Source organism: Theropithecus gelada, chromosome 2 (assembly GCF_003255815.1).
Source record: "Theropithecus gelada isolate Dixy chromosome 2, Tgel_1.0, whole genome shotgun sequence".
Lineage (NCBI taxonomy): Eukaryota > Metazoa > Chordata > Mammalia > Primates > Cercopithecidae > Theropithecus > Theropithecus gelada.
In genome coordinates this window covers 102,052,533-102,196,299 of record NC_037669.1, presented here as the reverse complement: position 1 = coordinate 102,196,299, position 143,767 = coordinate 102,052,533, and the positions used below count along the sequence as shown (strand labels likewise).

The 143,767-nt window shown below is 42.1% G+C and overlaps 3 protein-coding genes and 1 non-coding gene across 7 annotated transcripts in view; 3 read left to right on the top strand and 1 right to left on the bottom strand.

Moving 5' to 3' along the window:
* OXSR1 (oxidative stress responsive 1) overlaps window positions 1–71,245 on the top strand; it is a 90,635-nt gene extending 19,390 nt beyond the window's left edge. The window contains exons 3-19 of one of the 3 annotated variants that reach the window (XM_025376985.1): window positions 7,776–7,884; window positions 10,375–10,476; window positions 15,728–15,869; window positions 30,874–30,929; window positions 36,709–36,818; window positions 38,938–39,039; window positions 39,705–39,838; window positions 45,058–45,106; window positions 45,734–45,799; window positions 52,188–52,310; window positions 58,105–58,140; window positions 61,699–61,845; window positions 63,292–63,356; window positions 65,596–65,648; window positions 67,176–67,244; window positions 68,094–68,158; window positions 68,580–71,245. In XM_025376985.1, coding sequence (XP_025232770.1) covers window positions 7,776–7,884; window positions 10,375–10,476; window positions 15,728–15,869; window positions 30,874–30,929; window positions 36,709–36,818; window positions 38,938–39,039; window positions 39,705–39,838; window positions 45,058–45,106; window positions 45,734–45,799; window positions 52,188–52,310; window positions 58,105–58,140; window positions 61,699–61,845; window positions 63,292–63,356; window positions 65,596–65,648; window positions 67,176–67,244; window positions 68,094–68,158; window positions 68,580–68,654 — 1,503 coding nt within the window. In that variant the 3' untranslated portion in view covers window positions 68,655–71,245. The remainder of the gene's footprint in view (window positions 1–7,775; window positions 7,885–10,374; window positions 10,477–15,727; window positions 15,870–30,873; window positions 30,930–36,708; window positions 36,819–38,937; window positions 39,040–39,704; window positions 39,839–45,057; window positions 45,107–45,733; window positions 45,800–52,187; window positions 52,311–58,104; window positions 58,141–61,698; window positions 61,846–63,291; window positions 63,357–65,595; window positions 65,649–67,175; window positions 67,245–68,093; window positions 68,159–68,579) is intronic. The other 2 variants (XM_025376986.1, XM_025376987.1) reach the window with 2 other exon arrangements.
* A 10,164-nt stretch (window positions 71,246–81,409) lies between these two features.
* Window positions 81,410–93,110, top strand: SLC22A13 (solute carrier family 22 member 13). Its single transcript, XM_025376988.1, has 10 exons — window positions 81,410–81,841; window positions 89,631–89,731; window positions 89,986–90,140; window positions 90,371–90,539; window positions 90,753–90,873; window positions 90,955–91,049; window positions 91,259–91,473; window positions 91,646–91,754; window positions 92,271–92,486; window positions 92,732–93,110. The coding sequence occupies exons 1-10, from the start codon at window positions 81,464–81,466 to the stop codon at window positions 92,823–92,825; spliced, it is 1,653 nt and encodes a 550-aa protein (XP_025232773.1). The 5' UTR covers window positions 81,410–81,463; the 3' UTR covers window positions 92,826–93,110.
* A 7,929-nt stretch (window positions 93,111–101,039) lies between these two features.
* On the top strand, window positions 101,040–138,436 carry SLC22A14 (solute carrier family 22 member 14). Of its 2 annotated transcripts, XM_025376713.1 has the most exons (11): window positions 101,040–101,079; window positions 125,585–126,100; window positions 126,813–126,916; window positions 127,125–127,279; window positions 128,515–128,683; window positions 132,849–132,969; window positions 133,238–133,335; window positions 133,589–133,803; window positions 135,420–135,573; window positions 136,184–136,384; window positions 138,046–138,436. In XM_025376713.1, exons 2-11 carry the CDS (start codon window positions 125,585–125,587, stop codon window positions 138,188–138,190), a joined length of 1,878 nt encoding a protein of 625 aa, XP_025232498.1. In that variant the 5' UTR covers window positions 101,040–101,079; the 3' UTR covers window positions 138,191–138,436. The 2 variants fall into 2 exon arrangements, with proteins under 2 accessions (XP_025232498.1, XP_025232497.1); XM_025376712.1 differs by lacking the exon at window positions 101,040–101,079 and having other exon boundaries at window positions 125,500–126,100.
* Window positions 123,657–123,761, bottom strand: LOC112619828. Its single transcript, XR_003118329.1, has one exon. It is a non-coding gene; the product is annotated as a U6 spliceosomal RNA (small nuclear RNA).
* Window positions 138,437–143,767: the final 5,331 nt, after the last annotated feature.

The window sequence follows — 143,767 nt, the reverse complement described above, 5'->3', positions numbered from 1 at the left end:
TACAGACACCTGCCACCTCACCCGGCTAGTTTTTTGTATTTTTTAGTAGAGACGGGGTTTCACCGGGTTAGCCAGGATGGTCTCGATCTCCTGCCCTCGTGATCCGCCCGTCTCGGCCTCCCAAAGTGCTGGGATTACAGGCTTGAGCCACCACGCCCGGCCGGGAAACTAGTTTTTAAAATTACTTATTATTGTTTCAAAATTTTCAGTTTCTTTGGCTTAACAAAAATAGTAATGTTTGCTTTGGATACCTTATGAGCTTTTTCTTGAGGCTCAAATGATACAGTATTTGAAAAGTCAACTGCCATACAAATATGAACTAATATTGTTATTTTATTAAGTAATTTCTTTCAGAGCATGTACAGCTAGTGCTAGAAAGATCCGGTATTAGGACTAGAATGACCTGCCCATCCAGAAGTTTTTTTCGCTTTCCCAAATTGTATTTTATTTCTGGTGGTGTCTGTACTGAGCATTAGGAAATAGTTGGAATTAAAGAAAAAGAGGTAATGGAATTATATATAGCATAATATATAATTATATATGAGATGGACGAGACAAATATATTTCTTTAGCAATTGGTAATGTACGAGTAGGACCTGAAGGAGTGGGTTACTGGAATGATCTTGAGCCATCTTTGGTGAGAGAACGCTTTCTTGGAAGGAAATGCTGATTGAAATCTTATTTGAAGATCTTGGATTGATACATACCATAATACTTTAGAGCACCGTTTGGACACTTGAACTGCAGTGATGATAAAAGAAGTTGATAAACTGCAAACTAATTCTGTTAAAGAAAAACAAAAATTTTAACCTACATATTAAGACTAGAACTTGAGAAGTCCAGTATGAAAACCTATAATTTGCCAGTTATTTAATCGATAAGGATAGAGTAAAATGAATGAAAGTCTTATTATTTACTGCTTCATGATTAAGCTGAGGCTCAAAGTTTAAATAACTTAAGTTCACTTGATGATAATAGCAAACATCTTTGAGTTCACCCCAAAAGGCACTTCAGTGTGCTTTAACCTCACACACATCTCCATGAGCTAAGTAGTAGCTCTGTTTTATAGAAGCTGGGATTACAGGCATGAGCCACTGTGCCTGGCTGGACATTTCCTTTTAAATATCATTTGACATTCTTGAAAGCAATATTTTTGTTCTTACATTAAGGCCTTTTAAAGACATGCAAATTTGTTATATTTTATTAAAAAGAAAATTGGTTAGCTATGTGTACATTTTGCTCATGTTTCAATAAGCTTTGTGTTGCAAATATAGTTTGCATATATTAATACTTGGCAAATAAGTAAAGGGGGGAAAAGTGCATTTTAGTAAAGCAAGTTTAAGATACTTGGGTTTTTGGGGGTGGGGGAAGTAAGCAGGTAAGATCTCACTACATACTGAAGAAACATCAGGAATGCAGAGAATACCTGATTTATTTGTGATACCAGGACCTGTTCTACAGGATACTGAGATCTGAGTGTCAGGGGTTCTATTCCTGAGAGATGTGAAATCCTTCAGTTTTCTTAAAAAAAAGTCTATGAGATCAGTGTACTAAACTTTTGATGTTGTAATATTAAAATTTATTTTCAACGCTATCTTTATTATAATGCAACACTCTTTGGGTTCTCTAAAGAGCGCTGATGTATGTAAACTGGGCTAACAGGTGTGTATCATGTGTGACAATTACTAGTGAGGGGTCATTGTATTGCTTCTTTCTCTTGTCATGTATTTTCTATCTGATGACCTTTGCTAAGTGTGATGGGAAAATCAGCTATGAAATCTTACTGCATTTATTTTTTTCCAGAGATTGTACTCCTATGCTTTTCTCTAAGAAAGACACATTGTAGTATTTTGAAATATTTCTCTTGTCTGACAGATGCTAGGACTAAAGTCATTGGACATCTATGGGGAACATCAAGAGGCTTAAAATGTTCCTTCTATCAGGTGTTTCACATCTAGTTAAAGAGTTAAGGTTCTTGCCTGTTGTACCAAGGCAGAGTGTGACAAATGTCTCAGGGGAGGTATAAAGTAATTTGAAACAGGGCCAAGTATGGTAGCTCATGCCTGTAATCCCAGCACTTTGGGAGGCAGAGGCAGGCGGATCACCTGAGGTCAGGAGTTTGAGACCAGCCTGGCCAACATGGTGAAACCCCGTCTTTACTAAAAATGCAGAAATTAGTTAGACGTGGTGGCACGCGCTTGTAGTCCCAGCTACACAGGAGGCTGAGGCGGGAGAATTGCTTGAACCCTGGGAGGCGGAGGTTACGGTGGGTCAAGATTATGCCACTGCACTCTAGCTTGGGTGACGGAGTAAGACTGTGTCTCAGAAAACAAACAAGAAATGGCACAAAACTTATATAATGCAAAATTTAAAATAAAATCTAATATTTAAGAACCTGCTGCTGGGGATGGTTGCTCACGCCTGTAATCCCAGCACTTTGGGAGGCTGAGGCAGGAGGATCACTTCAGGCTAGGAGTTCGAGATTAGCCTGGGCAAAATGGTGAGACCTCGTCTCTAGAATGGAAAAGAAAAAAATTAGCTGGGCGTGGTGGTATGCGCCTGTTATCGCAGCTACTTAGGAGGCTAAGGTGGGAAGATTGCTTGAGCCCAGGATGTCAGTGCTGCAGTGAGTCATGTTCATGGCACTGCACTCCAGCCTTGGTGACACAGAGTGAGGCCCTATCTCCCAAAAAAAAAAAAAAAAAAAAAAAAAAAAGCAGTGTGAAAGAAAGGGGAGGAAGAGAGCTTCTAATTGTGAAAATGGAGGGCTTTGTGGAAATGTTTGTGGCCTGGGCCACCAGGGCTGTGTAGACTTTAAACAGGCATAGATGGCAACTCTGCCTGGCAGGGGTTTAAAATCAGGAAAGAATAGTAGACAGCCTAGAGACCATAAAGAAGAAATAATAGGTAAAAAGAATTAGGATTTTATTTGATAGGAAATGTTGATAGCTACAGAAATAGAGGCCAATGTCTTTGAAGTTTTTTTTTTTTTTTTTTTTTAAAGGGAAATGACTTCATTAGAACCGAGTTTTAGGAAGTTTAGTTTTATAATACTTTTTAAAACATGATAGCCTTATTGATATAAAATTCATGTATCATAAATTTACCGTTTAAAAATGTATAATGCTATGGTTTTTAGTATATTCGCAAAGTTGTGCAGCCATCACCACTGTCACCCCAAAAAGAAACTCCATACCCATGACCACTCATTCTTTATTCTTTCCTCCCCTCAGCCCTAGGCAATAACTAATCTACTGTCTGTCTGCGTAGATTTGCCTATTCTGGACATTTCATATAAATAGGTTCATACAATGTGTGACCTTTTGTGTCTGGCTTTCATTTAGCATGTTTCCAAAGTTCATCCATATTGTAGCATGTATCAGTTCTTTTTTCCTTTTTTATTGGTGAATAACAGTCCATTATATAGATATACCACATATTGTTTGTCCTTTCATCAGTTGTTGGGCATTTGGGCTGTTTCTACTTCTTGGCTTTTATCAGTAATGTCGTGATGAACATCTGTGTGCAAGTCTTTATGTGTACATTTTAGTTTTATTATCTTGGGTGTATACCTAAGAGTGGAATTGCTGGGTAATATGGTAACTCTGTGTTTAACTTTTTGAAAAATTGCCAAGCTATTTTCCAAAGTAGATGTACCATTTTACATTCTCACCAGCAATGTATGAGGGTTTCAGTTTCTCTATATCCTCACCAATACTTGTTATTGTTCATCTTTTTTGTCATAGCCATCCCAGTAGATTAATTCTGTAATATATGGCAAAGTGAATTGCAAAGGAGTAAGAGATCAGTGGCAAAGAGACTAGTTAGCAGGCTTTGCTGTAGTCCAGACCAACAACTTTGTAAAACTTTGAAAATAAGACCCTCACTAAGAAAGATATATTTTATCATTACCTGATATTTAAAGATATATATTCATAAATATTATAACTGAAACATTTTCATATTATATAGAATGTACTCTCATTTTCTATCCTATTTATTCATCTTTTTAAAATACAATCCACTAAATTTATTTCATGACCCATATAGATTATAACACATAGTTTGAGGTACACTGGGCTATACAGAGATATCGAGACACTAAATTCAGGCAGTGATGGTGGTAATGGAAAGGAAAACACAGATTTCCTGGATGGAAAATACATTAGTACTAGAATGAGCACTCAGTTAAGGCAGAGACTTTATTTTGTTTATCGTATATGAATGAATGAATGAACTTTATTTGGGTGTGTGAAATGGAGGAAAACTGACTACATTTAGGGAATTAGAAAACCAGAAAGTAATGGTAGAAATGATAGTGAGTGAATTTCAGGAAGGAATAAAAAGTTATCATTAAAAAAAAAGGCTTCAGAAAGCTTGAGGTGGAGAACTATATAGTTCAAACAAAAAATCTGGCTCTAGCAGACAATAAGAGATTTTCAAGAAAGCAGTTTCATTAGAAGGGGTAGAATTCACTTTATTTATTTATTTTATTAATTTATTTTTTAAATAGAGACAGAGTCTCACTCTGTTGCCAGGCTGGTCTCAAACTCCTGGGCTTAAGGGATCTTCCTACTTCGGCCTCCCAAAGTACTGGGATTACAGGGGTGAGCCACTGTACCTGGCCCAGGAATTCACTTCTAGGTGGTTGAGGAAGCTGCTGGGTAATTTAAGTCAGTATTCATATATCACTCTTTTGAATCATTTATGTATTTATTTTTCTTTTTGAAAGGAGGAAAGGATAACTCTACTGGTAGTTAAGTTACAAGAAGATTTCCCCTTCCCCTTTAAAGGAATAGAAGCAAGAAAAAGAATATTTAAGCCCCTTTTCATCTTTGAATTTTGTGTTTTTTTGATAATCTCCTGCTAGAAAACCCTTTGTAGTACTCCCCTTTCCAGATTAAAGCTCAAAACCCTTAGCTCAACATCTAAGACCTTCCACAATTTGACCCTAACTCTTTGCATTGTCACTCTGTCATGTGATTTTTCTTTCCTTCACCTTCCCTATCAGTTAGTCACCAAATCCTATTGTTTGTACCTCTCTGTTATTATCTCTTGACTCTTCCCTTTTCATTCATACTGCCACTAATTTTTTGACCTTTTATTTTGAGATAGCTTAAAACTTACAGAAGAATTGCAAAAGTAGTACAGAGTTTCCTTATGCTATCCACCCAACTTGCCCTAATATTAATATAGCTGTAGTATAGTAATCAGAACTGATAAATTAGCTGTTTATCGTTTCTCCGTCATCTCTCACTCACGCGGTGGCAACAACCTACACAGAAGCCTTGTCTCTAGTCTTATCTTTTTCATTGATTTTCTATGTGGCATCCAAGGGTGATTTATGAAAACGTATAATATAGTTAAACCTGGCCGGGTGCGGTGGCTCAAGCCTGTAATCCCAGCACTTTGGGAGGCCGAGACGGGCAGATCACGAGGTCAGGAGATCAAGACCATCCTGGCTAACCCGGTGAAACCCCGTCTCTACTAAAAAATACAAAAAACTAGCCGGGCGAGGTGGCGGGTGCCTGTAGTCCCAGCTACTCGGGAGGCTGAGGCAGGAGAATGGCATAAACCCGGGAGGCGGAGCTTGCAGTGAGCTGAGATCTGGCCACTGCACTCCAGCCTGGGCGACAGAGCGAGACTCCGCCTCAAAAAAAAAAAAAAAACCTTTGATATCTCTCCATTGCTGTTAGGATGAAGCCTAATTTTTTAATATACTTTCAAGGTCCTTTATTATCTAGTCCCAGGTAATTAAACAATCAAAAATCTTAAAAACCTACTTCCTTTCCTGTTGGAGTGTTAATGTAGGAAACTTCCAAGCCTTCCATGTTATGACTCCTATTTTTTAATGTGCCTCTCCAATGAAATCATGTAGTGTCTAGTACTTCCCCTGTGAGCTGTTTATTATTCTGTATTGTAAAGTAGTATTTGTCTAACTCCTTTACCAAACTGTGTTTCATGAGGACTCCCCATGGTGATCGAGTACCTAGCACTATGCTTGGCACATGCTAGGTATTATAGTAGGCGCTTAGTATTGTAAATATCTGTTGAAAACATGAACTTCTTATCCTAGACAGATTACTCATTGGATGTCTTACGTATTTCATCATTTATGAAAATCATATGTGCCTACCATCTTGTGCTGTTATTTCTCCCCATCCTATAGAATTAAACCTGGTTCCCACCTCTTCTGTAAAGGCTTTTTTTGTTCACACTTGCCTACCTTAATTGTTCTTTCCTATAGATTTTTTTAACATTTATTTTTTTTTTCCTTTATGCTCTTTCTCAGCAGAATCATCTTGCAACATTTAACATCTTTACTACTCATTTGGTACCTGTATGCTCTCTTATCTGTTTCCTCTTATATGTACTTACCTTATCCTTGAAATTCTGTATAACTGTGTTGATAGCAAGGTGCTTACTTTAGTTCTTTCTTCCTTTTCTTTCATATTTACTTATCTTTTAGTACAGAAGACTGTGCTGGTGACTTTGGGGTTGCAAGATATATATGACAAGATCCTTGCCATAAAGAAAGTTGCATTCAAGTAAAGAAGATGAGAAATTGAAAGTTAGCATTTATTGAGTACTCCTCATGAATCAGGGATTATGAACGACTTTCATACAATTGATCTTACTGAACAAATCCCAAGGGCATAGGGCAGGTACATTAATAGGTGAAAGGCCATATAAAGTGCTGTAGTATTTCATTCATTCAACAAATATTTATTAAAGGTGTACTTTGTGCCAGGCACAATGATATGTGCCAAGAACAGTTTTAGTTCTCACTGAGCTTACAGTTTTGTGGGGGATGTGAAAAGAAATAGGCAATTATAGTATGGTCAGGTAAGTTCCACGGTGATTGAGAATCTACTTTTAAGTACTTGCCTTCATGGAGCTCTCAGCCTAGAAGGGAGAGACAGACAGATAAGCACACAATGTACTATCCATTATTTTATGTACCATGATGGGAGGAGATATACAGGGTGCTTGGAAGCTAAGAGAAGGAGCATCTAACTAAACCTGGGAAGCTGGGAGGAAATTCTGTCTAGACTGAGATCAGAAGGAAGAATTGGAGTTAGCTAGGCAGAGATGATAGGGGAAGTGTATTTGAGACTGAGGCACAATAGGGTTAAAAGTCCAGAGTTAAAAGAAGCAGGTAAACAGGGCCCTTATCACACAAGGCTTTGTAAGGCATTTTGTCATACCAAATCTAAAATCATAAGCTGAGATAGAGTAAGCTTAGACTTTTGGCTCAGATTTCTACTCTGGATTTAGTTTTTGACATTGTCCTATTTCATTTTGTTTCTCTTTAGTGTGAGAATTGTTAATCGTTTCACAAAAACAGAATGAAGTAATATTTTGCAAAGAAAAAAAAAATCCCTACACAAATTATAAAAAAAACCTGTTTACTAGTTAATATCCTTTATGGGTATAAAACCAGATTTCCCAAGATGGTTCTTCAAGGGCACCTTGAAGCAAAAATACATGTCCCAAAGGAGGCCTCCTGGAGTGTTGTGTCAGGGTGTGTTAAATAGTATGTTTCTAGTTTGAAAGATTACTGGTGTAATGAGTGGAGGAAGAAGTTGAATCAGAATGGACTGAGGGAGACAAAGTGGTTTTATTGATTTAACCATTCTTGAAGAAATCAGAGCCATGGAGAGATCCCAGAAAGGTGTGACAAAATCTTGAGATTTCAAAATCTGGGTTTGCTAACTCATAACATTTTTTTAGGCTTGCATATAATGAATTATCATGTTTTCTTTTCTTTGTAGAAAGAAATTCAAGCCATGAGTCAATGCCATCATCCTAATATTGTATCTTACTACACGTCTTTTGTGGTAAAAGATGAGCTGTGGCTTGTCATGAAGCTGCTAAGTGGAGGTGAGTAGAGTACAAGGAAATGCTATAAGTACCATGGTTTGAAAAGTTAATAAAAGTTTCCTTTTCTATTATGATTTTGTTTTCCTGGACATTTGCATTTGAGGACATACTGAAAATATAGTATCTGCTGAAGATGCTAATCTATGAGCCAAGACAGGTTTCACACATTGCATTTGCTTCATTTCGTTGTCATGCCGCTTAAATCTCTCTTAATTTTTTTTAGAGACTGGCTGGCTCTGTCACCCAGGCTGGAGTGCAGTGGTGCAATTATGGCTCACTGCAGCCTCAAACTGCTAGGTTCAAGTGATCCTCCCGTCTCAGCCTGCCAAGTAGCTGAGACAACAGGCATGTACCACCGTGCTCAGCTAATTTTATTATTTAATTTAATGTAATTTTTTTTGGAGATGGGGTCTCACTTTGTTGCCCAGGCTCATCTCTAACTCCTGTCTTCAAGAGATCCTTCCACCTTGGCCTCCCAAAGTGCTGGGATTACAGGTGTGAGCCATTGTGCCTGGTCTTAGTCTCTCTTAATTTAGGATGCTTCCTTCTTGCTTCCTCCCTTCCATGATGTAAACTTACTGAAGAGTCTAGGCCAGTTATCTTGTAGAATATGCCATATTCTGGATTTATCTGATTATTTCTTCTTGGTGGTATTTAACTTTATCTGTAGTCCTCTATTTCTTGTATATTGAAAATTAGATCTAAATGCTTGATTAAATTCAAGTTAAATATTTTGTGGGAGGATACTTCTTGGTGATGCTGTGTATTTCATATTGCATAACATCAGGAAATATTTGCTATCTGGTTGTATCTTTAATAGTGATGTTAGTTTTGTTTATTTAAGATTAGGACAGCCAGGCCTCTCCATGGAAAAGGTAACATTTTCCCCTTTGCAGCTAGCAAGTAATCTGTGAGATTTTACTTTGTGAGTATCCAGTGAGTGTCCAGTTTTCCATAAGTCTTTTATCTTAATGGTTTTCACATTTGTTGTTTGAATCCTTGTTTGAGTCAGTTATTTCATCAGGAGTTGTAAAACGGTGATTTTTCTTACAGCATCATTTCTTTTATATTTATAAACTGACATCCTTATATGAAGAACTTTTCCATATCAACTGGGACACTGATTAATCTGTACTCTAGTTCCTACTGAAAAGGCAAGATAAATAATTGAGTCTTTTTTAAGGATCAAGTTTTGGAGTAAAAATTTTGTTAGTAATCATCTCCAATAGTAGAGAGGGTTTAAACATTTTCCTTTTTGCAGTTGGGTAGGACCTTCACTTTTTCGAGTATTATTATAGACCCAAGGATTTTTATGTATTCAGTGTCTTTCCATCAGTTATACTCTATTCTTTTTGGTATGCAGGTTGTCCAAAATTGTCGTGGGAGCCCTTTCAAAGTCACTCTTGTGTCCTCTTGACATGAACTCATCAGTCTTTCATTACATCCTTAACTTTTTAGTTCAAGATTCCCTAGGGTTATATTTGTATTCATTTATTCAGACCCTGAATCAGCCAATACTCTAATGAGCTTTGGTATTTTTTCCTCGGGAATGGTACTTAGAAAGCATAACTTGGATGCTTGGAGTGCTCATTACTACTCTAGTGTAATTGCTTCTAGAGCTTGGAAATACAGTATATTAAAAATAAAATTATAATTTGACATTAATACAAGTTTCCAATACAAGTTTAATGTCATAGATTTTTTAAGCTTGAATCTCTTTTCCTTTACACAGAAAATTTTGCTACCCGATATTAACATAATTACTTAAGTGCTTTATCTTGCAATATATATACAATTATTTCTACTTTATTCTTACAATAAAATATAAATATTGCTCATTGCAAACTGTGAAACCTTGGCATGTATAGATCGAACATTTTGTTTTGGTTACCCAAAAGCTCATGCCATTTGGTAAATTAGTCATTTTGCCAAGGCATGGATTTGAATCACATGGCAAGACTGGTAGGACTAGTGGGTGATGGAGCCACACTGGCCTTCCTATCACTATGCTGGTTGGTTTTTGCTTGCATGTGTATTTTGTGGGGAGTATGATTTTCCATCTTAGAATGTAGAGTTACAGAAAAGATAATCCATATTTGTTTAGTTTGCAATTTTATTGCTATATCTCACTGAACACCATACTTCCCCAGAAAGACTGTAAACAACATAAGGCTTTAGAATTAAATTTCAGTTTTTCTACTTAGCAATTGTATGTTATTGGGAAAACTCTTTCAGCTCTTTGAAACTTTTTACTTGTTTGTTGAATGGGAATACCTTTCTGCATTTCAGGGTATTGATGAGGAGTATATGAGATGATACATGTAAATCACGTATCATGTGCTGTGCTGACATGTAATAGGTGCACAAGAAATTTTAGTCATTAATAGTAATAAGCCCTTGCCATTTGATGCTTTTCAGTGTAGCCAGAATCACCTTTTTGTTTCAATCCCATTAGTGACACACTGGAGAAACTGGATTGCTTTGTTAAAGGCCCTGTTCATATGATGGTTGGAAGCCTTGCTAACACCTACCACCTTTCAAGATGGTGGTCAAGCATGGTTCTTTCAGTATGGAGAGATATGGGAGTATTAGGTAATACTGTGTCTTTCGTTATTGATCACCTATAGCATAATTTTCTTTATTTGTAATTTATAAGAATATGTAATACAAAATTTTTAATGTTTTGCAAAAAAGTCCTCTGATGAATGGGAATGAATTGTCTGCTTAATTCTCTCGTCCATACCTGTATGCCAGCCTATGCTTTCTGCTACTCTTAAGCAGAACGAGTTTTTTTTTTTTTTTTTTTAAGAATTCCTGTCCCTCTCTCAGTGAGTATATGTCTTGATCATAGAAGGGGCAGGACATGTAGATGGGTGGGATGTTTTTTAAATGTAGCTCTTTGTCCCTCTTGGTCTTAGGTTTTCTGGGACATTACCCAATTTTTCTAGCCTAGCCCTCAGGAGATTTCCTGGAGGATAATTTTCAAATGTGTTCCAGTTAGTCATAACTCTTTTTATAAGTGCTTATATTTTAGATGATCATTACATCTAAACCTTTTAAATATTAAAAATTTTGCACTTTTTAGGAAAATGAAATCTTGCTTTTGTTGTTATAAAATAAATAAACATTTAAACTGAGGTGATACGTTAGGCAACATTTAGAAAACAAAAATTAGAACTAAGCACACACAGCTTACTTTTTTTTTTTTAAAACAGGAGGAAGATGTGTCAGGATTATAGCTTAATTAAAATGACATTCATCAAATACTTACTGGTCTCCAGTACATTGGTGAATAAAGCCATCAGATCCTTGCTCTTGTGGGCTATGGGAACAAATTCCAGGAGAACTTAACCTTATTGAGGGAGAACAGTTGCAGTGGGATTAACAAGATTTGCCTCTGGAGATGATGTCCACCTGAGATCTAAAGAATAAGTAATAATTGGCTGGGTGAGGTGGCTCATGCCTGCTATCCCAGTGCTTTGGGAGGCCAAGGTGGAAGGATTGCTTTAGGCTAGGAGTTCAACAGCCCAGCCTGGGCAATATGGCAAGACCCTGTCTCTACCAAAAATAAAACAACTAGCTAAGCTTGGACCTGTAGCCCTGGCTACTTGGGAGGCTGGAGGATAGCTTGAGGCCAGGAGTTTGAGGTTACGGCAAGCCATGATCTTGCCACTACAATCTAGCCTGGGTGACAGAGTGAGATTCCGGAATGTCTCTAAAAAAAATTAAAATTAAAAAGAATAACTAATAATTAGCCAGGTGAAATGGAGGCTGGAGAAGGATGGGAGATGTGATCTAGCTAGAGAGAATACTGTGAAAACGGGGATGAAGACAGGATGGAGTGTGTATATGTCTTGAGAACTGACAGATTCACAGTTGGAACAGAGAGAATGAGAGAAGAGGACTCTTGGAAGAGGCTTGCTGATAAGCAAAGGCTCCCCAAATTAAAAAATATAAATAACCAGAGTTAACAGAAATATGTATAGGGTACCTTCTTTCACATCAACTTTTTTAGTTAGAATATTGAAAACAAAAGCGTAGTTTTGATTTAGGAACATTGTACTGATGTAGAATTTAATAAGTTAATTAAATCATAAAATGAATAGTGAGTGTCACTTTTATCCCACCAACCAGGTGTACATCCTGGTTAAAATAAGTTTAATTGTGTCAATATTATAATCATTTAATGATCCTTCCTTATAACTGTAATATTCCTATCTTTGCTAATTAAAACTCTCATGTTGAATGTTGGGATTTATTACTACAGGAAGTTAAGCTTTCGAAGTTAGAAGCACTTTTGGTATAAATAGCTATTTCCAGTTTATTAGCACCAAACTGCAAATGTAAGCTTTTTAGAAATCAAAGTAATTAAGAAAACTTCTGAGAGGAAAAAAGAGTTATCTGTAGTACTTAAAGGGAGGAAGTGTAGAAATGCAGAAATCTAAGGTAAATTCACTGTCTGAGATAGTTGTTTAAGGCTGCCCTCAACTTTGTCTTTTTCTAAGAGATAAAGTGCATGGTGACTTCCTTGATCTAAAGGAGGACCCAGATAAAATGTCTGATATTAATAGTGACCAGCTTTGGATGTTCAAGCAACAATGCAGGGTTTTAAAATTTCTATAACATCTTTTGGTCTAAAATGGAATATTCAGACCAAGCAAACTTTGGCCCCTTTGAAACCTTCTGAGGCTTAGGAAGACGTAGTAGTGGCTAAAGATTGATTAAAACTTCTTAGAGATACCAGTAACTAAATTGAACAACTTGATTTTATATTTAAAGAGTATCTTTTGATACTAGTAAAGTGAGGAAATTAATTTGTTGATGGGGTCATTAGTTTCAGTTATTTTCAGACTTAACAAGTGTCTGAAGCCAGCAGCCACTTCACTACTTTGTCAATATTATTTTTGTATTCTATAATGATTTTATTGGACAATTAAAGTTTTGCATTGCTTTTTAAATGTTCCATGCCACAGGCCTGACAGGGGATTATTTTTTGGGAATAGATGATCTACATTTAAACTTTTTGCTTTGTTACAAAATTTGTACCAAATACCCTGTTTCCCATTATTTGATTTATTTACTTTTACTCTGAAAAATGTTTGGATTTTAATGAACAACTTTCATCAAAGTAATCTAAGTTGTTAAATGCCTTTTAAAATCCAGCTTCTTGGGCCCTCCCTCAGTTCCCTTGAATGACTGTCTTATAGGGCCTAGGAATATGCATTTTTACTAGCTTGCCAAGTAATTCCTTCACACATTAAAGTTTGAGAACAGATATCCCTATATACTATTTCTTACAAATTGTGCATGAGGACAAGATACTACATACGCGGTTATAAATTTTCCTTATTATTCCTACTTTAGGTATTAATTGAGTCATTCAGTGATAATCTGCCCCCTTTTGCTTAGCATATTTTCTCTTCACCTTTCTCTTAGCTGACATGAATTCTTCATAATTTTGATGTTTGAGGATGGAGGATTATAAACACCGTCATCGAGTTAGAGGCTACAAGAGGCTTAGAAAACCAAATGGATAAGAAGCAGGGGATCTTACAGGACCATTATCTCTCAGTTAAGGATGAAGGTCTTAGTGACGATTCCTCCATCCATGAGAATTACATTGTTGGGAGGAGTTTGAAACTGAAGATAAATTGTTATGCTAAAGAAGGGTTTCTTACATAAACTTTGTTCAGAATGTCTGTTCTGGACATACACTAGAGATGTGCATTGCTTTAATCTCCCCATTGATCATTGGATGATGTGAAATCAATAAAAATCTAAAAGTTTGAAAAGGAGTTCCTGCTTCAAACTCTTTACAGACTTAGTCACTTTTTATGTACCCCAAGATATTTGATGCTGCATTTATTTGATCTACCAGACTGGAAGTTCCCTTAAAGTCAGCAATCATGTCATGTATATCTTGTCTGTCTTGTCATATTTGGTGGCACCCAGTCTTAGATCTCACATGTAATGTAATAGGGCTTAATTGTTAAGTAGATAAGTTGTGTTAATTTTTCATTTCCAGTAGAAATTGGTTTTCCTTTGCATTCCCTATTTTAGGTATTATGTTATAAATAGTGTTTATGATAATTTTAGGTATTACATTATAAACAGTGTTTATGATCAGTGTTAATATAATTGTTTTCTTACTAAGCAGTACTTATGTGACCTGGATTTCTTGAACAGTGAAACATGTGGCCCTTTGGTATAATCACTTTGCTTTGGGGATTAATGTGTGGTTGATTAAGCAGAACAAACTTCTTCCTGAGGTCTCTCCCCTTCTGGATCACAAACTTTTGAATTCCAGCAATGGAGAGGGGAAAGAACCACTGTAATAATGTGTTAGGAAAACCTGTCTGGAAGCTGTCTGGATAGTGAGCCTCTCTGGTTCACTCTCTTCAGAGAATAAACTGCCTATGTCCTATCAGAAGTGGAGAGTATTAGTGGGCAAGCCTCAGGGAGGAAGAGGGATCTGAGAATCTTATCTGAACTTTCAACCAGTTTCTGTTTTCAACCCTTTCCTTCACTCCTTCCTCACATATGGTACTTGGTGTGTGTAGTTCTGAGCCTTTCTGGAGCTCTGGGTAGGGATCACTTTGTCCTAAATGGCATAGCTCCTCTGCAAGCACTGAAGTTCAGATTTCTCCACTGTGCTTATTTACTTTTTCTTTTTCTGCTATCTTCCAGAATATTGTTGCCATCTCTCTTCTGTTATCTTTCCTGTTCTCTTTTTAAATTATGGGTTTATGCCTTTTTAACTAAGTTTACCAAGTTAGTGGATTTTAAGTAGGAGCTAAAATAAACTTGTGTTCAGTCCTTCATGTTTTTGAGAATTCCATCTTCTTTCTATGTATTTGGAAGTATATTTTTTCTTGTTAAGTGTGTGAAGTAAAAGTACCCAGTAGGGCAAGTTTTTAAGAGAACTGTGTAAGTGGTTGTTTTGATTTTAGTCTTGATCATTGAGGTCTTGTACCAAGAAATGGGTATTGAATATTTTCTGTGCAGTCTATATAATGTTCTAAACTTCTTGGCACAGTTGCTAATATTGTTTTGTTTTGGTTCTGTGATTGTTATGGGCCATTATATGGCCAGAAATCTTACAAATTTTCACCAAACTTTTTACTGATTATAATCTTCAGTTTTGGTAGTCAGCACTGTGCTTTTAATTACCATATAGGTGTCTTTTCCTCCTCTGCCTTCAACCTTTAGTAGGAGCATTATTTCTTATCCTGGGAAGTTTAGGATTGATAACACGTCTGGACTGTTACTTAAAAAGAACTGTAATTTTTATTCTTTTTGTATTTATCTTTGCCTTAGCTATTTTATTTCTATAATTTATTAACCTGAAAAATAATTTTAGTCCTAAGTTAGTTTGTGTATGTATGTGATCCTTACCCTCCAAGTATTTCGCTCCTGATTTGATTGGCATTTCAATTGTATTTTTATATCTTTAGTCATACAGCAGTGCATATTCTAATCTGGTGTCAAAAGCCTGCATAGGTTTGTGGTATCTTATAATAGTACTGACGAGCATGGTTTACCTAGGGATTATTTAGGGGCAGTTAAATACTCTCTACTACCTCTTCAGATTCTCTCTAGACATCCAGAGGAGATGCTGGCATAACATACTATTTGAATATTAGCAGGCTACTTTTTTGTTTTAGATTGGAATTGAAAATAAGTTACTAATTTTAAACTTCTATATTTCCTCATATTTGCTGTTTTTTTCATTCCTGCACAATTAAGTTTATGAGAAGGTTTACATGTGTTTTGATTCTAAAATGGATCTGAATTATATTGAATGATTTAGAGATTTTTAGAAAATTATGTCTTCTGTTTTCAGGTTCTGTTCTGGATATTATTAAGCACATTGTGGCAAAAGGGGAACACAAAAGTGGAGTCCTAGATGAATCTACCATTGCTACGATACTCCGAGAAGTACTGGAAGGCCTGGAATATCTGCATAAAAATGGACAGATCCACAGGTATGTAAAAGACAACACTCTTGTGTTATATCATCTCATTAAGGCCATTCCCACTCTTTTACAGAATCATGATCTCTGAGTGTTATCATAGCTCTTTGTATCACTAGTTTTAGTACACTGTGGTTAGAGTCTTAATTATACAGCTAGTAAACATTAAACAAGTACTTTAGTGAAACCAGAAAATATAAAAACAGGAAAAATTCATAATTTCTTATCAAAAGGCAATCACTTGATAACATTTTGGAATATTGCTTTCCATTTTCTTTTATATGGTTAAAAAATATCTAAAACAATACTGTATATGTAATTTTGTCTGTTGCTTTTAAAATTTTACATTATATCTCAGTGTTTCCCTAAATTATTAAAAACTTTTTGTAAAATAACATTTTTTTAATTACAGCCTTTTTTTCTTTTTTTTTTTTTTTTTTTAAAAAACAGAGTCTGTCTTAGTCACCCAGGCTGGAGTGGCATGATCATAGCTCACTGCAACCTCAAACTCCTGAGCTCAAGTGATCCTCCCACCTCAGCCTCCTCAGGCTAATTTTTAATTTTCATAAAGATGGGGTCTCGCTATGTTGCCCAGGCTGTTCTTGAACTCCTGGTCTCAAAGCGATCTTCCTCCCATGGCCTTCTAAAGTGCTGGGGTTACAGGCATAAGCCACTGTGCCCAGCCCTTTTTTTTTGTTCTTTAATAAATAAGAACATTTTAATATTTCATGATTCTATCTAAATGATCTATCTTAGTAGCTAAGTGCTCTGTTTAGGTTTTGTGTATAGGCCCTGGCATACTATTGTGAGCTATGATTCCAATGATAATTTGATTTTTAGAGCCCTTGCAGTGCTTTTCTAGTCTGATTTTTTTTTCTCCTGGCACTGTGGGGACTTCCATTCAATCCTTGATCATGCCATCTATGGGAGTGGAGTGGATTTCCCTGGGCTGGTTGCTGCCAAGTGGAGAATACGTGGTAGATGCTGGACTCAGGACTTACGGGTCTGTGGGCACTCTCCTAGTCCCATCATGTGGACTCCCACCTGGTGCCAGTGGGGCTTCCATTCAGTCCCTGTTGATATTGCCTGTGGGGATGGAAGGCTATTCCCTTAGACCATTCTTTGCTCCTGGGTGGGGAGTTGGGAAACACTGGACCTGCGTAGTCCTTTGCTGCTGGGTGGAGGGCTAAGAGATGCCAGCTGTGCCGACTGGTGCTACTGATGTGGGTGATGTGGGCCTACTGGCTGTACTGCATATGGGGGAAGGGATGAAGTCCCCTGTCTGCTCTTTATTGGCACTGCTCTTTAGGCATGGTGGGCTCTCCTGCAACTCCAAGTATGGAGTCAGGGATGGGACCACCTATTAGATTTCTGCTGGACTGCCCCTTTTCTGCTCCTTTAGGCAGAGAGAGAGCAGGCTTGGGGCTCTTTTTGATATATGTCAGTCAATAGTTCTGGATTTCAGGGCTCTCTAATGACCAGTCTGAGTTATAGCAGATTAAAGGAAAGCTCAGGAAACTTTTTTTTTAAACCTTTCCTATGATGATGAAAAACTCAGAAAACATAATGCCATGTTGTCGTTCAAGTTCTGAGGCCTGTAGCCACTCTGTTTTCCTCTTTTCTCCTTTCAGAGTTCTTTTATGATTGTCTGTTGGATTATTTCTGGGAATTTTAGATATATTTAAAGGGGAGGAACAGGGAAGCGTAAACCTACACCATTTGGTTTGGGACCAGAACTAGTCCCTGGATTTGGAATGGAGACAATTTTATTTAAATCTATTTTGTTCCTGGGTTCAGATTCTGAGTGTGTAGTGTGACATATTTTTATATGATACATGGAACCATTCTCCAAATATTTTATGTTTATATTGCTTTTAACACTGTGATGAATACTTTCCTCTGTGATTTTTATAATTTTTAAAAGTCTGGCTTTCCATAAAACACATTTTAAAGAATCTTAAAAGACATTGCCAAAGTGCTTTTCAGAAATGTAGTGATTTATACATCTATTAGCAGTGCATAAGAATGGTAGATTCACTGGTCCCTTGCTAGCCTTGCCTATTAAAAATTTTAATTTACACATTTCGATACATGAAGAATAGTATCAATTTTGACATCTTGGATTATTAGTGAGGTTGGACACAGATTTATATGAAGGAATTGGTATTTCCTGTTGTGACTCATCTGCTTGTGATTTTTGCCTGTTTTTCTTTTATTTTGAAATGGGGTCGTGCTGTGTTGCCCAGGCTGGTCTTGAACTCCTGGGCTCAGGCATTCCTCCCACCTCAGTCTCACAAGTAGCAGGGATTACAGGCATATGTTACTGAGCCCAGCTCAACTTTTGCCTGTTTTTCTACTGGTATCTTCCTGCCTTTTTTTTATCCTGAGCTTTTTATATATTAAAAATTACTCTTTCAGCTTGGCATGGTGGCTCATGCCTATAATCCCAGCGCTTTGAGAGGCCGAAGCGGGCGGATTGCTTGAGCCCAGGAGTTTAATACCAGCCTGAGCAACACAGTGAGACCTTGTCTCTACAAAAAAGTTCTAAAAAATTATTCAGATATGGGCCGGGCATGGTGGCTCATGCTTGTAATCCCAGCACTTTGGGAGGCCGAGGCAGGCAGATCACAAGGTCAGGGAATTGAGACCATCCTGGCTAACACGGTGAAACGCCATCTCTACTAAAAATACAAAAAATTAGCTGGGTGTGTTGGCGGGCGTCTGTAGTCCTTGCTACTCCGGAGGCTGAGGCAGGAGCTTGTAGTAAGCCAAGATCACGCCAGTGCACTCCAGCCTGGGCAACAGAGCGAGACTGTCTCCAAAAAAAAAAAAAAAAAAAATTTATCCAGATACGGTGGTGCACGCCTGTGGTCTCAGCTACTCAGGAGACTGAGGTGGGAGGTTCAAGTGAGCCCCAAAGTTTGAGTCTGCAGTGAGCTGTGATCATGCCATTACACTCCAGCTGGGGCAACAGAGCAAGACTCTGTGTCAAAAAGAAAAAAAAAATTACTCTTTCCGTTTTTGTCTTTTAGTTTTGCTAAAGATGCTGTTTGGGACTTGGGCTCCAAACAGGCAACTTGTAGAACAAAGGGACAAGAGGGAGTCAGGTTATTAGAGCATGAGTAAAATCTTGAAAACTGGATGAGGCTGATGGAAAATCAAGACAGGTCAGTGGATTAGTGATCTTTGAAGTCAGAGTAGTCATAGTAGAGTAGTTGAACAGTTATCTCGAAAGATAGGAGAGTGGGGTGTCTGAATTAGTAATTTCATAATTGGGTCAGTTTTGGTGATAACAAGATAAAAAACGGAGGAAGTAGATGACCCAGGTAGAGTGGAGGAGGGGGTCTTTAGAGATGGCATCAGTGAACTCAGAGGCAGGATATTACGTGGATTGTCTCTGTGATTGTTAAAAGTTTCTTGAGATAAGGCAAGATGACTTGGAAAGCAAGACTTAATGAACAACAGAGACAGTATAATATTAAAGCTGGGTGGCATGAGTTTGAAGGGAACTGACTTTTCTTTTTCCTTTTTAGAGACAGATTCTCTCTCTGTCACCCAGGCTGGAGTGTAGTGGCATGATTGTAGCTCACTTGCAGCTGAAACTCCTCAGCTCAAGCAATCGTCCTGCCCCATCCTCTCCAGTAGCTGGGACTACAGGCATGTGCCACCATGCCTGGTTGTGGGCGAAAGATTACCTAGGTACCAAGGCAAGAGACTGAAGGCACAAACTGTTTCAGTATAATAAAGAACATAGTTAGAATAAGAATAGTCATAATACAAATTAGATATAGAGATGATCATGGACAACTATCAATTATTTTTATAAACATTAATCATTAGCTTTTAATATTACTCTTTGTTACATTACTAATACAATCTAGGAATAACCAGCGAGTATAGAGTCAGGTGCTGAAGGGGCATTGTGAGAAGTGACCTAGAAGGCAAGAGGTGAGCCCTCTGTCACGCCCCCATAAGGGCCACTTGAGGGCTCCTTGATCAAGCGGTAACGCCAGTGTCTGGGAGGACACCCATTACTTAGCAGACCGCGAAAGGGAGTCTCCTTTCCTAGGAAGAGTCAGGGAACACTCTGCTCCACCAGCTTCTTGTGGAAGGCTAGATATTATCCAGGCCTGCCCACAGTCATCTGGAGGCCTAAACCCCTCACTGTGGTGCTGCACTTCAGTGGTCACGCTGCTTGTCCATTTTCATGTTCCTCCCGTACTCCTGGTTCCTCTTTGAAGTTCGTAGTAGATAGCAGATAGCGGTAGAAGGAATAGTGAAAGTCTTAAAGTCTTTGATCTTTCTTATAAGTGCATAGAAGAAAACCCTGATGTATGCTGCCTTCTCTCTCTGCTTCGGCTACCTAAAAGGGAAGGGCCTCCTATCCAATGATCACGTGACTTGCTTCACCTTATCACTTAGAAGATTCACCCTCCTAGGCCGGGCGCGGTGGCTCAAGCCTGTAATCCCAGCACTTTGGGAGGCCGAGACGGGCGGATCACGAGGGCAGGAGATCGAGACCATCCTGGCTGACACGGTGAAACCCTGTCTCTACTAAAAAATACGAAAACTTAGCCGGGCGAGGTGGCGGGCGCCTGTAGTCCCAGCTACTCGGGAGGCTGAGGCAGGAGAATGGCGTAAACCCGGGAGGTGGAGCTTGCAGTGAGCTGAGATCCGGCCACTGTACTCCAGCCTGGGCGACAGAGCGAGACTCCGTCTCAAAAAAAAAAAAAAAAAGAAGATTCACCCTCCTTACACTGCCCCCCTTGTCTTGTATGCAGTAAATGTCAGTGTGCCCAGCCGTTCGGGGCCACTACTGGTCTCTGCGTCTTGATGGTAGTGGTCCCCCAGGCCCAGCTGTTTTCTCTTTATCTGTTTGTCTTGTGTCTTTATTAATTACAATCTCTCTTCTCCACACACAGGGAGAACACCCTCTAAGCCCCATAGGGCTGGACCCTACACCTGGTTAATTAAAAAAATTTTTTTTGGTAGAGATTGGGTCTTCTTGTGTTACCCAGACTAGTCTTGGACTCTTATAGACTCATAGTGGAACCACCTTGGTGGTCTTGGATAAGATCCTGGGGAATTCTCTGATTACCAGGCAGAGACTCTTTTTCTCTTTCCTTGCTTTCTCCCAAGCAAATGTAGTCTCTCTGTCTCTGGGCGGAGCTGTGTGGAGCTGGGGGAGGGGTGACACAAGCACCCTTGTGGCCACCACCACTGGGACTGTCCTGGATCAGACTTGAAGACATCACAGCTCTGGGTCTCCCCCAGGGCCCATGGTAACCACTACCCAGTTATTTCTTATGTTGTTCAAGGCCTTAGGGCTCTGCAATCAGCAGATGGCAAAGCCAGCCAGGCCTGTGTTCCTCCTTTCAAGGCAGTGATTTTACCCCTGCCCTGGGTGGGTGCAGAGATGCCATCAGAGAGCCAGGACCTGGAGTCAGAAACCTTAGGAATCTACCTGGTCCTCTGTTCTACTGCAGCTAAGCTGGCATCCAAACCACAAGACAGAGTCCTTCCCACTCTTCCCTCCCCTTTCCACAAGTAGAGGAGTCTCTCCCCATGGCCACCACTGCCCCAAGCTCATGGCAAGTACTGCCTGGCTACCCCCAGTGTTCAGTTGGGGCCCAAGAGCTCTTCAGTCAGCTTGGGGTGAATGTTGCCAGTCCTAGGACTCTCCCTTCAGGGCAGCTGGCTCCCCTCTGGCCCAGGGCAGGTCCAGAAATGCCATCCAAGAGCCAAGGCCTGGAATTGGGGACCCCAAAAGTCTGCTTGGTGCTCTACCCAACCGTGGTCCAGCTGGTAACTAAGCTGCAAGACAAAGTCCCCTTTACTCTTCCCTCTTTTCTCAAACAGAAGGAGTCCCTCCGTGTAGCCACCATAGCTTGGAATGTGTTGGGTCACACCTGAAGCCAGCATGTCTCTGAGTCTCACCTAAGGTCCACAGCAACTACTGCTTGGTTGCCACTGCCAATTATACAGGGACCAAAGGTTCCTTAGTTAGCAGGTGATGAATCCTACCAGAACTAGGTCCTTTTCTTTAAGGCAGTAAATTCCCTTCTGGCCCAGGGTGTGTCTAGAAATGTCATCTAGGAGCTAGACTCTGCCTGGTACCCTGTTCCACTGTGTCTGAGCTGATATTCAAGTTGCACAACAAAGTCCTCTACTCTTCCCTTTACTCTCTTCAAGCAGAAGAAAGGAGTCTCTCCCAGAGCTGCAAGCTATGCTGCCTGGGGTAGGGGGAAGGGGTGGCACAAGCAGTCCCTTGGCTGCCCCATTGGTGTCTCACTGGGTTGTATGCTCTGCAAGTCCATTGGCTCCAAGTCCAGTACAGCACCAGAACTTGCCCAGGAATTGCATTCTTTGTAGCCTTGACTGCCTTACAAATTTATTTAAGACCCCAGAGCACTTTAGCCTGCAGAGGCGCGACTTGACAGAACTCAGGTTCTGACTGCTGAGATGCGCGATTCCCCCTGGCTAGAGCCGGTCTAAGTGCTTCCTCCATGGGTGCTGGCTAAGCTCTACCTGGCGTTGCTTTCTGCTGTGACAGAGCAGCACTGAGTTCCAATGCAGGCACAGATTCTCCCTCTGTGCCCTGCAGCTACTGCCAGGGGATGGGGAAGGGGTGGCATTGACAATTCAAGACTGTCTTTCCTATCACCGTTTAGTGTCTCTAACAGTGATGTGAAGTTGAAATCAGGTACTGTGATCATTCACCTGAGTTTTGGTTCTTAGGAAGGTGCTTTTTCATGTAGGTAGTTGTTCAATTTGGTGTTTCTGTGAGGAAGATGATCAGAGGGTTCTGTTTGGCTGTCTTCCATTGGATTTTTCTGTGGGTTTAGAAATGAACATTTTCTAAGTTCAATTTCTGTTTTCCAGTTTGCCTGGGTTTCATTTTTGGGTAGGCCCTTTTGTCTCCTATATTCATGTGCACATCCTCAGGGTTGGCCAGGAGTGTGTGAATAGCAGGGGCCTCTTTGTCTCCACTGTGTACCTTTGGCCAAGAATATGTTTGTCTCTATCTAGACTGCTACGACAGGCTAGTAGAGCCACTGTTAACCCTCTCCTGCTGGTCACCCTTCAGAATGTCACTTTAGTTGACAGTGTCACTGGGTATAGGTGTTGCCTACCATGTCCAATCAAAGGAGCCTCTTTTAACCGTGACAGAGAAGCTGCCAGTCTTCATGGTCTGTCTGCCGTAGAACCTCCATGCTGACTGAGCTGGGCTAGGAAGTGTTGGGGCTAGTCCCAGAGCAGAACACCATAGAGTCTCAGTGTTCTTACCTGAAGTGCAGCTGTTTTTCAAGCATAAAATGTTTCTCAGGTTGAGTTCCAGAGCACCGAAATGGTGGTTTTATCATATTTGTCCAGCTTTAAGATTGCTTTTTAAGGGGGAGGATTTATCTGTTTTCTTCGCTCAGCTGTAGCTGGAAGACTCTACTCTTCATGTGCATTTGGTTGCCTTGAGATTGTCATAAGAAATAAATACATTTTTGTTCTATCTAAAGAAATTCCTGAAGAAAATCTCTAAAGAAAAAAGTTATTATATTTTGTATTCTTAAAATTAATTTTGAAACAAAAAACTTTATATATTATCACATGCATGGGTAATACATTGCTATTATTAATCTTACTTTGCTGGTGAAAAAAGAAGTCTTATTAGGGGATTTGCTTGAGCTTATACAATGGGTCTATAGAGTTTTTCAGTGGCTTATAAGCTAACTGAGGGCAATTCTGAATGGGAATTCCCAGGACAGTTTTAACAGTGACATTATGTCAAGATAATGTTTTTGAAATGGCAGCATTTTAGGCCACTTTTAAAAAGGATGTTACTCATTTAGTTAAATGAGAGTTGATACATTATGCAAAGTAGATGTTATACAAAGTAAAGCAGAAACTGAATTTCTTTGTGCCTGAAATTGATATGAATCCACTCATTGCATTCTTAAAAAGAAAAAAAAAGACAATGACCCTAAATGTATACTTCAGTGTATATTTTGGGTTAATTTTGCTATTCACTATAGAAATTCTAGATTTATAAAGGTTTAGGAAAAAGATACTTTCATCAGTGTTCTGAAGTAAAAACTTTGACTTGAGAAAATAGATACATGGATATGCTAAATAAAAGAGGACAACACAATATATTTAAAATTAATCTCAGNATACATGGATATGCTAAATAAAAGAGGACAACACAATATATTTAAAATTAATCTCAGTGGCAGACTAAAATTCTATTGAGTTAGTGACCAAAAAAATGTAACTGATATTAAGTCGATGGATACTCAGCTTCATTGGTTAGCATAGTCTTTCTTAGCAGTCTTTAGAAGCAGACTGCCTAGATTCAGATCCCAACCCTGTCACTAATTGGGTGACCTCTGGCAAGTTACTTAATCTCTTTTGCCTTATTTTCTCATCTATAACGTAGGGATGCGATAGTATCTATCTCATAAAGTAGTTGTGAAGATTAAATGAGGTAATATATACAGTGCACTTAGAATAGTATTTAGCACACAAGAATCAGTGAACAGTCGTTGTCATTATTTTGTACACCGGAGGGTGGCAAACCTTTTCTGTAAAGGGCCAGATAGCAAATATTTTAGACTTTGTGGGTGAGATGTTCTCTGTCACCACTACTTTGTTTTTCTGGTATGAAAGCGGCTATAGACAATCTGTAGCTGAATAGGCATGGTTGCATCTTTTACAGAAACAGGCAGTGGACTGGATTCAGTTTGTGGGCTGTAGTTTGCCAACCTCTGATTTACAGGGCTATAGAAGATTATTGTTTTTCTTTCACATAATAGTCTGGGCATAAATGACATCAGTTCAGTATGATGACTCCATGGAGTCAGGGACTCAGGCTCTGATTTTATTGCTCTACTAGCTCTAAGTTCTTGCTTCATGACCCAAGTTGATTTCCACCACATCCACATTCCAGCGGAAGGAAGGAAGGAAGGAAGGAAAGGGGAAATAGAGGTTATGCCATTTCCTATTAGCAGTGGTTCTCAGGACATTTAGCAATACCTGGAGCCATTTTTGGTTGTCACAACAGGGGCTGGAGTTGGGGAGTGGAATGTGCTACTGACATGTAATGGGTGAAGACCAGGGATACTGCTAAATTTATCCTATCATGTCCAGGAAACCCCTTACGACAGAATTACCCAGCCCAAATATCAGTAGTGCTGGGATCAAGAACACCTATGTTAAGGGAACAACTAGGAAGTTGTAGAAACCACTTTTGTTCACACCACAGTGGCTAGAACTTTAGTCACATGGTTATATCTATTTTGCATGGAAGGCTGTGAAATGTTGCCTTTCATCAGGATGGTCATGTCCGCAGTAAAAATTTCTTGCTTTCTTTGCTTTCCTCTCCCTCCCCCCTCCCCTCGCCTCCCCTCCCCTTCCCCCCTGCCCCTCTCCTCTCCCCTCGACTCCCCTCCCTTTCCCTTCTGCCTCCCTCCCTCCCTCCTTCCCTCCCTTCCTTCTGCCCTTCCTTCCTTCCTTCCAGACATTGAGGGCCATTTAGTAGTCTGTGGCACTTTTTCCCCCCAAGATTACCTGATGAACATGGAATCAGAACTGAGGTAGTTAATCGAATTATGTTAATTGCTAATATCAAGGTATGCATACATTTATCATAATCCAGAGGACTGGAATTTTCTGTTTTTCAGGACATTTTTTTCTACTTAACAGTGCCGGAAAAAATATTCCCAAATGTTTCTTCTTTGGCCATACCTCATTTTTAGTGATCTGTTAACATGTTAACCAGGTACAAGAGCAATTGATTAGGTACAGTTTTAGATGGAAATTCTTATTGTTTTAAGAGTACAGATGCTTCTTAACTTAGGATGGGTTTATTGGGACACAACTCCATTGCAAGTAGAAAATATAATTAAGTCAAAACTGAACCATCATAAATTGGGGACCCTCAATGTTTCCAAGATTCCTAGTTTATACATTATTCCTTAGAGTCAGTTGTTCTCATTCATCCTCATAAAAAGAAGTTTCTTTTTCTTTTTTTTTTTTTTAAGAAGTTTCTTTTTCTTTGTAAGACTGAAGCAGGTTAGAACATTTAGACAACTAGAAATTAATTACTCATTTTTTCCTAGAGTGGAATAGTTCTGTAGATGACTGATTTTTACCTATCATATATGGATTTTTTTAAAATGCTGTTATTCTAGGCTGGGCGTGTTGACTCATGCCTGTAATCCCAGCACTTTGGGAGGCTGAGGCAGGTGGATCATGAGGGCAGGAGATCAACACCATCCTGACCAACACGGTGAAACCCTGTCTCTACTAAAAATACAAAAAATTAGCTGGGCGGAGGTGGGGTGACCTTTTTACTTCTATAAAGTGACCTTTTTTACTCCTAGAAATGTTTTTGTTTTAAAGATAATTAGATCTTATTTGTTGTAAAGACAATTAGGTCTTAAATGTTTTATAAAGATAATTAAGATCTTATTTTACTATAGCTATACTGTCTAACCTTTGGTAAGCATATTTTTCATTGTGGCCTAATCTTTCAAGGCTCTTGGTTTTATTAGGGGGTTTCAGTTTTAGCTCCTAACCTTATATCGGCCCAGTGCCATGTTTTCTATTACCTGTGGATTTGAAAACCTGAGCCCCCTAGCCATTTGGCCAGTTTCGCTGTTCTGTCTCCCAGGGCTTACCTACTGCTCTACCTCTTAAGTATCTCTTTCATTTCTGAACCTTGAGAATTTTTTCTTTACTTTGCGTCTAGCTGTGTGATATTTTTCCCCTAATTCATCTAGCATCTCTTTGTGCTTGTAGCTAGGGAAGGGTGTGTTTTGGGTCAAGGGCCTGTATAGTAGTGATGAAAGTTTGTTTTCCAATGCACAGTTTGCCATTTAGCTGGAATGGGAATTCTCTGATATTTTAAATCATAGACTTTCAGCCTGGGCTGCATATTGGAATATGGGAAACTTTAAGAAGTATTGATACCTGGGTCCACTGCCAGAAATTTATTTAATTGGTTTGGAGTGAGGCCTTGGCATTGGGACTTTTAAAAGTTCCCTAGGTAATTCTAATGTGCAGCCAAGGCTGAGACCATTACTTAAACTTTAGCAGTAACCAGCTCTGTAATACACTGATACCTATGCTTAGGAGAAAGTTGTTGTATTGGGAAGCAGAGGCAGATATTTTTAGTATGTCTTGCTACTTCTCATATCTTCAAAGTCCACTTGTGATTTCAGGTGGATTTGTATGTCAGCCCTAGTGGATTAGGTAATTTTCCTCTATTTCTACTGTGTTTTCTCTTTGACTTCTAGGCTTTAGAGGTTTTGAGTAGGATGAATAGGTCTCTAAATCAGACTTTCCTCTCTGTATCTACCCAAATATTTTTCCCATTAGAGAGGCTGGCTGTAACAGAAATGTTGGATATTTTTGTCAGTTTAAGATGCTTAAATGTAGTGTGTTTACAGCTTTGGTTTTGATTCATTGCTTTTCTTGACCTTTTTCAAGTTTTCCATAAATGGTGCCTATTGATGAGTAATAAAAATGTTATGGGCAGAAACTTGTGTTCTGTATTAATGAAAAGTCAAGCATGTCTACGATATTCCTTTTAATTTTAGAAGGAATGTGTAACTTTGGGGCAACAGTGACATGTGAGAAATGACATTAAGCAGTAAAAAGCAAAACTCTTCTTGCTACTTAAGAGTGGATGAAGGATTTAGCTTTTGGAGCTGCTGGTTTGCTTGATACTCTTTGTGGCTGAGTAAAAAAGTTCTTTAACTGGGGACTATATTGATTTCCAGATATTTAGTTACAAATCTTTTCCTTGAAAGGTTAGTTGTCCTGTTTTGAGGGCAGGCTGTGGTGTTTTTTATTGTCCAGTTAATTGTGCTATTCTGCTTTTACTCCTGGAAGCTAGTCTACAGATTACACTTTCGGTTTCAAAAGGAAACATGGATTGATTATCTGGGGAATTGATCAGGAAAAGTAGTCATTCGAAGTTTAGGCTCTGCTGAAAATGGATTATTGTCTCTTCATTTACGAAAGACTTGTAAATGAAAAACTTGTAAAACATGATTTGAGTAAGTAATATGTATATATGGCTTTAAAAATTCAAACAGCACAAAATGGTGTATGGTACAAAATAAGTCTTCTCAGCATCACTGATGTTAAATTATATTGATACCATATGCCTTTCCTATGATGTGATGAAAATGACACCTTACTTTTATGGTTTTCCTTACAAAATCCCCTGACACCAATCTAACCATGAGAAAAACATTGTGTATATTCCAGTAGAGGGGTATTCTACAAAATACTTGACCATTACTCCTCAAAACTGTCAAGATTCTCAAAAGCAAAGAAAATGTGAAAAACTCACAACCAAAAGGAGCCTAAGGAGACATGGCCGCTGAATATAATATAGTGTGTATCCTGGGCAGGATCCTGGGACCGAAAAAGGACATTAGGTAAAAACTAAAGAAATCTGAGTAAACTGTGGACTTTATCTAATCATGATATATGAATACTGGTTCATTTATTGTAGCAAAAGTACTATACTAATATGAGATGTTAATAATAAGGGAAACTAAGTGTGAGGTGTGTAGGAACTCCTATGCACTAGCATCTCAACTTTTATGTAAATCTGAAACTGTCCTCAAACATAAACTATTAAGTCTTCTTCCTTTTATGAATCCACAATACCCTGGTCCAACGGGAATCACTTGTTGCCATTTTCTTGTGACTCCTTTGAGAGATATTTTCTGTCAATATAAACATAATGTATGTCTCTGTGTCATGTTTTTCTTTTAAAAAAAATACAAATGGCCACATACTATATTTAGCATTCATTTTTCACTTAATAATGTATTTGGAGATAGTTCCATGTCAACATGTATGTTCATTAGTATTCATAGTAATTTATAGTTTAGGTGTATAACTGGTCTCCTTTTGATGGATAATTAGATTGTTCCCATTTTTTACCGTAACATATTCGTTTATAACCCTGACGTTTGGAACAGAGTTAGGAGGTGGGGAGTGGGGACTGGGGAAGCAGGGAGGGAATAGTCTAGTATTTTTTAGTGTTTGGTTGGCATTTTTTCTTTCTTATTTTATACACTACTTCCCCCCCCCCCCCAGAAGAGGATTTGAGGCAGGTCATCTCCTCAATGGTTATATAATATTTGTTACAAATTTAAATAGTTATTTAAATCTATTTGCAGAATAGCTCCTCCTATTTGAATAATGCCACCTATGTACTAATAATAATGCTAAGTAAGTACAGGTGACTGTAGTAGTATATTAAGATACAGGCCCAGATACAGTTCATGGTGAAATACAGAAGGGAGACAGACCTAGAAATATGATCATATAATACACCTTGCTAACATTATAGTACAGCCTTCTGCAAAAACACAGAGGAGGGAGTGACTAAACTATATTTTCTTCCCCCATTGGGTTTTAGGTGAGCTCAGAAAAGGGAACTGGAAGTTAGTGGTTGACTCAGTTGGATGATCTTTGTCACAGAGGAAAGAGAATGTCCTCTATTCTCTTCTGTTTGTAGTGACTAGAATCTGAGACTAGATTCATGGAGTAAAACAGACTGGCCTGCACTCTGCTTAGTCAGCCTCTGGGAGAACTACCTATATATTGCTTGGGTTTATAAGCAATACAAAATACTCAGTAACGTGTTTTCCTTATGCTTCAGTGTATATTCAGGAAAGGCATTGTATACCGTGGTATGATGCTGCTTCTGCACAGTTGTGAAACTCTTGTTCATTGTTTGCCAAGGAATGGTTATATCTAAACATGGAGGAAAACGGGGACAGGAATAGGATGAAGTGCTATGCTTTTTACTGGCTCCTTTTCATGACAAGACGTTCTTCCATGAGCAGGCCTTGCTTTTCTTGTGTAGCTTCAAGGGCTGCCTTTCTTTTGCTTATTTGATTATGTTTACTTTTAATTACAAAATGACTGTATTCCCACAAGTTATTCAAATACTATTCCCTAGACTTCAATTCCATTAATCTCCACAAAAATCCCATTTGGCAAGGGAAAGGGGTGTGTTTGTGTAACATTAATGATGTCGTATAAAATGCACTAGTCTCTTATTTGATTTGTTCATTTAATAATGTATGTTAGCATTTCGTGTCACAACATGTTGATTGATATTATTCCATGGATGTAATAGAATTAATTTAACCTTTCTACTGTTGTTGGCTGTTACTAGTTTTTGTTTTTTATTACGAATAATGCTGTAGTAGAACCCTCTTGTACTTTCCTTGTAAATTGTGAGAGTTCTAGGTTATCAAGAGATGGTTTTGCTACTCTTAGGATTTGGGGATTTTAAATTTTGCCAAAAACTTGTTTTTGCTGAAAAAAAAACCCAAAAAACTAAGTTGTAGATTTGAATGGATAGTATAATATTGTTTACATTGGGAGAAAATCCCAGATATGTCATCGGTATATATTCTATTAACCAGACTGATAACAGTTGAAAACTTTGGAGAGAGTACTTAGATTTGAGAATGATGGTCAAAGGGATTTTGGCTTTTTTAGTTGTGTTTAGGTTTTCAAAACAAGAATGTTTTTATATATTACTTGTTATGAATAGTTAAAACTATAGAGATGCCTGAGTAGTTTCCATCTTTTTGTTACGGGCATAGAATATTCCCTGTTTTCAGTTGCATACTGATGATTTTAAAAATTTGATAATTCATTGGGGTGTAGAAAAAAAATATTTCAAAATGTAGAATTAGGCGAGGGTCACATTCTTTGGCCACTTTTATCCCAATCAAGAATATTTAATCACTTGTGTTTTCCAGATATTATCATAAGAACCTTTCTAGCTTTCTTTTTAATGTTTGGGTTCCTAGTACCAGTAACTAAAATTTTGCTATTAGTCTTAATATCCTTTAATATAAAATAGAACATTTAAATATTGCTAGTATTACATGAATATAATCAACAATTGCTTAAATTATGTTACTTCAAAGAATAGGTATTTTTTGATACATAACTTTTTTTTTTTTTTTTTTTAAAGAGATGTGAAAGCTGGAAACATTCTTCTTGGAGAAGATGGCTCAGTACAGATTGCAGGTAATGATTAGTATTTCTTTTTATTTGATGTAATGGTCAGTAGAACCACATAACTTATCTTTTATGTTTCCTGAATCAGCATTCTCTCCTGTTCACTGGACCATCTCTATTCAAGATCCTCTGTTAACACATCATAGGATGCCACCGACTCTCAAGATATCTTCTCATACTCATCCTTCATTTCTGCTCTTAGACATTTTTTTCTGACCATTACTTGTTTTCTTCCAGACTATCTGCCTCTTACTTCCATTAAGGTCTTCTGCTATGGGTTCTTGTAGCATTCTGTACTTTCCTTTAAAGGAAAAGTAGTCAAGGATCTTCATTGTGTTTAAGAATAAATATGTTGTATAGAGACTATACAGAGCTGCTTCTGTCCTGGGGGAAATGGAGTATTTGTCAATTAGGAAAAAATGCCTGAGAAGTAGAAGTGCACTTTTGGCAGTTTCAGAGCTGAAGGGATAAGAGTTGCAGTCCAGGGCCTGCCAAAAGTGGCTATCCTGATGAAACACCCCCTCCTCCAGGCTGAGACTCCAGAACAACTGTACCCAGGGATTGTCTAGCAAGCAGATCATCTGAGAAAACCTCAGCTTGGTCCCAGACTGCTAGAACAGTCAGGTGTTTGGCAGGAGGAAGATAATCACCCAAATCTTAAATTATTTCTTCATCTTTAAGAAGATAATTTAGGCGAACATCTTCGTGTCCATGAGGTAAGGAAATATTTTAACCAAGTCACATAAAGCTCTAATATAAAGGGAAAGATTGATAAATTTGACTCCTTTAAAATTAGCAACTTCTAGTTATCAAAAGAGGAACAAATGGTTTATTACTATTAACAGAGTAAAAAGGTAAACCACAGAGTAGAGAAGATATTTGCAGCATGAATAATTGTTAAAGGGCTCAAGTGTAGAGTGTATAAAGAACTCATTGAGAAAAATAAAAAAAAAAAACTAAAAAAGTGGGCAGAAAACTGGCATAGGCACTTCCCAAATGAAGGTATCCAATTATAAATGTAGTAAAAGATGTTCAAGCTTACACTAGTAACTTGTTAAATGCAAAGTAAAATCACATTGTGATAACACATTAAATTGATTGGCCTGGCAAAAACATCTTGACAGTACTAATTGTTGATGTGGGTGTAAAGCAAGGAAAAAAGTCTCATTTCTGATGATGGGAATATAAATTGGTACAACCATTTTATTACATTTGAAGATATGCATGCTGTAAGACTTTGGCTCCTAGGTGTATAGCCTAGAGAAACTCACCCATATGTGTGCCACAGTGTTCATAATCATGACAAGTTTGAAATAATCCCAATGCCCTTTATTAGTAGAATGGATAAATAAATTGTCGTTAATTTATATACTGGAATACCTTTTTTTTTTTTTTTTTTGTGACAGTCTCGCTGTGTTGCCTAGGCTGGAGTGCAGTGGTACACTCTTGGCTCACTGCAGCCTCTGCCTTCCAGGTTCAAAGATTCTTGTGCCTCAGCCTCCCAAGTAGCTGGGATTACAGGCATGCACCACCCCACCCGACTAATTTTTGTATTTGTAGTAGAGACAGTGTTTCTCCATGTTGGCCAGGCTGGTCCTGAACTCCTGGCCTCAAGTGATTCTCCCACCTTGGCTTCCCAGAGTGCTGGGATTACAGGTGTGAGCCCAGCCTGTATACTGGAGTACTATATAATGATGAAAATGAGTAGAACTACAGCTACATACAAAAGCATTAATAAATCATAAAAATATAGGAGATGGAATGGACATGGGTTTCCTTGTCTAGTATGAGTGGCACCATGGCCTGCCACCTGCACAAAACAAGAATTTGGGAACAACTTGGCCTCCTGGCTCAGTCTTTTATTTTTATTTTTTTGTAGTGGTAAAATATACATAACATAAAATTTACTGTTTTAACCATTTTTAAGTGTATGGTTCTGTGGCATTAAATACATTCCTGTTGTGCAACTATCACCGCCATCTGTCTTCAGAACTAGTTCATCTTCCTTGACTGAAACTGTACCCACTAAAAAATAATTCTTCATTCCACCTCTCACCCCAGCCATGGGTGACCACCATTCTTCTTTTTGTCTCCATGAATTTAACTACTTTAAGTACCTAAGTGAACTCATACAGTATTTGTCCTTTTGTTATTGACTTTATTTCATTTTGTATAATGTCTTTAAGGTTCATGTTGCAGTGTCAGAATTTCATTACTTTTTAAAGCTGAATAATAATTCCATTGTATTTATATGCTGCATTTTGTTTATCCATTCATTCATCAATGGGCATTTGAATTGCTTCCACCTTTTGGTCATTGTGAATGCTGCTGCTGTGAACACAAGTGTCCAAATATCTGTCTGAGTTTCTTGCTTTCATTTCTTTTGGGTATATCCTCATAAGTAGAATTGCTGGATCATATAGCTATTCTATGTTTACGTTTTTGAGGAATTGCCGTATTATTTTTCATAGCAACTGTACCATTTTATATTCCCACCAAGAGTGCACAAGAATCCAGTTTCTCCACATCCTCACCAACGCTCGTTAGTTTCTGGGTTTTTTGTTTTTTCAGGTGGTAGCCAGTCTAAGGGATGTAAGGTGGTATCTATCCCATTGTGGTTTTGATTTGTATTTCCCTATTGATTAAGTGATGTTGAACGTTTTCTCATGTACTTATTGGCCATTTGTATATCTTCTTTGAAGAAATAACTCCTTAATTCCTTTGCCCATTTTTAAATTGGAGTGTTTGGTTTTGTTGTTGTTGAATTGCAGAAGTTCTTTACATATTTTGGATGTCAATCCCTTATCAGATGTATGATTTGCAAAATATTTTCTCCCAGTCTGTGGGTTACCTTTCATTCTGTTGATAGTGACCTTTGATGCACAAAAGTTTTAAAATTTTGATTATCTACTTTTTCTTTTGTTGCCTGAAATTTGGTATTATATCTCAGAAATCATTGCTAACTCCAGTGTCATGAAGCTTTTCTCCTATGTTTTAAGTGTTTTATAGTTTAGGGGCCTCTAGTTTTTTCATACCTTATTACAGATAACACTTATTTTAATGTATTATAATTGCCTGATTCCACCTTCTGTATTAGAAGTTGCACAAATGGGGGGACATTTTCTTCCTTGATCATTACTTTTGATCCTGTCACATAGTAGGCACCAAAGTCCACCTTGTACTTTAATTGAAATTTTGTTAACGGAGGAACTAAATGATTTTTTTCACATCAAAGTTACTCTTTCTCTTTAGTTGGCAATTTAAAACGAAAGGCAAATGGCATTTTTGCTCTTTGGTTTCTGTTTTTAACTTTATGGTTGGATTGATTATGTCTCCGTGGCATTGTGGCTGTGCAGGTTATTTAACAAGAATATTTTGCTAAAGTGGATATTCTCACTTACATTCCTTAGCTAAATGTTTTAACTAGTCTTCAGGGTTCATTTGGAAACAAGCAGAGGTATACCAGCTGAAGATACAAAAATTCTGGAGCATTATTAAGTTCTGGATTTAAAATTCTGACTATTTTAAAGCTACTTGAAGGTTTTTAGTAGGTTTTAAAAAGTAAAAACTCTTCATAATTGAACCTAAAAAATATGTTGTATATACATAAGCTGTTTGAGTCTTTATCATATTTAAGTATTTTAAGGCATGGCTTTGCCTCTCTGGTTAGTGATAAGAATACCTAATACTTGTTGAGTGTTTAGTATTAAAATATATTACAGGGACTGCTCCAAGTATATTATTAACTCATTTAATCCTTAACAACAACCTTGTTAGTAAGTACTGTTGTTGCCTCCTTTTTACAGATGAAGAAATTGTAGCACAAAGATTGAAAATACCTGCCCAAGTTCAACTGACTAGTGGCAGAGCTGAATGCACTAAATGTACTTTTTTCCCCTTCAAATGCACTTCAAATTGTTTACTTTGTTATTGTTGTTACAAATGGAACGACATTTTAAAGTTCTTAGATATTTGCCAGTTTAGGAGTATTGAAAACTGTTATGATGATGATGATTATTATTATTATTATTTTAGAGAAAGTGTCTTGCTCTGTCACCCAGGCCAGAGTGCAGTGGTACGAATGTGGCTCACTGCAACCTCAAACTTGTAGGCTCAAGCAGTCCTCCTACCTCAGCTACCCAAGTAACTAGGACTACAGGTGCCCACCACCATGCCCAGCTAATTTTCTACTTTTTGTAGAGATGGGGTCTCACTGTGTTGCCCAGGCTGGTCTTGATCTCTTGGCCTCAAGTGATCCTCCTGCCTCAGCTTCCCAAAGTATTGGGATTACAGAAATGAGCCACTGTGCCCAGTCAAGATTATTATGTTTTTTTTTCCATAATTCTAAGTACATTCAGACAAGATTATTGTTTTTAAAACTGTACTGTATAGACTTGCTATTTTTAAAACTACTGTATAGACAAGCAATTATTTTAAATAATTGCTTGAAAATGGCAGAATTCATAGGCTTCTGAATCTGGAATTTTAAAGTTTGCCATTCTGAAATTATCCTTCTCACAATCGGGTTGTCCATAATTTATTGTATTTTCAAATTTATTTCTAATTTCATAATTTCTGTTTTATAATTTTATTTTCAATTTGAAAATAGAATAAATTATGGACAAATACACACTCATTTTACATAATGCAGAGTATTCTGGAATGGGCACAAAACAAAAGGGGAGTCAGAAAAGGTATGTAAAAGTTGGATAAGTTGTGCCTCAGTATATTAGTTAAAGTTCTTTTGGTTGTATTGGGAATTATCAGTGACTGACTTAACAAAGCAGGAATTTTTAAAATACACTAGGAAGTACACAGAATTAAAAAAATCAGCTGAACAGCTAAGCCTCAGAATAGGCAGGAACCCAGTTGTGCTGGTGACCTTCAGGATGCTGTTAGCATGGCTTAGCTCCAGTGACCCTTAATTTCTTTGTCTTTCCATTCAAGCTTCACATTTCTAGGAGACTAAGATAGGCCTACCTTGGATTAAGGTGTCTAACCCTGGCTCAAATCAGGTATGCCCAGGGTCAAGGTGAGAGAGTACAGATACACACCCAGGGCTATTTACAGAAAAAGGGGGATCATGGTGAGGCAGGCAGTCCTCCTTATCAGTGACTGGTACTTTGGCTTCAGCATTGTGGGATAAAATCTTTGTAGAGAAAATCCTGAGGCTTAGAGAGGTGAACTAAGTTTACCCATATCATACATCTACTAAGAGGTGTAGTTAGGATATGTATTTAGAATTATGAACTCTAATTTATTTGGGGCTGAGTTCTTGAGAGCTCTTTGAATACTAAGCTAAAAAGGTTGGATTTCATTCTGTAGGAGTTTCTGAGCTGAAAGGGCCATGTCAAAGTGATAATTTAAAAATGAATGGATGAATGAATCTGATAGTGGTATGTAGAATGGATTAGAGCAAGGGGGAAAATCTGAGAAGATGATGATATGTGGGAGTGGAGAGGAATGGAGTGAGGCACCTGCTAAGCTATGTCTTTTTTGTTTTTTTGTTTTGTAAAGATGAGGTCTCACTATGTTGCCTAGGCTGTTCTTGAACTCCCAGGCTCAAATGAGCCTCCTGCCTTGGCCTCCCAGAGTGTTGGGATTATAGGTATGAGCCACTGTTCCTAGTCTGAGCTATGTCTTAATTTAGTCAAGAAGTTCAGCAAAAAGATAAGAAATTATCATGCTTTTTATTTATATATAGGATGGTCACTACATTATATTGTTTTCCTATTCATTTATGATAGTTGATGCACTTTAAATACCTTGCTGTTGTATTCTATTTCAGACTTTGGGGTTAGTGCTTTTTTAGCAACTGGTGGTGATATTACCCGAAATAAAGTGAGAAAGACCTTTGTTGGCACTCCTTGTTGGATGGCACCTGAAGTTATGGAACAGGTACCGTGTCTTTTTTCAATTTTAAATGGGTTAGGGCTTTGTTTTAAAACTCAAAAAACTTAATAGTGTTTGCTTTTCTTTGGCATACCAGGTTAGCTTTGGGAAACATGTCCCTGTTCCTTGGGTAGGATTTTAGTCCACCCTTGAAAACAAAACAACAAAAACACTCTAGAACTTTGCAAAGGATATATGAAACTCAGCAATAATATAATTGAGGCTTGTTTTAATAATTTTATTAGTACAAATTATACCAATTTTTACATACAGATTTATTGGTTTAATGATTTCTAAATTATGTCCAGTTTTGTTTCCTAAGCCTCCATATAATTGTTTCTAGTTCTTAATAGATGCTTCACGTAAATGCCTTATAGGTATATCAAACTCAGTATGCTACAAACCGAATTCATTTTTACTCTGTTTTAATCACCTGTATTCACCCTGTTGGCGAGGGAAGGATTCCCACTGTAAAGTTATGGGAATGGCTGAACATACAACACCTGACACTGGACAGATGAGATTGACAGCTGTCTATTAGTCACATATACTCATAGCCTAGGGGAGGAGGATACTGCATGCCATGCAGGACCAGCAGAGTTGCACTTACTAACAGAATGAACGAGAAGGGGCTTTGGAGACAGGCTTTGTAGTACCAGCAGATTGCGATGCCCCTTGGTTTCCATGAGAAGATAAGACTGGCTGACAGGGAACCGAAATCTGCTTGTCGGGCAAGCAGGAACTGTACCTGGTCCTTTGATAAGGAGGATTGTTGGACTAGGAGACATTATCTGCAAGAGCAGAGTGGGGAGGGGAACTTGTACTTAGGTCACTAGAGGCCCTTCAGTTTTACCAGATGGCAAGGCAGCACATACTATGGATCCTTAATTTTAGGTCTTACACACTACACACTCCCCAAACCTATTTCTCCTATATTGCTTAGGATAGAAAATTAAAATTTATAGCCATGTAATGTGCTGGTGACAGTATATAAGTAGAGAAATTTGGCAACATATTCACTGTAAAAAGTTTAAAAGTATTCACAACCTTCGTTAACTTTTTCATTATAGAAATTAAGGTGATAATACCACAATACAGATCCTTTGGAAAACAAAAAAGCTACCGCACTACAAAACATTTTGTTTTAGTTCTTTCTAGTATTTTACTGTTTGTAAAAGTTTCAGGACGTATGAGCAATTTTGTGTTTTTTTCTTCATGTTTTATCAGAAATGTTTTTTATATTTTCACATAGAATTAATAAATATTGCTTTTAATTGACTGTAATTTTTAAAATATATCATACTTAACAATTTCTTCACTGTTGGTGAACATTCAGGTTGTGTATTTTTTGTATTACCAAATATGTTTAGAGTTTGCCTACTTTATTTTATTGGTTTAAAGCTTATGAACACTTTCATTGTTCTTGGTACACATTAGAGGTAGCTTTTTTGTTTGTTTATTTTTAGAGACAGAGTCTTGCTCTGTCACCCAGTCTGGAGTACAGTGGTGCCATCATGGCTTACTGCAGCCTTGAACTCCTGGGCTCAAGCTAGCCTCCTGAGCAGCTGGACTGCAGGTGTATGTCACCGCTCCTAGCTAATTAAAACAGCTTTTTTTTTTGTGGAGATGGGGTCTCACCATGTTGCCCAGGCTGGTCTTGAACTCCTGGCCTCAAGCCCACATCATTCTCCCACCTCAGCCTCTCAAAGTGCTGGGATTACAGGCAGGAGCCACTGTACCCGGCCTCAGAAGCTAATTTTTTTTTTTTTTTTGAGGTGGAGTTTCGCTCTTGTTGCCCAGGCTGGAGTGCAATGGCGTGATCTCGGCTCACCACAACCTCCACCTCCCAGGTTCAAGCGATTCTCCTGCCTCAGCCTCCCGAATAGTTGGGATTACAGGCACGCACCACTGTGCCCGGCTAATTTTTTTTTTTTTTTCTTTTAATAGTGATGGAGTTTCTCCGCGTTGGTGAGGCTGGTCTTGAACTCCCAACCTCAGGTGATTTGCCTGCCTCAGCCTCCCAAAGTGCTGGGATTACAAGCGTGAGCCTCTGTGCCTGGCCAGAAGCTAACTTTTAAAAGTCCTTTTGTGCTGGTAAAAATAATGATGCAAATCTGTTTTGCAGGTCCGAGGTTATGATTTCAAAGCTGATATTTGGAGTTTTGGAATTACAGCAATTGAATTGGCCACGGGGGCAGCTCCTTACCATAAATATCCACCAATGAAGGTGAGGCTTGTATTCCAAATACTACCCCAGCTCAAGTCCCAGTTCCTTTTCAGAGCCATTTGCAAGTTTTTAAAATTTTTTTTATTGTGGTAAAATACGCAGATCATAAAATTGACCACCATCTTTAACCATTTGGAGTATATAGTTCAATGGTATTAAATGCATTCATAATGTTGTGCAGTTGTCACCACCATCTTTATCCAAGCTGTTTTCGTTTTAAAACTGGAACTCTATACCCATTAAATAGTAACTCTTGATTCCCATTCTTAGCCCCTTGGCAATCATTTTTGTCTCTATGATTTTGACTGCTCTTAATACCTCATATACGTAGAATCCCACACTATTTATCTTTGCATGGCTAGCGTAATGTCCCCAAGGTTCATCCATGTTGTAGCATATTGCAGAATTTTCTTGCTTTTTAAGGCTGCATAATACCCATTGTGTGTGTGTGTGTGTGTGTTAAGAAGGCAACCATCTACAGCATATTATTTATGTGAAATACACATAATGACTCTGGATTTTAAACAACTGATTCAGATACAAACTTAAAGGAAATAAAATATTTGTATGTTGGTGGGGGAGTGCCTATATTGAAAAATCTTGACCACAATAGTTAAACTTTACTGAGTCATCACAAGTTTATAGTATATTGAAAATTCTTGCAGGTTTTAATGCTGACACTGCAGAATGATCCTCCTTCTTTGGAAACTGGTGTTCAAGATAAAGAAATGCTGAAAAAATATGGAAAATCATTTAGAAAAATGATTTCATTGTGCCTTCAAAAAGATCCAGAAAAAAGGTAAAATATGAGAAAACATCTACTTTTCTCTCTAATAAAACATCGTGAGAAGTCTAAGAGTCACATACTTGTATGTACAGGAAATTATTTTCAAAAGAACTAAATATAAACTTTAAAGAAGTATACAGAGACCATTATACTATGGTATACAGAAATGAATTGATTTCTGCCTTCTTTGTAGTATACAGTATACCTTAAATAGTTCAGCCTTTTCCTTGTTAATTTCTTACAAAGTTGTACATTGTGAATTCTGTATTAATAAGTGCCAAGTTAGTGGAGAGGTTTGTTTTTAATTTGCATTTAAAATTTATAAATGAATGTCTTAATGGCATTTACAGTATTAATAAAGGCAAGACACATAGAAAAATTATGTTTAGTGTCTAATAATCATACTTATTTCTATATTAGAAAGATATTTTAGTAAGTGGACCAAAAATTCAAATAGTTTCCTTATCATTATTAGACAGATTGAATGACAAGTGAGCAAATAAATAAGAACAGCCAATATGAGTAACTTCATAAATTAAACAGAATCATAGAATGTTGGGGATCATTGAGTACAACCTTTTATTTTTGAGGTCACTTGATACTTAGTCATAGGAGTAGGACTTGAATCTCAAAAAGTCCTGATTCCTAATTTAGGGCTCTGTTCCTTCTGAATCTTATTTGTCTGTTTCACATATATATTCCACTCAGCTTCTTAGCACTGAGTTCTTTAATTTTTGTTTCTCTAAAGATCATTAAAAGGGAAAGACTTTCATGTTCTTGATCACATCTCTAGTATATGTAATAGGGTTTCAGAATTTATTGTTGGAAATATTGGAAAGGGTAAGAAAAACAAAATTTATACCTGCGTTTTTATAATTTTTTTTCTGTTTCTGAGTAAACACTTAAAAAAGACAGGAAACACTTTTCTTTTACCAAATTAGTTGATTAAAGGAACAAAATTTTCTTGTTACAAATACCTAGAAATGCCAGATAAAATCTATCCCACTTAAAGATTCTCAGATACCAAAAATAATGAGGAAGCCCAAAGTTAAAGAAGAAATATTGTGAACTAATCCCGTGGCTGTCTTCAGTGGGTCACTATTCATTCTGATAACCTACTGATTTGGATTTGTAACTCCCATGTGAAGACTGGAATTGAGATCTTGGGTCTACCCAGTGGGGAGTTTAAACTGAGATTCTTCTTCTTAAAGCTAAGAACTTCAGATGTCTGTATCCTTAGTAAAAGGATAGACAAGAATAAAAACTGTCATCACCAAGAGACAACAAAAACCTCTCGTGAATAATCAAGCCCTTCAACCTGAACGTTCCACAGGTTTAGAGTTTATACTACCTATGTTATCCAGGAACCCACAGGATTAGAAAGTTAAAAAAGCTTCACCAAATCGTTTTTTATTTTTGACAGAAGCCATCACAGAGCTGTACTGGAAGAACACTTTCAACTCTAGCTCCCTTTGGATTCCTGAACATAATGCCCCACTGAAATAAGGTCACAACCCAAAATTAAGAAACACACAGTGAAACAATACGTCATGAACTAGTTAGCAGACACAAGCAGAAGGATTAGTGCTCCAAAAGATTTAGGTAATGCAGTGATAAACTGAAAAGATATAAAATTAAGTATATTGAAAATAACTAAAATTAGAAGAAATCAAACCCACAAGAAAAGACTGTGACTGTGACAGAAGAACCAAATAGCAATGCCAGAAATGAAAAATATAGTGATTAATATTTCAAACTTTCCTTGAGTGTGAGCTGGACTTACTGACTCACTTCTGATGAGTAGAATATGAAAAAGGAAAAATAGTAACTTCACAATGCACCTCCTCTACCCAATGACCAAGGTTAACATCACTATTAATCAGACATTGATAAGATTGATTCAGCTCTTGATATGATGAAATGAGAAGGGCATATAACCTGTGAGGTATTCTTCCTTTAAATCTGTAACTTCAGTCTATAATGAGAAAACATCAGACAAACCCAAATCGAGGAATATGCAGCAAAATACCTGACCAGCACTGTTCAAAACTGCCAAGGAAGAGAGACTAAGAAACTGTCACAGATTGGAGGAAATTAAGAAGACATGAAGACTGAAAGCAACAGAGTATCCTGTACTAGATCCTGGGACAGAAAAAGGACATTAGTGGAAAAACTGGAGAAATGGAATGAAGTCTGTTGTTTAGTTAATAGTATTGTACCAGTGTTGATATTTTAGTTGATTTCTTTATTATTATACTGTGGTTATGTAAAAGGTTAACAATAGCAGAAGGTGGTGAAGGGCATGTAGGAACTGTGTACTAGCTTTGCAGCTCTTTTAAGTCTAAAATTATTATAAAACTTTTTTTTAAGTAAGAAAACTGGAAGCTATAGAAAATCTATTCCAGTTTGTAAACCAAAATTAAACTTTGTTTAGAACATTGCTAAGTTAAAATAACACACACAATGGACTGGTTAAACAGAACAACCAATAAAACAAAAAGGAGATTATTTATTTACTCATCAAGTACCAGGCACTATTGTTTACAGTAATCCTTTGAGGATAGCACTGTTATTTTCTTTATCTTACAAATGAAGAAACTGAATCACAGAGAGGTTAAGTAACCTTCCCCAAAGTCACACAGCTAATAAATGGTGGAATCAGAATTCTGACCCATACAACTGGACTAGAGTGCCTGTTTTAATCAGACTACAGTATACGAAGGAAACTGCTCAGAATGTAGCACAGAAAGATCAAAGAGGGAAATATGAAAGAAATATTAACATTTGGAGGGTAGACTGAGAAGGTTCAGTATGTGTGTGTATGCACATCCACACACACACACACAAATGTACGTATACATATACATGAACTTACCAGGAAAGACTAGAGAGAATGTGGTAGAAACGATATTCAAAGAAATAATGGCTGAGAATTTTCCAGAGTTGATGAAAGACCTATATTCTCAGAGTAAAGAACCATCGCCGTAGAATTCCAAGCAGTGTCTCCCTTCTTCCACTTGTACACGTTGTTGTGAAACTACTGGACACGAAACAAAGAGAAACTTCTACAGGCAATCTCAGGGAATAGATTACCTACTGAGGATCAGCAGGTAGACTTGACAGCCACTAACCCAATAACACAACAGTTGAGGCCAGCATTTAGTGAAATGTTCAGAGAAAATGCAGTCATGTGTCACCTAAAATGATGAGGATACATTCTGTGATATGTGTATTAGGCAGTTTTGTCATTGTGTGAACATCATGGAGTGTACTTATACAAACTTTGATGGTACAGCCTACTGCATGCGTAGGCTATTTAGTGTAACCTGTTGCTCTACTGTCAGATACATAGTATGTTGTTGGCCAAAGCATTAAGAGGCTCATGACTGTGACTTTAACCCAGAGTTCTCCAGCTAGTCAAACTATCATTCAAGAATGAGCATGAAATTATTTTGCACACGGAAATTGAGTTTTCCAGTCACATTCTATCACTTAAAGAACCCATAAGTTGTACTTTAGAAGTCAGAAGAAAGGAATGGATAATAAGCAATGTTGAGCAATCACATTGTTGAGCATATTGGAATCTTGAGTGAATGGAAAAATAAGAGTGATAATGTCGGAGCAAACTGAAACTTTCACATTTATTCAGTTTTTAAATCTGGTTTTTTTTTTGTTTTTTTTTTGGAGACGGAGTCTCGCTCTGTCACCCAGGCTGGAGTGCAGTGGCCGGATCTCAGCTCACTGCAAGCTCCGCCTCCCGGGTTTATGCCATTCTCCTGCCTCAGCCTCCCGAGTAGCTGGGACTACAGGTGCCCGCCACCTCGCCCGGCTAGTTTTTTGTATCTTTTAGTAGAGACGGGGTTTCACCGTGTTAGCCAGGATGGTCTCGATCTCCTGACCTCGTGATCCGCCCTTCTCGGCCTCCCAAAGTGCTGGGATTACAGGCTTGAGCCACCGCGCCTGGCCCAGTTTTTAAATCTTTATAATAATCATCGGAGGTGCTGGTTCTTAAACTTGAATGCATATTGGAATTACCTAGAGAGTTTTAAAAATTACTAAAGCCAATTAAAGATTCTGCTTTAATTGGTATGAGGTACAGCCTGGTCATTGGGTTTTTGTTTGTTTGAGACAGTCTTGCTCTGTCGCCCAGGCTGGAGTACAGTGGCACAATCTCAGCTCACTGCAACCTCTGCCTCATGGGTTCAAGTGATACTCCTTTCTCAGCCTCCCGAGTTGCTGGGACTACAGGTGCATGCCACCTTGCCCTACTAATTTTTGTGTTTTTTTAGTAGAGATGGGGTGTCACCATATTGGCCAGGCTGGTTTCGAACTCCTCACCTCGTGATCCACCCACCTTAGCCTCCCAAAGTTCTGGGATTACAGGTGTGAGCCATGGTGCCCGACTGGTCATTGGGATTTTTACATTCTTCCCAGATAGTTTAATGCACAGCAGTGTTTAAGAGCTACTGCTCTTAGGGACTTGGCCAAGTAATACTGAACCTTAGAGAGGTTGTGATTTGCTCAGGATCAGGTAGGTGTGTGGCAAAAAATCAGGTCCAGTTTCTTAAATGTTAAATTCTTTATTCTGAATGTTATTCTTTTAAAAGCTTGTAAAATTGACAGTCATGTCTTTGCTTAAAAGGAAATAAGACCATGAAGAAATGAGGTAAACTGAGTTTTGTTAAATTTGGGGAATATACTTTACTTTTAGAATTTTCGTTTTTAAAGAGAGATTGTGAAATCTATTTTTAAGGTTACCACAGATCCTTAAATTGAAGGCTGGCAGACTACCATGTGGCAAGAAGTGGAGGTCTTGATTTGGTCCATTTCCTCTTTGAGTGTTTAAATATATTTTTATGCCTTGCTAAAAATGTTAGATAGATTTTGTCTAGCTTACTTATTGGGAAATAATATTAAATATTAAATTAATATTATTAATTAGCAAATATATTAGACTCTATTAAGAAATCATGCTTCCAGAAAAAACATTTCACTAATGACTCTTTCAAAGAATATTAATAATTATTATCTGAATATTTGTTTTGAGATTTTTATTTTATTCAATGTCTTGTATCAAGTTTGTTTTGCTTTTTAGCAGTTTAAGGAAAGTGGAGTATACTGAGTTTTTATTTTGCTGTTGAAAAATTGTTTTTCTGATTTTTGATGATGGAATCTCACATTACACTTGAATTAATTGTAAAACCTTTTCTTCCCTCCCTCCCTGGTTTTAGACCAACAGCAGCAGAACTGTTAAGGCACAAATTTTTCCAGAAAGCAAAGGTAGGAAATTCTAGCTTTTGATTATGTGTGTTATAGGATGCTCCTCAATTACTCAGATTATGTTCACTGCTTAGAAGTTGGATGATTATGTTTGGAAGAATGATGGTAAATAAAATAATTGTGGAAAGCAGTATGTATACAGCCTTTGATAATTAAGATGCTTGCTTCAGAATTTAGTAAATCCATTTTTAAATATTAGGGTAAACTGATCATAGGAATAATGATTATTAAATTTTACCATTATAAATATAATTTGTGAAAAATACCAAACTCTGATTTTAAGGTTTACTACTGAATTTGTAAACATCTCATTTCCCAAATATATCAAATAGTAGGATGTTACTGTAGTTGGAAATCTAGGACCATGATCTCAAAGAACATACAGTACAGCAAACTCTTCATAGACAATGGTTCATACAGTGTACTACATCTTAATTTTCTGTCTCAATTTATAGAATTGTGGTAGTAACGTACTAAAGGAACTTCAGAGTAAACAAATGAAAGTTTTTCTCATACTTCATTACAGAACAGTTACTATATCACATTTTGATTATGGTAAGCGTTTTTGTGGGGTTTTTTTGGTACCTTTAAACTTATAAGAACAAAATACTTACTCTTCCTCTCCAGAATAAAGAATTTCTTCAAGAAAAAATATTGCAGAGAGCACCAACCATTTCTGAAAGAGCAAAAAAGGTAAATCGGAATTTAACTCACTTTTCCTGAAAAATTTACTTTATTTTTGCATTTTGAAAATATATTAAGTAATACATTGTTAATAGTATATGAGAATTACTGGTTTTCTTTCAATCCTATCTAAAACGTTCTTTGATACATTCATTCAGCAAATATCTTTGGTCTACTGTATGCCTTTGTATTACTCTGCTGTCTATTAGGATGAAAGGGAATGCTAGATAGTAATTGGTAAATTAATTCTGAACTCTTATTTGATAACTGTTTCTAGCTACCAGAATGAGTTGTGATTTTACATAGCATTTATAGCTTTGGGTATAAGTCACAGTACCCTTTTTGGAACTCCAAATTTTCTACTGCTTTTACAGAAAGACTGAAAGAACCTTATTATGTATATGTAATTTCTAAGAAGTTTGGTCATGATGTGAGCATGGAGAATGCTTTAATATCTCAGTTTGGGCAGAATATATTAATTTTCCTGTCCATGATACTTTTATGAACCTCTGTGAGAGTTGGGAGAAGAAAATCCTCCCTTTTCCCCCCTCTTACTTCTCTGCTCAAGCATACTCATCCAATGTGAAGGAAAAGAGGCTTCTGTTGATGATAGACTTGAAGAAGGTAAAGGTCGTATACCTTATATAATACAGTGGTAGGCCTGTCCAAGAAGTCAGAAGCATTATGTCTAGCAGTGGCTTATTCTCTTCCATAGATCTCACTGCTTGGGAATTTTGATATTATTCTGAGAATTTAACAAAACAAAGAACCAGAAATGTATATTAAATACTTAGAAATGATATTCTTAATAAGCACTGATAAAACAGTTAACTTGTCTCTATTTTAGAGATATATCTTTTTCAGTGGCTATAATCCATCGTTTCATGTCAGAATCACTTGGGGACTTTTAAAAAAAAAAAAAGAAAGAAACATAGACAGTGTCATCCCAAACCAATTAAAGTCATGTCTTTAGTGGGTGAGACCTGGAAGATTATTCTCATGGATAGTTACTAGGTTAAAAATTCACTTGGCTCATTCCTTCATTTTATGTCACATCTTACTCAAGTGGCCTTTCCTCAGAATAATACTCTCTGATTACTAAAATAGTACCCTCCATGACTCTATCCCGTTACCCTACTTACCACCATCTGACATTTTACAGTCTTTCTGTACCATTAGAATAAAAGCTTAATGAGAACAGGGACTTTTTTCCATTGCTGTATCTTCAGTGTACCTAGAATAGTTCCTGACACACAGGATATTCTTAAATAATATGTATATATTTCTATACTTATTAAAAATATGGATAAAATTTCTTTGCTTATTCTTGTTTATAATAAATCCCATCTGAGATTCATGTTGATTTAGTATCTGAAATCTGATTAATTTAAGAAGAGTAGGTTGGGTGCAGTGGCTCACGCCTGTAATCCCAGCACTTTGGGACGCCAAGGCAGGTGGATCACTCGAGGCCAGGAGTTCGCGACCAGCCTGGCCAACATGGTGAAACCTCGTCTCTCTACTGAAAATACAAAACTTAGCTGGGCATGGTAGTACATGTCTGTAATTCCAGTTACTTGGGAGGCTGAGGCATAAGAATCGTTTGAACGCAGAAGAGGGAGGTTGCAGTGAGCTGAGATTGTGCCACTGTACTCCAGCCTGGGCGACAGAGCAAGACTCTGTCTCAAAAAAAAAAAAAAAAAGAGTGAGCCTCATACCGGGGATATGATGACTCATGCTTGTATTCCCAGCACCTCTGGGAGGCTGAGGTGGGAGGATAGCTTGAACCCAGGAGTTGAAGGCCAGCCTGAGCAACATAGTGAGACCTCATATCTACAAAAAGAATTAAAAAATTAATGAGGTGTGGTGGCATACACCTCTGGTCCCGGCTATTCAGGATGTTGAGGTGGGAGGATCGCTTGAGCCTGGGAGGTTGAAGCCGTAATGAACTGTGATCATACCACTGCACTCCAGCCTGGGTGAATACCTCCTGCCAAAAAATATTTACTAAAAGAACTGTTAAGAGAATAAAAAGAGATCAGGCACAGTGGCTCATGCCTGTAATCCCAGCACTTTGGGAGGCTGAGGCGGATGAATTGCTTGAGCTCAGGAGTTCAAGACCAGCCTGGGCAACATGGCAGACCCTATCTCTACTAAAAATACAAAAATTAAAATTAGCCAGGCATGGTGGTGCGTGCCTGTGGTCCCAGCTACTCAGGAGGCTGAGGTGGGAGGATTGTTTGAGCCTGCAGGGCAGAGGTTGTAGTGAGCCAAGATCATGCCACTGCATTCCAGCCTGGGTGACAGAGTGAGACTCTGTCTCAAAAAGAAAAGAAAAAAGAGAATAAAAAGGAAAGGCATAAACCTCTAGTGTACAAAAAATGGGAGAAGTGAAAGCTGCAACCAAATTTTCAAAACTGTGATGCCCATAAATTAGTGGTAAGAGACTTGGCAAATCAGAGAACTATAATTGCTAAGCCAGTATTAAGAAAAGCTTGGAAGCTACCATATACAACAGAACCCCAGAAGGGAAGGGAATTAACAGTGCCGGGTACCTCTAGAAATGAGAGTGAAAGTAGGGCTAAAAACAGGAAGATTGGTTGAAAGTCTTAAGATAGAGTTAGACTCTGATTTCCGTCCCCTACTCCATGCAGCACTCCAGGAGATGTGTGGAGGTTTATTCTGCAGAAGGGTAAAAGAAATGGTCTCTGAACTGAAGGACACCAGGCACAGTTAAAGATGGGAATAACTTACTGAAAAGGGCATTTAAGTAATTGTTTACACACTGAATATTAAGAATCTATATCACTTCATTCAACTCCCGGAACATAAACATTAAGGCTTATTACCCCCTAGGCAAGACATTGAAAAATCCTTATTTGATCAATCTGACTAGCCTAAGAGGAAAATCAAAAGTACTGACATGGGAGGTGGGAAATGCTCACCCACATCACTCTGCAGTGAAGCAAACTCCACCCACTTAAAAGTTCAGTGCTTCCAATCAGTGCTTTAGTTCTTTGTTCTTAAATATGAGCATAGATCTAGGATTACAGGATACCTGAGGAAAACCTCTTAATGAGAAAAATAGAGGACAAAATAAATAGAAGGAAAAAAAGAAACTTACAGGAAACAGACTATATAGGAAGATAATTTAAGTAAAATCATGACTGTCTTTAGAGATAAGAGTTTATATTTGCCAGAAGTGGTAGTCCACGCCTGTAAATCCCAACACATTAGGAGGACAAGTTAGGAGGATCGCTTGAGCCCAGGAGTTCTAGACCATCCTGGGTAACAAGGCAAGACCAGACTCTACCAAAAAAAAAAAAAAAATAGCTTGGCGTGGTGGCATGTGCTTGTGGTTCCAGCTGCTCAGGAGGCTGAGGCAGGAGGATCGCTTGAACCTAGAAGGTAGAGGCTGCAGGGAGTCATGGTCGTGCCACTGCACTCCAGCCTGGGTGACAGAGCAAGACCTTGTCTCAAAAGAAAAAAAAAAAAAAAAGTTTACGTGCACAAAAAGTGAACATGATACTATTAAAGAAACATTTGTGTCATGACAATTCAGTGAAGACTAAAGAATCATCTTCAAATGGCCTTGGTACAACTGAATATTCACATGCAGAAGAATGAAGTTGGGTCTTTTACTCTCATCCTACAAAAAATTAACTCAAAATGGATTGTCGACCTAAATATAAGAGCTAAAGTTATAATACTGTTGCAAGAAAATATAGCTATAAATCTTTGGGAATTTGAGCTAGGCAAAGCTTCCTTAGATATGACACCAAAAATACAAGCAATAAAAGGAAAAAGTAGGTAAATTGGTTTTATTAAAAGTTAAGACTTCTGTGCTTCAATAGACACTGGCAAGAAAGTGAAAAGACAACCTACAGAATGGGAATAAATATTTACAAATCATATATGTGATAAGGGACTTGTATCTAGAATATATAAAGAACTTTTGCAACTCGAAAATAAAAAGACAACACATTTTTAAAAATGAGCAAAGGATCTGAATAGAAACCTCTTGAAGATATATAAATGGCCAATAAACACATGAAAAGATACTCAGTGTTATTAGCCATCAGAGAAATGTAAATCAAAATAACAAAGAGATACCACTTCACACCCACTAGGATGGCTATAATCAAAAAGACAGTAACAACTGTTGGTAAAGATGTGGAGAGATTGGAACACTTCTGCACTGGTGATGGGAATGTGAAATGGTGCAGCCACTTTGGAAAGCAGTCTGGCAGTTCCTCAGAAGCCTAAACAGAGTCACCATGTGACCCAGCTATTCTACTCCTAGGCACACGCCAGAGAATTGAAAACGTAAGTCCACACAAAAATGTGTACACTGCTCATAGCAGCATTATTCATAAAAACCAAAAAGTGTAAACAATCCACATGTTCATCAGCTGATTATTAAATTTATTAAATGTGGTATATTCATACAGTAGAATATTATTTGACAATAAAAAGGAATGAAGTACTGATACATGCTACAGCGTGGATGACCCTTTCAAACATTATACTAGTTAAAAAAGTCCATCACAAAAGATCATATGTTGTATGATTCAGTTTATGTGAAATGTTGAAAACAGGCAAATATAAAGAAACAGTAGATTAGTGGTAACTTAGGACTGGGGGTTTTGGAGAGAAATGGGCAGTTACTGCTAAAGAGTGTGGCATGTCTTGTGGGGAGTGATAAAAATGTTCTAAATTTGATGGTAGTGATGGTTGCACAACTTTGAATATACTAAAAATCATTGAACTGTATACGTTGAGTGGTTCAGTTGTATGGTGTATGAATTATAAGGGAGCTTTCAGAGAACCAGGACCAGTACCAACAAAAAGCTTTTGGAAATTGAAAACGTAGAAGAAATGAAAAATTCAATACAAAGGTTGAGGAAATTTCCCAGAAAAGAGTTCAAAAGGCCCAGATACAGAAAACAAAAAAGCTGAGAATATTAGAGGACCATTTGACAAGGTTCAGCATTTGAGTAAAGAGAATTCCAGAAAAGGAGAACTGAGAAAAACAGAAGAAAGTAAATCATTGACAAAATAATTCAAGAAAAATGTCCAAAACTGGATGGTCATGAATTTCCAGATTGAAAGAGTCTTAAGTACTCAACACAATTAATAAAAATAGACTAATGCTAACACACATTACCATGATAAGTCAGAATACTGAAGGCAAAAAGAAGAATCTGTAGTCTTCCAGGGAGGGGGAAATGTCACAGACAGGATCAGGAGTCCTGATGACCTCAGTAGCACTTCTGGAAGCCAAATACAATGAGGCAGTTTTCTTCAAAGGTATGAAAGAAAATAATTACTGATGCAGCCTTTTCTTTTTTAACCAAACAATGAATGAAGTGTGAAGATGGAATCAAGATAAGTTCAGAAATGCATGACTTTAATATACATGCTAATAGTGGAGATGGTGCTTAAACTAAAAACAGAAGTCATGTGATCCAGGACGCACAATCCTCTGGCTGATGGTAGAATTTGATCTGAAGTAGGAGACGTGCTGTGAAACCAGTCTAGGATGGAACAGATCAGGAGGTTCTGGTGAGAGTCTTCTTCAAGAAGATGATACTGACAGAATACCCATTTGAATATGGTAAAAGGAGATATAAACAGCTGAGAGAGAGTAAATACTAACTACAGGGGAAATAGAAGTGGTAATACACAATAGGCTCAGGTCTGAATATGATACATATAATCATGTTATGTAAACACTGAATATTGACCTAACCAAAATTATAGTATATCTTGAGAAAAGAATAGAGAGTTCATAACAGAGTTAAATTTTCATCTTCTATTGTGGGAAGTCCCACAGTTAACTCTTGAAACCAAAAAGTCAGTAAGTAATGATAGGAACACGTATTCGAGAGATGAATGTCCAGAAGGATAAGCTAAAATGAGTTGAAAGGGTTGCCAGTGGAGATGAAGCTGAAGGTTAGGAGGTTGCTGTTTTTCTTAATACAACATGCACAGCTCTAGTACTCTTGAAATCATAGGCAAGTATAGTTTTGACTTAACAAATTAAAAAGAAAAAGTAACAGATTTTAAATCTTGGGTTTATTCATTTTGAGCACCCAAAACCTTTTTTTTTTTTTTTCCTTAAATGTCTCAGGACATTTAAAATCGGATTTTACCTGTGATTTTACATAGGAAGGATTTTGATGTTTGGGCTCAAGAGTATAGAAGTACAGTGGTTGTTACTAAAGACAGGTAGTAGAGCAGGTGATGGTTGGAGGATATGAATTTGTATGGGAACATTTATGGGGAAAATGATTATCTACTTAATGGATTGAAGTGATAGAAGAAGAGAGAAATATGGAGTTTCATACTTAGTAAGCATGAAACACCACCATAACCCACTTCTCTTTCTAATGAGCAGGTTCGGAGAGTACCAGGTTCCAGTGGCCGCCTCCATAAGACAGAGGATGGAGGCTGGGAGTGGAGTGATGATGAATTTGATGAAGAAAGTGAGGAAGGGAAAGCAGCAATTTCACAACTCAGGGTAAATTTTATTAAACTGTACTTTAGCTAGAACTTTGTGTGGTTCTTGTTCAGCTTAACCAGCTAAAATGTAAAGAATACAATTGTGACAGAATTACCTTGAACAGCTTATTATTAATAGGAGCCCAGTTAATTCTGCATGGAAAGTTGGACTTAGACATCTGTTTGAATATGATAATATTTAGAGTATATAAAAGTGACCCAAATCTAGAGATGAAAGCTACAAATGTCTGAGATGCAAAATACACTGGATAGGATTAATGGCCAATTAGACATTGCAGAAGAAAAGGTTAGTGAACTTGAAGGCCCAGTAATGGAAACTTTTCCCCTGAAGTCTGTTATCCTTCTAAGGAGGAATGGTGTCTCTCTTATTCAGTTGGTGCATCCTAGATATCTGTCGTGCACACGTATGTGTGTTTCCTAAAAACAGTGAAGACAAGAGTCTTCCTTTTGGTTCGTTTCATCACTCTTACCTGAAAGCACTGCCTCAGGTTGTCAGGACTCATTCCTAAGACTGGAAGTGCTTATAAGGAAATATAAATGTTTGAGGGTATTATACCTTTGACTGCTTAGGACTGTTTTTGTGGGATGAATACTGAGTATACTGGTATATCGCTTCCTGCTTTTAGGATCTGCTTTTAGGATCAGAAAGCACTTACAACTCTCTGTTGATCAACCCTGAATATTTGTTGACCTTGTTTATCTAATGAGGTCTTTGAGTCTAGTCCTTTTGCAGAGCTAAGTTTATAAAGGCCTTTCCAATGGCAGTTGGCACGAATCTATTAAGCTCTAAGCTTGGAAACACTGTTTAGAAGATAAATGCAAATATTGTTTACATACAATTGTGAGTTTAATGTTTCTTTATAAATGTGAGACTATGGCATCCTTCCTTTTTCACATGACTCCTCTCTGAATTGATACTGTCATGTATTGTTATATTAAAGCTACCAGAGGAAGCTAAAGCTGCATGAATTTTGTAGTTCTCTAGCTTCCTGTGAAAGGGATGATGATGCTGTTTTTCTTCTGACTAACAAATATTTGGAGATATACATTATAGCTTTTCAGTATCTAATTATTACTATCTAGCTATCTATAGATAAATTTGGTAGTTCTGAAATAGTTATAGTAGCTTTCTTATAACCCTAATACATTGGTATCTAAACAACACAGAAACTTACCTACTTTGGCCACAGAATAAGTAGTTTTCTGTCCAGTATTTTTCATGTTATCTTTATAGCATTTTTGAGACCATGAATTCTTTTTAAGAACATGAATCTTTTAAAACTAAATTGAACTATGTTAAGAAAAGAATATACCATGACCAAACGGGGTAGGGTGCAATGATGGTTCAGTATTAGGAAATCTCATAATATTGATAGATCTAAGGAGAAAAATCATATTTTTATTTTCATAGATTCTGAAAAAGGCTTTGACAAAATTCTTCTAATATTCATAATGCTCTTATGTAGATCCAGATTTCCATATTTATATTATTTTCCTTATGCCTGAAAAACTTTCCTTAATATTTTTTGTGTTGTAAGTCTTTTGGTGGTGATTTCTTTAAGATTTTATGTCTGAAAATGTCTTTGTTTTGAGAAGGTATGTTTTCAGGATATAGAATTCCACGTTGACAGGTTTTTTTTCTGTCAGCATTTTAAAGATATTTCTTCACCATCTTCTTGCTTGCATCTTTCCACTGAGAAATTTTGTGACATTCTTATTCTTGTTCCTTTATAAGTAACATGTCTTTTTTCCCTAGCTGCTTTTAAGATTTCGTCTTTACAAATGGTTTTGGAAAATTTGATTGTGATATGCCTAGGTATATTTTTCTTCATGTTTCTTGTGCTTGGGTTTTGTTGAGCTTGGATCTTTGGGTTTATAGGTTTTTATCAAGTTTGGAAATTTTTCAGCCATTATATTTTCAAACTTTTTTTTCTGTCCCCCAGTAACATATATATTAGGCAGCTCGAAGTTGTCTCACAGGCCACTGTTTCTCTTAATTTTTTTTAATTCTTTTTTTCTGTCTATTTTGTGTAGTTTTTATGCTAGCTTTCAAATTTATTCATCTTCTGCAATATCTAATCTTCTGCTAATCCCATCCAGTTCCTGTTTCATCTCAGGCATTGTAGTAGTCTAGAAGTTTAATTTTTTTTCCCATCTTCTATGTCTCTACTTAACTTTTTGGAGATATGTAATACAGTTATGATAACTATTTTAACATCCTTCTCTTCTAATTCTAATATCCATGTCAATTCTGAATTGGTTTTGTGTGGTTAATTATTCTCTTCATTATGGCTTGAGGAGTGTTTTCCTGCCTCTTCATATCTAGTAATCTGATTAGATGCCAAACATTGTAATTTTCACCTTATTGCTTTGCTGACAATTTTGTATTTCTGTAAGTCTTCTTGAGCTTTGTTCTGGGATACATTAAAGTTAGTTGGAAATAGTTTAATGCTTTTAGATCTTGCTTTTATGATTTGTTAGTTGGGTCTGGAGTAGTGTTCAGCCTACAGCCATTTATTCCCCACTACTGAGATAAGACCTTTTTGAGAACACTACCCAATCCCCTGTGAGTTATTAGTTTTTCCAGTTGGACTGGTGGAAATAGGCACTGTTCCTGGCTCTGTGTGAGTGCTGTGCACTCTTCTCTCTCATCATTTTTGACGTTTTCCCCCCTATTCTCAGGCATTTGCTCACATGCATTCGTTGATAAGTATTCTGTCAAACATTCGAAAGTGACCCTCTGCAACTTTGTAGGGTTCACTCTCCCTCTAGCTTTCTCCTTCCTTGTACTGTTTTATCAACTTAATCTGCCTTGGTCTCCCAGACTGTTAGCTCTGTTTCCTCAAGTCAGGCAGTTCCTTGGATTTCATCTAGGTTCCATCTCCCTATGCCACAGCTTGGAAGCTTTCAAGGCAGTATATAGGGACAAGGCCCACCACTTTTTTCCCCTGTCTTTCAGGGATCACTGTTTTTCTTTGACAAATGCCCAATGTCTTGAAAATTTTTGTTTCATATATTTTGTCTTTTTTGCAGAGGTGGGGTTGTTTCAGACAGAAAGATAAATCTTGTCCCTGTTTATTCATCATGGCCTGAAGTGGAAGTCTGTAGTTATATTTTAAGTGAATATGTAACTGTACTGAAGGGGAATATAAAAAGAAAGAATCCAAGTAACCTGTGAATATAGTATTTGACCATGTGTTCTCAGGTGGAGTTGATGGGGGAAAGAGAAAAGATAAACCTTGATCTCCTTTTATTAGGATTATTTTTCATAGTTGCATATGCAGAGCAGTTCAGAAACTCTTGTAGATGTAGGATTGAGGAAATAAGTAAATGTCTCAATGTTCTTGGGAACCAGGATTCTCACTATAGAAGAAGATATACGCAGGTACGGAGCAGGGCAAGGTAAGAAAGCATCCGGTGGGAATGGGTTTGAATTGGAGACATTGATGTGAATTCAAGCTTTGTAAAGTATGTGTGTGTGTGAATGTATGTGTGCACGTGTATGTATATACGTATGTCTATACTTGCATATATTTCTCAGCTTTGTCTACTAAACGACCCAGAAGCAAAGAAACCCCAATAATGACATGCCTTGTATCCAGATAATGGTCTCTAATACCATTCCCCACTAAAGGAAACCAGGGCTCCTTTGAGAATGGTTGATTCTAGGGCTTGGGCAGGGAAAATGTAAGAGGAATCTTGAATATTATCTTCTTTTGCCAGAACGAAAAGATACTCCAAAAAAAAAAAAAAGCATAAGGACACAAGCGCCAGCTCGAAGTTACTCCTACTGGTGAAATCTGGGACAATTTAACCACCAAAATAAAGTGCAATAATTAATTATAAATAATTTAGAAAATAGGTATCTTTGAGTCTATACCAATAGCAAATAGATAAACAAATGGGGGAAAAGGAATGGTTCTTCATTACAGTAGACTACCAAGTGCTGACCAGTAAATATGGATGAGTGTTGGAGATGGAAAATCATCATTTTACAATCATTGTTGTATGGATAGGACTAGGTAGGAATCATCAATGAAGCTAAATATAGGGGGAAGTTTTGATAAGCAGGATATTTTCAAGGTCTTAAAGTGTGTCCCCACATATTACCTATTCACCACAAGGGGAAAAAATAGGGTTTTTTTATACTGGAGAAGTAGGAAAATTCCTTGACCAGGTGATTAAAATTAACATCACCAACGAGGGGCAGATGAACATGTAATACAGTAAGAAGGACACATCAGTATGTAGAATTCCAAGTGGGAATTCGTGTAAATATAATAATAAGGAAACATCAGATAAACCCCAAGTGAAGGACGTATATTAAAATAAAGTAGGTGGTGGGAGTGGAGGGACTGTATTTTCCAAAAATGTTGATGTTCCAGATTTTAAAAATCTAAGAAACGTGAAAACTACCTGCAATACATGATCCTAGACTATCCCATACTGGAGGAAAAACAAAAGGCTACAAAGTACATTAGTGTCAACTGACATTTACACTATAAATTAAAGTATTATATCATGTTAAATTTAATGAGAACTATAGTGTGAAGTTATATAAGAAAACATCTCATTCTTAGGAAATGTACACTCTGTATTAAGTGGTAAACAGCCATGATATATGCAACTTATTCTCAAATGGTATAGGAAAAATATATTTAGAAAGAAAGAGAAAGTGAGCACCCAAATGATAAAGCAGATAAGGGGAAAAAAGGTTAATAATAAATGAATTGGGGTAAAGGGTATACTTATGTTCTTGTATTGTTATTCTAGCACCTTTTTTGTTAAGTTTGAAATTATTTACACAAGTTTTTTTTCTTGTAGTCTGGATGAATTCAGTATTTACAAAGTTGTTTTTTTTTTTTTTTAAAAAAAAACCTTTTGGGTTGGCCACTTACTTGGTATGCTACATTAGCTATTACCTGAATTTTAATTACTCCTTAATGAAATGGTGATAAAAGTGTAAAAAAAACCATCAGTTGATCTTTGACATATTCTGACTAAGTCCATTGTTGGCAGAATTTACCATAAATTGTTATTTGTTTAGAGGTAAGTTTTTTGGTAAACCACAGTGCCTGTATCCAGAATTACTGCTGACTTTTATTATTTTACCAAATAAACAGCTTAAATTTTCATATGGCGGATTATAATTGGTCATTTCCTAATAAATGTGGTTTACATCAGATATTTGAGACCTCACCTCAAGTATCGTTTTATTTCCACTGCCTTTATTTTTGCTAGTGGTCTGTGCTTTATTTTTGGACCACCCATGTTTCTTTACATACCAGATTCCTGAATATCCGACACCAAGAGTAAGGATAGTAGACTGTTGACATGCAGCTTTCAGATCAATTTTGGCTCAAGAGTTTTCTCCATTAAAGCCTGTAAACAGAATTACTCTGCTTTGAGAATGTATTAGATAATTAGCTTAAAAGTTTAGGTTTGGTCTGGGATCTTATATACATAATATGTTCACCATTTGTAGAAAGATTTTACTTTGGAGAATGTGACAGTCCCATTATGTATGCTTATAAAGCTTACAATTTTAAAATACAGAATTTTAAAATTGATAAGTACATTGATGTATTTGTTACAGGCTACCTGGGCAAAAAATACAATACTATCATGACAGTTATTTTTTCCAGAAAACTTTCAGTAGACTTGCTGGTGAGTTAATATATGGATCAGAATTAAATGGAGTTGACTTGCATTTAACATCACTTGCAGTTTGGGACTGACTACAAGTAACCTGAGTTGTGAGTTAACAACCATCCTTTTTGTATTTCTTTTAGTCTCCCCGAGTGAAAGAATCAATATCAAATTCTGAGGTAAGTAATTGTGATTATTGAATCCTTGTTAAAGTATATGTGCTTTTGTTTTGGTTTCAATTTTAAGCACTTTTTTTTGTGTATATGTGTGCTTAAATGGGAATGCAACTTTATACCAATCAAATTTTAAAAGTTGGCCTAAGGGCTCAGAATGTTCTTCCTTGCTTTCTTGATTTTGTGAATTTTTTATTTTTATTTTTGACTTGGGCTACTTGAAATGAAAAGTTATTTATTTATTTTTTTGAGACAGGGTCTCACTCTGTCACCCATGCTAGAGTGCAGTGGTGCGATCACAGCTTACTTTCAGCCTTGGCCTACTGGGGCTCAAGTGATCCTCCCACCTCAGCCTCCTGGATAGCTGGAACCACAGGCACACACCACCATGCCTGTTTTTTGTAGAGATGGGGTCTCACCATGTTGCCCAGGCTGGTCTCAAGCTCCTGGGCTCAGGCAATCTCCCTGCCTTGGCCTCCCAAAGTGCTGGAATTACAGGCATGTGCCACTGTGCCCTGCTAAAAAGTAGTGTTTTTTTGCATTAATTTGTTTGTGAATTTGTCATATGCCACCTGTCCTTTTTGAATTTTTTTCTTTCAGCCGCTTCTCTTGTGAAATAAATTCTATTTTCTGTGGTTACTGCGTCAATATGATAGGAAATCCTGTTAAGCAGATTCTTATTGGGCTGGTTTCCCTGTTCTCATTACCGGTGGAAAACAATCATTTCTATGATCTATTCTGTCATACAGTCTTACTTCTGGCAGCATCTTCATTCTGAGCTCAGTATTTGGTTTAAACACATCTCTTGCTCTTAAACCAATTCTATTTTTTCCTCTTTGCTAAAAAGTAACCTTTTTTTCATTTATTTTGTATATAAAGTACATTTCTGTATGTGATTATGTACATTTGTTTACATAGAACTGTATTAAGAGTAAAAACAAATTACTTCTTTCACATATTAACAGGCCGATATCTGTCAACTTATATTAGAACTGTTGTTCACTTATATGTGTGGCTCCTCTTCTTGGTAAGGGAATTGCGTTTTCCTGTCCCTTGAAATTACATATGGCCATGTCAGTTACTCTGGCCAGTGACATGTTAGCAGAAGTAAGAACCACTCATGATTCCCTTTGTCTCCTTACTCCTGCTACTATGACCTGTATTCCTGAGTGAGGATGATACCGAGCTTGTTAGCCCCTGCTGGCGAGAGATAGACTTAAAGTGTGTCCAAGAAACAACTTTTGTTGTTTTAATCCACTGACACTTCAGGATTATTTGTTACTTCTAACTTAACCTATGTTGACTAATACTTGATTTCTCAGAAATTGAATGAGAGGCTATTTTACAGATTATCTAGTTTTTATTTTTAGTCTTCTTGTTCCTTTGCCTAAGTATCTCCACATGAACTCTTGCATACTCATATTCTCATGCTCATTACTTTGTTTTTACATTTGTGATAAAATTCACATAACGTAAAATTTACCATCCTAATCATTTTCAAGTATATAGTCCAGTGGTATTAAATATATTCACACTGTAGTACAACCATCACCACTATCCATCTTCAGAACTATTTTATCTTCCCAAACTAAAACTCTGTGGCTGTTAAACAGTAACTGCATTCTCCCCAGTCGCTGGCAACCACCATTCTATTTTCTGTCTATGAATTTGCCTACTCTAGGTACCTCATATAAGTGGAATTATACAGTATTTGTCATTTTGTGACCAGTCTGTTTCACTTAGCATAATGTTCTGAAGTTCATCAGTGTTGTAGCATATGTCAGAATGTCTTTACTTTTTAAGGGTCGATAATATTCCATTGTGTGTGTGTGTGTGTGTGTGTGTGTGTGTACACATACCACATTTTATTCATCTGTTAGTGGACACTGGTTTGCTTCTGCCTTTTAGCTGTGGTCCATTATGCCATTGTCAACATAGGTGTACAACTGTCTCTTTGAGACCCTGCTTTCAATTCTTTGGGGTGTATACCTAGAAGTGGAATTGCTGGGTATATGGTACTTCTATTTGTAATTTTTTGAAGGACCATCATACTGTTTTCCATAGAGGCTGCACCATTTTACGTGCTCATCAACAAGGGTTCCAATTCCTGTGCATTCTCTCATTACTTTTAAAAATATATCCTTTCCATCTTTACTACAGATAAATGTAAGTACATACAATTTGGAAGCTAAATAGTCTTTTGAAATAGCATTAATAATTAACATTTTCAAAAGTACTCTTAAAGGCCTACTTTTCTATAAAAATCTAGAACCAATGAGTAACTTACGACTTCTTTTTTTTTTGAGACGGAGTCTCGCTTTACCGCCCAGGCTGGAGTGCAGTGGCCGGATCTCAGCTCACTGCAAGCTCCACCTCCCGGGTTCACGCCATTCTCCTGCCTCAGCCTCCCGAGTAGCTGGGACTACAGGCGCCCGCCATCTCGCCCGGCTAGTTTTTTGTATTTTTTAGTAGAGACGGGGTTTCACCGTGTTCGCCAGGATGGTCTTGATCTCCTTACCTCGTGATCCACCCGTCTCGGCCTCCCAAAGTGCTGGGATTACAGGCTTGAGCCACCGCGCCCGGCTGTAACTTACGACTTCTTATGTATGAAGTTAAATGAACACAAAATTTTATTCCTTGTCTCCTTGATTTTGCTTATATAATATCACCTATTCGACCTCTATTACTACTCTTGGAATTTTTTTCTCTTTCAACTTTACATTTTGGCTATTGCATCGTTTTTCCCCCAACTAACTGCATAATTTTGAATATGTTTAACTTGTTTTTATACTCAGAGTCAGTCATTTCCCCCCAAACTACATAATTAAAATTTATGAACTATTTCAGACATATAGAATAACATATATAAAATATATTTTTTTAGTTTTAAAGCATCACATTCACTTTTAAAATGCATTTCAGATATGTTAAGGAATTATTGGTTGATTGTCTTTGTAAGAAATACAAAGTCCCCATGCATGGAAAAATATAGCTTCTATAATTTTGTATTACATATTTAAATCTGTATTTTGGAGGTGCTGTTTTGCTGGGCAAAGGAATGGAATAGATTTTGTTAAAAATACATATAATGCAAAGTGAAAGACGACAGATAAAAAAGACTATATATTATCTGATTCCATTTTATGAAGTACCCAGAAAAGCAAATTTATAGAAATTAGATCATTTGTTGCCTATAGCCGGGTGTGGAAACAGTAACTAACTGTAGACACGAGAGGACTTTTTGGAGGTGATGGAAGTGTTCTAAAATGATTGTGGTGATGGTTGCACAATTCTATGTATTGTACAAAAATCGCTAAATTGTATAGTTACAGTGGATAAATGTAGAGGAATATAAATTATACCTCACAGAGTTGTTAAAAGTTTAAAAGCCTAAAAATATTTGACTTCCATTTGGAATAGATGTATTCGGAGTAGACACAAAACCTGTACACTACCCAGAAACTACTTTGAAAATATCACCCTGAAAGGCTGCACTTGCTGTCAGCAGACCTGCCTCCCTTTCCACACAACTTAAGAAGCACTGTATGTGTGTTTTTGTTATAGCTTTTTCCAACAACTGATCCTGTGGGTACTTTGCTCCAAGTTCCAGAACAGATCTCTGCTCATCTACCTCAGCCAGCTGGGCAGATGCCTACACAGCCAACTCAAGTCTCTCTCCCACCCACCGCAGAGCCAGCAAAAACAGCACAGGTGAAGCCGGGGATATGCTTTCATGGTCATTCCTTTGGGTAGATGAAAAGAGCAGATACTAATATGGAGCACAACGTAATGTAATCAGGTTAATGTCTTGGTAGATTTTGAAACAAGTTAGAAATTCTGTCTTCACATTTTTAAGCATGTACAGGTAAGAGAATTTTACAAGGATCACATGCAGGTTTTTACGCAACAGAATAAGTTAATGATGGAAATATTTCAAACATCAAAAATTTTGGGCTAATTTCTTGTCAGCTTTGTATTAGATAATTATTACATTTAACTTCAGAATGCAGTTCATGAAGTTCAACAGAGACTAGGAGAATTGATGGCTGTACTATTTTTGTTGTTCACTCAGGCTTATACTTTTTATTAATACTCTGTTATCTATGGTTTTTCTCTATTAGTCTTCTAAGTTATTTGTCAATTTTGTGAGGGTTGGTTTGTTAAGTCTGGGTGTTATAATCTGTAAACTCATTTATCCAGGTGCACACAAACTTTATCAAATCATACTTCATTAAGAGCAGCCAAGTGAATGAAGGCCCTGCAGTGGGCTACTACATGCTGTGTAACTCCTACCCTCCCTTCAATAAACCTCACACACTGCATACAACATGTGGCCCCTATGGTACATGGTTAAAGTAAGACTTTCAGCATCCATTCATTTATTAAATATTATAATGCCATTTTCTTGTCTAAAGTTTTAGATGAAAAGAAACAGAAATTAACAGTCTGATTTTTTTTTTCTTTTGCACCCCAGTAGATCATCTTGTGTTCTGCCTTTGGAGATCACTGTTTTGAGCATTTCCAATTAGTCATGGCACTTACTTTGTTTAACTTTTTCATCCCTCAAGCTTTCCATCTCTGTCCTGCATATGGGAAAAGATACAGTTGTCTTAGGAAAACTGATGGAAAAATTAGATTCATTTTATAAACAACTTAAATTGAATGCATGTCCTCCCATAAGCAAGCGATAGCTGTACAATTTTCAGAGAGGATTAGTTTAGCCGTAAAAAGATGGAACCTATGTATAGGTTGGATGGATTCCTGAAGGGCTGCTGGTTCAGGCTCTACCTTTTGTATTGCCATATGGTGCACTGGCAGATTTTTTTAAAATGAGAAACGTAGCTTCGTGTTTTTCAGTCTTGTAGAGGGGAACAGGGGTCTCAGAAATATAAAATGTAAATGTGGCTATATGTGAAATTTCATCTGGGCTTGAGAATTGTCTTTCTCGTTGTGTTGGACTTAAACTGACATTCAGCTTTTGTTGCTGCCTTGGAGTGCATGTCCTCCTCCAGCAGGGAATGCCCTGGGGATTAGTACAACCTTAGCTGGAGATGAAGAAAATTGCTGCCAAGTACATGATTCCTCTGCCAATGACCATTAGTCACCTCCCCACTTAATGTTTCAGGCAATGACTGTATACCTTTCAATGCTTTTTAGGCTTTGTCTTCAGGATCAGGTTCACAAGAAACCAAGATCCCAATTAGTCTAGTACTAAGATTAAGGTAAGTAGACATTTTTTGTTTTGTTTTGTTTTGTTTTCTGAATACTCTGCATATGCTGTAATAGTCTGTGCCTGAGAGTAACTGGATAGGATTGTATGTTCTCCAGCATGAAGCTCTGTTTGCTTCACGGTGTATTATTTTCCTCAGAAATAATAGCAACAGTGTGAGGACCTGGATGTCAACGGTGTTGTGACTAACTGATGCACATGTTCTCTTAGTTGTTTCTATGCTAATTGATGATGAGTTTGTGTATTTGCAGTGTAGCTAGTTCGGGTTAGGAAGTGTAGCCTGTAATTGAGGAACAGTTTTTAGGGGAGCAGCACTAACTGGCTTATCTGAAGATCAGTCTTGTAATTGTGACCAGGTAAGCACCATGGACTCTGAGATCAACTAACCCAAGAGGGGAGGACTTTTTGATTGTGATAGGTCAAATAAAGGCCTTGTTTTTAGAAGATTAAAAGGAAACTTCTAAATGTTTTTGTAGTCTGTTTCTGTTTTGCAGCCAGTACCCTAAATTGGTGGTTCTTGGTGGGAACATATAGAGAGGTCCTGACAGATTGTTTAGCAGGAAGTACCGTAGGTAGCAATCTGTTCATTTTAATTCCCTGCCCCCTGCCCCCGCCTCCCCCACCGCTACCACTGCTGGATTCAAATTCCAGAGCTTTCTTGTCAGAATAACTATGGCTGTTGTATTGCTCTAGTTAGGTCTCTTTCTATCATAAATGCCTTTGAAAAAAAATTAGTATTAAAGTATCACTTGAGGCAACTCAGGTCCTTTAAAACTAACATTTTTTTAAAAAGAGTTCCACTGCATTACCATTAACTCATTCCCCTTGCACGTATGAATTCCTAGTCATCTTTCGGTAAGGTCATAATTGGAGATAGAGGCAGCAAGAGCAATTTAAGAGAATGTGGTAAGGAGAATCTCATTGCTCCCGGCTACCAGGAGCAATGCATTTATGCCATAAATGTGAAAAGCAGATTTGGTTACCTTTCCTTTACAGAAGCCTACTCACTATACCTGGTCTCATCTCAAAAATTCTGAATTACTAGGATGTCTTGACAACCTCATGCTGTTTTAATTCTACGTAAAGAATAACACTTTAAGAAAATTATTGTGAAATGTATTAAGCACAGACTATGTATAGCACTCTTTGGTACTGTGGAAAGATGGATACTGAGAAAAGAGAAAATTAAATGACTCCCTTAATAATCGAGTCTAGGTTGGAAGTTGATTTGAACTATGTACTTACACAGCTAAAAGCAAATTTCAGGTAGTGTATACATGCAGAAGTATAAGTTTGTATGTACCTGTGTAGAGAGAACGCAGTGCAAGGGAAGATCATTTGGGGCAGGTTATATTTGAGATGGGTAGTTGTATTTTAAGCACAATTTCAGTAACATCCTCAAGTATATTATTCTTCAAATAGAAGTAAACCCTCTCCATTGTTTATATAAAATAGATTTGAGTCATAAGTGAGCAGGCATATCTGCCCTTAGATATAATGCTCTCATTTCTCTGTCTTTAAACCTTATAACCTCCAGGGATCCTGCTTTATCTCAGTACGTGGTGTGGTCATCACTGTAATTGTACCTCACCAGTCATTTTTGAATTTCTGGAGTCATGTATTAACTCTGCTATCAGTATGGACCCAATTCCTTTCCCTATCCTCTCTGCCTACCCAAATCCTGCATATCTGTTAAGTCCTATATAAACACTACTTCTAAAATTTTTCCTTATTATCCCCATCTCCCATATATTGTTTGAATTCCTATGGAATTTGAGGGAGTATCGTGTATTTCATTTTATGAGTCTGCCAAGACTGATCACCAGTGGTAGGCAATGAATTGTGGGCATGTAGGAATGCGGATAAGGATGAAAAAGGCATCCTGTATAATTTTAATCACACCTCCCTGTGCTCATACAATTTTCTCTTAGTTTTATATGTTCTTAATGGGAATAAGGATGGGAGTGGGCATATAAGAATCTACTCAAAGGCATGAAATTTTTATATTGATCATTAAGGGACATAGATTCAAAGGGTTGTAGGTCAACTAGATGGTCATTCTAAATTGGTTTTGCTCTGAGTTCTGCAGTGTGAACATATCTGAATACATCGTATGATCTATGGGAACAAAACAGTCTTTCTTGAGGCACAGCTTTCTTAATACATGTTGGCAGAATCTCTTTGCATAAATTTAGAAATTCTTATTTTATGCCTTCTGCTTTCTTTCATAGGAATTCCAAAAAAGAACTAAATGATATTCGATTTGAATTTACTCCTGGGAGAGGTGAGGCATCAAACGGATTGAAAACAAAATAGCTTCTAATTTGTGATTCAGTGAAATGTGTTGTGAAGTTTCTGTCCTTTGTGAAGTTTTGCTTTTAAAGGATAATAAAAATTTTCCCGGTTTTGGGGAGCATATAAGTGAGATAAAAATGCAGTTCATAGACTACTAAACACATTTAGAAAACCTTGTATAATAACACAAACAGTAATAAATATATAATAGCTCTTTACAGCTTAGTATAGGCCAGGCATTGTCTTAAGCGTTATCTTATTAAATTCTCACAGCAGCCTACTAAGGAAAAATTATTATCCCCATATTATCGATGATGAAATCAAGACTTAGAGAGAGGCAAAGTAACTTGTTGAAGGTCACACAGCTGGAAAGAGGTAGAGCTGAAATTCAAATCAGATCTGTCAGAATCCAGAGTTCTTGCTTTATACATGGTTGTCCTCCATGATGGTAAAGAAACAAGGTCTGCAGTCTCCTCTCTCCTCAGACAGAAGCTGAGGCTTGTCATGTACTGTTTCTGGCTGTCGAACTTCACCTTGAACAAGGCATGTTTTGTTTCTTGCCTTTATTACTCAGGATTCTAATTTGGGGAGTAGCCAGCAAGTATCTGTTCTGTGTATCATGCTTATTCTTCTTGCCGTCTCACTATTATCAGCAACTAACCACTAAAGAGAAAAGATGCAGGTGTACAGAGGTGTTACCAGTTTTACTTTTTAAAAACCAGGCAACATCACATTTTCAGGAATTAATTCAAATTGCTGGTTGCCTGTGTGAATGTGTGGACGCTCTCCGCAGCAGTCCTCCTGTTCCCTCTGAGGTGCTCATTTTCAAGCCCTTGGGAACCAGTACTACTGAGTTGGTTGAAGATGAGGTTAATTGGGGATACTCTATCCTCATCTTTTTACTTTCTAGTTATACCCATTGCTCAGATTGTACCACCTGGGATAACTAGATAAGAAGAAAAGCCCACCAGAATAAAAAAGTAAATGAATTTAGTAAAAAACTTGAAGTATGATTCCCAAAGAGAAGAGAAAAATTTTTTGAGACAAAAATTGTTGCCTCAGTTTTTGAGAATAAATCATTCTGGTTTTTTAGCCCGAGAGATGCTCAGTATTCAACATCATGTCTCAGAGCTCTGAGAGCTCAGTCCAGGATTGTACTTGAAAATAGGAATTTCCTCTGCAACATCAGTGTCAGGTGCTTTTCTAACTGGGCCGGAACCCATCTACATTACACCATTTAGAAAGTTATCTTTACATTGAGCTGTATAAACCAGATATTTGCCACCTGGTTTATACAGATTCTGCCCTCTAGCTAGATCTGTGAGAATTCCTCACTTCAGATAATCCCAGTGGTAGGAAAAGTCTTTGGGAGGAAGACCCTGCCTGCCTTCTTGGTTCTGTGGATTTAGCAGCCAACTTGGGCTTAGCATGGCACACTGACACCCACATGAGCTGTGAGCGTTAACAGTGTCAAGCATGCACAAAAAACAGAGCACCGTCTTCTTTGTCCTTGCAGATACAGCGGAGGGTGTCTCTCAGGAACTCATTTCTGCTGGCCTGGTCGACGGAAGGGATTTAGTAATAGGTAACTCCATTGCGTTCTGCCCATGTGCTCCTGTGTCTCTGTATACTTAGTACATAGAAAAGCAGGTTTTTAATTTCACTGAGTAGGTCTGATGGTTCTTGGCTTTGCTGAAATTATAGGTAATGGGATAGTTCCTTAAACACACACAAAATTTCACCTCTGAGTTTGTTTGTGACTTCCAATGATAGTAAGTGAAAGCACACCCAAGGTCTTTAGGAGACTAATAGAAATTATGGCAAAAGTAACAGGTTAAAGTAAGCTTGGTCATATCTGATCTGTTTTGGATACCTAATTTTTGTGGCCCAAGTTGAACAAAAGTCATTAGAGATTTAGTCCTAGAAAAGCAGGAAGGAAGAGAGAAGGCCCAATGAGGCCACAGGTCCTTGTTACTGAAGGAAAAGACCATGTCCTTAGGCACAGTTTTCCATGAAAGACCAGATAGTAAATAGTTTAGGCCTTGCGGGCCATGTACAGTGTCTGTCGCTTTTAAACCACTCTTAGTTTTTTCTCTCTTGCCGGAGAACAAAAACAGACCACAGGCTGGTTTGTTGACTTCTGGCCTTGGGGTTTCTGATCCATAAATCAGGAAATCATACCTCTTTTACCTGCATGTCTTTCCTACCTTAATACAACATTTTAAAGAAAGTTAATTTGACAGTGGCTCAAGGTGTACTACTTAGAAATCAGTTTAAAAGACACTTTCATTTGGGGAGTGATTATTTGATCTGTCTGCTTCCATTTTGATTGTACAGAGCATATTCTTAACTACCATTTAAGCTTTTAAAATACGGTTGAAAGTGGATTTATGTAACTTCTCATTCATTACCTTCTCTGTTTGTATGATTACAGTGGCAGCTAATTTGCAGAAAATTGTGGAAGAACCTCAGTCAAATCGATCTGTCACTTTCAAACTGGTACTCATCCCTTCTTCCTTATGAAAACATCTTGCCTTTTACACACTGGCAGCTTCTCCAGACCAGCTTCTATGTGCCCTGAGTGATGAGGATATTAAAATGTGGTGGATTGTGTTCATTTAGCCTCCCCAGTGCCCTGGGCTGATGTTTCCCTTTGAGTGGCCACTCTTCCTCTGTCCATGCCAGGAAACCTCTGACCCCAGCCCCTTGGCTATTCATAAGAGAAACTATTAGCCAGTCTGACTCTAGCTGTTTACCCAGCCCCCTTCTTTTCTGGAATAAATACCTTCGTCAGTCTCCTATTTGTATCCTAGGGACCTGTTGCCCACTGCCTACCTTCCCACTATCCCATGTCAGTTTTATTTGCTACCTGCAAGTTTGTTTATAATAATCACAGTTTCTCATTTTGTTTGGTTCTTAGGCATCTGGTGTCGAAGGCTCGGATATTCCTGATGATGGTAAACTGATAGGATTTGCCCAGCTCAGCATCAGCTAAACCACAACCCTGGAAGAGGCGGCCTAAGGAGATTCCACACATGCGTATCTCTGTTGCTTCTATTGGCCTAAACCCACTACTGCCAAAGAACCCAGCAACAAACCTCCCGGCTAGGAGCTTTAGAAGTCTTTATGTTCTTCCTGCCATCATTCCTCCTTTTCCCACAGGAAAAGAAAAGTTGGATCACTAGTGGCCAGCATCCCCAGAGTTCCGTTAGTAAACTTACTTCATATGTCCCCTGTCTTCCTCCATCTGAGAAGTGGCCCACGTGCTTCAACACCCAGGAGGGAGATCTGTCAGCTCATTCTTGCCTTACTCCAATGATGGCCCAGGTGGAAAAGTAGCAGCTGTATCGGGCTTCCTCATCCCGCCTGTTCCCCCACACCGGCCAGGATATGGACATCTTAGGATATCTCTTTACCACTGAAGTAGAATTGATTGTTCAGCTGGAGCCCAGAGAATTTAATTTAGTGTTTTTTCTTTGTACCTGATGTGAATTCTAGCAACCTTTGTTAGGAAAAAGCACAGCCTCAGATGGAGGCAGCCTAAACTGTGTTCTTGTTTTGTTCATGGTGTTTCTAAGCGTTTTGCTGAAGCTGCCCTCAGGCACCCCCTTCTTCATTGCTCTCTCCAGAAAGGGTTGCTAGCCTTAACTTCAGCTGGTGCAAAACATCTGACTGTAGCCGAACTTCAGCCATCGGATCCTTCAAAGTGGAACTTTGGATTGTTTTTACAGACAACATCGAGTAATGGCTTGTAAATGTGAATTTTTGCAAGAGGTGGTTTTTGAACAGGAAAATCATAATTCATATCATTGGAGAAGTATTTATTTTCAAATATTAAATTGAAGAAAAACTCAATCCTCCCATGAAAATCAGTTTGCCTGGCCTCCAAGTCATGAGGAAATGGGTATGCAAGGCTGAGATTTCTACAGCAATAAAGGAGACACACACTGGGCCGGAGAGGCCTGCCTTCTGCCTGCTCTCCTGCACTGACCCTTTGGAGGGGGTCTCTGTGTGCTGAAGCTAACTCAAGATGGAAAGTGAAACCACATGTGCCGTGACCTTTAGGTTTTATGAGTAGACAGTGTTCATTTGATTTTCTACAGAAATAATATAAATTATTCTTTAGGTTTAAAAAGAGCACTCATAATGCAATATGTGAATAATCAGTGAGGTTGATTTTTCTTTTTTCCTACCGTTTCATAGTCTTTGTCTAACTGCTAGTAACCCTGCCGAGTTTTATATATGAGTGGGATACTCAATCTGGCCTTAAAAAGATACACAAAGATGGGCTCTGGGTCCCTGGAAAGGGGGAGAGTTGCCCTTTACAGAATCACTCAAGCCCTTTCCAGAAGTGTTGGTCTGATGAACAAGGTTGTTTTACCTTATTTTCTCTTGGAACATATCTGAAAGCCTTCCCCACAAATAACTTGTCACACCTTTTGTTTCATTCTGAGCCTTTGGTTTTAGTCATGGGCTTTCTTCACCTGCCCTAGGTGCAAAGGCATGTTGGGAAAGAGATGGATGTTGGGGAGGAAGAGGGGATGAATTTCAGATGGGAGTTGGGAGGAGAGTAGGTGAGAAAATCAGACACCAAAGTTCAGTGTCCCAGCAGTCTTGGTAAAAGGAGGGAGCCTGCTGAACCAGAAGGGAGAAAAGAAGATTGACCAGCTTGCTAGAAAAATATTTAGCTTTTCTTTTTCTTTTTTTTGTGGGGGGGATGGAGAGGAAAAAGGACGGGGAGGTGGGAATGAGGTATAGAAAAGAGATAGCATCCTCTTTGACACAAGACTAGTGGCTTACCTTAGAGTCTTTCTGTTTGTTTGTTTCAAACAAACCCATCATAATCTACTTATTTATGAATCCAAGGGGTGGTAGTATCACTCTGTTCTAGCATTCTGTGTGGAGATGGTCTGGTGCCCAGCTGGGAGTGAGCAGCAGCCTATCCCCTGTTCACTTTCTCTAGCCCATCATTACCTGTGAACTGCAGTGGGGCAGTCATGGCAAATAGAATTGGGCTGGGGTTTCTCCTTCTTTTCAGTTCATTGTTTGCCCTGCTAGGAATTAGAAGACAGACACCATGTCCCAGGACAGTGTTATTTCTTCTGCATGATGTGTGGTAGACTCCCTTTGCTGGCTTGTGCAGTGATACTGAGAAAATACATGAACAGAAACTGCCCAGGTGGAACAGCACGTAACCTAGTGAGTGAGTGTACTCCTTTCTAGGAATGCTGGTTCAGAGTGCACCTCTGTCACTAGGTCCCAGGATCCCCTTGTCCCTGGAGTAGGGACTAACTATAGCACAAAGTAATATGTGCCAATGCTATTTGTGAAATGTTTGGTCTTTCTAAATGACTAATGGATTTGTTTGGGTTTTTGCTTAAGTTTTGAACCAAATCCTAGAGCCAGCTGATAATATTTAATAATCTGGAGGATAGAATAATGATGTACCAATAAGTGGAGATTCCTCCTTATGATGTATGCTAGGTTATGGAAGATGTAAAATATTCAACTTTTTCCTCCTTTTTTTGGACTTTGTATTTTACTGCATGTTTTCTTCATTTTTAATCAATAAAGAGTAAATTGTCCGTAGTGGTGTATGGATGCTTTATTTTAGTGGCCGTTGGCAGAGAACTGTGGGTTGTGGGTCAGGGAATCACCACCAACTTTAATTTTTCATGTGAATAGAAGCCAAAGTACATATAAACTATAAAGTGTATCTGTTGATCTACAAATTACCTAGAACCGTTAAAGCCATTATATAGTTGGGGAAACTGCAACCCTAAAAGGGAGGGATGAGGTCAGCCCAAGGAATTAGGGTGGGATATGGAACTCCTTTTCTAATTTTTGATCTTTTTTAAATCTTTGATTTTGCTCATGCTGTTGGGCAAGGAAGGATGTCAGATTCAAGCCCTTGGGAGTCTCTTTTGAAAGTTCAGAACAGGGCTGAACTTATCTCTTCTTGGCTTTGATATTGCAATGGTGAAGTTACATACAAGATTCTAGGCTCCTTTGTATTCCTGTTATCCTCCCAACTGCAGGAGGAATCTTCCCTCATCATCCATCAGTGGCTTTTGATCCATGATAACACTGCTTGTGGGTCCTGGTATTTCAGAGCTCAGGGCTGTGGAGCCTTGGAGTTGACAGTACTGTTTGGCCTGCAGCTAGTGGAGTTTGCTTTCAATATAAGCAAGTTATAAAAGTGGAATCAAACTATCATGGGGATAGGAAGGAGATACTGGTTACTCGTAAGTGACCATGGTATATCTGGAGGGAAGGGAAAGGGTCAAGGGCAAATTGAGCCTTCACTTGCCCATTTCTGACAAAATCAGGTCATATCACTAGGCTTGGTTCCTTAGCTTTATTTGTTTGGCAACAATACTCAGTGCATCCATTCAGGGATTCCTCCTTTGAGTCAGGTTATCTACTCCAAGGTTTTTCGTTTTGTTTTGTTTTGTTTTGTTTTTTTCTTTAATGGACTTTAATTTTTAGGGCAGTTTTAGTTTCACAATAAAATTGAGTAGAAGATACAAAGAGTTCCCACACACCTCCTGACTCCACCCACAAACAGCCTCCACTACATCCCCCACTAGAGTGGTACATTTGATACAACTGATGAATGTACATTGACACACCATTATCACCCAAAGTCCATAGTTTACATTAGGGTTCACTCTTGGTGGTGTACATTCTATGGGTTTTGACAAATACGTGATGACATATATCCACCATTACAGTATCACACAGAATAGTTTCACTGTTCTAAACTTCTGTGCTACCTGTTCCTCGCTCCCCCACTAGCCTGTGAGAACCACTGATCTTTTTACTGTCTATTGCCTTTTCCAAAGTATCATATAGTTAGAATCAAACAGTATGTACCCTTTTCAGATTTTCCTCTTTTACTTAGTAATATGCATTTCAGTCTCCTCAATGATTTTTCATAGCTTGATAGCACATTTCTTTTTAACAGAATAATATTCCATAGTCTGTACCTCAGTTCATTCACCCACTGAAGGACACCTTGATTGTTGCCAAATTTTGGCAATTATGAATAAAGCTTAGTAAACATCTGAGGGCAGATATTTGTGTAGACAGTTGAAAACAGCAACAGCTTTTTTGGATAAACTCCAAGGAATGCGATTACTGGATCGTGGGTAAGGCTATGTTTTGTAAGAAACTACCAAACCTTGTGGCTGTACCATTTTGTGTTCCCACCAGCAGTGGATGAGAGTTCCTGTTACTCCACATCTTTAACAGCATTTGCTATTACTGGTATTTTGGATTTGGCCATTCTAATAGGTGTGTAGTGATACGTCTTTTTAATTTGCAACTTCCTAATGACATTTGCATCTTTTCATATGCTTATTTGCTATCTGTGTATCTTTGGTGAGGTGTGTGTTCAGGTCTTTAGCCCTCCCCACTTCCCCCCTAATTTTAACTTTTTGTTTTGAAATAATCTCAGACTACAGAAAAATTTACAAAAACAATACAAAGAATTCCCCTATACCCATCTCCCAACTTCCCCAAATGTTAACATCTTACATAACCACTTACAATGATCAAAATCAGGAAATTAACATTGATATATTGACTAGTCTACAGATGTTATGCAAAAGTTGTCAATTGCCCCACTACTACTCTTTCTGGTCCCACGATTCAATTCAGGATCTCACATTGTATTTAATTGTTATAATTCCTTAGACTCTTTCAATCTGGGATAGCTCCTGGTCTTTGTTCTCATGGCCTTCACATTTGAAAAATGATGGCTAGTTGTTTTGCAGAATGACTCAATTTGGATTTATCTGAAAATGATGGCTAGTTGTTTTGCAGAATGACTCAATTTGGATTTATCTGATGTTGTCTCATGATTGAATTCAGGCTATGCGTTTAGAGAAAGAAAACCACTGAATTGATGTCAGGCTCTTTGCAATTCATCATCAGGAAGCACACCATGTAAACATCTCATGAGTGGTCATGTTAACTAATCACTTGGTTAAGGTGTGTTTGCTGGATTTCTCCACTGTAAAGTTACTATTTTTCCTCTTATAATTAATTAATGTTTTGTGAGGAGGTAGTTTGAGATTGTATAAATCTTGTTACTCATAACTTTGCTCAAAAACGTTAGCATTCTTTGATGATTCTTATGTAGCTCAATTATAACTGTGATATTTGCTAAATAATTTTTTTCTTTTTTGTTTTAAATTAACTGTCCCAGATTCTGACTAAATGAAGATTTTCTGCTTCCATCACTTATTCTACATTTATGAATTGGAATTCTACTGTAAGGAAGAGCTTTCCCTTTTCCCTCACTATGTATGAGTTGAATTATTTACTTATGTAAGCATGACTTGCCAACAGAATATATTATACTTGTTAATTTTTGCTGAACTGATAGGGGAGAAATTATATCCTGGTGTTGGTTTCTCTAACTATATGTGAGGTTGGAAGGTTAAAGAGCCATTTATAGTTAATAGACTTGCTCATTTTAAAATCAAGTTATTTTTCTTACTGAGTTGTAACAGTTCTTTGTATAGTTTTGTTAACAGTCTTTTATGAGATATGCCTTTTGCAAATATTTTCTCCCAGTCTGTGTCTTATCTTCTTGTTCTCCTAACAGTGTCTTTCACAGAGCAGATGCATTTAACTGTAATAAAGTCCACCTTACCAATTATTTCTTTCATGGAGCACGTCTTTGGTGTTGTAACTAAAAGGTCATTAACTATGCCCGAGGTCATCAAGGTTTTCTCCTGTTGTCTTCTAAGGATTTTATAGTTTTGCATTTTCTGTTTGGGTCTGTGATTCATTTTGAGTTAATTTTTGTGAAGGGTGTAAGATTGTTTGTAGGGTCAGTTTTTTTGCATGTCGGTGTCCACTGTAATAGTGGACTCATCTGTTTCTCCTTCCACTTCTATCAGTTTTTGCCTGACATGTTTTGATGCTCTGTTTTTAGGTACATACACATTAAGGATTGTTACATCGTCTTGGAAAATTGACTCCATTAAGTAATGTCCCTCTTTATCCCTGGTAACTTTACTTGGTCTGAGCGACTCCTACTATCTTTTGATTAGTGTTGCATGGTATATTTTTCTCCATTTCTTTACTTTTAATCTCTATGTGTCTATGTTTAAAGGGGGTTTCTTGTTGAAAACATACAGTTGAGTCTTGGGTTTTTTTGATCCACACTGACTACCTCTGCCTTTTTGTTGATGTTTTTAATACCGATGGCATGTAAAGTGATCAGCTATTGATACAGTTGGACTAACACTTGTTGTAGTTTTCTATTTGTTGCCCTTGTTCCTCAAACTTATTTTTGTCTTCTACTCTTTTTCTGCCTTTTGTAGTTTTAATTGAGAATTTTATATGATTTTATTTTCTCCCCTTTCTTAGCATACCAATTATACTTCTTTTTTTATCTTTGTTTAGTAGTTGACTAGAGTTTGCAATGTATATTTCTAACTAATTTAAGTCTCTTTTCAAATAACAGTATACTATTTCACAGGTAGTACCAATACAAAATAATCCTGTTTCCTCCCTCTCATCCTTTATATTATTGCTGTCATTCATTTCAGTTACACATAAGCATATATATTATATATGTGTGTATATATATATATACACACAAGCAAAGATAATCTAATTTGCTGCTCTTATTTTGAAGAAAATGTTATCTTTTAGGTCAATTATGTTTAAGTAAAATAAACTTTTTTTTTTTTTTACCTTCACTTATTTCTTCTCTGATACTCTTCATTTCTATATGTACTTCCGAGTTTCTGACCTATGTAATTTTCCTACTCTCTGAAGATCTTCTTTTAACATTTCTTGCAAGGCAGGTCTACTTGTAACAAATTCCCCCAGTTTTTGTTTGCCTGAGAAAGTCTCTATTTCTCTACCATTTTGGGGGGATAGTTACGCAGGATACAGGATTCTAAGTTGGTGGGGCTTTTTTCTCTGAGCACTTTAAATATTTCACTCCACTTTCTTCTTGCTTATGTGGTTTCTGAGGAGAAGCTGATGTAATTCTTTTTTTCTTTTTTTTTTTTTTGAGACAAGAGTCTTAGTCTGTTGCCCGGCTGGAGTGCAGTGGCGTGCTCCTGGCTCACTGCAACCTCTGCCTCCCAGGTTCAAGCAGTTCTGCCTCATCCTCCTGAGTAGCTGGGACTACAGGCACGTGCCACCATGCCCGGCTAATTTTTTGTATGTTTAGTAGAGATGGGGTTTCACTATGTTAGTCAGGATGGTCTCGATCTCCTGACCTCGTGATCCGCCCACCTCAGCCTCCCAAAGATGTAATTCTTATCTAACTCCTCTACAGGTAAGGTGTGTTTTTTCCCTTTGACTTTTTCAGGAGTTTTCTTTATCTTTTATTTTCTGTAGTTTGAAAATGAGGTGCCTAGGTGTAGTTTTTTGGCATTTGTTCTACTTGGTGTTCTCTGAGCTTCCTGGGTCTGTGGTTTGGCGACCAACATTAATTTGGGGAAATCCTCAATCATTATTATTTCAAATATTTCATTTGTTCCTTTTTCTTTCTTCTCCTAGAATTCCCATTGCACATGTTATACCTTTCGTAGTTTTTCTTTAGTTCTTGGTTATTCTCTGTTTTTCACCTTTCAGTTTTTGTTCTCGTTGCTTTTCAGTTTTGGCAGTTTTTATGCGATATCCTCAAGCTCAGAGATTCTCTCCTCAGGCATGTCCGGTCTACCAATAGGCCCATCAAAGGCATTCTTCATTTCTGTTGCAGTGTTTTTGATCCCTAGCATCTCTATTTGGTTCTTTCTTAGAATGTTCATCTCTCTGCTTACATTGCCCATCTGTTCTTGTATGCTGTCTACTTTCCATTAGAGCCCTTAGCATCTTTGGGGTGTGTGTGTGTGTGTGTGTGTGTGTGTGTGTGTGTATGTTTTGTCCATAGTTCCTGGCCCATAACTCCCATAAACCCTTGTTACAGTAAACATAATCTCTCTTTCTTACCTTCTCCAGTCTCCTTTTCTCTGCCCAAGGCAGGACTCTAATCTGATTGTGGGTCATAAAAGGCCCTCATTCCAGAGGGGGGACCTGCCCTATATCCTGGAGGAAGGAATGCTACACAGAGTGGCCAAAAAGAATCTGAACAGACAGAGCTTGCTGGGTTTAGATCATACCCTTTTTGTACAATCACATTTTGACATGGTTGTCCATGCTTCTGTTCATATCATGCCTATTGAATGAAGTCTCCACAAAAAAGCCCAAGAGGACAGGACCGGGGGCTTCTAGGGAGCTGAACACATGGAGGGTGACAGGGAAGGTGAACAATAATTCATCCATGTGCAGGAAGCTAGGTGCAGTAGCACACACTTGTAATCCCAGTGACCTCAGGAAGCAGAGGTGGGAGGATTGTTGGAGCCCAGGAGTATGAAGCTGCAATGAACTATGATTGTGCACTGCACTCCAGCCTGGGCAACACAGCAAGACCCTGTCTTAAAAAAAAATCCACATGCTGGGGGGGTGGTGCACCCCAATTCCACAGGGACAGAAGTTCCTGTGCTTGGGACTCTTTCAGACCCTACCCTATGTATCTCTTCATCTAGTTGTTTATTTCTATCCTTTTAAATATTGTTTATAATAAATTGGTAAACATAAGCATTTTCTTGAGTTCTGTGAGCTGCTCTAGCAAATTAACCCAAAGAGGTGTCAGGGGAACCCCACCTTAAGTGGGTCTGTCAGAAGTTCCAGAGGCCCAGACTTGTGACTGGTGTCTGAAAGTGGGAACACCAGTCTTGGAGACCTAGCCCTCAACCTGTGGGGTCTGATGCTATCTGCAAGTAGATAGTGTTGGAATTGAGTTGGAAGAAACCCAGCTGGTGTTGGCTACAGAATTGATTGCTTCCTAGCTGGTGGGGAGAAATTCCCACATATTTGGAGGTCACAGAAGCCTTCGTTTTTAATTATTTTGTTGGTGTGAGAGCAGAGGAAAAATTGAGTTTTTCCTAAGAGCATGTCAATCATAGTTGCTTTAAATTCCCAGTCTGGTAATTCCAACGTGAATAACTCTTCTTAGATCTGTCAAAGAAGTGAAGTCACAGGGCAAAACACTGCTCCAAAACACTGCTAGATTTAAGTCTGGTTCTGATCTCTGCTCTGTCTCTTCAAACGGTGTTTTTGCCTTTTAGTATGCCTTGTAATCTGTTGTTGAAAGCTAGACATGATGTGTACTGGGTAAAGGGAATTCCAGTAAATAGGCCTTTAATGATGTGGTAAATTGTGGGGAGAGGGAAAGCAGTCTATGGTCCTGTGGTTAGGTCTCGGTCTTTTAGTGAGCCTGTGTCTCTGCACTGCGACGTTACAAGTGCTTCTCAGTCTCCTACCCTCTCTTTAAATTGCAAATTTGAAAAAGACTTGAGACATCATCTAGTCCATCCCTGCAGGGGATCTTTGAGGAATAATACTTCCCTCTCCCTCCACCCCACACACGGACACCTCCCTCTGCTCCCTGGACTTGGTTGCCAGTGATCTTCCTGATACTTCCCATATGGAGAGTGTACAAAAAATTAGCCAAGCATGGTGGCGGGGACCTGCAATCCCAGCTACTCGGGAGGCTGAGGCAGGAGAATCGCTTGAACCTGGTGGGCGGAGATTGCAGTGAGACGAGATTGCGCCATTGTACTCCAGTCCGAGCGACAGTGCCAGACTCTGTCTCAAAAACAAAACAAAACAAAACAAAACAGAACACTCTGGCTTATTTCAAATGGTTACTTGCCTCTCCCTGCTGGAAGCATGAGAGAATTGTTCTCGGATATTCACTGTATGAACCCAATAGAGCTCTTGGAAGTAAAAGCCACAGAAATATAGAGGCCTTTCTCTGGAGTTCTTAACTCTCAAAGTAATCTACATTGCGTCTCCAGCAATTTGTCAGTTACAGTTCAGGTTTTCTTATCCTGGTACTGGTTCCTGCAGAGGTTTCTTGTGGATTTCTGGTCCAGTAAATTGTAATTCTTTTTTTTTTGAGACGAAGTCTCAGTCTGTTGCCCAGGCTGGAGTGCAGTGTTGCGATCTTGGCTCACAGCAACCTCTGCCTCCCAGGTTCAAGCAATTCTTGAACCTCAGCCTCCTGAGTAGCTGGGATTACAGGTATGCATCATCACGCCCAGCTAATTTTTGTATTTTTAGTAGAGACAGGGTTTCCCCATGTTGGCCAGGCTGATCTCGAGCTCCTGACCTCAAGTGATCTTACCTGCTCAGCCTCACAAAGTCCTGGGATTGCAGGTATGAGCCACCGCGCCTGGCCTAAATTGTAATTCTCTGTATTCACCTGTGTGTCTCTAACTTTTGGGGCAGTCTTTTGCCTTGTGACTTCACTTCACTGACAGATCTAAGAAGAGTTATTCATTTTTCAGTTTGTTCAACATTTTACTTGTTAAAAAGGAGTGACAACTTCTAAGCTCCTTATGTGCCAGACCAGAAACCAGAAGTCTTACCACAACTTTTTATTTAATAGAATCATTAAATTGCAAATTTGAAAAAGATTTGAGACATCATCTAGTCCATCCCTGTAGGGGATCTTTGAGGAATACTTCCCTCTCCCTCTACCCCACACACGGACACCTGCCTCTGCTCCCTGGACATGGTTGCCAGTGATCTTCCTGATACTTCCCATATGGAGAGTGTATTCATTCCACTTAAAACTGCTCAGCTGGTTAGAAAACTCTTGTTACACCCCTCTTTGGTCTTAGCTGTGGCCTTGAATGAAGGCAGGTACAAAGAGGAAAATGAGGAAGACAGCTTCAAAGAGGATACCTGGTCATGGGCCTTGAAGCATTACAGAGAGCCTTTGGCAGTCTTTACAGGATATGGTGGGGAGGAAGGGAGGACAAAGTTAAGGGGAGGAAGAAGTAAAGCAAAACATTAGCATTTGGGGAACGTAGAGGTAACGTGAGACCAGTGACATTCGGTGCCTCAGTTCCAAGGTTTGGGGATCATAGTTCAGCTGGAGACTTGACTCTAGGGAGGTCTTTGATCAGGCCTCACTCTTGTCAGGAGTCTGCTAATCATTCTTTCTTTCTCTGCTTTAGAACTGTACACCAAGAAGTGGAAGAATCTTTAGAGACCATCCTTTACCCAGATGGGGCAATTGAGGGCCAGAGCCAGGAAGGAACAGATTCTCAGGGTGAATCACTGGCAGGGCTCCCGTTTCCTACCTCTAGCTCTAGCTTCCTTGGTTGCTTGGAGCCAAACAAAGCAAAAATTCCTTTTCTGACTGGAGTGAGGAGATGATGAGGGCAGAGGACAAGGCTTGTCTCCACCTCAGTTCTTTCCCATAAGGGGAATACCAGACTAGGCAGTGGCGACTGGTAGCAACTGTTTATTCAATAGAGACAATGCCGAGAATAAGAACACTCAAGGAAGCTAAGTGAAGGAAAAAAGAGCTGGGGACAGTGGTGATCCTGGCGGGAGAGCTTGGGGTGGGGCAAAGAGCAAAGCATGCTCCCTGAGCAGCATGTCAGGCCTTGCTTCTGCCCTCCACTGTCTGCCCTGTCTTGACCTGTACTGCAGGCTGACTGATTAACAGGCTACCAGCAGCTGTGCCAGTCAGGTGGCCAGGGCTGCCCTGCATAACATTGCTTCCTTGCATTCCCTTCAGTGGTGTTCCTCTGCTCATCCCTTAAAATAGTTCAAAATTCAGAACATGAAAATGCTTTCTTATGCATACACAAGCAGACATGTATATGTGTATGCACCTGGTGTGTGTGTGGGCTGTGGTGGAGGCATACTTTGTCCTGTGTTCATTGTCACTGAGATTGCTCAGGGAGGCTGGGCTACTTGCATTTGTTTTCCTCTTTAGAGTTGTGTTAATGGTTTCCTTCTTCATTAAAGCAGAGCTCAATATGCAACTCTGTCATTGCTCTGTATTCTTGGTTTGTCTTTGGTGTTGAAAAGGCAGTGCATGTGTGCTTTTGGTGGGGCTCCTGGTCTGCATGCTGCCTCCTAGGATTGGCAGGTATTGCATATCACCACATACCAGACACCCACAGGAGAGAAAAATCATCAGGATCAAGAGGCCAGAGTGGGCTGCTGGCAAAGTTTATCCGCAGGCTAGGTGCTTGCTGCTCTCCTGCTTATCCATGCTGCCCAGTGCGGGCTGTCCCTAGAAGGGAATTCTGTGTCCGAGTGCTGCAACTACTGTCAGCGTTTTACTGTAGTGGTTTTACCTCTGCCTATTGATTGACCCATCTACCTGTTTCATTTGAGTTGAGTGTGAATTGTTTAGGATGTTGCAGTTAGAGGTGGTGTGGGCTGGAGTGGACTATTTATTTTTCTATTTTTTTTTATTTTAATTTAAGTTCTGGGATACATGTGCTGAACGTGCAGGCTTGTTACATAGGTATACATGTGCCATGGTGGTTTGTTGCACCCATCAACCCATCATCTAGGTTTTAAGCCCTACATGCATTAGATATTTGTCCTAATGCTCTCCCTCCCCTTGTCCCCCAACCCACGACAGGCCCCAGTGTGTGATGTTCCCCTCCCTGTGTCCATGTGTTCTCATTGTTCAACTCCCACTTATGAGTGAGAACATGTGGTGTTTGGTTTTCTGTTCCTGTGTTAATTTGCTGAGGATAATGGTTTCCAGCTTCATCCATGTGGACTATTTTTTCATCATACTCTACCCTTCCCAGGTCACACCTAGGGGGCTGAGGAGTGACAGGTGGAGCAGGGCAAGGCTGGATTAAACATTAATGCAGCTGTCACCACTGCCCAGAGGAGCAAGTTCCCAGAGCCAAGCTGCAGAGCTACCCTAGTATTCCCAGGCTGAGGAGGTGGTGAGTGGCAGACATGGCTCAATTTGTCCAGGTCCTGGCTGAAATAGGTGACTTTGGTCGCTTCCAGATACAACTATTGATACTGCTGTGTGTTCTCAACTTCCTGTCTCCCTTCTACTTTTTTGCCCATGTCTTCATGGTCCTAGATGAGCCCCACCACTGTGCAGTGGCCTGGGTGAAGAACCACACTTTCAACCTGAGTGCTGCTGAACAGCTGGCACTGAGCGTGCCCCTGGACACTGCAGGCCACCCAGAGCCCTGCCTCATGTTCCGGCCACCCACTGCCAATGCCAGCCTGCAGGATATCCTCAGCCACCACTTCAATGAGACGCAGCCTTGTGATATGGGCTGGGAATATCCTGAGAACAGGCTCCCATCCCTAAAGAATGAGGTAGGCTTTTCCTTTTGCTGGTCTCTCCACCAGTTGTGGGTCTGTCGGGTCTTGTGCCTGACTCTTTACCCTCAGTCACTGGCTCTGTATCTGTCCCATGCCCATATGGTCAACCATGGGCACATATGTTTTTCATTTTGTCAATCTCATTTTCCTCTTTGTCCTCTGCCTATTGACCCATTTGCCTGTCATCTTCTCTGTCCAGTCTGTCTGCCCATCTTCCCATTTTTGCCCATCCTTTTGTTGTCCCTCTCTTTCCTTGTCTCTCTGGCTATCTACCCAGTTAGTGTCCTCTCCTGTTTTCCCATCTTTGTGCCTTTCTCTCTACCCAGTGTTCTCATCTGTCTGTCCAGTTCTCTTTGTCTTTCAGTCTGTCCCTGCATGTCTGCCTACGTTCCTGTTTTCCTAACTCTCTAATGCCATCACTTTCCCTGTCCATTTCACTGCCTTCCTGCTTGCTGGGCTTCACACCGTTCAGTTTTTCTCTCTAGATCTCTGCCAGCCTGCCTTTGGGATGCTGGAGAACATCCAGGACTCTAGGACTTGTCCTGTGGATAACTAAGCATTCATTCTTGCTAACTTCCTTCTTTTAGGAGAGATGCAGGCAGAAAACTTCCCACCCTAGCCACCTCTGAGCAGGAGGGGCCCTCTGAAAGCATCTAGTCCCACTCTGTTGCTTCCCAGATGGTGGGGCTGAGGCACAGAATGAGGAGACGGCTTAGCCAGGGCAATGCAGTGAATTGATCATGGAGCTGGGGCTCTCATGCCAGACACCTGCTGTCTAGATTCCCACAGGAGTGGGAGGCAGCACAGAGAGTCCAGAAACCTGAGGGGCATGGGTGCTTGAGGGGATCTATATAATTCTCATCTTCTTTATGGTGGAAAATCTGGGATTAAACATTCACTTCTCCCCCACCCCATGGCTGAAAAAGTATTTATTTTTAGAGGTTTTCAGAGACCAATGTGTTAACCAAAGTTTAACTTTCACTTTTTAATATGTGACCATAAAGCTGCTCCCAGAAGCCTGATAGCCTGCGGATATGTCCTGCCTGTCCTTCTCCCGACTCTCCCCCACTCCACCCCACTCCACCCCACAGGGAGCTCTAGGGAGCCTATGCATGCTCTGCATAGGCTCTGGGACTGGTCCGCCTAGCCCCTTCTGACGCTTACTGTCCTCTCCATCATCTCCCCGGCATCATATCCATGGCCAGTCCCAGCCTTCACCAGCCCTAATGTGTTGTGGTATGCCTATATGTGTTAAACTCTCTGCCCACCTGGCCAAATATCATCATTCTCAAAGCCCAGAAAACCTTCCAGATTGCTCACAGACTACTCTAGGCCTTGTTCACACCCCATGTTGGACTGTTCATGCAACCGTATTCAGCCAAAGCCCCCTGAGAATTAACTGTGCAGGGAAGTCAGAGGGGAAAGGTACTTTATTTCTCTAGTGGTCAGGAAAGGTCTGGGCTGCTTGCAGAGGAATAAAGGGCTGGGTGGGTTCTAAGGCCCAGAATTTGCTTCCTCCTGGTTGGGAGGAATGGGGAGGCAACTTTCTGAAGGAGGTGATATGTGTGAACTAGGCACCAGGATACTAGAAAAATGTTGCTAGAGAAGAGGGGAAGGCCTTTGCAGGCAGAGAATAAGAATAGCACAGAAAAGGCCTGGCAGCAGGAAGCAGGCAGGATGTCTGGGGAGCAGTGGGTGTGCCTGCAATGGGGTCAGGGTAGAGGGGCAGGAGTATAGAATTAGATGGATGTTTTCAAGGATTTGGGACCTCTTTTCTTTGGTTATTGTTTGACACATCTGAAAAGAATGCATACACAAAGAATTATCATGTGAGAAAGCATTAGTTGACACTAAGGTAATAATTAGGATTTGCAGAAGGTGGAAAAAAGTTACCTAAACATTTTTAGCAATTGGGAACTGCAACCAAAATAAGCCGATAACATCCCTGTTAACACTTAGGAAGAGCCTTCATTCATGACATCTGGTAAACTAGAGTGCCTCCATTTTCTCTGTTGGAAGGTTCCTCAAATGCAAAACAGAAACAAGGGGAGTCCCTTGACTGGTTCCCATGTTCTTAAGTGTTCTCCCCACTCCTTCTCCAACCTCAGCTCCTCGATGAAGCAGACCTGCATAACTTGAAAGAGTGTGTTATCATTCCATAGACATCTGTCTTATAGATACCATCACCCTCACATTTCTTCTACATGCTGGGTCTTCAGCTGCATTCTGGGAACACCATGTCACACTCTCTTAAGCTGCACATTTATGCTAAGCTTATGAGAGAATGACAGGAAAGACTCTTTTGTCAGACTATGAACTCACTCCATTTAGTGTATTTCAAAAGGTGCAATACTTCCCTTCATTTATCAGTGAAAGAAGTTGGAAATTAACTTCGAAAAATAAATCAGCAAATAGCACATTTTCTCAAAAGTCACAGTCACATGTATAGTGCAAGAAATGAGGAAGGGCAAGACAGACTCTACCCACATTCGTGAGTTTCATCAAACACCCAAGGGTGGAGAGAAAAGGCAGCTTTCAGAAAGGACTGTGTTATGGAACGAGGCAGGTGGGGAATGTGTTTTCTAAACTAGATCTAGGAGGTGGAATGTGGAATCAATCTGTCCTCCTCCCCTTAAGGACTGTCCACTGGTGAATAAATTTTTTAAAAGACTCAAAAATAAACTCCTCACACACAAACACCTGCAAAAAACAAACAAAAACAAGAAAAAAAAAACAGCACTAGGCCGGGCGCGGTGGCTCAAGCCTGTAATCCCAGCACTTTGGGAGGCCGAGACGGGCGGATCACGAGGTCAGGAGTTCGAGACCATCCTGGCTAACACGGTGAAACCCCGTCTCTACTAAAAATACGAAAAACTAGCCGGGCGAGGTGGCGGGCGCCTGTAGTCCCGGCTACTCGGGAGGCTGAGGCAGGAGAATGGCGTAAAAACCCGGGAGGCGGAGCTTGCAGTGAGCTGAGATCCGGCCACTGCACTCCAGCCTGGGCGACACAGCGAGACTCCGTCTCAAAAAAAAAAAAAAAAAAAAAAAAAAAAAAAAAAAAAAAAAAAAAAAACAGCACTAAGATGTCCCACATTACTCTTGAGGGGAACCAAGGAGCAGCTTAACAATTGACATTAGTGTGCTAGAGAGTCATCACAAACATGCCTTGCTTTTACGCAAGCAAAAAATTTTTTTGAAGCAACAAAACAAACGAGTACTGATCACTTTTCTGACAATAAACAGTGACTTAAGTAACTAGTATTGGGATGGGGAGGGGGAACCATACCCATGAGCCTTGTCTTGCAAGAGTATATGTTGGTAGGATTAGGCATTTGGCATTATTGCAGAGAATGAACTTCAATTTTTTTTTTTTTTTTTTTTTTTTTTGAGACAGGATCTTGCTCTGTCACCCAGGCTAGAGTGCAGTGGTAAAATCTGGGCTCACTGCAACCTCCGCCTCCTGGGTTCCAAGTGATTCTCCTACCTCAGCCTCCCAAGTAGCTGGGATTACAGGCATGCACCACCACACCCGGCTAAGTTTTGTATTTTTAGTAGGGATGGGGTTTTGCCATGTTGGCCAGGGTGGTCTTGAACTCCTGACCTCAGGTGATCCACCCACCTCAGCCTCGCAAAGTGCTGGGATTACAGGCGTGAGCCACCATGCCCACCCTAATTTTTAATCCTTAGTTTGACTTAAACCTTGCTTTTACTGTGATGGCGACACAAGCTGAGCTGAAAGGGCTCAGGAGAGCTGTTTATAGCAGCACACCCCTGAGGCTCTTCTTTGGCTCTGGAGGCTAGATTAACTGCATTCTTTAGGCCCTTCTCTGTGAGCGCAGAATGCTCCACATACTCAACAGCCTTCCAGTCCGAGGCCAGTCTGGAGTGATAGGCTTCCATTTTTTGTTCTTGGCAAGTTTCACAAGAGTAGAGGGATCATCTGTTAGATGAATTTGGGTCTTGACAAGAAAGGAATCTTTGGACACTGGTGAGTTAGAACAGGCATCCACTTTTCTTTCACATTTTTGAATGGGGATGGAGATACCACTGAAAAACTGACTAGAAAAACATCTGTTTGTGGATACTTAGCGATTGTAATCTTTTATAACCCTCTTGCCCAGAAGCGTCAAAAAGTCCAAGAGCATATGACTCTCCACCAACCACAACCATGACGCATAGTTGTTAGAAATAGTTGGTATATTTTCAGATGTAAATTTGTTTGTTATGTAGGATATCGGTAGATCTGTTTTACCAATGGCATCATTGCTCACAACAGCACACTTAATGATCTGCATTGCTGAAATAGTTTTGTATTTACTTTAAATATTTCAAACTCGATGTTGACCTCAACCTCTCCCTGGGGCATGGCGGCACTCAGGACCTCTCTCCTAGACAATGCTGGCATTGTGGTGGACCTTGGGCCTCTTGCCCTACCCTATCATGCTGTCCTCACCCCTACTCTTCCAAAGACTGTGACTCCCAAGGAAATGTACGCTTTGTGCCCTGAACCACATGATAATCCCAAGCTTGGTTCCAGAATGCAGTCGGCTTGGTGTGAGATCTTCTATCTCTAGTTTTCATCCATGAGGAAGGTTCTGCCCATTGACCCAGAGGACTCTCTCTGACACCTAAGCTTCCTTATTATAAATGATGACTTCATATTTAAACTTAAATGCAAACAATAGTAATTTGAAAAGAAAAAAGTATATTTCCATGAAGGCTATGTGCTCTTGAAGGTCAGAATGTTTCTCCTTTCAACCTACATTTCCTGCGTGTCCATCCTTGGTAAAAGAAAAAAAAAATGGGCTGGGTGTAGTGGCTCGTGCCTGTAATCCCAACACTTTGGGAGGCTGAGGCAGGAGGATCACTTGAGCCCAGGAGTTCGCGACCAGCCTGGGCAATATAGTGAGACCTCATCTCTACAAAAAATAAAATAATCAGCCAGACATGATGGCACATACCTATAGTCTCAGCTACTCCAGAGGCTGAAGTGGGACGATCGTTTGAGCTGGTAGTGAGCCATGTTCATGCCACTGCACTCCAGCCTGGGGAGATGCTTTCTCAAAAAAAAAAAAAAGAAAAGAAAAAAGAGAAGAAAAAAATGACTCCCCTGTCTACATGGATCTTGGAATGGGAAGGTGGGAAGACCATCAGTGAATAGCAACAATCATGTGATCTGTCCTGGGACCAAAGAAGTAGGAATAGGAGGGAAGGGGAAGCGGAGAGAACAACCATTTCTGGGTTCTGGAGGCTTGAAAATGCCTGGCATATTTAGGAATGCTGACATAGCAAAAGAGGCTGGGAAATAGGCAACAGCTAGCTCTTCAGGGCCTTAGATACAGTGCTAAGGAATTTGGGCTTTCTCCTAGAGACCAAAGGGAGCTGTTGAAGGTTTTAGAATAGGGGAGGGATCCAGGCTGGGGAGGCTCCAAGAAATGAGGGTGGGATTCTGCAGACCACCATGGCAGACTGCAGACAGAACCATCCACTGTGGGAGTTAGGGCTGAGGAGGATGACTGGCATCCCAAGTTGGAGCCCTCTTCATCTCTACCACCTGCAACATAACACCATGAGAGCTTGGGCACATCTCGGCGCCTCTCCAAGCCTCAGCCTCTGCTGCTGCACAAAGGGAGTGATAAGCCATTATGGGGTTAGAATGAGGATTTAATGCCATAGCAGGTATATAAACTGAAGAGAGGTAGTGAATGGTGGCTGTTGACCAGGCGTGCCAGCCTTAGAAGACTCCGTGGCTTGGCGCTCATGCCCAGAGAGCACTTCACCCCCTTGTGTCTGAGCTGTCTGCCACCAGCTGAGAGCTCTGTGAGCACAGAGGCCAAAGCACAGCCTCACCCTAGATAACAGGTGCTGAGAGCTTCTTGTGACACAGCCACTGAGCTAACCATGTTACAAGTGTTAGTTCCTTTCACTGTATCAGGTCATACTATGTAGCATATTTTATTCACATTTTGTAAGTGGGAAATCAAGACACAGACAGATGGGCTAACAGGGTTAAGGTCACACAAAGCCACTCAATTCTGACTCCTGAGCCTGGCAACAGTAGGCCTTTATTACTAGTTATTTTAAATGCCATCTTACTAAAAGGCAATCTGTGGCTGCTAGACAAAAACTAAACAGGATAGAACTGGCTGGAGCAACAATTTCAAGTCCCCTGTCCTTCCCCACTTCATTCCCAGGAACGATCAGTTCATCACTTGATACATGTTGAAAGTTCTTGAGAATTAACAGTTGTCCTTGAGAACAGAAGTATGAGCACAACAGTAACTCCTGGACTGGTTAATTTCTTGCTAAAAGTTATTTAACTGATGGTGATTGGTTAATTAGCTAGCTGTAGGCATTAGTTTATTTCTTCATTTATTCATTCATTCAGCAGACATCCTCTTAGCCTTTACTCAGATTCATTCCCTGTCTAGGGCAAGAGAGATATCTCAACTCCACCAGCTGCCATCCAGCTGTGGGACCGAGGGTTAGCTGCTTAACATTTCCTTTCTCAGGAAGATGATAAGTGAAGAATTATTATTAGAATTCTGTGAGATCATGCATGTAAAGCATTTAGCAAGCACCTAGCACAGGGTGAGCGCTTAGAGGTTGCTGCTGGGAAGCTGGAGGAGAGCTCGCATGATGGTTCCCCAACAAACATTTGTGTGTGGAACTGAGCTGTGTGCAAGAGGCGTGGCGGGACTCCCTGAGGGGCCCACAACCCAGCGGGATGGGGGTCAGTCAAGTGAGTCAAGTGCACATTCAGCAGACATGCGTACAGAGTGGTATGGACCTAAATATCTTCTCCTCTTGGTTTCTTAGGCTGTGGGATTCTCTCTATAGATCTTGGGTGGATTAGCATTCTCTGTGTCTCTCTCTGTCTCACACCTGCACATTCTCTCACTCCCTCCCTCCCTCTGTGTGTGCATGTGTATGTGTGTGTGTTCCTCTGATCTAATCGCCTTCCTCAAGGCATGTGTGAGGGCTTCTTAGGATTCTGATTGCCTGTTAATGGTGGGTATTTCAGGGGGATTTTGCAGCCAGGTGGAAAAACATGGAGAGGCCCAAGTGTGTCCCAGGGGTGCCCTGGCTATGGGGAAGCGGCCCCATTTGTTAGGAAGCAGCAATTAATGGTCTGTCACGGGGTCCCAAAATTTCATCTTTAGTGTGTCAATAATTTTACATGGCATCTCCGGGCCAAAAGAAATGCCTAACAGCTGTATGTATTAAGCCATTAAGTTCAAACAAGTGTTTATGTCCTAACAACTTAGTAGTTATTTTTTGGAATAAACACATACGTTGATGGAAAAAATATTTTAATTTTATTCTTAAACACAATAACTTACTGATAGGCTGTATGCACTTACTGGGCATTGTACAACTTCTCAGTCCTTGAACACTGCCGCCCTCACTTTCTCTTCCACATTGATTTTCTGTGGCATTTGCTTTCACAAAAACTGCCAAAAGCACTTTCCTATAGATATGATGTCAGATTTCACATAGATATGATGTCATTGGAAGGAAAGTAGCGTGGTCTCACGTTGAAAGTGTGAACTATCCTGAGCTAGTAGTTTGTGTGATGTCAGAGAGATGTCAACTTGTATTTCCCTTTAAAACCTGAAATGCCCTGCCATGCTCAGTGAGTTCACCATGGTGCCCCGGAATGCCTCAGTACACAGTTTGGGAACCATGAGCTCCTTCTCTGAAGGGTTTGTAGTGGGCCAGGTGGTGTAGGGCTTGCCCTCCGTGCAGCCCCTGGACTCACATCTGCCTGTGTCTCCTTCAGTTCAACCTGGTTTGTGATCGGAAGCATCTGAAGGACACCACACAGTCAGTGTTCATGGCTGGGCTCCTTGGCACCCTCATGTTTGGGCCCCTCTGGGACCGGTAAGAACCTTGCCCTGCCCACTCCCTGCCTAGCAAGCTCGTCAGCTCTGGCACAGGCCCAAGTCCCCCTTATGCCCCTCACACTGGCCTTTAGGGCAAGGCCCTCCTCCCCCTACCCTCAAATGGGGCTCAGGGAAGGGCCGTGTCTCCTCCCTCAGAAAGAGACCCCAGGACAGGGCTGGGCCCCCTTGTGGCCTTCTCCTCAGATGCCTTCCGGGAGGGACACTTCCCATGGACCTGCCCTGTTTCCTCAGGATTGGCCGCAAGGCCACGGTCCTGGTGCAGCTGCTCCTCTTCACCCTCATCGGCCTGGTCACAGCCTTTGTGCCCAGCTTTGAGCTCTACATGGCCCTGCGCTTTGCTGTGGCTACTGCCATCGCTGGATTTGCCTTCAGCAATGTCACCCTACGTGAGTGTCTGGTCCTTGGAGCCTTCAGTCACAGGGTGAGGCCCAGGGGTCTGGGAGGGCCATGGCCCCAAATGGCCTGTGGAGGTCTTGTCAGGTACCCCACATCTGAAGTGGTCGCACTGGTGCTTCCTGTGTTGGCCCTGAGGCCCAGCCCCCACAGGGTGGCACCTGGGAGTAATGGGGAATGAATGGCAGGGATTAGCCCTGTCTCAACCTCTCCATTCCCACAGTGACGGAGTGGGTGGGGCCCACATGGAGGACGCAGGCCGTGGTCCTGGCCCAGTGCACCTACTCCCTCGGGCAGATGGTGCTCGCGGGACTCGCCTATGGTTTCCGCAACTGGAGGCTCCTTCAGATCACTGGCACTGCACCTGGCTTACTGCTCTTCTTCTACTTCTGGTGAGGAAAATACATGCCAGGAGCAAGTCCCCCCCAAGTTAGTTGTGTTGTGGTGGGATTGGAGTGCAGCGCCCACGTTCACGGGACAGTCAGAGGCGAGTCTGGGAGAGGAAGCCTGTTACAGCTGGGTGTGGGGTTCAGTTTGCACTGGAACAAGCCAGAAAGCTCCCTAGGACTCCAGGCCCCAAGGTCATAGCTATTGCTGACCCACAGGGCTCTGCCAGAATCTGCACGGTGGCTCCTGACCCATGGGAGGATGGACGAGGCGAAACAACTGATTCAGAAGGCAGCCTCGGTCAACAGGCGGAAACTCTCTCCGGAGCTCATGAACCAGGTACTTCCAGCAGGCCCAGGCCCAGAATCAGACCCACATGGACCTTCCTGTGTGGCCTCTCACTCTGCTTCTTCCTCCCAGCTGGTCCCAGAGAAGACAGGCCCCTCAGGGAATGCCCTGGATCTGTTCAGACACCCCCAGCTCCGGAAGGTGACCCTGATTATCTTCTGTGTCTGGTGAGTGCCCAGAGCCCAAGGACAGAACCACAGGGCTGCAGCCTCCTTGGTGTGTGTTGTCAGAGAGGTGGGCTGGTGGCTGTCTGGATGGGATGGTCTCTCCCTGGCTGTGCCAGTGTCCCCTGCTGTGACTGCTGACCAAGGCAGGCTCTCCCTCTGGGTGGTGTCTCGTCGCCCAGCAGCGACAAGAGCCCTTCATTACCTTGTAGGTTTGTGGACAGTCTGGGGTACTACGGCCTGAGCCTCCAAGTGGGGGACTTTGGCCTGGACATCTATCTGACACAGCTCATCTTTGGAGCCGTTGAAGTGCCTGCCCGCTGTTCCAGCATCTTCATGATGCAGAGGTTTGGCCGCAAGTGGAGCCAGTTGGGGACCTTGGTCTTAGGTGGCTTTATGTGTATCATCATCATCTTCATCCCAGCAGGTACCACCCCATTCCCCCTCACCCACCGGCTGTCAGGGGCTAGACCAGTGGCCATTGTTCCGCTTCCAGGAGTAAAGGCTTCCCGGGGGTTTGGGCACAGAAGGGGTGGGGAGCTTCAGTGGATGGGGCCGGCGGCAGGGCCCAGGTGATGGGACTGTCTACCCTCTGCCAGATCTGCCTGTGGTGGTCACTGTGCTGGCTGTGGTGGCGAAGATGGCCACAGCTGCCGCCTTTACCATCTCCTATGTGTACTCTGCCGAGCTTTTCCCCACCATCCTCCGGTAAGAGCTGCAGTGTGACTCCTGCTCCTCTGCTGCTGAGACTGATTTGGCTGTCCCTCCTCGGCCCTCACCCCATTCCACAAATAGCTGACAGGGCTGGCTCTGGGGCAGCAGTGCTGGGTGGGGTCCAGGACAACTAGAAATCTAGAGCAAGCCCTCAAGCTGTCCCCAGGATAATGGAGGACAGACAGGCAAGCAGGCCACACCCTGGCAGTCGGGACAGGAATATGGGACACATCTAAGAATGAATGGCCCCAGAGAAGGATGTCTTCAGGTGGGAGGGTGGTAAGGATGTACAGCCTCCTGACTTGAGAGTTGACAGACGAGCAGGGGTGTAGCAGGCAGAGAGCAGGAGCTGGAGGCAGGAGCAGAGAGCAGGAGCGCTGAATGGGGTGGGTGAGGCTGGAGACCCTGCAGACCTTTGGGGTCTGGGCTCTCCCGAGAAAATATACTGGGGTGAAGCTGAGGCCCAGAGTTGGGCCCAGGTCTACTTAGCTTGCCCTGGTCTTCTCCCAGGCAAACAGGCATGGGGCTGGTGGGCATCTTCTCATGGATCGGGGGCATCCTCGCACCACTAGTGATCCTGCTGGGAGAGTACCACGCTGCCCTCCCCATGCTCATCTACGGCAGCCTCCCCATTGTGGCCGGCCTGCTCTGCACCCTGCTGCCAGAGACGCGTGGCCAGGCCCTGAAAGACACCCTCCAGGACCTGGAGCTGGGGCCTCACCCACGGTGAGCTGCTTGCTTGCTCTGAAACCACGACCTGGGTCTCACATTGGCCACGCACACTGTATGCCCAGGCCTCCACCTCATCACTTGTCCACTGTTGCCTAGAGGCTAATATGAGGTCCTCCAGAACCACAGACATCTGGCTGGCTTTAGTTCAGATTCCCCTTACCTTGAGAAGGGGGGTGGTGAGGGACACTGTCATGGGACCAGTTCCTGGACAGCCAATGACAGTCTTCTGTTCCATCTAGGTCCCCCAAATCAGTGCCCTCAGAGAAGGAAACAGAAGCCACAGGAAGAACTTCCAGCCCAGGAGTGACCTTTGTGAGCAGTACATACTTCTGATTGAGGTCTCTAAGAGCTGGACTGTCAGCATCAGGGAGCTGCCTAAACACCTCCTTGGATATGGCCAGGACCCACAGGGACACAGGGCAAGACCAGCCTTGCTTATGGAGGCAGCACACCACAACCTGGCCCATGGCTGTCACCTCCTGCTGAGCCCAATCCCAGAGGTATCTGGGACAGGACTTCTCGGCCTCCTTCGCGTTTCTCATCTCTGGAGCCCGCCCCCAATACTCTGTCTGGGTTAGGATCTTGCATATGTCTTGGGCTTAACTTGTCTTCTAACAATCTTCACGGGGTATGGCTCTCTTGATCTCCTCAATCTGGAGTCCCCTGCCCTCAAAACACAGTGATGCTCAGAACAGAACACAAGGTAAGCCCTTTCCAAGTTGTGGGGACAGGAGGGGAGAGGAAACAAATGTGAAGTTGTGGACTCTACCCAGGCAGGTGGATAGAAAGGCTGTGGAAAAAGGGAAGGTTATGGTTCCTTCTAAGGGATGGATCAGATCCCTCTGGCTAAGGTATGGCCCCACAGGTCACTGGGTTGTACAGAGAGAAGATTTCAGTTCAGCCTAAATCAAAATTTCTACCGTGCATTCACTTCAAAGATCGCCCAACCCCCCCGCCCCCCCCACACTCAGCTCATGCCTAACCTATGTGTGGCTCAGGGACCAGCTTGGGGAAGGAGAGGAGGTTTGTTCTGCTCCCCCACTTACCCCGCCTCCTCCTGTTCATGCTCAGCTGCTTCTGGACCTTCCAGGGCCCATGCAGGTTGAGGGAAAGGGCAGAGGTCTTTTCACCGAGCTGCTGCTGGTTGCAGTTCTTTCTGGTGCACATTGGCTAATGCCAGTTGGTGCATTTTGTCAGGCTTCTGAAAGCTGCCTTTTCCACAGGGCATCTTCATGGGCTTCTCAGAGATCCTCTCAGGCCTTGGTATTGTTCCTTAGAATGAGCAATATGCTCCCAATGCACTCCCAGCTCCTCTTGGGACCCTTCTCCAGCCCCACCCAGCATTACTGCCACAACTTCTCCTACAGCTGGAAGCCCCAACCTTAGAAGATGGCCTTCCTGCCTGGGTGTGGTGGTTCACACACTTTGGGAGTCTGAGGCGGGCAGATTACCTCAGGTCAGGAATTTGAGACCAGCCTGGCCAGCATGGCAAAAACCCCGTCTCTACTAAAAATACAAAAATTAGCCCGATGTGGTGGTGCATGCCTGTAATCCCAGCTACTCAGGAGGCTGAGGTGGGAGAATCGCTTGAACCGTGGAGGCAGAGTTTGCAGTAAGCTGAAATTGCACCACTGCACTCCAGCCTGGGCAACAGAAAGAGACTCTGTCTCAAAAAAAAAAAATGGCCTTCTTGGATGGGCGCCCATAAAGAGACCTCAAGCCAGACTGCCTTCTTCAGCACCTCCTTAGCCCGCAAGAACACCATATATAATTGTGTCACCAAATGGTAGAAAAAGAGCTTGCCTGGCCACTGCCCCCGCCTTGCCCCAGCTAACCTCCCACTAGGGAGAAGGATCCAGTCTCTCTTCTCACAGGCGCCCCAGCCCCTCATGCTTGCTCACCTTCTCCTACATGGCTGGGTCGGGGTTGGGTGTAGGTGCTGGACCAGTTTCCTGTAAACCCAGCATGGAAGTGTCCAGCACCTCTCTTCCAAACACATGGATATTTCTCACTCACGGTTCTCAGCTTTGAAGTGCTGGACAAAAGCTCTATTTAGCTTCCTACTGTGTGCCCATTCATGGCGTCCTCTTGGGGAATACTAGCAAGTCTTTCTGGGCACAATATGTCTCCCAGGCTGAAACTGCCAAGGAGTGGGGAAAACCAGATAGAAGTGGGGAAAGGGCCATTTCCCAGCTAAAGGCAGTTTCCCCCTCTAAGATGTGGACACTTGCTCCCTTCAAGACGGAATGATTGTCATTCCCAGGAAGAGATCGGAACGGCCAAGTCTGGCTAATTTTTGTATTTTTGGTAGAGATGGGGTTTCGCCATGTTGGTCGGGCTCCTGACCTCGTGATCCGCCCACCTCGGCCTCCCAAAGTATTGGAATTACAGGCATGAGCCACTGCGCCTGGCCCCTGGAGACTTTTTCTTTTCTTTTTGGGGGGATTATGGTTGGTTGGGGAGAAAGATTTTTTTTTCTGTGTGTATTTAAAAGTGTCCTGTGGTTTGCGCTGATGAATAGGTAAGTGTCCTTTAACAGTCACTGATGAGAGGTCGGCTGCTGAGGCCTCTGGGACCCCAAAGGAGAAGATATGCAGCCTGATCTTGACTGTACTCTGAGAAGCACAACAGAAAAGGGGCCTTACTGGGCCAGGCAGTGGCCGGCACATATTGAACCACCATCCCCCAGAGGGTGTTACAGAACACAGAACAGTCCGAATCTGAGGGACCTGCTAGCAGTGGACCCATTACTCAGTGCTATGGTTAGCTTTGTGGGGTCGGTGGAGGACTCAGATTTCAGGCCTTGTGGGCGGGAGCCCTCCTACTCTGGGCCTTAGCCTTTCCATGTTAGAATGGATGATTTCATAATTCCCTTTACATGGATCCATGATAATTCTAATCTCATGTGCTCTGGCTGAGGATAAAAGGCAAAGGGGTCCAGCAATCTGCCCCCAAGTTCAAGGAAGATAGGAGAGGCATGCCAACCTGCACCCAAACCCCAACAGCCCCCAGCTCACTGCCAGACACAGAACAAGGCTATCTTCAAGCTTGGTCCTGGCTCATGCTCTCCTGGGCTGTGGCTCACTTGCTTACCTGTTCATGGGCCCACCGATCTGCCAGGGAGATCCCACATCCCGTGCCCTGCATGCTGGACCCAAAGATGCACACTTCTTCTGTAGCCATCAAACTGCTCTGCAGAACTTTGGGAGAAGTGCCATACATGAAGAGGAGAGGACATTGTTGTGTTAAACAAGGCAGCTGACCCAGTGTATGGGGGCAGAAAGCCCCCCTGAGGACAGGCATCTAAGAACAGAACCAGAGACCAGGTGAAGAGAAGGTGGGCAGGGGGTGCAGAAGAGCTTTTGAGGTGATGACCAGCAGTGGGCAGGTGCTGCAGCTGGAAGGAATCCTGGGAGTTTGAGAAATCAGACACAGGTGGGGCTTGTGAGACCATAGCCTTAATTTTGGACTTTGTTTTGAGGACAATAAAGCCACTGCTTTTCTTTTTTCTTTAAGCAAGTCCATTAAGATTTGTATGTTTTTTAATTTTTAATTTTTCTTAGAGACAGAGATGCTATGTTGCCCAGGCGTGTCTGAAACTCCTGGGCTCAAGGGATCCTCCTACCTGGGCCTCCCAAAGTACTGGGATTCCAGGTGTGAGCCACTGTGCCCAGCCATAGATTTGTATTTTAAACATCACTCTCTATCTGAAGAATGTGTTGGAGGAGAGTGAAAGCAGAAGCAGATGAACCAGGCAGGACATAATTACAATGATAAAATTAATTAATAGCAAGCATTTATTACCTTATTTTATCCTCACAACATTCTGACGACAAAGTGGGCTGGAGGCACTGGAACCGGGGAGTGGCTGGATCTGAGAGCAGGTTTGGAGGAAAGCCCTTTGATTGGCTGCTCTCTTGGCCTGTGTCCTGGGTAAAGAGCTTGGCCCTGGGGCTCCCTTGGCTCTCCCCAAGAGCAGCCCAGTGGCCACCCCCTTCAGGGCCCTCTGAGATGAAGACCACTGTATTGTGCATCTGCGTTCTCTACTTCAATTCTAAAGTCTAAGATGCCCCCACACTTCCCCAGCCAGCTGCTCTTCTGCATTGACACAGTCCCCACTGACTCCAGCAACACTGACCTATCCCCCATCTCAGCCACTTCCACCACAGGCGATACCCTGTGTCACTGGAACAGTGGCTCCAATGCCGGCAGGGGCACCCATGTCCTCAGCACTGCTTGGAAGGTGCTCTACCTCCTGCCTCTTCCTCTCTCACACAGGAGAGAGGGTGATGGGGAGGCTGCTCCCCACCATTACAGCTTCTCAACCACTACCCCTCCCACTTGTGACACCTCCTGTCATGGAAACCTGTCTCTTCCTGGCTCCCACCTCTTGGCCTCCAGATCACAGCCTCATCCATCCAGAACTCCGCTACCTGTCTCATAGTTGTCTTTTCCACTCCAACCCTGCCATCGGCTTAGGGAAATCCATCTCTACCTCCAAAATCTCAAGAATTTCTGGCATATGAGTGCATAGATGAATGAATCTCTAACTGACTTCTCATGCTCTGACTCCAGCACCCTATCCCTCTGGCTCATTTGTCTTAGTCGGGCCCCCCATAATGAAATACCACTGACTGGGTGGCTGAAAAACAGAAATTAATTTTTTTTTTCACAATTCTGGAAGCTGGAAGTCCAAGATCAGGTGCCGGCATGGTCAGGTTCTGGTGAGGGCCCTCTGCCTCCTCCCTGGCTTCAGATGGCCTGGTCTCTCTGTGCCTCACATGACCTTTACTCAGTGCACACACGTGGAGGGAGAAAGGATTTCTCTCTGCTGGACCAGAACTCCTGGGCTCTGCCTTAGCCTCCTGAATAGCTGGGACTTCAGGCATGCACAGTCACATCTGACATCTCATCCTCTATTTATAAGGCTGCTAATTCCATCCTGAGGGTCCCACCCTCCTGACCTAATGCAATCTTACTTACCTGCCAGTGGCCCCATCACCAAATACCATCATATTGAGGGGTAGGGCTTTAATAGGTAAATTCGAAAGGGACATGAACATTCTTTCCATGATACCATCCTTAGCCTTATTGGCCCCTATGGTATGTTGACCCTTTTTAAAATTAAAAAGCCATCATTTAATTTCCATTGAGAGATGGCAATTATTTCTGCCTCTGTTGCCAATACTCTACACTTTAATCCTTTTACCATTTGGTTGTGCCCAACTAGCAAAGTCACAGCAGCAAATGAGCCCAGTGATCTGCCTTTTCTTTCCCTGCCTCCCAGACTGCTGGCCATTGCTACAGAGAGTCACATGCTGGACAAGTCGGTTCCGCTGTGAATTAATGATCACCAGCCTCAGCTGGGTCTTTAACAGTGCCCAGCGTTCCTGCCAGCTCTTTCTAGTCCACTTGTTTTCCAGCCCTCCCCCGTGCTATTTCTACCCTCCACTCTGCACACCTCCCATCCTCCCACCTTCTAGTGGATCGCTTCTCCTCCTCCCTTTAGAAATCGGAGAAGCCGTCCTGTGGCAGCTCCCCAAACTTCCCACCACCAAATCTTTAACCTACTCCTTCACCTGCCCTTCTGCTGCTCAGAGATGGCAATGAAGCCACTGAGCAAGGCCATTAACTCTACCCCCATAAGTGCTGGGAGTTGCTGCTGAAGGTCGGGCCTTTTCCTCCTTCAGCTCTCTTCTCCATTTTCTCTGCCTTAGGCAAGGAGACTAGGGATCAGGCATGTGGGTGGGGAGCCTCTGAACTGAATTTGCTTTTGCCTCTTAAGTTTCTGTGGAGATGAAAGAGTATCGCTCCTTCTGGGGTTTTCCTGCTCCCAGATGTCTTCAGATGAAGCAGGACTGGTGTCATCTATGGATGGTCCACACCGTTCTTCTACAGAGGTGTCTGGGGTCTGAGCCAGGACAGGCCTTGACAGTTATTAGTCTGGGAACCAGGAAGAAGCCAGCTTCCCAGGTGCCCGGGGCCTCCCTGGGGCTGGCCCTTGCTCTGTGGGGTAGAGATGGTGGCTTCACTGGACCCTGGTTGTGTATCTCCTTGATTTTGCTCCTCAAAGTTTAGGGCAATGGTGACTATCAGTCCTGAACATTTAGTCCAGGTGTGTGAAAGCGAAACTATGCCCCAAACAGTTAGACACCAGTGACTAACAGAAATTCTTGAGTTTGCAGGATGGCAGATAAGAAAAGAAACAACTTGCTGAGAAGCTGAAACTCCCTCGACTCGTAAAACAAAACTAAAATAGGTTGGAACCAATGGGGCCAACTAGAGTCTGTGCAGAACCTGCTAGCTGACATCACAGCCTGAATTTCCACTGCGTGTTTCATTCTCACTCCCCCCGTACCTGCACATGTGATCTATGAGGTGTCATGAAGAGAACTGCACATGCCCCAGGACTTTCCAGGCCTCCTCTTTCCTTCCGCCAATCACCTGCTAATCTCAGAATCCCGACACCTTTTCTAATAAAAATACCGCCTTAGCACCAGCCCAGGGAGACAGATTCAAGCTGCACTCCTGTCTCCATGTCGGCCGGCCTATAATTAAAAGCTTTTCTTTTCTCAAAAACCCAGTATCATAATATTGGCTTCTAGCACATTGAACAGCAAGTCCCTTTTGCCTAGAAACAATTTGACCCTCATATTTATTAGTTTTCTCAACCCGTAACCAAGGGAAACAAAAATGACCTCCTAAATTTTTAACAAAGGCAATCAACATTTGTAGCTGGTATGAATATTTGTTCTGTAAACTCATATCTGCAAGAAACACAGTGTTTCTTTAGACTATGAGCCTCCATCTCACTGAGCTGATTGGAAATTCATCTCAGCTGTTACTGGAGTTCTTCTCTACCCAGAGATTGGGCCAGAGAGTTCTGGGATCTTTTTTTTTTTTTTTTTTTTGAAAAGGAGTCTCACTCTGTCACCCAGGCTGGAGTGCAGTGGTGCAATTCTCTGCTCACTGCAACTTCTACCTCCTGGGTTCAAGCAATTCTCCTGCCTCAGCTTCCTGAGTAGCTGGGATTTCAGGTGTGCGCCACTGCACCTTGCTAATTTTTGTATTTTCAGTAGAGATGGGGTTTTGCCATGTTGGCCAGGCTGGTCTTGAACTCTCGACCTCAGGTGATCCGTCTGTCTCAGCCTCCCAAATTGCTGGGATTACAGGCGTGAGCCACCATGCCCAGCCGAGTTCTGGGATTTTATGTAACCAAAAAAAACCAAAACAAAGGGGTGCTCCCTCCCTGCTCTTCAGTCTTACTGATGGCTGCTGGGTGCTCACTGTGCTGTCTGCTTGGTCCCTGTGGCCCCCAGAGTGCTGCTGCTGAAGAGTGGGGAACTCTGGGGGTGGTGAGGGGCTCAGACCAGCCACTGAGACACCCCGAGGGAGGTCTGGTGAAAGCGGAAGGATCTGATGCCCCAGATACCAATAAGATTGCAGTGCCCTGCCCCCAAACAAGTGAAGGTTGAGCCACAGGAAACTGCAAAATAGCTGTAAGTAGGCTTCCCTGTGATTAATACTTCATTGTTTTTTCCCAAATATATGAAATTCTTTTAATTTTTTTTGTGTCTTAGTGTCTGTGTTAGTCCATTTTCTGTTGCTTATAATAGACTACTTGAAACTGAGTTATTTATAAAGAAAAGAAATTTATTTCTTACAGTTCTGGAGGCTGGGAAGTCCAGGGTTTAGGGGATACATCTGGTAAGGGCCTTCTTGCTGTTGGGGAGTCCCAAGGGGGCACAGGTGAGGGAACTGAGCAAGCTAGCTTGTCTTTCTTCCTCTTGTTATAAAGTCACCAGTCCCATTGTCATAACTCATTAACCCATTAATCTATTAATCCATGAATGGTGATTCAGGGATTAACAGATCACCCTCATGACCCAATTACATCTTAAAGGCCCCAACACACTACCACACTGGAGATGAAGCTTCAACATGAGTTTTGGAGAGGACAAATATTAAACCATAGCAATGCCCTAATTTTGCTGAGGTCCTGAGTACATGCTGTACTGGTACAAGGACGGTCTGCCTTGTACCAGGCCCTGTGCTGATTTTCCTGTCCTGCTACTTTGGCCTCCCTTCCCCCAAGCATGAAGCTTGAAGCCTTGTTCCTGCAATCTGGCAGAGGAGGCTTCTACTTTATGGGGGAGATGGGTCAGATACCAGCAGCTCTGACCAAGGATGGTTGGTAGGGAAGTGTCACAGAGAGACAGAGCAGAGGTGAGTGGGGTAGGGCCAAGCTGTTTCCAGCTGTGGGCTCAGGAAGGCTTGAAGGATAGTTGACAAATGACTGATATCTGCAAGGACAGGAGAATTTCTGTGAGTGGAGATGGAGCCCTCATGTGGAGGAAACAGCCTGCACAAAGGAACGGGCGGATGGGGGTTGCCGTTTGGCAGTTTTCCTGACCTGCCTTGCCCCTGGAGGCTGCGGCCAGTTGTGCCCCGGAGTAGAATGCTGCCCCTCACCATTCCCAGCCCACCCCAAGGACCTCCCCACCCCATTGTGACACTACTTCCTGGACACCAGTGGAACTCAAAGGTTCTGCTTCCAAGGGTCTGGCTGGGCCTGGATTGTGGTCAGGTGGGCCCTGGCTTTGGCTTGTGGTCCTGCCTCCAGGGAGGCAGGGCTGGGAGGGTGTGGAGGGTGGAAATTATGATGGCACCTGGCAATTGTGCGGCCGCGTTCTCAGCACAGGTGTGGACAGGAGCCTGCCTGGGCCTGTTTGGCTGTGGGGAGTCTGTGGAAGGAGCGGGCTGCCCTCTCAGAAAGCGTGAGTTCTCAGGTGTGGCGTCTGGCCATTTCCTGCGGCAGCTGGAGTGCTGCTCCTGGCTATGCCTCTCCCAGGCCTCAGTTACCTCTCTGGCACATTGACAGCCAATTGTCTGGGGTCCGTCTACCTGGCAGAAGACCTTTGGGAAGGGTAGAGGGAGTGAGTGCTCCAGGGCCTTGGGGTATCAGGTGGCGCTGGGGGATGCTGAAGCGGTCCCTGCAGAGGGAGACTGGTACAGATGGCTCTGGTCCAGAAGCCACATCTCTGAGAGGAGAGCGGAGGCTCTCTCCCTCCCTCCCTCCCTGGAAAGTCTCCTTTATCCACCTCCACCGTCTCCAGCCTTACACACATGCATCCTGTATTGGTTTCCTATCGCTGCTATAACAAATGCCCACATTTAGTGGCTTGAAACAGCAGAGACTTATTACCTTATGGTTTTGGGGGTCAGAAGAACACATGGGCCTCAGCAGGCTAAGATCAAGGTGTCAGAAGGGTTGCCTTCCTTTCTGGAGGCTCTAGGGCAGAGTTCATTTCCTTCCTTGCCTTTTCCAGCTTCTAGAGCCTCCTGCATTCCTTGGCTCTGGGACCCCTCACATCTTCAAAGCCACTGACGGCTGCCCAAATCTTTATCAAGCTGCGCTTCTTTGGGTCCTATGAATTTAAGGATCCTGGGATTAATAGGACCTACCCGGACAATCCAGGATAATCTATTTTAAAGTCAGCTAAGTAGTAACCTTAACTTCATTTGCAACTTTAACCCCCCCTTGCCATATAAGGAAACATATTTACGAGTTCTGAGGATTAGGCATAGATCCCTCTGGGGGGCACTTATGCAGCCTCGCCGACCTCCCAGCACACACACATCTGAGCATGCTCTCCCTCTGTGTTCCCTGCCTCTTATGTACCCCAAATTCTGCTGGGATAAGGGATCCCGAACTAGGGGCCAGGCAGGAGGCAAAGACAAGTGAAAAGGGCAAATGGTGCCGGACCCTGCTGGGCCTCCTGCATGCACAAATCAGAAGTAGCGGAAGCCGGGTGCAGTGGCTGAAATCCCATTTCTACTAAAAATACAAAAATTAGCCAGGCATGGTGGTGTGCACCTATAGTCAGCTACTCAGGAGGCTGAGGCAGGAGAATCACTTGAACCCAGGAAGCAGAGGGTGCAGTAAGCCGAGATCATACCACTACATTCCAGCCTGAGTGACAGAGCGAGACTCTGTCTCAAAAACAAACAAACAAACAACAACAACAACAACAACAACAAACAGAGCAAACTCTCAGTCTAAGGGAGGGGACCCTGCTCAGGTTTGCTAATTGTTGCCAGATGGGAATGGTGTCCCTTTGGCCAAACTTCAAAAAGAAAACGTTGCATGTATGTGAAATCATCTTTTGGCAGTTAAATCACATTCCAAGATACAGTGAGACACCAAATGGGCTAGCCAAGGGAAATGTGTCTGCAGGCTGGATTTGTCCCATGGACGGTGAGCTGGAGACCTCTTCCCTGGATTATGAAACAGCAGTCGCAGTCTGAAAAGGAGGCAGCCCACTAGTGTGACTGGTAGAAAACCAGGGGCCCAAGAGGGAAAGGGGACTTGTCCCCAAGCAGACAGTGAGCCCTTCTCCATCCCTGTCCACCCTGTCCAATAGTAGAGTGAAGGGCTTGTGGTGGCTTCTGAAAGTGGCCCTAGCTCTTGGCTAGGGCTAGCATGGCAGCTTGGTAACATATCCAGGTGAGGACCCCATGGGGGCTGGTGGCCAGGCTGGGCCACTCCTCCAGGGCCAGTCTAAGAGGGATAGATTTGGCATATGCAGCTCAGCCTCCCCACAGATCCCCGCCCTCTAGGCCCACCACAGTGCTATCCCCAGCCAGGCAAGGGCCTCTGGTGTCCCAGCCAAGGCCTGTCCTCTAAAGAATTATCTGGAGAAACTTTCTCAGAATGCTGGGAATCTGCAGGGATCTTGGCAGAAACGAGAGGAAGAACTTAGAAAGGATGCCTCCGTTCATCATTACAATATGCCTCAGTGTCTTCTGCAGTGCTTAGGGAGCAAGTTCCCACGAGACAAAGGACCAGAGTGTAGGAAATGTGAGAATATATGTCCCCTTCAAGGACACCTGGCCTGACAATGTGGGTGATCAGCTTCCTGCCAAAAAAAAAAAAAAATCACAAGAACAGAGACAAAGGGTCTTATCATACTACAAAATGACCGAAAACAATACAATTATAAGACCCAACCTTTCTGGTGGGACTGTAAGGAAACAGACACCTCGTGAACTGTTGTGGACTCTGAAATGGTTGCTCTTTCTGGAGGACACTATGAGCCTATGTTACAAGAGCCATATAAACAGTCCTACTTCTTAGACCTTAGCCCAGGGAACAAAGAGAGCCTTCTGCACATTACTGTGTACAGAAAAGTTGTCTGGGATAGTGAGGAAGCGGTGAGAAACAGCCCTGGTGCTCAGTAGCTACCACGAAGTAAACAGCACCTTAAGGATCCTGCAGCCATTAATACGATCAATGTGAAGATGGGTTTTGGCTGTGGAAAATACTAAGAGCAAGTAGTAGCAGGCAGAAGTTCACTAAACAGGGGATACCCTCCCATCACAGTGGGGGACTGCTGCCTTTATCAGTCTCCAGCAGAGGGGAGGGGCCCTGCAGGAAGAGCAGGAGTGGATATTTCAGGAGAGGGTCCTTGGGTACAATATTGTTTCAAAATAAAAACAGACACGTGTGAATCCATCACCCACCCAAAGCACCAGAACACCTCTAATGATTTCAGTTCACCTCTTCCTTGACATCATCCCTCTGTCTCCCCTCAGAGATGGTTTCCTGAATTTCATCCTTGTTGTTCAAAAAATCTATAGTTTCATTGCATGATACACTGAAATTATTTCTTTAGTCTTGCTTGTTTCCAAACTGTGTAAAAAGAGCATCAGTTTTCTGAGACTTGCTTTTTTCACTAAATATCATGTTTTTGAGACTCATACAGGTTGATGGATGGAGCTGAAGCTTCTTCATTTTCACTGCTATGTTGTGTTTCATTATATAAATCTACTACAATTTACGCATTCTTTCATTGATGTGCATTTGGGCTCTTTTTTCACATTTGAAAAGTGTCATGAGCATTTTGGTACTTATTTCCTGGATCATATGTACAAATGGCTCCCTAGAGTATATACCTGGGCGTAGAGTAGCATTGTTGGGTCATAAGGTATCTGGATATTCAACTTTATAAGACAATGCCAAATTGTTTTCCAAAGTGGGTCTGTGAATAATTCTGCCAGGAATGTATGCAAGGTAGTTTTCTCCACCACTTGGTATTATCAAACTTCTCAAGTTGGCCAGGTGTGATGGCTCACGCCTATAATCCCAGCACTTTGGGAGGTGGAGTTGGGCAGATCACCTGAGGTTGGGAGTTTCAGGCCAGCCTGACCAACATGGAGAAACCCCATCTCTACTAAAAATACAAAATTAGCCAGGCATGGTGGCTCATGCCTGTAATCCCAGCTACTTGGGAGGCTGAGGCAGGAGAATCACTTGAACCTGGGAGACAGAAGTTTGTGGTGAGCCGAGATTGTGCTGCGCCATTGCACTCCAGCCTGAGTAACGAGAGTGAAACTCTGTCTCAAAACAAAAAACAAAAAACAAAAAACTTCTCAAGTTTTGTCAATCAAATGAATGTATAAATATCCTACAATGGTCTTGATTTGCATTTCCCTCATTATTAAAGAGGTTGAGCATCTTCACATGTTTGTAGGCCACACGAGTTTCCTCTTCATAAAATGCCTGTTAGGTCTTTGGCCCATTTTTGTTTTTCAGACGGAGTCTTGCTCTGTCACCCAAGCTGAAGTGCAATGGTACCATCTTGGCTCACTGCAACCTCTGCCTCCTGGGTTTGAGCAATTCTCCTGCCTCAGCCTCCCAAGTAACTGGGATTACAGATGTGTGCCACCACGCCTGGCTAATTTTTGTATTTTTAGTAGAGACTGGGCTTCACCACCTTGACCAGGGTGGTGTCGGAATTCCTGACCTCAGGTGATTCCACTCACCTTGGCCTCCCAAGGTGCTGAGATTACAGGCGTGAGCCACTGTGCCTGGCCTGATTTGTGGTTCTGTACATACTGTTTACATATTCTTGATCCTAGTCCTTTTTCAGATATAGATATGTGTGTGTGTGTGTGCGCGCGCGCGCAAATATCTCATTCCAGTTGTGTCATTTTTTTCTACTTTAAGATTTTCATTTTTAAGTTTTGTCTGCTTAAAACTGCTATATTGCTAAATTTGACTGTAAGCTTAATATTGCTATATTGTATTTCACTGTATAAATATACTACAATTTATACATTCTTATATACCTGTAGTCAAATTTATAAATTTAAAATTTTATGGTTAGCACAAAACAGCATAGTTTTTGTGTCTTGATTAGGAAATCCTTCCTCATCTGAAAGTCAGAAATAGATTCCCTTATATTTTCTATTAGAAGTGTTATTATTGAAATTTAAGGCCTTAACAGGGCTGGCATTTTTGTTTATTTTATTTTTCCATTTACTGACCTATCCTGCCACTCCCCTCTCAGATATCAAAACTTTATGTTTGCATGGATGTATTTCTGGGCTTTCTATTAGCTATTTCTATGTTGGCACATTCTCATTCATTCATATAACTTTATAATAAATTTTGATAATTCGCAGGGCACATCATTCTTATTATTCTTCAAAATTTTCTTAGGTATTTATACCCTTTGTCCTTCAATATACATTTTAGAATCATCTTGCCAAAAATAATTTTATAAAAAATATGTTCTGGATTTTGAGTAGGGTTGTATGAAATCTACAGATCAATATGGAGAAGAATTGACAACTTTTATTCATGACCATGAGATAGCTCTACATTTACTTTTCTTTCTTCACATATTTCTGTACATTTTATCATTATTTTACACACAGGTCTTGCATATATTTTTAAACCATTTTTTAAAATGTGGTAACATATACACAACACAAAATTTAACATCTTAACCATTGTTAAGTGTACAGTTCAGTGGTATTAAGTAATTCACATCATTGTGCAACCTTCACTACCATCCATCTCCGGAACTATTTTCCCAAACTGAAATTCTGTACCTACTAAATAATAACTCCCTTTTTCCTCCTCCCTCAGTCCCTGGTAACCACCATTCTACTTTCTGTGTCTATGAATTTGACTAGGTACCTCATATAAGTGCAATCATACATGTCCTTTTATGATTTGCTATTTTACTTAGCAGAATGTTTTCAAGGTTCATTCACACTGTAACGTGTATTATAATTTTATTCATTTTTAAGGCTGATTCATATTTCATTGTGTGTATATACCACATTTTCTTTATCCATTCATCCATCCATGGACATTTGTGGTGTTTCCACCTTTTGTCTATTGTGAACAATGCTGCTGTGAACATGGATGTACAAATCTGTTTGAGCTCCTGCTTTCAATTCTTTCGTGTATATACCCAGAAGTAGATTGTTGAATCAAATGGTACTTCTGTTTTTAATTATTTTAGGGACCATCATATTGTTTTCCATAGTGGCTACACCATTTTACATCCAATACAAAGGGTTCCAATTTCTCCACATCCTCACCAACATTTGTTTCCTTTTCTTTAAAAAAATTAATAATAGTCATCCTAATGGGTGTCTTGTACACATTTTGTTAGATTGTTCCTAATCTGTATTTCAATATTATAAATGGTATCTTTTAAAGATTCCAGTTTTTAAAAATTGTCTTCGTTTGAAATGATTTTAGGGTTTTAACAAAATTTGTGAGGCTGGGCACGGTGGCTCATGCCAGTAATCCCAGAACTTTGGGAGACCAAGATGGGAGGATCACTTGAGGCCAGAAGTTCAAGACCATCCTAAGCAACAAAGTGAGACCACATCTCTACAAAAAATAAAAAAATTAGCCCTGCATGGTGGCACACACCTATAGCATAGCTTCTCTGAAGGCTGAGACAGAAGGAGCGCCTGAGCCCAGGAGTTCAGCTGCAGTGAGCTATGACTGTGCCACTGTGATCCAACCTGGGTGACAGAGTGTGACTTTAGCTCTACAAAAAAAAAAAAAAAAAAAAGTTGCAAAAAAATGAACATTCCTTCTACACCCAGCTTCCCCTAATGTTGGCATCTTGCTTATCTAACCCAGAAAATTAACACTGACACAATACTATTACATAATCTATAGACCTAACTTGAACTTGGCCAATTCTCCCACTAACGTTCTTTTCCTGGTCTGAGGTCCAGTCCAGGGTCCCACACTGTGATTCGTTGTCCTGTTGTTACCAGGGTGTCCTTGCTCCCAGAGCTCCCAAGATGGTGGTGGGCTGCTTCCAAGATGGCAGCAAGCCTCTTGTTCTCTGACCTGGGGTTCTTGGCCTCAAGGATTCTAGAGAATGGAATCTTGGGCCATGTGGTGAGTATTATAGGTCTATCGGAAGCCGTGGGTCACGGAAGAGAACCGTGGAACCCAGCTACTAGTGTTCAGCTCGATTAGGACGAACCCAGGCACTTAGCCATGCAGGAACAATGGCAAGCCTTTAGCCCAATCCGGAGCGGCAATGGGCACCTCGCTGGATCAGGAGCACAGCAGACACCCTACTGGATCCGGAGGGGTGGAAGTCAGCAGTGGGTCTGCGACTGCGACAAACAACAGTGGTGGACGGCAGGCGAAAGCTCAGCTTGAGCCGTAACAAACATGGACCAGTAGAGTGTGCAGTTGCAAGATTTTATAGAGTGAAAACAGAGCTCCCATACGAAGGGAGGGAACCCAAAGGGGTAGCTGTTGCTGGCTCGAATGCCTGGGTTTATATCCCAATCACTGTCACTCTCACTGTGCTCTCAGGTGATAGATGATTGGCTATTTCTTTACCTCCTTTTTTTTGCCTAATTAGTATTTTAGTGAGCTCTCTTTACTATCTGATTGGTCGGGTGTGAGCTAAGATGCAAGCCCCGTGTTTAAAGGTGGAAGCGGTCACCTTCCCAGCTAGGCTTAAGGATTCTTAGTTGGCCTAGGAAATCCAGCTAGTCCTGTGTCTCAGTCCCCCTCTCAACAGGAAAACCCAAGTGCTGTTGGGGAGGTTGGCTGACGACCGCTCTAACTGCTTCCTGCTGAATTGGGGCATAGTAGGAGTTGTGCAGTTGAGATTTCCTCGGGAGGGGTGCCTTTGATATCATCAACATCGCAGCATGGGCTAGCAGGCCGGTCCAGGGGTCCACAGTAGGTCTTAGTCGTGGACTGCATCTGGGGCTCCATTTGAAGAACAATTTGTAGTTTTACAGCTTCGATTCTGGAAGAGACAAACTTAACAAGAGACAGGGATTGAAATGTATGGCCTGCAGTATAGGGGATTATTTCTTTGGCACACTTTACAGGCCCTGACTATCTGCTTGATAGTTTTAAAAAGGTCTGGTCCAGTAAACAATAATTTGGCCATCTGATGGGTGCTATCAATGCCTAAATGAAAGGTTTGGTGAAAGATTTCAAGTAATTTTCATTGGTTAGCTGCAGGAAAAAGTGTTTTTCCTTCTTCGTTGGCTAGCCATCTTGAGGGGAGGAAACTATATCCTCGTGAGGTTCCCTATTCTATTTCTCCTGTTGAGTACCAGGGCTTGGTTTTCCGGAGAGGATTACCCCATACTAGGGATCCTTCTATAAGCATTTCTAATGGAGGGTCCTGCCTTGTGGTTCTTTTGGCTTCAATATCTGCTTGGTGGTTCCCTTCTATTTCCCTTTCCTTTCCTTTCTGATGACCCCGGCAGTGGAAGACTGCCACCTCTTTAGGTTTCTCTACCGCCAATAATAATCTGCTAATGGCTTCCTGATGTTTGATAGGTGTTCCCTCAGAAGTTACGAATTCTCTTTCTCTCCATATTGCTGTGTGGGCATGGAGGACTAGGTAAGCATACTTAGAGTCTGTATATAGATTTACCCTTTTTCCTCTCCTAGTTTTAGTGCCCGAGTGAGGGCTATTAGTTTTTCCAGCTAAGCACTAGTTCCTGGAGTGAGGGGATTACTTTCAAGTAGTCCATTATCACTGACCACTGCATACCCTACTTTTCGAAGTCCTTTTTCTACAAAGGAACTTCCATCAGTATACAAGTCGAGGTCAGGATCAGTCAAGGGAACCTCTGAAAGGTCCCCTCGAGCGGCATAGGTTTGAGCAATCACCTGTTGACAGTTATGTTCTATCTTTTCTTCATCGTCTGGAAGAAATGTAACTGGATTAAAAGTTGCAAAAGTGCGCAGTCACAGCACTGGCCCTTCAAGTAATAGAGCCTGATATTTAAGCAAATTGTTGTCTGACAGCCACAAGTCTCCTTTGGCAGTGAGTATGCCGTTCACATCATCAGATGTCCACACAATAAGATCTCTTCCTTATATTATTTTAACTGTTTCAGATACTAAGACTGCTACTGCTGCCACTACCTGTAAACAATGAGGCCAATCTTTTGCCACTACATCAATTTCCTTACTCAGGTATGCCACGGGATGCAAGCTGGTCCCTCGGACCTGTGTAAGGACTCCTAGAGCTTTTTTTTCTGTGACATATAAGTCTTGCCCTGTTGGCAAGCTTAACACTGGGGCTTGAGTTAGGGCCTTCTTTAGGGTCTGGAAAGCCGCTTCTGCTTCAGGTGTCCATCTTACTAAATGGGTATTGGCTTTCTGAGTTTCCTTAATTAGTGTATATAATGGTCTGGCTATTTCGCCGTACCTGGGAATCCATATTCGGCAGAAGCCTGTTATGCCAAGGACCCCTTTTAGTTGCTTTAGGGTTTTGGGATGAGGATAAGCCAGTATAGGCTGGATACATTCCTCACTGAGGGCCCTGGTGACCTTGGATAATTTTAGCCCTAAGTATTTAACCTGCTGTAAGCAGAGCTGAGTCTTTGGTTTGGAAACCTTGTAGCCATAGGTGGTGAGGAAATTTAAGAGTGCTTGGGTGGCTTGATGGCATAAGGTTTCCGAACGGGCGGCTAAAAGTAAATCATCCATGTACCAAAGGACAAGAGTGTCCAGGTATGAGAACTGGCTCAAGTCTTGGGCTAATGGCCAAATAGATGGGGGTTATCCCTGAACCCTTGGGGTAAAACAGTCCAGGTGAGTTGGGATGTTGGGTTTGAAGGATCTTCAAAGGCAAACAAGAATTGAGAGTCAGGATATACAGGGATGCAGAAAAAGGCATCCTTAAGGTCCAGGACTGTAAACCACTCTGCTTCCTCTGGTATTTGGGAAAGCAGAGTGTAAGGGTTAGGTACAGCTGGGTATAGGGGAACAACGACCTCATTGATAATCCTGAGATCCTGCAATAACCTCCACTGTCCGTTGGGTTTCTGTACTCCTAAGATTGGAATATTGCAAGGGCTATTGCTTGGTTTTACTAGGCCTTGGGCTTTTAGGTCCTTAACAATCTTTTGGAGTCCTTGTTGGGCCTCGGTTCTAAGGGGGTACTGCTTTGGTGGGGAAAGGAGGCGGAATCCTTTAGTTTAACTTGAACAGGATGGGCATTCTTTGCTCATCCATATTGTCCTTCTCTTGCCCAGACTTCAGGATTAATTCCTTCCTCAAGCAGGGGACAACAAATGGGTGTTCCTTCTCCTATGTTCAGGTGTATAATGGCCCCTGCTTTTGCTAGTATGTCTCTCCCTAACAAGGGAGTGGAGCTTTCAGGCATAATTAGAAAAGCATGTGAAAGAGTAAAGTTCCACAGTCACAACTTAGTGGCTGGGAGAAGTATCAGCCACTAAGTTGTTCCCCAGTTACAACCAGACAGTGACTGGCTGCCCTAGGATCCCTCGGATAGTGACAGATTTGGAGGACAGTTGTCCAGGACAGGAGAGTAAGACTGAGAAGGCCGTGCCAGTGTCCAGAAGACAGTTAACCTCCTGGCCTTCAATGGTCAAGCATACCTGGGGCTCTGTGAGGGTGATGGCATGGGCTGGCGCTTGTCCCGGGCACCCTCAGTCCTGCTGCTGGATCATCTGGTTAGTGGTTCTGACTCAGGACCTTCGTCCCCTGGGGCAATGGGCCTTCCAGTGATTCCCGTGACATAAGGGGCATGGACGAGGGGGCAGCTTATTTTTGTTTTTTTTAAAGCAAAACTCCATTTTTATTATTTTTAAATTCCTTTGAATTCTGGCCTGTATGCCATAGGATTTCTGGAATGTCACATTTCTTTAGAAAATTTCAGTGTTAAGTCTAGGTTCATTAAAAAATACTAACAAAGTTTAGGAACATACTTGGCATTTCAGAAGACATATGATAGGTGTATTTTTTTGGAAAGTACCTGGATTTTGAGAAATTCAGACCAATCTAAATTTACTTTGCCGTCCTTGGTCATGTACTCTCAAAGGCCAAAATAACAGATTTATAACAGTATAAACCAGCAAATTCTTGACATTCTTTTGGTTTGTTAGTCTTCTCTATACAAGTTTGATTTTACATATACACCCTGGCATTCTTGAGTCTGGTTCTAGTTACTGGTTTAATGACAATAATTTAAGGCAGAAAAGGAATAATGACCACATATAAGGGAGCCTCCTCACGCAAGGAAACAACAGCTTTTTTTTTTTTTTTTTTTTAAAGCCAGGGAAGAAGAGCAACTTCCAAATAATAAAATTTCTTCCTTAGGTAATGACAGTGTAGAGGGCCTCATAGGAGACGGTGCAGTGAGTCATTCCTTCCTGTTTCATCTCCCCTCTTAAGAGTACTGATTTTGTGATCATTGCCTTATGGCCACAAACAAAAAGCAAAGAGTTAGGCTATATGTTGCTAAACTACAGAATCAGTTGAATTCCTACTTTTTCATGAGCATCGGTTCATATTTTAATTTGGTAGTTTGGGGTTTTAAGCCTGCCATTCTTTTGCAATGTCATAGAAATCAGCCACCCTACCAGAGGGGTACTTACATTTCTTGTGCTCTTCAAAATATTTTATGGTGCCCACAACTTTTTCCTCCTGAAACTTACTCTCAGTAAGACATTGTTCTAGATCATAATAAGTAAATATTTAATTGACTATTTTGTCATAAGACTCCAAATTTTCTATCCTGGAATCATATATGCATATATTAATGGAAAGTATTTCTCTTCTAACTCGTCTCAACAGCACAGTCCCCAACACCCTACAATTCCCTAGACATTATCCATTCTCATTTTTGTACCAATATCTGTATCAGTTTGGATCTTTCCAAGCGAGTGAAACTCATTTTGGCCGACTTAAACAATAAGTGAATTTGTTGAAAACCTAAGGGCGTTATAGAATTACTGAAAAGGTTAGACAGCAAGGTTTGAAAATTAATTGCAATCAAGGCATTTTGGGGACCCAAGAATCAGAAATTCCAGGAAGAGATCCATAACAACACAGACTGGATGCTGCCACTTTGTACGATCAGTGGTGTTTCTTCTATCCTTGCATAACAGTTTCAATATTTAAATCCCCAGAAGATAGAATCCAATTGTGGAAGTATAGATCATTTACTAGGGAGCAAGAAAGAAAATTGCAGTTCTATTTGAAATGGTAAATGGAGTTTGGATGATCAAAACTGACAAGTTACGGGCAATTATGAGCCAATACAGCTTTTGAAAATATACATAATATTTTGTTTGTGTGTTTTGTTCTAAAGTATTTTATTTTATTATTATGCTTTAAGTTCTAGGCTACATGTGCACAATGTGCAGGTTTGTTACATATGTATACATGTGCCATGTTGGTGTGCTGCACCCATCAACTCGTCATTTACATTAGGTATATCTCCTAATGCTATCCCTTCCCCCTCCCCCAACCCCACAATAGGCCCCGGTGTGTGATGTTCCCCTTCCTGTGTCCTAGTGTTCTCATTGTTCAATTCCCACCTATGAGTGAGAACATGCAGTGTTTGGTTTTTTGTCCTTATGATAGTTTGCTGAGAATGATGGTTTCCAGCTTCATCCATGTCCCTACAAAGGACATGAACTCATCCTTTTTTTATGGCTGCATAGTATTCCATGGTGTATATGTGCCACATTTTCTTAATCCAGTCTGTTATTGATGGACATTTGGGTTGGTTCCAAGTCTTTGCTATTGTGAATAGTGCTGAGGCGGCTTATTTCTATTTGGACAATCTTTTTTAAAGTGTCCTTGTAGACTGCACTGGAAGCAAGCACTATTAGGCATTCGATTTGCCCAGGTTTTCCCTTTTCCAGAGCCTCCAAAGTCTGCTTGCCTGAGGGCCATGACTAAAGCGGTGGCCTTTTTTTATCCCATTTGTCCCATTCTGCCTGCTCCTCCTGATCTCTATTATAAAAAACCAAGGTTGCCAAGTTCAATAGGGTTTCCAAGTTTTGCTCCGGGCCTAAGATGGACTTTTGAAATTTTTTTCTAATGTCTGCAGCTGACTGAGTGATAAACTTATCCTTTAAGATTAGTTGGCCTTCAATAGAGTCAGGTGACAGGGAGGTATGCTTCCTCAATGCCTCCCTTAGTCTCTCCAGAAAGGCAGTAGGATTTTCTTCCTTTCTCTGTGTTACAGTGGACATCATTTGATAATTCATAGGCTTCTTTCTAGTTTTCCTTAGTCCTTCTGGCACGCAAGTTAGCAAATGTCTGCAGCACCAATTTCCATGTTCGGATCCTGTGTCCCAGTGATGGTCTACAATGGGAACTGCCTGCTGGCCTGTGGGGAATTGTTCTTTCCTCTGTTGTCATCCTATCTCTCATTTGGGGTTAGTGTCTGTTTTAGCAGTAACATTATTTCTCTCCATGTCAGATCAAAGGATTGTCCTAACCCTTGTAAAACATCACTCAGATAGCCATCAGGGTTATCTGAGAATTTACCTAGGTCTATTTTAATTTGCTTTAAGTCTGAGAGAGAAAAAGGTACATGTGCTCTGGCTGGGCTGAATTCTCCTCCTCCTACTGCTTGGAGGGGGCATAATCGGGGAATACTGGCACTCTTTGGTTCATTGTTTACCCCTTTGTCTACCTCCTTTTGGACCGTTTGGGTTGAACGGGGGTCCTTATGAGTTGGGGAAGGAGTCGGGGTGACGCCAGGGTAGGGAGGTAGACGCTGAGGTTTCCTGTAGTGCATAAATCACACTTTTGACATAATTGTGAGTTGTCTGTTAATGAAAAGAAAGTTTGTACATATCGCACTTCACTCCATTTGCCTTCTTTTCTACAAAAAGGTCTAGCTGTAAGATGGTGTTATAATTTATGCTTTCCTCAGGAGGCCAGGTTTCTCCCCCTTGAAGAGAATATTGTGGCCAGGCGGTACTGCAGAAGAATATGTCGTTTCTTTCTTAGTATCTGAGGGTCAGATTGGTCCTAATTCTCCAGAATACACCTTAGGGGTGTTTTTGCCTTGGTGGGAACATTTCCCATCTGAAAAAAGAACATAGGGATGTCAGCACCCCCAGTCATTTTCCGATGAGCATTAGTCCTAGAGCATCCTCTATGTTCCTAATGTTTATTCCTTTCCAGGGTGCGTAACCACCCATGGACCTCTGCTTATCGGATTAGTTACGCTCACTGATGTAGCAGTCCTGCACCTGTTTTCCCGCCTTTCTTGACCACAAAGAAAGGGGTCTGGGCTGCTGGATTCTAGTGGTCCTTTACCAACTCGTCCAACATTGCCTTTGTGCTCAGGGGTGAGTCCTAGAGCTGGGCTGGGTTACTGAGTATTTCATAACAACCCAGTTTGCCTCATCAAGATGCATTCCCATAAACAGTTCTTTTGCAAATTCGTTTCAGAGAGGGTGTAGGTAACTTTTCGAGTCAGCATTGAGATAGTTTTTTGATTCTGTAAGTACTTTAAGGCTTGGCTGAATGCAAACAGCTCCAACGTTTGAGCAGACCAATTATTGGGCAATTCTCCTATCTCTGCTTCCACAAGAGTCTCCCTGTCAATTACTGAATACCCATTGTGGTTTTTTCTCAATCACCTGTCCTGAAGGGAGTTCCTCCTAGGTGTGGTCGGATCTTTGTATGATAATTAAGATTTAAATCCCCTGTTAGGAAACCTGCTGGGTTAAGGGAATTTTCAGTGGTTAATGTTAAATCACCTTTTTCTAACAGAATAGCCCCATACTTTTAGATTTTTGAGTTAGTAAGCTACCTTTTTGCTTTTTTGACTTAGAATAATTCTGAACTGGTGAAATGTGCTCACGATGAGGTTTCCTCTAAAAGTTACTTTTCTACTTTCTTCTGTTAGCAAAGAAGTTGCTGCTACAGACTGAATGCATTTGGGCCATCTGTGGGTTACTGGTTTAAGAACTTTTGATAGGAAGGCTACAGGTTGTTAGTAGTCTCAGTGTTTTCAGGCTACATCCTTATTTACACTGACAGCAAGGTAGTATTGGAGTGTTACAGGGTCACGGAGAAGACCTTCAATGATCAATTATAGGTTTAAGTTTACCCTGGCTTTTAAAGGAATAGGGCACACCTTTTTTTTTTTTTTTTTTTTTTTTTTTTACTATTTCTATCTTTCTCTTTCTCTCTTTGACTCCCTTTTTGTCTCTCTGCCTCTTTCTCCTCTCTATCTCTCTGTCTCTCTCTCTTTTTCTCTCTCTTCTCTTAGCCATTTACAAACTTGGGGCCCTGGCAAGGGTGGTGGGGAACGGGTCCCACATATAACTGCCCATGTCGAGAGCTATATACTTAAATCAGGAGGGACACCAGGGACAAGACTCCCTGTGTTTATAGCCTAGATACCTAAGGATACAGTGTAGAGTTTCCTTAGATCCCTTTGGAGATACAACTTGCTAGAGGAAATGAAAGTCTGAACCATTAGTACCTAGGAGGCAGCGATGGGAGGAAGTAGATTCAGAGGTAAGGAGAATTTTGGGGCTACACTTTCAAAAAAGTCGTGGTCGGGACCCAGGAGGTATGGGTCAGAAGGAAAGGTAGGGGCGCACACATGGGCGACTGTTGAATAGAGACTTCTGGCTGTAAGGCCAGGAGTTTGGGACAATAACTTTCTGCTTCTAGTCAGCCCCAGGATTCCCCAGGAAAATTGAAAGTGGAAGCTGGTTCCAGGCAGAACAATGTTCCCAACCCAGAAGGGGTGGGGGTTGTTATAAAGCCCTTCCCCAGACAGCCTCACACCTGACTCTTAAGTCTGGTGGCCATGCTAATCATTTTTAACTGGCTGACAGGTGCCCGGTATTTTCCTCCAATTCTAAGGAAGGATAGGACAGAATAGCAAGTGAAAGTGGTCCAATATTACTCACCACTTTGGAGGTCCCTTTGTGGTTGCCAAATTGTTACGGGGGGTCCTTGCTCCCAGAGCTCCCAAGATGGTGGCGGGCCACTTCCAAGATGGCAGCGAGCCTCTTGTGCTCTGACCTGGGGTTCTTGGCCTCACGGATTCCAAGGAATGGAATCTTGGGCCATGAAATGAGTGTTACAGCTCTATTAGAAGCTGTGGGTCACGGAAGAGAGCCATGGAACCCAGCGACTAGTGTTCAGTTCGATTAGGATGAATCCAAGCACTTAGCCTTGCAGGAACAATGGCAAGCCTTTAGCCCAATCCGGAGCCGCAATGGGCACCTCACTGGATCAGGAGCACAGCAGACACCCTGCTGGATCCGGAGGGGTGGAAGTCAGCGGTGGGTCTGCGACAACGACAAACAGCAGTGGTGGACAGCGAGTGAAAGCTCAGCTCGAGCCATAACAAACATGGACCAGTAGAGTGTGCAGTTGTAAGATTTTATAGAGTGAAAACAGAGCTCCCATAAAATGGGAGGGGACCCAAAGTGGGTAGCTGTTGCTTGTTGAATGCCTGGGTTTATATCCTGATCATTGTCCCTCCCGCTGTGCTCTCAGGCGATAGATGATTGTTTACCTCCTGTTTTTGCCTAATTAGCATTTTAGTGAGCTCTTTTTACCACCTGTTTAGTTGGGTGTGGGCTAAGTTGCAAGCCCCGTGTTTGAGTGGATGTGGTCACCTTCCCAGCTAGGCTTAGGGATTCTTATTCGGCCTAGAAAATCCAGCTAGTCCTGTCTCTCAATGTCTTCTTAGTCTCCTACAGTCTCGGAAAGTTCCTCAGCCTTCTTCATGCTTTAATACTTAAAAAGTACTAGGCAGTTATTTTGTAGAATGCCCCTCAATCTGTTTGGTGGTGTTTTTTGTTTTTTTTTTTAATTTTTCTTCCACTTTTATTTTAAGTTCAGGGGTACATGTGCAGGATGTGCAGATTTGTTACACAGGTAAATGTGTCCTGTGGTGGTTTGCTGCACGGATCAAACCATCACCCAAGTATTAAGCCCAGCATCCGTTAGCTATTCTTCCTGATGCTCTCCCTTCCCCACGCACCCTTGTTTGGTGTTTTCTTATGATTATATTAAGGCATGTATTTCTGGCAAGAATACTTCAGAAGTGCTGTTGTGCCCCTAGTACATCATATGCAGGGGTGTATGATGTCATCACATCCCCTTACAGGTGATTTTAATTTTCATTACTTGGTTAAAATGGTGTCTGCCAAATTTCTTCACTATGAAGTTATTATTTTCCCCTTTGTAAATGATAAGTATCTTATGGTGAGACACACTTTGATATTATGTAAATATCTGTTTCTCATAACTTCATCCTCTAATTTTAATATTCATCAATGATTCTTGCCTGTAACAGTTATAACTGGTGCTTGCCAAATGGTGATTTTTGTATTTTCATCTTTTTTTCTACACTTATTACTGTGGGATTCTTCAGTAAGGAAGAGCTCTCCCTTTGATACGACTTATTTAGTCATTTATTTATTTATATCATTATGAACTCATATTTATTCTATGGGTTATAACCTATTACTATCATTATTTATTTTGTTGCTAAAATTGTCCCAGATTTGTCCACTGAGGACGTCTTCAGTTTGGCTCCTGTGTTCTTTTGACGTGCCTCCATCATTTTAGGGTGCTTTCTTGCTTTCTGGTACCACAAGATATTTTATAATCTCTTGTACTGTCCCTGCTCCAACGGTGGAATCAACCATTTCTCCAACGAACCCTGATTCTTTTATTTAGGAACCAAGATCTAAGTACTAGGTGTACTCATTGCTACTAAGTTGTTATTTTTTCTAGGCCATCTAGTGGACAGAGCTAGAAAATAGAAAATAGACATCTATCTATCTCTATCTATTTATCTATCTATCTATCAATCATGAGTTCATTCTGGTATCTTTGGTTCCAATCCAACACCACAGTCTTCATTCTAGTCTTCCCTGTCTTTTGTGTGTGTGTGTGTGTGTGTGCACGTGCGCATGTGTTTTAGACAGAGTCTCGCTCTGTCACCCAGGCTGGAGTGCAGTGGTGCCATCTCAGCTCACTGCAACCTCCGCCTCCTGGGTTCAAGCAATTCTCCTGCCTCAGACTCTGGAGTAGCTGGGATTACAGGCAGGTGCCACCATATCCAGCTAATTTTTGTATTTTTTAGTAGAGACGGGGTTTCACCATGTTGGCTAGGCTGGTTTTGAACTCCTGACCTCAGGTGATCCACCTGCCTTGGCCTCCAAAGTGCTGAGATTACAGGTGTGAGCCACCGCGCCCAGTTTCCCCTGTCCTTTGTTGTAACTCCTTTCTCTGACAAAAACCTAGCTCTTATTATCTACAGTATAGTTACTTATTTACTTAAATATAGTATACACATAGTTTCAGAACTGCAAATCCATCTCTGTGAAAAACAAATTCACTAACTAGGATAACAATATTTGTGTACAGTTCTTTTCATCTTTAGCTTTACAATATGTAGTCAATATGCTATTTTTCGGTTACTTAGATTAGTCCTTTTCTTCCCCATCCTCTTCAGTGCAGTTATGATGTTTATTTGTATCACATTAGGTTTATTTGCTGCTGTTGGATTACTTCTTTGTACAGGTTGGTTTTAATTACCTATTTGGGGATGGGGTGTATGTGAAACCTTACTAAGGTTGTAAAATCAGAATTACACAAAAAGCTATACTCAGAGAATGGTCCCTCCCCTCCCATCCCATCTATCCCATTCCATTCCCTCATTCTTTTCACCCATTCCCACCCACTCACCCTCAGAGGTAATTAGTCTCATTAGTTTGTGACTTGTTCTCCTGTATTTTTTTCACAAATGAGCAATACATGTATATTCTTATATCCCCTTTTATTACATGAAGAGCAGCTTACTAGAGATACTCAAGCATTTTGCTTTCTTCACTTACCAATATGGTCTGGAAATCATTCCATATCAATGAATAGACATTTTCCTAATTCTTTTTTACAGTTGCATAATGTCACTTTTTTATTTTTGAGATGGTCTTACCCTGTTACCCAGGCTGGAGTGCAGTGGAGCATTCATAGCTTACGGCAGCTTCAATCTCCTGGGCTCAAGTGACCCTCCTGTTTTAGCCTCCCATGTAGCTGGGACTAACAGCATGCATCACTACACCTGGTTAATTATTTTATGTTTTGTAGAGATGGGGTATTATTTTGTTGACCAGGCTGGTGTTGAACTCCTGGGCTCAAGCAATCCTCTTGCCTCAGCCTCCCAAAGTGCCGGGATTACAGGTGTGAGGCACCACGCCAGTTCTTGTATTGCACTGAGTGGCTATACCACTGTTTATTCAGCCAGTCTCCTATGTATATGGATATTTAGTTTTTTCCCAATATTTTGCAATACAATCAATGCTGCAGTGTGAATAACCTTGTACATACGTATTTTCTTACTGTCGGAAGTGTATTTCCAGGGTAAATTCCCAAAGTGGGATTGCTAAATCAAAAAGCAAGTGTCTACATAGTTTTTTAGGTGTATCAGTGGTCTGTAAGACTGCCCCCAGGCTCTGCAATTCACCAGAAGCATTTATGGGCCTCAAAAGTTATTCTAGGGCCGGGTGCAGTGGCTCACGCCTGTAATCCCAGCATTTTGGGAGGCCAAGGTGGGAGGATCACCTAATATCAGGAGTTCAAGACCACCCTAGCCAATATGGTAAAACTCTATATCTACCAAAAATACAAAAATTAGCTGGGTGTGGTGGTGTGCGCCTGTTGTCCCAGCTACTTGGGAGCCTGAGGCAGGAGCATTACTTGAACCTGGGAGGTGGAGGTTGAAGTGAGCCAAGTTCACACCACTGCACTCCAGCCTGGGGAACACGGCGAGACTTCATCTCAAAAATAATAATAATAATAATGTTATTATATACACTGCTACAACTTATTATAACAAATGGGTACAATGCAGGGTCAATAAAGGGAAAAGGCACAGTGGGTGGAGTCTAGAGGATACTGGGTACAATCTTCCCATCTTCTCCCAATGAAAGTACATGGGATGCCCTTACTCCCCCAACAATGAACTGCAGCAACATGTGTGAAGTCTTTTCTGCCAGGGAATCTCCCCGAGCCTAAGAGCCCAGCATTGTTATTGGGGATTGAATGTGAAGCCACACAGTGCCTTCATGACTAAAACTTCCATGACTGAAACTGCATTGCCCAATTTCAGACCCCAAGAAGGAAAGATGTTCAACATAAGGCACAAGCTATCTAGACAAGCTGGTACAATGTGGTTCAAGGTTCCAAGCATGCCAAACACTCTTTTAAAACATGTTTTTAGAGATAAGGTCTTGCACACTGCAGCCTTAAACTCCTGGGCTCAAGCTATCAGGAGTGGCTCAACCTCCCAAGGGGCTAGGACTACAAGTGTACTCCACCATGCCTGCCTAATTTTTGTTTGTTTGTTTCTTTAGAGATGCGGGGTGGGTCTCGCTATGTTGCCTAGGCTGGTCTTGAACTCCTGGCCTCAAGCAATTCTCCCCCCTCAGCCTCCCCAAATGCTGGGATTTTAGGCATGAGCCACTGCACCTGGCCCCAAACACTCTTAATGGTAGCAGAGGGAACACTCCAAAAGTTCAATTCCAGAAGCCAGCCAAAGACTAATCACTCAAGTAGTCCTTTCTTAACATGTGCAAGACGTAAACAAATCAGGGTGTCTGGGTTAATTCGTTCTTTAATATCAGGTATTACCGAATTGTCCTTCAGAAAGGTTGTGCCGGTTTGCATTCCCATCAGCAATGTACGAAAGAGCTTGTTTCCCCACAGCATCATCAACAAAATGTGCCCATGTGATAGGTGAGAAACGTTATCACAGTATTGCTGTAATTAGCATTTCTGCAAATTTTGAGTGAGTTTGAATATTTTTTTATTGAATGGAATACTTTTACAAATTATATTTTCTAATTCTTTTGGGAGAAATGCAACTGACTTTTATATATTCGCATTATATGCAGCTACCTTGCTAAGCTCTCCTATTGTTTCTAATTCTCTGTAGATTCTTTGGGGTTTTATTTTCTTTTCAATCTTTACGCCTTTAATTTCTCTTTCTTATCTTATTGCACTGGCTAGGGCCACCAGTATAATGTCAAATAAGTAATTGTGAGCATCTTTGTCTTCCCTCTGATTTTAAAAGGGATACTTTTAATGTTTCCTTTTTAGGATTTTGTTGTTGTTGTTGGGGGGAGAGATAGTTTTTTTTGTTATTAAATCAAATAATTTCTCACTTAGGATTTTTCTTTAAAAATCACAAATTGTTGAATTTTATCAAATGTATTTTCTGCATCTATAAACATGATTATATGGTTTTCTCCATTGATCTGTTAAGTATTGATTTATTACTTGTATAAATATAAGTATTTATATATTGTCTAGGCCAGGCGTAGTGGCTCAGGAGGCTGTAATCCCAGCACTTTGGGAGGCCAGGGCGGGCGGATCAGCTGGAGGTCTCAACCAACCTGGCCAACATGGTGAAACCCTGTCTCTACTAAAAAATACAAAAATTAGCCAGGCGTGGTGGCACACGCCTGTAATCCCAGCTACTCAGGAGGCTGAGGCAGGAGAATTGCTTGAACCCAGGAGGCGGAGGTTGCAGTGAGCTGACATGATACCACTGCACTCCAGCCTGGGCAACAAGAGTGAGACTCTGTTTCAAAAAAAAAGTATATATATATGTATATGTATATATATATATTTATATTTTCTAATAGTAAAACCATCTTTGCATTTCTGGTTAAAACTGTTTTTAACTGGCCGTGCATGGTGGCAGATTGCCAAGACAGGCAGATTGTTTGAGCTCAGGAGTTCCAGACCAACCTGGGCAACATAACAAGACCTCATCTCTACAAAAAATATAAAAATTAGCTGAGTGTGGTGGGTGCACCTGTAGTCTCAGCTACTCAAGGAGGTTGAGGTGGGAAGATTGCTTGCGCCTGGGAGGTCAAGGCTGCTGTGAGCCAAGATTGTGCCACCGCATCCTAGCCTAGGTGACCAAGTGAGACACTGTCTCAAAGATAAAACTGTATTTACTGTGATATATTTTCTCTTAATGCACCATTAAATTTGATTTACTAACATTGTATTTGGAGTTTTTTGCATCCATTTTTATGAATGAAACGTATCTGTCATTTCCTTTTTGTACTGTAATTTTCTAGTTGTGCTATCAAAGTTAAAAATCTTTGGGAGTATATATCTTTGCCTATTCTCTGAAAAAAAAATTAAATAAATTGGACTTCCTTTATTGGAAGATTTTTTACTTCTACTTTAATTTAGTCATTATAGAACTTTTAAGACTTTCTATTTATTCTTAAATCTGTTTTGAGTAATTTTGTTTTAGAAATTTAATTCACCTAAGTTTTTAAATTCATTGGCATAAAGTTGATGTTCATATCCAATTATATTTTCAGTTTTGCTATATCTGTATATTCGTTTTTGCATATATAAAAGACTTATTTGTATCTTCTGTCTTTTTTATTTTATTTTTTTACATAATTTCACTAAAGGTTTGTCTGTCTTATTAATCTATTCAAGGAACTAATTTTGAACTTTGTTGATTCCTTTTCTTATACTTTTGTTTCTAGTTCCTTTATTTTTGTCTTAACTTTACTACCTTCTTCCTTTACTTTCTTTAGATTTATTCTTTTGTGTTTTTTCCCACTTATGACGGTTGTTTAGTTGATTAATTTTCAGTCTTTCTGATTTTCTATTATAAAGCACTTAAAGCTATAAACTTCCTACAAGTACCACTTTTTATACCACCCATAAGTTTTGATATGTTATGGTTCTTACTATCATTCATTTATAAATCTTTTTAAACTCCCACCATGATTTCTTCTTTAACTTTTTAACTTAAAAACATATGGAGCTATCGCTATCTCTATCATCTCTATATCTATCTTCATTCCATCCTCATGGGTTAGAAGACTCAATATTTTTCTTAAGATATAAATTCTTCTCTACTATCGATTCAATACAATCTCAATGATTGCATTTACTTAATACAATCAATATTTGAATTTGCTTACATTTTTCCCATTTTTGCCACTCATTATTGCATCTCCGGCTGTCCTCCAGAGATCATTTTCCTTCTAGTCTTTATTTATTTAAATATGGAACACTTTACAAATTTGTGTCATCCTTGTGCAGAGGTCATGCTAATCTTCTCTACGTCGTTCCAATTTTAGTACATGTGCTGCCAAAGCCAGCACCCTTTGTATCCTTTAAACGTTCAATCAAATCAGGTCTCTTGCTGTGTGTTCTCTCAATTTCTGATTATCTCTATAATTATATTTATTTTACCCTAGTTCTTGACAGACAATTTTGCTGGGTATACAATTCTATGTAGTCCATAATTTTCCATCCACATTTTGAAAATATTCTTCGCTCTCCTGGTTTCCTTGTTGCTTAACTTTCATCTTCTTTTTTTCTTTTTTTTTGAGACAGGGTCTCTCTCTGTTACCCAGGCTGGAGTGCGGTGGCGTGATCATGGCTCACTGTAGCCTCAACCTCCCAGCCTCCTGAGTAGCTGCGACTACAGGCACATGCCACCAAGCCTGGCTAATTTTTTTGTATATTCTTGTAGAGACGGGGTTTCACTATATTGTCTAGGCTGGTCTTGAACCCCTGGGCTCAGGTGATCTACCCGCCTGCACCTGCTTCTAACAGGAGACTGCTGAGGCTGTTCATTAGTCAGTGGCCTGTCTTCTCTCCAGCTGATTTTCAAGATCTTTTCTTTGTCATTGGTGCCCTGCAGCTTCACAGCAATGTGTCTAGCCATGGTTTTCTTTTATATTTATCTTGCCTGAGATAAGTTGTGTTTCCAGGATCTAAGAATTTGTTTTAGAAGTTTTAGAAAACGTATTATTTTTATTTCATCTCCATTTTTCCTTGTGGAGTTCCAATTCGATACACGTTAAATCTTCTATCTACCAAGTCTCTTTACCTCTCTCTCACATTTCAGCAGTTTATTCCAGTTCACTGATTCTTTGTGTCAAATCTGTTTAACTTTCCTTAGTGTTTTTATCTCAACATCAACTTGTCATTCAACAAGCTTTCATTTTTGAAAGTTTCTAATCTTCCTTCCAAAACTGTCTGCTTTTTCCTGATTGTTGTAAGTTCATTTTTGTAATTACAACCTTTAAATCCTTAAAAAATTCATACAATAGCTGTTCTAAATTTTGTATCTGACAGTTTCAACATCTGCAGTCTAAAAGTCTGTGGTTTCTGGGTTCTGTTGACTCTTAGAGTGGCTTGTCTTCTCAAGCTGTAATCTCTTTGTTTGATATACATCCGTGAGAGTCTTGCAGAATCAACTTGAAGAAATTTTCCTTCAGAGAAGGCTTGCTTCTGCCTCTGCTCTGAGCCAAGGGGTGCCCTGCACCAGGAACTGTTACCCCTTCTGAGAGTTTTGGCTCAAAACAGAGTTTTAAGCTTAGTTTCCCCTCCTCGCTGCTGTTGCAAGGTAATATGCTCACAGTCAGTACTGTTCACCTTCCTCCTTCCGCCCATCTGCCTTTCCAGTTTGGCTCCATGCTATACCACCTCACCACTGCACCAGCCTTGGCGCCCCATCTCTGTGGCCTAGGCTTCCAGTCCCCCACCTCGAGCCCAGCTCCTGGCCACTGCCGATGCAGATCTTTGTTTCATTTTGAAGAAAAGGTCCCTGGAGACCTCTGCTACCTTTTGCCAGACCATTGGTGTCTCAGTGTGTGTGTGTAAACAAGAAGTCTGAGTTATGGGGAAGTTGTAGGAGAGTTCCTCAGAATTAGTCAGACCTTCATGACAACAGAAGCACAGCATTTTCTAAAACATTAAAAATCTTAATTACACTAAAACTCCAGAATGGTTGGGCCAGTGGGGAATAAATCAAGTTAACTAAGAAAGCAAGGGAGGGAGCTACTGAGAATATCAAGATTGGAATCCATATTGCTTCCAGCCAGAGGCCAGTTCCTGGTCGGTGGCTCCCATGCTGGTCTCCGATGTTCAGAAACTGGTGTCAGCAGAGACTGAGCTGCACCCTTTCTTTGGACAGATGGCAGGAGAAGAGAACGTCAAGGAAGAGCTCAGATCCCAGGATGCTTCCAGCAACTTGAGCCAGCATGAGGCAGCAGGGCATCCACATTCCTGGTCTCTGGAGATGCTGTTACACAGATTGAGGACTGACCACACCAAGCAGGATGACAAGTTTGCCAACCTCCTGGATGCGGTGGGGGAGTTTGGCACATTCCAGCAGAGGCTAGTGGCCCTCACCTTTATCCCCAGCATCATGTCAGCCTTCTTCATGTTTGCTGGCTACTTCGTGTTCACAGCCCAAAAGCCCTATTGCAACACCAGCTGGATCCTGGCAGTGGGCCCCAACCTGTCTGAAGCTGAGCAGCTGAATCTGACCATACCCCGAGGACCCAATGGCAGTTTCCTGATGTGCCTCATGTACCTTCCTGTGCCTTGGAATCTGGATTCTATCATCCATTTTGGCCTCAATGACACAGACAAATGCCAAGATGGGTGGATCTATCCTGACGCTAAGACGAGATCGCTGATCAATGAGGTATGTCGTGTCATGGGTTGTCTGTAACTACCCTACAGGCTCAGAGTTGTGCCTCCCACCCTCACTGAACAGGTGGGGAAACCGAGGCTCAGAGATGGGAAGCCATTGGCCTGAAGTCACCCTGCAGAGGCAGGGCCTGGGCAGAAAATTAGGATTCCTGCTGCCCAGTGCTGGCCCTGCCTATCTGTAGAGTACATTTGGGGTAGAGATGGGTACTGCATGGCAGGGTTTCCTTCCATCTGTTCAAGAAATCGCTCCTGTAGTTGTGGCTCTGACCTTAGAACTCATAAAAAGTAGGGCTCGGGGAAAGAAACAGCTTTGAGGCATCTCTTACGGGGCTTCCCAACCCGAGCTGCAATCTAGGCCCTTTATAACACAGACCACACTAGCATGAATCTGCAGGATAGGCCTGGCATCTGCCTTTGGGAAAGGGTCTGCACTGATTCCTGCCCTTGCTCAGTTACCCCCTGCCCCCGCCACACATCTTGGCCTGTGCCTCTTGTCACTCTCTCCAGGCCCAGCTCTCAGGGTGGAGCAGGTGCTGGAGGGGTTGCAGAGGTAGCAGAGCAGAGGCAACAGCTGAGGCACGCTGCACACAGTTACCTGCCCCTACCCCAGGTCTCCTTGGCCTATAGGTCCCACCCTGGGATGAGGCTCAGTCTCTGGACCCAAAGGTGGGCACCCGTGACCAATCCCTGTGTCTGACCCACAGTTTGACTTGGTATGTGACGCGGAGACGAAGAAGGACACTGCACATATCATGTTCATGGCAGGAATCCTGATAGGCTCTCTCATCTTCGGGCTCATAACTGACAAGTGAGTCCGCAGGAGGTTCTGCTGGCCCCCGAGCCATCCCACCTCCTCCTCATGGGCATTCAGGGTTGGAGTGTGTCAGGCTGAGGGAGGTGAGGATAAGGGTTCTCCAGGGACCCATGGATGGCTCAGGGCCTGGCCCAGGTATATCAGGCTGGAGCCAGCCAGGGAGATCCATGCGCTTGGTGCAGCCTCCCTTTGACGCCTGTAGGATGGGCCGCTACCCTGCCATCCTGCTGTCACTGCTGGGGCTGATCATCTTCGGCTTTGGGACAGCCTTCGTGAACAGCTTTCACCTGTATTTGTTATTTCGCTTTGGCATCTCGCAGTCAGTGGTGGGCTACTCCATCAGCAGCATTTCTTTGGGTGAGACTGGGCCTCAATGGGGCAGGGCGGGGTGGCACAGAGACATGGTGGCATAGGCGGGTGACAAGGGGAAGTAGTGGCAGGGGGCGTGATGTCATAGCCAGATGGCAAGGGGGCGTGGCATGGCTGCAAGAGGGCGTGGCAGGTGTGTGGTGGTGTGGGCACCTGCTGGGAGCCCACAGGGCACAGAGTCAGGGGCCTAATTGGACAGGCAGAAGGGGAAGGGATCTCCATTCCTGGCTGCCTGGAGATGCCAGAGAATCAGTACCCTGACTGCTCTTCCACCTTCATCTCCTTCCTAACTCCCTCATACCCCACACCTTCCACCACACACTCCTTGCATACCCCCAAGCCCCATGAGTTACATTTATTGAGCCCTTAAGAAAGGCCATGCAAAAAAAAAAAGAAGAAGAAGAAGGAGGAGAAGGAGGAGGAGGAGGAGAAGAAGAAGAAGGAAAGAAGAAAGAAGAAGAAAAGAAAAAAGGAGCAGGAGGAGGAGGTGGAGGAGGAGGAGAAGAAGAAAGAGAAGGAGAAGAAGAAGAAAGAACCAGATAGCTGCTAAGAGGAGCCAGGCAGCTGCTAAGCCCTTTATATGCATTGTCTCATTTCCTCCTGATGCGACTCTCTTCAGCAGGCAGTATTCTATTACTCCTTCAGCTGAGGAGGACTCTTGAGCCTCAGGGAAGTTAATCAACTTGCACAGGGTCACACAGCAACTAAGTGAAGAAGCTGGGACTTCAACCCAGGCCTATGAGATACTAAAGCACCCAGTGCAGCCTTATAGCTGCAGCTGCCTGGTTGCTCAGGGTTTCCTGGCAGGAGAACCTCTTCTCATTGGGATCCTTAGGCCTAGGTGGCCAAAGCACGAATACACTCAGAACAAAGACAAGGACAGCGGTTCCTTCCCTGACCATGTGTTGGGCCACGTGTCTGGTATTGTGTCTTTTCTATGAGAGGCACATGGTCAGACAGCGGGTGTGCAGAGGGAGCAGCCAGGTGGAGTGGGAAGGAAGCTGTGTGTATGATTAGGAGACAAGGGTGTGCCCTGGCGGGAACAGAAGTGCTCTACCAGGCTCTGAGGGGCTGTCTCTGGACCCAGTGCAGAGACAAGCAGAAGCAGCTTTGCCTGATCTCAACTGTCCAGAGGAGGTGGGGATACCCAGGAAGGCTGAATGCAAGGGCAGCCCTGGGGACCCTGAAGTGACCATGGTTTTGTCCTCTTGGCTTCTGCACAGCCACTGAGTGGTTAGTGGGCGAGCACCGGGCCCACGCCATTATCCTGGAACACTGCTTTTTCGCTGTTGGGGCCATGTTGCTGACGGGGATCGCCTACAGTCTTCCCCACTGGCGGCTGCTGTTTCTGGTGGGTGGGGCACTTGCGGTCCCCCTCATCTCCTATATCTGGTGAGCAAGCGAGTACAGGGCATGTACAGGGCTGGGTCTGATGGGCTGGATGTCGATGAGAGTGGAGGGTCCTTGAAACTGTGGGAATGGGTGGGATTTCCCCTGGGAGAAAGTGCCTGTGGATGGGATGAGATAGGAAGGCACCAAGGGCAGAGCCTCTGAACCTCAGCATTAATCTCCTCCCCGACCCAGAGAAGACCCTCAAAGAGATGTCAGAGAGGTGGTCAGAACACCAGGAGGAAGAGTGTTGAAGGCTGAGGGTTTAAGGAAAAGGGAAGGGTCAGTGTTGAAGGCAAGAGGGGTGAGGCTGGGAAAGGGTCTGCCAGCCTTGGTGACCTTCTTCAGGTGGCTTCACTGCAGTGGCAGAGGGTTAAGGAGTGACTAGGAGCAGAAGAAATTCAGCCAAGAGATGACTTTCATAGAAAAAGGGAGAAAGGGATGATTTACATGGGCAACTAAGAGTCAGGGAAGAGTATCAGATGTTTTGAATGTAGGGGAGTCACAGGCAGGAACCTAAGAGATTGAGGCTGGGAGAGGACAATTGATGGGGCAAAACTTGGAGGAATAAGGGTTGAGAACAAAAGTGAGATGCCACAGCTAACCTTGGGCAGGTGGGGAAAAGAGAGGGACAAAAGAGAAGGCCTAGAGGGAGGTGAGAAGAAGCTAAAAGAACTCACATGTGAAGGGTTAGGCAGTTCTGCATGAAACAATGATCATATTTAATCTTGACATTATTATATTTAATCTTGACCCCTCTAGAAGAAGTATGCTACTCCCATGTCATGGGAGGTGGGGAGGAGGGAGAACTGAGGCTTCTGAGGGTGGAAATAACTTGTCCAACATCACACAGCTAGAAAGTGGGGCACCTGGGATTTGAACTCAGGGGCCGTCTCCAAAGCCCCTGCATTTTAACTGTACCATGTGTAGTAAGGATGATAAAGGATGGGGTTAACAGCATGGGAGCTGGAAGCAGTGGCTCATGCCTGTAATCCCAACACTTTGGGAGGCTGAGGTGGGAGGAGCGCTTGAGGCTAGGAGTTTGAGACCAGCCTGGGCAACACAGCAAGACCCTGCCTCTACACAAAATTTTAAAATTAGCCAGACCTGGTGGCACACACTTGTAGTCCCAGCTACTTGGGAGGCTGAGGTGGAGGATCACTTGAGCCCAGGAGATCATGGCTGCAGTGAGTTATGATTGCATCACTGCACTCCAGCCTGGGCAGAAGAGTGAGACCCTGTTTAAAAAAAAACATTCAGTCCAGTTCAATTAAAAACTTTAATCTTACATCAGATCCACAGCTTTTTCCTGGCTCCTCGCTCAGGATAGTGGCCAAGGAGGATGAGGTCTGTTCTGACCTATTGTTCTTCCTATCTCCTCGTTCTGATTTTCCAGGTTCTAGGCATGGGATAGGGACATCAGATAAAATAGACCAAAGACTGACATGGCAGGGGCTATTATAGTCTCTCAGGGTCCTCTGTAGGGTAGATATTCAAATGTCATCACTCTTGGGTCCATTCGTGGGTCTTCTGAGCACTGGAATTTCCTAATGCTCCCAGTGCTCTGTTTGTGACCTCCCTCAGCTCCTGTCCCTGGCAGTTCACCCCACAGCCTCTTTGTGTAGAGGTCTCCTCATCCCAGCACATGGGGTGCCTTTAAGACAGCAGGGTCCACTTGGCCAAAAAACCCCACTGTTCCCCAGCCTCCACCCTGTTGTGGTGGGCTGCTCCATTCAACCTTCTGCCTTCATTATACCCAGATGAGAGATGAGCATCATTCTCTGGGTTTATGTAGGCCCTCAAACTCCAGGTGACACATATTAACTCTCCTATAATCTCTCTTACTGTCTGGAATACCAGCGCAAGCCCCCATGTTTCTGAATTAGCAAGTTCCAGCCAGAGTGGGATGGTAGATGTCCTTTTTAAAAGGCAGTCCCCTCATCTATCTAAGGAGTTCTCTTGAACTCCCCTTTGCCTAGCTTGAGTAGATGAGAGCCGTATGGGGAGTGAGGAGGAGAGATTCAAGACCCTGTCGCTTCCATGAACTGGATTTCCAGCCTCTATTGGTAGGCTGTTAGCAATGAGCACCAATGTGCTATGGGTGCTCAAGGTCCCTCTTTTGACATAGTTATGTCCCCTAGGCTTTGGCACTCTGGGCCTGTGATAGGAGGGGCAGTACCAATGATTTCTTTTTTTTTTTTTTTTTTTGAGACGGAGTCTCGCTCTTTCGCCCAGGCTGGAGTGCAGTGGCCGGATCTCGGCTCACTGCAAGCTCCGCCTCCCGGGTTCACGCCATTCTCCTGCCTCAGCCTCCCGAGTAGCTGGGACTACAGGCGCCCGCCACCTCGCCCGGCTAGTTTTTTGTATTTTTTAGTAGAGATGGGGTTTCACTGTGTTAGCCAGGATGGTCTCGATCTCCTGACCTCATGATCCACCCATCTCGGCCTCCCAAAGTGCTGGGATTACAGGCTTGAGCCACCACGCCCGGCCTAGTACCAATGGTTTCTAATGTATCTTTGGGGTTATTCTTTTAGTGTCTCCATGGTTAGTTCTGCTGATTTGTACTAGCCTCCTTACCAAACAGTAGCTTGGCCACATCTTTGGTGTTTTCTCCCAAACACACTTTGTTATTCATGGAAAATGAATAAACAACATGGCTAACATAAGCATTTGACAAATCTTTAAGTTCTGCTTCCCTTTTAATTATAAATTCTAATTTGTTTCTTTCTTCTCACATTTTACTGTAAGTAGTCAAGAGAAGCCATACCGCACTCTCAGCACTTTGCTTAGAGACTTCTTCCACCAAATGTCCTATTTCATCACTTACGAGTTCCTTCTTTCACAAACACTAGGGCATGAATAGAGTTCAGCCAAGTTCTTTGCCATTTTGTAGCAAGGATTGCCATTTCTCCAGTTTCTAATAGTTCCTCATTTGCATCTGAGACCTCATCAGAATATCTTTATTGTCCATATTTATGTCAACATTCTGTTCATGACCTCTTCAGTGCATCTGTTACATCTCTCCCATCGTGTCCTCCCTTCCATTCTCTTTGCCCTTGAGAGTTGGTATCCTTTTTTTATTCCCGTTTTTTCAGTGGACATGAGGCCAATCCCCCATCTTTTTGAAGAAGTCTCAGTTTAATGACTTTCTTTAGGAGAGTTCCACAGCCTTAGAGTGGAAAATGATGACTGATTGCTGAACCCTGGTGGGAGAGAGGAGGAGCAGGGCAGGTATAAGGAATGAAGTTGTCTCTAGTGTCTTGAGTGTGTGTTTATGGCAACCAGCCAGAATTGTGGTCAGGGAGGGAGTGGTGGTGTAAGAAATCAGCAGGCATAGTTTTATCAAAAAGTTATACCACCTTAGGGGACTGAGGCTGTACCAGTCCCCAAGTACATAGCTCTGCCTCTGTGCTCTTGGGCAAGCCTTTACTCCTCGAGCCTGGGAGTAAAATGTGGATAATCATACTAGGTCCAGGTTTGGATGAAAATTAAACAAGACTATATATACAAGGGCACTGAGCACCATTTTTCACACATAACTGCTTTTTATGCCAATCTGTGTGGATTCTGACAGCCTGAGAGGATGGGAAAAAACAGAGAGGACTTATTCTGAGGTCAAAGGCAATAGAGATGTGGCAGGGGAGAGACGGGACAGAGTAGAGACCTTCACTCACCCCTCCATTCACCCAGGCAGAGTGCTGGGCACTGGGGTCAGACCCAGGATCCTGCCTCCTCACACTCCTCAGGCTGTTGGGGAGACAGGGAACAGGAGAAATTCCAACTAAAAGCATGGGAGCTCTACAGGAGGCTGTGGCATGGAGGTCGGAGCCCTCAGTGTGCCTGAGCAGATAGGGATGGCCCCCCTAGAGAGAAAAGGAGAGAGCTCTCGGTGATAACCGAGGGCAAATCAAGGAGGCTGGAGACAGAGGCAGCCAGTGGTCAGGGTGTCACTTAGCAGCAGTGGAGGCCATGTGAGGCTTAGACAGGGGAAGGGCTGACTGCCGGGGAGGAGCAGAGGGCAGCTCAAGGTCAGTGGTGGCCTTCAAGGCCCTGACATCTGAATCACCTCATGCTGGCACAGGATGGCCACAGATGAGGCCACAAGAGGGCCAGCAGGGGTCTCTGGGCATCATAGAACAATGAGATAAGAGAGGGGCTGGCCACGCAGGATTCTCCCGGAGTCCCCACGGTGGCTGATGATGAAAGGGAAGGTGAAGGAAGCCAAGCAGATGCTATGCTACGCTGCAAGTGTGAACAAGAAGACCATTCCTTCAAATCTGCTGGACGAGGTAAAGGGCTTCCAGCCAGGAGTGGAGCCGGAGCAATGGGCTGTGGAAGGGCCCCTTCCCTCCTCATCCCTTCAGGTGGGACATTGGTTCAGAGGGTGCCCCCAGTCCACTGCTTAAGGACAATGGTGACAGCAAAATTGAACCCTGCCAGGGAAGGCCAGACGCCAGCTGGCACTTTCAGGGACAGGCAGGCCTTGTGGGTGCTGTGGGGCTGGGGAGCAAGCTGGGGTCTTGGCTCTGCCTCTGACTGGTTCTGCTTGTTCTGTAGGTGCAGCTGCCCAGAAAGAAGGTGACTCAGGCCTCTGTCCTGGACTTCTGTAAGAATAGGCAGCTCTGCAAGGTGATCTTGGTGATGAGCTGCGTGTGGTGAGTATCCAGGGCCCGCTGGCAGGGACTGCAAACAGGTGCGCAGGCTGGAAACTTTAGGGAGAGGATGGGAATGGTCAGGCTGCAGGGAAGGCAGCCCAAGGACACAGATCACAGGTCTCTGTGCTTATTTCTCTCCTCCGTTCCTACCCTGACCCTTGCTGCTCTGCCTCTGTCTTTATTCCCGGCTCCGTGTGTGTGTGTGTGTGTGTGTGTGTGTATGCACGCGCACGTGCCTCCTGGCTTCATCCAGGTTTACCGTCAGTTACACCTATTTTACGTTGAGCCTGAGAATGAGAGAGCTGGGCGTGAGCGTCCACTTCAGACATGTGGTCCCCAGCATCATGGAGGTGTCTGCCCGGCTGTGCTGCATCTTTCTCCTCCAGCAGATTGGGAGGAAGTGGAGCCTGGCTGTGACTCTCCTCCAAACCATCATCTGGTGCTTGCTTCTCCTTTTCCTCCCTGAAGGTACAGCTCATCCTTCCCCCGTGGGTTGCCCACCGCCTTCCTGCTTCTCAAAACCCCTCCCCACTGCCGCCTGCCCTGGCCAGCCACCTAGACACCCTGGGAATCAGCCTCCTGCACCTATAGCCCACCCACCCCACAGAGGCCCCAGCACCTCCAGTCCCTGGAGCACTGCCCTTCCTGGGTGGGGTCTCCCAGACAGGGCACCCACACTCTCTCGGAGGCCTGAGGAAGGAGGGTGTACTTTCCAGAGGACAGCAGGCAGCAGCCTTCTTCCACCAGATTCCAATCCACCTTAGAAGTAGGTCTAATGGTTACATGTGAATAGATGATGGCAAAAATATTCCTTCAACCGCTGCCCAGGCCCACCTGTCATCTGTAGCCCCTTTGACTGGGAAATGCCTGTTGTTCTCTGTAGCTGCACCAGGAATAACCTGCCCACTGAAAATTGAGTGTCATGTGGGGCTCAGCACTCAGGAACAGCTCTTGTATGGAGGCCCCTCCTTTCCAGAGGGGCTGAGTGCTGCGTTCCTGCGGGCTTAGCACTAGAAAAGGAAACAGGAAGGGCTGGTGTTATCTTCAGAATCTCAAAGAGCCCTAAGCAGTGGATACGCCACAGGTCCTAGAGCTGGAGCGATCTGTGCAGCACACGCACTTAGAATGACTGCCTGCGGAGCCTTTTCACAGTCCAGCGAGGTCAGCAGAGGCTAGATCTGGGCCCGCTGGAGGGGTTCCCTCCCTTTCTCCAGGGCTGGAATTGTGTGTGCCTGGATTAGGACCTTTCCACTCCCAGATGCTGGCAGTGTAAATTGGGTAACACAAAATGTGGAAACAAATTTATTATTGAATGTTTATTGCCTGGTGGTTTTTAAAAAAGCGGGTCTACGCTGAGTCAAGCAGAAATATGTAAACTCAGAAGTGTGAGAGAAACTAGGAATGGACTCCCCAGTAGATAAAACTGGATCTCTGATTTCATCCCAGAGACAAGAAAAGCCAGGACTGGAATGGGAGTGAGGCTGGGGCAGGGTCCTGCAGAGGCTGACAGGCAGGCAGGCAGGGGCTGAAGCCCCCAGCTTCACCAGGTCTGAGGAATGGGCTTTCTCCAGTTTCCCCTTCATTGTGCCTGTCTAGCTGGCCAGAAAACATCCTGGAATGTTTGGGACCTATCCCAGCCATTCAGGCCCCAGGAACCAAACACCCCCTTACTCTGAGCACCTTGCAGAGCCCTGGTGGTACAGCCCTGAGCAGGGGTTCCAACCCAGAGGACACAGGCCTGGCCCTGAGTGGATCCCCAGTGGGGTGAGGAAGCTGCAGTTGGGTGAGGAGGTGGAACGAAGACACAGCCTTGGAGGCAGAGATGGGGGTGTTGGGTGTAGCATGGGAGACAGTGGCCTGAGAGGCCATGGGGGTCCCAGGGGACCTCCCCACCCCTGCTGACCAACTCTGCACTGCACATGTCCTGCCTTCTGGACTGACTGGGCCTCTGACAGCTTGCCCCTCCTCTGATGGAATGCCTGAGCCTGCTGGCCAACTGGGCAGGTGGTAGGGAAGGCTGCTCAGATGCCTTCTAGGAGGGGTCAAGGGAGAGCTGATGGGCGGGCCTCCTTCACCCGCCCCAGGGGAGGATGGCCTCAGACTCAGGCGGCCACGTTGTCCGGCCACAGGGCTGAAATCCATGATGATCTTGGTGCTCACACTTGGAGAGTTCAGCCTGGCCGCCACTGTCACTGTGTTCTTCCTCTACACCGCCGAGCTCCTCCCCACCGTGCTCAGGTATGGGGTCTGGTGGGTGAGGGGGCCATGGTGGCATGAGCAGGGACTGACAATGACAAGATTAATGCAGCAAGTAAGACAAGCATTCACCTGGTGACAAGCACTGTGCTAAACAGTTTACATAAGTGATCTCATTTAAACACCCCAGAAAATCCCCCAAATGCCATCGCTAACCCTATTTCAGATGCAAGACCAGGTAGATGAAGGCACTCGATTAAGGGCAGACAGAGCAAGCAGCAGAGCTGGGATTTGGACCCAGGCAGCCTGACTCCAGCCCCTGCCTTGCACTCACTGCCTGCAAAGTGTTTGGGCCACTCGGAGGCTCAGATCCTTCCCTGAGGTTGGTGATGGGAGCACTATCTTCCTGCCTGGCTGGCATCACTGCCTGTGTCCTCTCCCTGCACTTCCACACAATGCTGCATGGTTTCTGCCTCTCCCCCTCCTCATCTCCCTTGAAGAGGCCCAGAAGAAATTATTGTCTGCTTGGAATCACACAGTGAGGACGGGACAGGGTGGAGACTGGAGGGTGTGGGGTTTCATGTAGCTGCTGGCCTGTCCCAGCCTCTGAACCCGACAGACCTCTCAGAGGAGCTCTCACCTCCACTTTCAGGGCGACAGGTCTGGGGCTGGTGTTTCTGGCCTCGGCGGCTGGAGCCATCTTGTCCTTGACAATCATCAACCAGACCCCCTCCTTCCTGCCCATCTTTCTCTGCTGCGCCTTAGCCATCGTGGCCTTTTCCCTCTCCTTCCTGCTACCGGAAACGCGAGATCAGCCCCTCTTCGACAGCCTGGACCACTCCCCACAGATGAGGTAGGTGTGGGAGCCTCCTGGGCTGTGCCAGCACGGGGCCTGGCTCTGAAGCCTTGGTACAGAGAGCATGTGGGGCGTTGTCCATCCCCGCTCCTCTGCCAGAGAGCCTGTGACCTGAAGGCTGCCATGTCTGCAGCAGTCTCCCTTCTCCTCTGGCTGCTGCTGCCTACCTGCTCCCACCCAGCCTCTGCCAGCTCCCATCTTGCTGCCCCTCCTGACCCGGGCTGGGCCGTGTCGTCTCCTTTCCTTGCCCATGCCTGCCTGTCTGGATGGGGGCATTGCTTTTGGGCATACCCTCCAGGGACACTCCTGCCAGAGGCTCCCTCTCCTCCCAGGGACAGAGGACTGGCTTGGAACCAACTCAGAGTACATCTCTTTTCCTGTCTGAACTCCTAGTTCCTCATAAAAAACCCAGTCTTGATGAAGGACTCTGGCCTCTTGGCCCCAGCAGCCCAGGACCCCATTTGGGAACTGGGCTCCACCCAACACCTCCGTGGGCACTTCTGGCCTCTGATCTCCCAAGTGTCCCCTGGAAAAGACTTGTCATGATTGGCAGAACCATCCCTTCTGGGATTTGAGCCAATGAACATGCTCTCCCTGGACCTGAGGGGACCCGAGCAGCAGTATGGAGCAGAAATTGCCAGGGCCCTAGAGTGTCCTCTGCTCTGTGCCACAGGAGTCACTGCCTCTGGGCTTTCTCTGCCCTCTTCCCTACCATCTTCCTACTGCCCTCCCGCCCTGCTCTCATTTGAATCACACATGCTAGGCACTGTGCCAGGGCTTGACTGTCAAAGGTCAGAGGTCAGCACTCCCCACCCTTGAGAAAGCCATAGCTTATGTGAAGACAGATTATGCAAACAGCTACTGCTAGCGGACTCTGACAGTGGGATGTACAGGATCTATAGGAACCTAACAAGGGAAGAATGTTCATTTGGGGAGTCGGGGAAAATGTCACAGTGACATCTGAGTAGGGCTTTGAAGGATAGATAGAAACTTGCCCCACCATAGAGAGAGGAAGTTCAGCGCTGCACAGGGAGAACAGATAGTGGTTATGGGCACAGGTTCCCTGTGCCACAACCTCCTAGTGTGTGCGTGGAGAAGTTACCTCATACCTCTGAGACTCAGTTTCTTCATTTGCAAAGTGGAATGAGAACAGAGTAATAACAATAGCTAAGATGTATTGAACATTTGCTATGTGTTAGACCCTGTTTTATACATACCTTATCTCTCTCTATCCTTAAAACAATCAAATGCAAGGTAGGTCCTATCACTATCCCCATTTTACAGATGAGAGCACTGGGGCACAGAGAGGTAAGGCCATGTAGCCCAGCCATCCCCCATGGGTTTTTTTGAGAGGATTAAACCTACATAAAGCAGCTGGCACAGGGTCTGGCATGTGGCAAGTGCTCAGTAAATGCTAGCAGTGAAGATGGTGGACCAACTTCAAAGACACAGGAAAGAGAAGGGTCTCGCGAGAGTTGGGAGCTGGAGCACACCTGATTCTGGAGGCTCCTGGCAAAGCTCCACTGGGGACCTGCCGGAGTGAGAAAGGCTCACCTCTTGGGAACGCAGGGTTGGGTGCTGCTGAAGGCACAAGCCGCTGCTTTTCTCAGCTTCTGGAAAGATGTGGCCCTGGACTTATCCTCTGATGGCTCTTTCAGGAATAAGGTCAAGGACATGACGCCTGAGGATACGTCATCTGATGATATGTCATCTGATGATATGTCTGAAGAAGCGGCCAAGAACGTCATTCTCAATGCCCAGATCCTGAGATTGTTCCCATACCCTGTCTCCAAACCTGTCTAGGATCAATAAAGAGGAAGCAAACATCCAGGCTCCCCGAGGGCCAGGCCCCCAGACCATCTTGGGTTGGAATTGAGTGGCCAAGTATGGGGTCGTGGATTCCAGGCCACAGATTCCAGACCCAGTTCAGTCTGTGGGGCAGGATCAGTCCTGCTCCCGGACCAGCACTTGACATTAAAAAAAAATGGCCGCCCTTCTGCGGGAGCTCTGCTGTGATTCATTCCAATAAAGGTACAATGTTGGTCTTGAGATGGCTGGGTCAAAGTTGGCCATGTGTGGAGAGTGCAGAGGCCCTTGGCCTGGAGGAGGATGGGTTAGACAGACTCCTTAGTGTCTTTGTCTAATCACTCAGGGACAGTAAGGAGCTCTCTGGATGGGGGCAGGGGAGTGGGGAGGGCAATGTCAATGAGGGCCAGAGGTGGAGCGAGGGCAAGACTGTGTCTGCACACCAACCACACCTGCTAGTCCACGCATCCGCTAGCATGGCGGGTTTCCACCTGAAGCACAGGCTGAGGACAGATTTCAAAGCTCCATTTTATGCACTAGTCAGGGCAGGGATGGAATGTAAAGGAACAATGAGAACTTCTCTCGTTTGTCCCATTGTACAGGGCTTTCTCACCATCTTTTCACTGATGCTACAAATAAGCATGGCCTTGGGAATTACCCAAATCAGTCCACATCCCTGGGGATGCTTTCCTGATGGCTCCATCCTAGCTGACCTCTGGCCTCCACCACTCTGAGGATAAACCCCCATAGCCCAGCTCACATCCTAACTGCCCTGCAGGTGATTCTGCCCTTCCCAGCTGGCATGGGGGCTCTGCCAGGCAGGGCCCAGGACTCCTCAACCAGACTGTGAAGTCCTTGGGTCAGGCCCTCGGCACTACCTCCTCTCTCCCTGGGAGAGGGGGAGTCGGGGCCTGTCTTACCTCCTCCATGCTTGCCTAGTTTATTGGAAGATCATGGGCTTGCAGAGAATAGCTCTGGTTCGACTCCTTGTTGCCTCTGAGGGAGGAAGACAGATAAGCATGTCAGTTCTCATGGAGCCAGGGCAGCAAGGCCATGGATCTCCCGGGCAGGTTGGAGTCTGGTGAAGCAGGGAGTGGCCTCCAGCATTCCTGGCACTCTGGCCCAGCACACTGCTTTGCGCATGTGCTCCCAAGCTTTGGGGCACCAAGAAGCTGGTGTCCATGCCTTTCCCTTTCAGTGTCATTTTCTGAGCCTACTGTTCTTAACTGGGTTTCCTAGTATGGTCTCCAAAGTGGGGTTTGAAGGGCCCGGAAAGGGATCTCGTGAAGTATCTGTCCATAGGACCACAGGATGCTGGAGAAGTCTGTGTTGCTCTTTCTGGCAGAGGCCTGTGTGTGAGCTGTGATGCCAACATATAAGCCTTATCTAAACACCTCTCCTCAAGTTACTTTGCCAGGAATCACCTAGTGCCATAGGGGACAGGAGGAAGACAGGGGTCAGGACAGAAAACTGATGGGGCAGTGTGGGTGTGAAGGAGCTGGTTGTACAGGCTGTGGCTGTCAGCAAGACCAACTGCACTCCTACACGCTTTCAATTTTTCTTAGGTGGCCAAGGCTTGTCAGTCAGTTCCAGATAGGACCTATCTAGTTGTTTACTGAATCAATGGCTATTATTATTATTATTATTATTATTATTATTATTTTGAGACAGAGCCTCTCTCTGTTCCCCAGGCTGGAATGCAGTGACTGGATCTTGGCTCACTGCAAGCTCCGCCTCCTGGGTTCACACCATTCTCCTGCCTCAGCCTCCCATGTAGCTGGGACCACAGGCGCCCACCACCACGCCCAGCTAACTTTTTGTATTTTTAGTAGAGATGGGGTTTCACCGTGTTAGCCAGGATGGTCTCGATCGCCTGACCTCGTAATCTACCCATCTCAGCCTCCCAAAGTGCTGGGATTACAGGCGTGAGCCACCGCACCCAGCCTGGCTAATATTATTTAGAGTTTGACATTACGTATTTTATTGGACTAGACCCATGCTGTCCCATACAGCAGCCACTAACCAGTCGTAGGTATTGAGGGCTTAAAATGTGCCTAGTCTGGGAGGCCAAGGTGAGCGGATCACCTGCAGTTGGGAGCTCGAGACCAGCCTGGCCAACATGGTGAAACCCCCTCTCTACTAAAAATACAAGAATTAGCCAGGCGTGGTGGGCGCCTGTAGTCCCAGCTACTCGGGAGGCTGAGGCAGCAGAATCACTTGAACCCTGGAGGCGGAGCTTGAGGTGAGCCGAGATCGTGCCATTGCACTCCAGCCTTGAGCGAGGCTCTGTCTCAAAACAAACAACAACAACAAATGTTGCTAGTCTGATTTGAGATGTGCTGTAACTGTGAAAAACACACTGGATTTCAAAGGCTTAGTACAATATAAAACATAAAACATCTCAGTATTTTTCAATATATCTCAATAATATAGATCTTATGTAAAAATGGCAGCATTTTGGATATATTGAGCAAATAAAACATTAAAATTAATTTCACCTATTCTTATTTATCTATTTTAATTTTACTTTAAGTTCTGGGATACATGTGCCGAAGGTGCAGGCTTGTTACATAGGTATACATGTGCCATGGTGGTTTGCTGCACCCATCAACCCGTCATGTAGGTTTTAAGCCCCACATGCATTAGGTATTTGTTCTAATGCTCTCCTTCCTCTTTCCTCCCATCCCCTGACTGGCCCCAGTGTGTGATGTTCCCCTTTCTTTGTCTATGTGTTCTCATTGTTCAACTCCCACTTATGAGTGAATACATTATTATTATTATTTTGATAATATGCGGTGTTTGGTTTTCTGTTCCTTGTGTTAGTTTGCAAGGATGATGGTCTCCAGCTTCATCCATTTCCCTGCAAACGACATGAACTAATTCTTTTTTATGACTGCATAGTATTCCATGGTGTATATGAACTGCACCTATTCTTAAAAATGTTCTGAAATGTGACTACCAAAAATTTTAAAACTATACAAGACTTGCTTCTGTGTCTCACATTATAGTTCTATTACATAGTACTAGACTAGAACATTCCTTTTGTTGGTCTCACACATCATTCTTATCACACAGGTATCTTGGTGTAATGACTAAAATTAAATGCCAAAATTGTATGAAATTGTCTGCTGTCAATAAATTCTCTTTCTCACACATGTGATATTTTTATGATACAACAGACAGTGTCGACATGTCGGCAGGGGCCTCCCTGTGTGCAGAAAGAGAGAGAGAGCGAGGTCAGTAATCTTGCAGCTTGTGATGGTACCCGTGGATGCCTGTGAACTGTGAATTCTGGAGCTCTAATTTCCTGGTCACTGACTACTTGCCTTTGTGGAATTCTCACCTGCTTCTTTGAGCTGTTTGTATATTTCTACCATTGTTCAAGCACTGGCCTAAATGTGGCAGCAGCCTCTTGTCCTAGGTTATCCCCTTTCATCCCCATCCTTGACGTGGGATGCTGCTGACCATTTACCAAAGGCCTTGAGGTCATGTTGAGGGGATGCCTGGGGTGAGTGTGAAGCAGCTCGGTACAGGATGAGGCCCCCAGACCATGAGTAGAAAACTTAGCCCCCCATGAATGCAAGCCCCAAGTCCAGAAACAAACAGTTGTGAATCCTGTAAGGCCTTGGCAGAAGCAAACACTAAAGCAATCCACAACAAGGTTGCCACAGCAACTCAAGACTTACAGGGCTTCTAAGGAAGATGAATCTCAATGAAAATGAACTTGTAAGTAAAAATTACTGAGCACATGAAGAAATAAAATGGCATAAAAACAGAAGGAATACACTGGAGGGTTTGCCATCAATGAACTAGTGGTGATAGTGCTGTTTCTGAAAAGACTTTGTTTAAAATGTTCAGAGATAAAGTCACATAACTCCTAAGACACAAACTTGGAAAAAGACACCCATAAATCCTAGAAATGAACACTATAGTGGCTGAATTAAAGAACACAATAGAGAAGTAAAATCAGAATAAGATACTGCCCAAGAGGGAGTGAGTTGCTCGATTCTTTTATTATTAAATATAACTCCCCTGTCTCTATTAATGCTTTTTGCCGTAAGTTTTATTTCACCTGACATTCTTACAGTAATCTTTTAAACTTTTTCATTGAAGAATAACACATGTAGAAGTGCATAAACCATTTAATGTGTTTTTGTTTATTAGTTTTTAGAGACAGGGTCTCGCTCTCTTTCCCAAGCCGAAATACAGTGGTGCAATCATAGCTCACTGCATCCTCGATTTGTTGGGCTCAAGTGATCCTCCTGCCTCAGCCTCCCAAAGTGCTGAGATTACAGGTGTGAGCCACCATGCCCAGCCCTGTTTTTTTGAATATCACAAAGCACATACTGGGTACCCATTGCCCTTATCAAGAAACAGAAAATTATCAGCATCCCAAAGCTCCCTCCTTCCTCTCTCAGTCACCGTCTCCCCTTCCTTCAAGGTAATTACTCATTTCTAACAATATAGGTTACTTTTACTGGTTTTTGAACTTTATAAGAGCAGTCACAGTTTGAACTCTTGCTTCTTTCACTCAACTCTGAGATTCATCCATCATAGCTCACTGCAGCCTCAAACTCCTGGGCTCAAACAATCCTCCTGCTTCAGCCTCCAGAGTAGTTGGGGCTGCAGGCACATGCCACCATATCTGGTTAATTAAAAAAAAAAAATTGGAGGCTGGGCACAGTGGTTCACGCCTGTAATCCCAGCACTTTGGGAGGCTGAGGTGGCTGGATCACTTGAGGTCAGCAGTTCAAGACCAGCTTGGCCAACATGGAGAAACCCCATCTCTACTAAACATACAAAAATTAGCCTGGCATGGTGATGCATGCCTGTAATCCCAGCTACCTGGGAGGCTGAGGTGACAGGATGGCTTGAACCTGGGAGGCAGAGGTTGCAGTGAGCCGAGATGGTGCCACTACACCCCAGCCTGGGCATCAGAGTGAAACTCCATCTCAAATTTTTTTTTTTTTTAGAGACAAGATCTTGCTATGTCACCCTAGCTGGTCTTGAACTCCTGATCTCAAGTGATCTGGTCACTTCCATCTCCCAAGCAGCTGAGGTTACAGGTGCAAGCCACCATGCCCAGCAAGTCGTTTGTTTTTATGCTATGTTCTGTTGTATGAATGGGCCACAGGTTATTCATCCATATCCAAAGTGATAAACCTTTGGTGCTTTCCAAATGGTGAAAATGTACTATGATGAATAATGCCTGTATGAACCTTCTTGTAACTGTATCCTGGAGGACAGACACCCTGGTTTCTCTAGGGTTTTTACCTGGGAGCAAGAGTGCTGAGTCAGAGAGAATACATCACTCAATTTTACTAGATATGCCAAGCCATTATCCAAAATGGTGTTTCAATGTACACTTTTAAAAAGCAGGGTAGAAGACTTCATGCATGTCACATCTTTGATAATACTTGATTTTTTTTCAGATGTAAGTTTTACACAATCTATGGCTGTGTAGTGATGTATCTTGAGTTTAAAATTGCATTTCCCCTCTTCCTAAGAAGGTTGAGAACTTTTTCATAAATGCATTGGCCACTTGGATTTTCTGTTTTGTGAAGTACCTAGTCA

Coding starts and splice junctions, on each gene's coding strand:
- SLC22A13 (XM_025376988.1), top strand. CDS start 81,464: ATGGCTCAATTTGTCCAGGTCCTGGCTGAAATAGGTGACTTTGGTCGC. Junction 89,732..89,985: donor TTTGGGCCCCTCTGGGACCG/GTAAGAACCTTG, acceptor CTGTTTCCTCAG/GATTGGCCGCAAGGCCACGG. Junction 90,141..90,370: donor CTTCAGCAATGTCACCCTAC/GTGAGTGTCTGG, acceptor CCATTCCCACAG/TGACGGAGTGGGTGGGGCCC.
- SLC22A14 (XM_025376712.1), top strand. CDS start 125,519: ATGCTGGTCTCCGATGTTCAGAAACTGGTGTCAGCAGAGACTGAGCTG. Junction 132,970..133,237: donor CTTCAAATCTGCTGGACGAG/GTAAAGGGCTTC, acceptor CTTGTTCTGTAG/GTGCAGCTGCCCAGAAAGAA. Junction 133,336..133,588: donor TTGGTGATGAGCTGCGTGTG/GTGAGTATCCAG, acceptor GGCTTCATCCAG/GTTTACCGTCAGTTACACCT.